Here is a 110,679-nt window from a genome sequence, read left to right on the forward strand (position 1 = left end):
GGCAGGAGGGAGCTGGGCTGGTGTGAGGATTTGCCCCCTTCCCTCTTCCCCACCACATCTACCAAGCCCAGGAGAGCAGTGGGGGAGCTGTGTCTGCTCAGCTCTCACTGTGTAAAACCCATTTCCACCTGACCCCTGTACCGGTGTCTGCACAGGCAGGACCCCTGGCCTAGGACAGAGCTCAGGGTGTGCTGTGGCAGCTCTGCCTGCCGTGGCCAGGCCTGGCTTGGGCTCCCCCGTCCCTGCCTGTCCCCCGGGAGCAGCAGTCACAGATCCACCCAGCTGCAGCACCAGGCCAGCCCTGACCCGGGTGAGGGGCTGGGGCCACCAGCAGTTCTGTGCCGTCCTCTGCAGTGTGAGGCCACGGGGGCTGCACCCCTGGGCCCTGCCCTGGGGCACCTCCACGAGTGGACACCTCCCCGGGCCTACTTGCAGGTGTGGACGTCGTAGACGCGGGTGCACTCCTGGCAGCTCACGTAGCAGCACCAGTGGAAGATGCAGTGACACTTCTCCTTGCGCTTCTCAGTCCGGGTGTTGTGGCCGCGGCCGCAGCACAGCAGGTCACAGCCGTCGATGCCGTGGGAGGTGACGTTGCAGGTCCTGTCCCTGGTCCCAAAGGAGCCCGTCTCGGGGTTGGGCTCGCAGAAGTTGGGCGAGTTCTCGTAGTAGACCAGGTCCCGCTCCGTGGGCGGCTTGAAAAGCGCGTACTTGGCCCTGAGAGTTTCCACCCAGCCCCGGGATTCCCGGTGCTTTTCCACCACCATCTCCGAGGCGCTGTCGTATTTATCCTTCAGGAAGTCCCCAATGGCCCGGAAATCGGGCTGGGCCCACCAGCAGGTCTTCACCTCACAGCTCCCCGACAGCCCGTGGCACTTGCACTTCAGGTGCATGTGGTCCAGGATGGTCTGTGGGGGGAGAGAACGAGGATCAGCAGCAGGGTTTGCTTTCCATCCCCTGCCTTTGCCACCTGGGTTTAAATGGCTTCTCTGAGCTCGGTCTGGGAAGTGTGGGCTGGTTGGGAATGAGTTGTGGTGGCCAGAAACGTCTCCAGACAGGTGTCACACTAGAAAAGCATGAGGTGGGCAGCTGCTCTAATCATCCACCCAATCCACCCACTATTCTAGTCTAATCTAATCCCAAAGTCTGGTCCTTTCACTGGGGTCCCCCCTGCCCTGTGTGTGTGCACAGTCAGAGCCCAGAGAAGTGGGGGTTGGATGGTGTCTCTGACCCCCGTGGATGGAGACTGATCCCTTTGTCCTCTCTTTGCTGATGACCCTTCCTTTATGGCCCACATCTGACAGTTTGCACTAGAACTTAATGAAATTGTGAATCTATGGACATAAATCTCTTTACCAGAAACCTCCTCTGTGTGGAGCAAAATAATCACTGATTTCTGCTAAAATTACTGCAGTTTGGTGGGCTTTTTTGTACCAGAAGCCGTCAGCCTTCTACCCTTCCACTCTGCCTGCTGTGGTGTGGAAAAGCCATGTCAGTGTTTGCTTCAAGCACTGTTGGAAAGGTCTGACTGAGTTTGCAAATGACCCAGAGCAGGCAGGGCCCAGGTACCTGCAGACAGCAGGATGGAATGGAATAGAATAGAAATAATAGACTAGACTAGACTAGACTAGAATATTTGAATTGGAAGGAACTGACAACCATCATCTACTCCAGGGAATCACTGGGACAGTGTTATAACAGGGAACACGTAGAAAGGAGGAGCTTGGGAGGAAAATCCTCTTGATCCACTGCTGACCTGGGGTCTCTCCTGGCTGAGTTGTGTTTGTACACGTGGCCTTGGAAGATGTTCTCAGGTTGCCCAGATATTCTGTGGCTGCCCCATCCCTGGAAGTGTCCAAGGCCAGGTTGGACGGGGCTTGGAGCAACCTGGGCTAGTGGAAGGTGTCCCTGCCCATGGCAGGGGGTGGGACTGGATGGTCTTTAATGTCCCTTCCAACCCAAACCGTTCCATGATTCTATGTGTGTGCTGCAAGCAAGGCATGTTTGGATGGAGTGTGAATCTGTTTGGAGAGAGTGGAAATACTGGGCCCTGGGAAACAACCTTAGGAAGCCTCAACCTGGGCATTACTGCAGTCCCGTGGCACCAGGAGGAGCCCCCCTGGGCCACCCCTGCAGACACGGGCCCCCCTGCCCGGGCACTCACCGTCCTCCCGGCCTCGTTGTTGTGCCTGTTCATGGCCGAGCGCGCGTCCGGGCGGTTCTCCCGTGCGTCCGCGAACTCCCGGGACACCAACACCCCGAAATCGGCGTCCTCGCTGCACCCCCCCCACTTCCAGCCGTCCCCGGGGGGCCCCTTGTGGTGGGAGTCGCAGCCGCAGATGGTGGAGGTGCCCTCGGCGCAGGAGCGGGTGACGGCGAAGGCCACGCCGGCCGAGGCGATGGCGTGCACGAAGGCCGACTCGCGGGTGGCTGCCAACACACAGGCCGGGGGTTAGCAGGCAGCCTTGTCCTTCCCAACCTCCCTCAGCGGCTTCTAAACCCCACTGGAAAGCCAAAAGTTAATTTATGGATATTTTAAGGAATGTCTTCTGGAGCGGGTCCTTGCAGGAGGAGGAGGAGGAGGGAGAGGAGTGGGATTCCAGCTTTGGTGGGATTCCAGTTTTGGGAATAGATAGAGCTGGTGCAGGATTTGATCCGGCACAGAGGCCAAGGGGTGAACTAAACATCAGTGGGAGCTCGAGGGGCCTCAGAAGAGAGTTCCTGGAACCCAGGGAGGGGCTCCGTGCCAGGGGTTAGTCCAAGGGGGGGTGACAAAGCTCATTGGCGTTGAGAAAGGTTTTAGATCATTCAGGGCAGACTGTGGCAGCACAAAGCCCAAGAGCTGGTCATTCCTGTTAAATGTGCCACATAAACAACATGTGACTTGTCCTTTAGTGGAGATAAATAAATAATAAATAATAAATAATAAAACCCAACTTCCAGATGCCCGTGCAGTTGCTTACTAGTTACTGAGCAATCCCAGAGGAAATCAAAGCAGAGCCACAAAATATGCTGGGTTGGAAGGGACCCACAGGGATCATGGAGTCCAACTCCTGGCCCTCAGGATCCTCAGGTTTGATAACAGGACTTTCCTTTCAGGAAGCAGATGAAACTCAAGGCTCTTTGGAACCATTGCCAGGCTCCAGGGAACAGTTGCAGTGAATGAATTTTGGCCCAAAGGAGCAAAGCTGGAGAAAGCCCTGAAAGGTGCTGAAAGCTGAAGGAAGGGTGAAATACAGTGCCCAGGATTCCTGGGTGGATGGGGGCTGGGAATGGGAGTGTGGGGGATCCCTGTGCTGAGGGAGAGGAAATGTCCCAGCAGGACAGAGAGACGTGGGCAGGTGGTGGGGACAACACAGAAAATCCCCACGAAGATGAAGAGGGTACAGAGGGTTTGCTGAGCTGGAGCATCCCAGTCCATCCCCTCTTCCACCTGTGGCCATGGCAGGGTGACCTTCAAGCCATCCCCTTCCCTGGACATTCCATGGGGCCCTGCCCTGGACTCCGGACAGCAGCAGTGACAGTGCCCCCCGGGGGTGTCCCCAGCAGTTTGTGTTGCCTGGGTGGCATTCTCCTACTGTGAGTTCTGTGAATTTAATGTCCTGGGTTCGGGAGTCCTGACCTCTGTCCATAAGTGGACAAAACACAGTCAAACTGAAAGGGTATTTCCTGCATTTTCCTGCATTATCTCGGTGAGTTAACCCTCAAGGAAGTTGTGGGAGAAGCTGTGACATGCTCTGAACTGAGCTGGTCTTTTCACTGGTGCTGTCTGATGGCTCTTCCCCTGGTTTGAAAGCAGGACACTGAAGAACTTGGATTTTTTAACCCAGATTAAAGCCCAGCCAAGTAACATCCCTTGTTCCTGTGCTCACATTGACTTTCACCTTCAAGCATCTTTAATGGCCCCTGAGTTTACTCCATGGTTCTTGCAGGGAGCAAAACTGCCATTTTCCCGTGCTCCAAGAGCCCTTTTTGTTAAATCTTTCCGTAAAATGTTGTCCATGACAGTCCCCAGCCTGGCTGCCCATCTCTGGAGTGATTCCCCTTTCCAGGAATCCCACTCTCCCTCAGCTGAGGGCTGACTGGGGCTGGAGGAGAGCCCGTCCCACCCCAGCTCAGGGCACTCAGAGGGGTCTCCTGTTTCAGGCACAGACTGGCAAGTCCCCGGTGGCTGTCCCTGCTCAGCACAGATGGTCCTTGGCCGTCTGCAGTTCCTGCAGTGGTGGCCTGCCTGTTGTTTTGGTTGGGTATTTTTTAAATTTTCTATGTTTTTTCTAGAGCAGTGTTGTGCTCTTCCTACTCATTTTGAAATCAAGAGGAGTTTGCCTGCTGGCCTCAGCGGCTGCACTAACATAGGCTCTCCCAAGCACAGTCATTAGTTCAGTCTCAACTTTCCCCCTTGGGCACCTTTTGGCTCAGAGCCTCCAGTTGTGCCACGCTCTGCACACCCACAGCTCCCTGGGGAGCGACCCTGGGGTGCTTCACTCCACCCTGTAAGGATGGACACTCCAGGTCTCTCAATCCAGAGCAGATGTTGGAGTCAATCCAACCTCTCTCCCCACCTGCAGGAGGCAGGGAGGAGCTGAAGGCCATTTTCCAGGGGCTGCTGTGCCTGAGCAGGGGGCAGGAGGGTTTCAGTGCCTCTGGGTGTGGTGTGACCAGATGATCAGGACAGTCAGTGGGTGTGGGACGAAGCCAGAAATTTCTGCTGGGAAAATGACCTTGGAGCCTGTCCCCTCCTTCCCCAGCAGGAGCTGTGGACAGCCATGGACCATCCCCCCTGCACCCCTCCCCTGCAGCAGGTCTCTCTCCAGCTTCAGTCTCTCTGTGGAGGTGGGTCTGGCTTCCAAAGACCAGGTACCCCAAGCTGGGTGGATTTCAGCCCGTGCAGGCACTGGAAGGAGGTGGCTGTGGGTTTTTCCAGCTGTGGAAACCACAGCTCTGCTCTGCTGCAGCCAAATGGGGTCCCAAACCAGGGCTGCTCAGCCCTGTCTGTGCTGGTGGGACCCTGCTGTGGTTTTCCCTTTCTTTGTGTTCAAACTCTTCCCTCCTTGCTCTTCCCACCCCCGATGTGCCAGTGGGGATCCACCCACCAAGGTTTTCCTTGGCTATCTTTCACCAGCTGCTTATACTGGGACCACTGGGAGCTGTGGGCCACCAGCTGAGGGTCCCTGCACCACCTGGGGTGTCTCGGCCTGACAACGGCTCTTTGGGTGGCCTGTGACCCAAAGCACATCAGATCAGAGGAGCCAGGGAGCCCTTCTGGCCCTGGACCGGGACAGGGAGGGGACAGGGAGGGACAGGAGCTGCTCTCCTGGCTGATGTGCCTTCGCGTTCCATCCAGAGGGTGTGGATGGGCACAAGGAGGGTCATGGGAAGGAGGGTCATGAGAAAGAGGGTCACCGCAGATTTTGTGCGCCTTTAAGTCCGGGAAGGGAGCAGGGATGGTGGGCTGGAGCTGAGCCGGGACAGGCACGGCCGCGGAGGTGCAGGGCTCCCGCAGCTCCCCCGGCACCCCCGGCTCCCTCGGCACCCCCGTGTCTCCCCGCGATGCCGGGGGGGCAGCGAGCTGCAAACACAAACCCCTCGCCTTGAAATCCTCGCCTGGGTCTGGGCGAGGAGCCGGGAGAATTTCCCAGAGACGAAAGGCGGGAGCAGCGTTCCCAGAACCAGGGGAGGGGCTGGCGAGGGAGGATTAGAGCCGCCTTGACAGTGCACCACCGCGCCTGTGTCCCGGCCGGGCCGTTACCTGCTGGGACACTCAATTTGCCATTGTTCCCGCCGTGTCACACTGTATTACCCGCATAATGCGGAATGTTTCCGCCGGCCAGCGTACCCACGGCACAGAGCACTGGCATTCCCCAGGAGCACCTCGTAGCAACGGGGCAATGTTCCCCTGTCCTGCCGTCACCCTCCAATCCCGCCGGCCCGGCTGGGAAATCCCTATTGATGGCGCTCCCCGGCCCCCCGCCCCCGGCTCAGAATGGCCCCAAGGGCGTGTGAATGCGGCAGCGATTTGAAACGACTGCGGCGCTCGGATGGTATCGCTCGCCCTGCCTCACAGTAGGGGAGGAAGCTTAGCTCTTTCTCATCGGTATAAGCTTATTTTTCTCTCTCCCTCTCTCTCCTTTCCCTCCCCCTCCCTTTAAGCTGCTGAGTTTATATCAAGACGGCCCCTGATCCCACACACCCCTGTTTAGATGCAAATGACTGCGAGTGTCGTGGCTGAGAAAAGCCACGGGTTATCTTGGTGCGGGTCCTGGGCCTTTTCACAGCTCGTGGCAGGGGCTTAGCCGAGCACACAAGGACCCCCGAGGGCAGCGGCCCCGCCGCCTCCCCCGCCCTGCCCCGCTCCCGACCGGCCGTGGGGAGCGTCTTCCCGGAGAACCGGTGGCATCTTCCCGGAGAAGGAGAGCGCGGAGGCAGGGGCAGAGCGGCTCCCCCTGCCCTGGGGACGTGGGGAAGTGTGTGAGCCCGCACAGGCTCCTGCCGCGCTCGCTCCCGCAGATCCCGCCCTGCCTGCGGCTCCCAGACCTCTTCTCCCCCAGGACTCGGTCTCCAGATGCCTGTGGGGCCTTCCTGCCCTCACAGCCGCTCATCCTGGACACCAGCTTTAACCAACACCGCGGGGTTTGTCACTCCCCCAGAGAATGGCCATTCCCCACCCTCCCAGGGCAGTGTCACCTGGCTGCCGGCTCAGCCGGGCTTTGGGCAGGACTCGGCTGGAGGAGCCACCGACTTTAGATAAGAACTGACCTTACTGCACAAAGAAAAGGGAGAAGAGGGAGGGGGAAAGCAGGTTTTTCCTCCCTCCCTGTCCCAGACTGCACACCTGCAGTATAAATCATCCTGGGGAATTTGCTTGTAAAAACATGATCTTACCCCACATTCAGGGGTTGGTTTGGGTTGTTTGTTTGTTTTTTTTTCATAGACCAGGTAATAAAATAAGACATGCAAAAGAGAAAACTTAGAATCACAGAATGGTTTGGGTTGGAAGGGACCTTAAAGCCCACCCAGTTCCACCCTCTGCCATGGGCAGGGACGCCTTCTAGTAGCCCAGGTTGCTCCAAGCCCCATCCAACCTGGCCTTGGACACTTCCAGGGATCCAGGGGCAGCCACAGCTTCTCTGGGCAACCTGTGCCAGGGCCTCCCCACCCTCCCAGGGAAGGATTCCTTCCCAATATCCCATCTAACCCTGCCCTCTGGCAGTGGGAAACCATTCCCCCTTGTCCCCTCCTGTATTACAAGTGATTTTTGATGCTATTGTAGTGAGAATTGCACCTCTGAAGTTTCTCCAAAACAGCCTCAATGTACCTGAGGGAGCAGAGGATGAGATTACCCCAAATGTTGCTCTGATCCTCAGGGGTGATTTCAGCCAGGCAGTTGTCCCAGGTGGGACACCAGCTCCTTTGGGCTTGGTGTTCCATGGCTGTTGGCCTAATGACAGTGTGAGCTGCAGCAGGGATTGTCCTCCTAGTTTGGGTCTGCTTGTGGGGTTGCCCTTGGTGTGTGCTGGAGATCAGTGACAGGGGACATGGCAAAGGTTCCCAGGGATGCCACAGGGTATGGGCTCAAAACTCTTGATTTGAGGCTCTCCTAAAGGAGCTCCAAGAAACTGGAGAGGGACTTTGGACAAGGGTCTGGACTGACAGGACAAGGGGGAATGGCTTCTCACTGCCAGAGGGCAGGGATAGATGGGATATTGGGAAGGAATCCTTCCCTGGGAGGGTGGTAAGACCCCGGCACAGGTTGCCCAGAGAAGCTGTGGCTGCCCCATCCCTGGAAGTGTCCAAGGCCAGGTTGGACGGGGCTTGGAGCAACCTGGGCTGGTGGAAGGTGTCCCTGCCCATGGCAGGGGGTGGCACTGGCTGGGCCTTAAGACCCCTTCCAGCCCAACCATTCCATGATTCCCTGACTCCTGTTGTTGCTGCATCTAAGGAAGATGGAGCAGCAGCCTGGCAGAAGATGATGCTGTGCTGGACATGATGCTCTATAAAAGGTCCCTTCCCACTCAAGCTATTCCATGATTCCCTGAAGGCCCAGGAGTGCCCTCCCCTCCCCGCAGCCCCTCAGCAGGGAGTGCTGCTCCCACACTGGGCACAGATAAGTGTCCTGTCAGTCTGATCACCAACATTCTCTCTTCCCTCAGCTGACAAAGCCAGGGCTGTAAAGATTCTGTTTCCTCTGTGACTCCTCACGCTGCAAACTTTGGGACTCTCAAAGGTTCCCTGTGTTCCTCACTGGCACAGATGACATGAGTCCCATCCTGTCCCCGCTCATTAATTTTTCAGGCAGCAGAGAAAAGACACGAGCGCAGCTCAGAAATGTAAATAACCCCCACCGTGGGCTGGGCTGGGCTTTGATGTGTCCTTGTTTGCAGATGAGACTGTTTATTTTTAACTGCTCTACTTACAGGTTAGTGAGGCAGCAGAATAAATGCGTGTTGGGAGTGAGGTGCCTGGCAGTGCTGCCTGGGATTGGGAAAGCTGGATAACGAATGGGCTCACTAATTTTTCTCCATCTGTCAGAAGGGTTTCAGAGTTTGGGTGATATTTTACCTTGTCAGCTTGGGCTGCGTGGCAATGCTGAGACAAGTCCACACAGGAGGCTCTGCTCTAGTCCCTGCAGCCCAAAGGATCTTAAAATATTCTTCATAAATTCAAAGTTCAGTTTGCTCATTACTGGGAGGATGGTCCAAATCCAATTTTTAAGTGCTTTCATGCTGACAGAAATGGTGGTGAGAGATTTTCAATGCTCCAACAGTTCTTTCAGAATGTGTTTAAAATTTTTATGGCAGTTTTTTAATGACAATTTTTTAAAGAAAATTAAAACTTTCTGATCTTTTAAGTGCTGAAATTTAGGACAGACTTTTATTAGGCAGCAAGTTAGAGTGTGGGGAGCCCTGATGACAGGTTATTTGGTAGTAAATACAGTAGTTACCCCAAAATACATCATGGCAAAAAAGAGGGGAAATGATTGTCAAGGTCCCTATTAGTGCTCTAATGAGACTTTACAATCCTGATTCCTGCAAGGAATTGCACATTAACACAAAGGAGTAATTTTCACTGAAATATTGGACTGTCATTTCAGGGAACTGAAATGGTTCCTTCCCTTACTGGGAGGCTGAAGCTTGGAAAAGGATCTCATGAACTGTTTATATGCACAATACTGGGACTCTGTAAGAAAATTCACCAGAACTCCTGCACTGTCCAGGAGACTACTGGGAAATAGTCCAGTGTCCTGCTCTCACTCCAGTCTCTCCAGTTTCTTAAAGGCTACACCAAAATATTGCCATTTCCAAGGTAGCACTGGAAAGAATAATTTCTGTGCGATAAAGAGACTTCTCTGGGCTGCAGGGACCCTGTGGGTGCTGACACCCATGAAGCTGAGAGGGAAATGCTTTGGGCTGTGTTTGTGAAGCTGTGAAACCAAGATGTTACCTGGGGATGTCCCTCGTGCTAAACATGGCCCAAAGTCACCAGAATCCACGGGACAGGATGGACAAACTGGAGCTTTTTGTCCACTGGGAGTTTCTAATCCACCACTGGGCTCAGTTTCCTGGGACTGCCTTTCAGTCTGGGGTCTTGGTTTGCTAATGGGACATCTGAGATGTGGGACAGGTTGTCATGGAGCTGTGCCAGGGCAGGGTCAGGTTGGATCTCAGGGAAAGGTCCTTCCCCCAGAGGGTGGTTGGCACTGCCCAGGCTCCCCAGGGCAGTGGGCACGGCCCCAAGGCTGCCAGAGCTCCAGGAGGGTTTGGACAACGCTCTGAGGGACAGGGTGGGATTGTTGGAGTGTCTATGCAGGGCCAGGGGCTGGACTGGATGGTTCTTGGGGGTCCCTTCCAGCTCAGGGAACTTTATGATTCTGTGATCTGCCACCAAAGCCCTCCAGACTCTCCTTTCAGGGTGTCTTGGGGCCCAGCACCTCATTTTGGCTCATGATCTCCCTGGGAACCCCAATTTTATGGTGCCTCATCCACGTGCTCCCAGTGTGCCTGATCCATGCCAGTGGATCCAGAAAGGTTGAAGAGGAGCAAAAGAGAAGAGGGAAAGCACATTTATTCTCTTTCTTTGTTCCCAGCCCTGGGCATTTTGGGCTCATCTGTGAACAGACGCATTGAAATCCCCACTCAGCCTGATCAGGACCATGGATTTCAACCATGGCTTCTCCCTGGTGGGGAAACCTGAGCCCACGGCCCTCCTGGGGTGGGCAGTGTGAGCTCCAGTGGCCCTGCATCAATCCCAGCCCCAGCCCCTCTCCTCGGCTTTCCCGGGCTCTGCTGGTCCCTGTTGTGTGGAAGTGCTGCCCACCCTGGGCAGGGAGGTGGAGCCCACAATTCCAGGACATGGGAATGTGCCTGGGGCTAAACCTCCCCCTTCCTGTGCTTTACATCCTCCCTGGTCCTTCTGAGACGGGAGCAGACCCTTCCCTTGTGGTGTAACACACAAAAAACTGGGGAAAGGAAATCGGGGCAGTTCGGGTAGAAAGCCGGGAGTTCTGAGCCATTCCCTGCCGTGTTCCCGGTAGGATATGGTGCATCCAGGGGCCAAGCAGAGCTGTGCCAGCTCTCCCCACCCTGCCCAAGCCGCCGCCAGGGCCCCCTGGTGTTACCTTTGTCTAGGACGGGCCCGAAGATGGCCAGGCTGTCGTCGATGGTGGTGCAGTTCCAGCGGCGGCCGCGGAACTGGTGCTGGCACTCCTGGATGCCCAACTTCACCCCCTCGGCCACGCTGGGCATGATCTCGATGTAGTTGCGGCAGAAGCGGAGCTGCTTCGGGACCAGGCCCGGGATGGAGCCGCAGAGGATGGGCTGGGACCCCAGGGAGCTGTACTGCTGCCCCAGGGCGAGGGACCTGCGGGGGACAGGGACAGGGTGAGGGCTGGGCAACTGCTACCACTGATGGGCCTGCCCCCCCAGCACCCCTAGAGGGAATTTGGTGAGCCAAAGGGAGCCAACAGTTCAAAAAAGTACTGAAAAATGAGTGTTTCCTGAGGAAACAAGACTTTCTACTACTGGTCCCACTGGTGTGAAAAGGGCTTTCACACCTGGGGACACCCTGGTCCTTGGTGGGCACAGAGGGAGGACTCGGCTCTCTGGAGCCATTCCAGGTGTTCCAAAGTGTCTGAGACCTCCCCAGGGGCTGGAGGATCTGATAGGACCTGCAAGGGGCTGGATCTGGGGAAGCAACACCTGGAGGCTCGGGAATACCCTGAGGAGTCTCAGCTGTGAGGAGACACCAACTGAGAGCTGCTGAACCGTGGGGAGTGTCCTGTCCCAGGCCAAGTTCATCAGCAGAGGGACCAGCATTCCTGGAGAGGGGCTGCTTGGGGTCAGAGGTGTCAGAGCCACGTGTCCCAGGCTGGTTGGCCTGTGCAGGTGATCCCAGCAGACCCTGAGCCACCCCAGTCCCACCTGGATGGATCCCAGTCTCCAGCAGCAGCTGAGTGGGGCAGATGTGCTGGGAAGGGCAGAGCTGAGAGGATCTTTTCCTACCAGTCCAAGGACCTGGCAACGGCTCAGCATTAAATATGTGGGTCAAATTGCTTATTTGGCCAGAAATTGTCACTGAAGGGTGAAAATGTATTTTTTTTAGAGAAGCCCTGAGACACTGCTGTTTCACACAAACAGGGACAGTCCCACAGCTGCTGCTCAGGCTCCAGCCCAGCCTGGGATGTCCCTGCAGAACGTGGGGAGATGTGAGAGGGAGCAGCAGTTCTGTGCCAGCAGGAACTCAGAGCAGAGACCTCACAGTGCAGGTGCCAGTGTGGGCAAATATGAAAGAGTTTTGACTTATTACACTCCCGGGCACAGGGTGGGATTGCTGGGGTGTCCTGTGCAGAGCCAGGAGTTGGAATCCGTGATCCTTGGGGCCCCTCCCAACTCAGAATATTCTATTTTTCTTGGATTCTGTTTCTGTTGTCCTGGGAGTCCACAGGACTCAAGGTGGGGTCCCACCAGTGCTGAGGAGAAGGGAAGGATCTCCTCTCTCTACCTGCTGTTAGTGCTGCTCCTTGGGCAGCCCTGATGACTGTCTTTACCACTTCACATTCAAATCCTGGTCCTCCAGCACCCCCAGGTCTGGCTGTGCAGCTGGTTGGCCCCCAGCCCTCACAGGTGCAGGGGGTTGTTGCTCCCCAGGTTATTTTCCCCATCTCCCCTGCTTGGGGTGCAGCACATTCCTGTCTGCCCATCGAAGCACCTTCAAACAGCAGCTCTGGAGCATCACCCACCTCTCCCACCTCATTTGTTTCTCCCTCACACACCTGCCCACACCCGAGGGCTGTGTGTGAATGAATCAATCCTTTGTGGTCCTTAGTTAATCCAGGCTGGGAGAGCCCTCAGCAGGGCTTTGGCCCAACCTCCTGCTCAGAGCAGGGCCAGTTTCCAGGTCGGATGAGGTCTCTCAGGGCCTTTTCCTCCTACAGTTTGAGCATCTCCAAGGACAGAGATGCCACTGCTTTATGAGACACATGGCTGGCTGTCCTTGTCCTGAGCTGCTCTCCCAGCCTGGAGGCTCAGGCTGGACACTGAGCTGGCCCCAAAGGGTCAATTTAACTGCCCACTAATGATTTGAATGTTGTAAAGGAAATCCCAGGGAGAGGCATCTCTGCTGAAGACACTGAACAGGCAGACAGGACTCCCCCTGTGGCTGGGAAGCCCATGCCCCTAATCCCTGTGCCAGTGCTGCCTCCTGCCACAGCTCCTGCTCCCTGCTGCTCCTGCCCCTCTCTGCCCAGGACTTCATGCAGTATTTGGGCTCCATCTCCCCCAGCCCTGGATGGGACACACGGAGAAGGGGCAGCCAGGTGTGGCTGGGAGGCAGCAGCACAAGGGGCAGTGCCCTGGGCCTGGTTCCCAGAGCTGTCCTGCACCTCCAGTGCCACCAACCGGGACCTGAGGAGGGGGCTCAGCACTGCTGGGACGACGGGTCAGCCCCAGGGAACACCAACAACCTCAGCTCCACTCTCCACCCTGCGAGGCAGGGACACGGTGGACAGGCAGGAGAACATCCTGCACATGGATGTTTAAGGTCCCTTCCAATCCCACCCATCCTGTGTTTCTGTGGTTCCCCACACCCCCCTCTCACAGACAGGCTCAGGGGTGACAGGATGCTTTGTCCTGCCTGGGTTTGCAGAGCTGTGAAGGGCAGGCCATGGCCAGTGCCAGAGTGTCCAGGATGTTCCTGCAGCAGCAGGTTCTCACAGGGGAGGTGGTTCTGGGGAATTCCAGGGAGGACTCTCCTCACATTCAACCCCAGACTTGGCCAAATCCCTTCTTTAAGGTCCTGAGCCATCTCACAGCAGACCTTCCTGCTGGGAAGGCCTGACCAGGGACGTGCAGCCTGTTTTGGCCCATCTGTTGAGGCTGGAATTGTGATGTGCTGTGAGGCCCCTGGGGAGGGTGGAGGTTGCTCTGGTTGCCCGTGGCCACACACCCAGCTCTGGAGGATTCCATGTGCTTTTGATGACCTGATCCAAGCTTTCTCATCTTTCCCTTTTCCTCCTCTTTTGCACAGTCTCCATCACTCCCAAGTGTTTGCTCCTCGTTTTTCTTGTTGATCTCACTGACAGCAGCTTCTTTCCAGTCATCACCTAATGCTGGTTTTGTTCCCGTGTCAGTGATTTCCCCACTGCTGATCCTTCTTAGACAGAAAAAGAAAACCTCATTCCTCTTGGCCCCTCATCCCCATTTCCCCAGGAGTCCTGGGAAGGCACAGGGGGCAGGTGCTGTGACTGAGGGGCTGCAGCTCCGGGGGCCTGTGGGCTGGTGGTTCCTCCACAGAGCAGCTGAGATGTGAAGGTGAAACAAAACCTCTCTGACATCCATATCTGGGATCCCAGGGACAAATATTGGCTCTAACACAAGGTGTTAAATCTAAAATCTAAATCACAGAGTGAAATCTCAATAACAAGAGCTCGTGGAGAAGAAGGAAACACATTAGGGAAGGAAGTGTCATGGGGTGAATTTGGGATAGGTGGAGGATAAGGATAATTTTTAAAGCACAAACATGACCCTGAGGCTGTGCCTGCAGGAGTGGCAGACCACACACTCCCCTGCCTTGCTCTCCATGCTCTCAGTGTCCCTCCTGCCTCCCTGAGCCTGTGTTTCTCTGGCTCCCTTCACATCAAAGGGAAATCCTCATTTCATACCCCTTTCCACTGCCCTCAGCTTTACCCCCAGAAGGTGACAGACCCTTTTTTCCAGCACCAACTCCAGGCCCAGTCCCTTTGCACACTCATAGGCAGGATCCATAAAATCCAGACAGCTCCATGTGGCTGAGAGACCCTTCATCTCCTCGTGGACACGTGTGAGGGGACAGATGGGCACATGAAGGTTGGTTGTGTGTGCTGTGGCAGTGCAGGGCACACTCAGGGACTGTGAGTGTTGATGGCAAACACACAGGAGATCCCTTTTCTCTTCCTCTGCTTCATCCCTTCACTCTCAGGAGTCCTGACACTCTCAGGCCAGTGACTCCTTTTGTTCCCACCTGATGGTGCCAGACTGGGCAGGGCCCTGGATCCAGCTGACTCTCTGTGGGTCCCATTGGTCTGGGATGGGCTTTTGAAGCCCTGGGAGTAAATTGTCTTGTGCAGATCCTCTTTCTGTAGCTACCAGTGGGTGCATCCTCTCATCCTTGAAGAGGTGAGTCCTGTCCTCCCGTTGCCTCAGTGGGGAGGATGCTCTGCCCACCCTCCCACCTTCATCCTTCCTACAGAGCTGGCCAGAAAACTCATCTTCCAGTTGGGCCACCGGTTGGAAAGACACGTGGCAGCAAGAGAAATGAGACCTTGTAGTGTCTGGAAACAGCAGGATTTGGCCAGATTGGAACTGTGCCCTAACATATGAAAAGCAGATTTTAGGGTGATCACCAAGAAAGGTTCCTGACAGTGAGCTCAAAAGCTGCTGGGACATTTATTCTTCCCTGTCTGCAGGAGACTGGAGGATGCTTGGAGCACTCGGGACTGGCCTCACCATGTGCCACAGGCTGCTCATCCCAGCTGGGTGTTCCCAGACAAACCCTGGTGAGAGGCTCCTCCGTGGAACAGGGGCTGGGAGCCCTCCCTGAGGGGATGTCCTGGCAGGAAAGCAGCTCCGTGGGGAGAGGTTTGTCCATCCTCTGCTGTGTGTGCAGGGCATGGTGAGGTCTGACTTTGGGGTTTGCTCCTATTCCAGTTTCATGATTAAAAAAAGGAAGCAAAGGACCCAGAGGGGACCAGATTCCTGAGGAACAACCTGGTGGTGTCACCCCTTTCTCTTTCTTCTGCAATCCCATGAACCTGTCGCTGTCTTTCATGAGTCCTGGGAGTCCTGGAGGTGGACAGGAAGCTGCCTCAGCCCTGGACAAGGTTGACCTTTGAGTGCAGACTGTGCTCAGCCCCCCGTGAGCGCCCAAGTGGGGCAGCACCTGGGGCTGCCTGAGGTCAGTGCTGCTGCTTTTTGCTCAAAATGCAGGGAGAACATTCCTGGGATGTGCTGCTGAGGGAATCTTTTCCAGCTCTGAACTCAGCAGCTGAAAGCAGATCCTGCTCCCTTTGTCTCAGCAGCACTTAAATAACAATTGCTCTTCCCAAATGCCTCGAAGGCCACAGCCAGAAACACGCCCTGAGAGCTCCAAGGAATGATGGAAATGAAGCTCTTTGAAATCATGATCATGGAATCCCAGAATGGTTTGGGTGGGAAGGGACCTTAAAGCCCATCCAGTCCCACCCCCTGCCATGGGCAGGGGCACCTTCCACTATCCCAGGTTGCTCCAACCTGACCTTGGACACTTCCAGGGCTGGGGCAGCCACAGCTTCTCTGGACAAGAGGTTTTTCCTCCCCCAGCAGCTCAGGTCACTGCAGCACAGGGTTACAAGGCAAACACTGCCCTGCTCATGCCCTCTAATGTTGTGTCAATGCCCTGGATCAATCCCTGAGGTTTTTCCAATGCTCTGGGAAAGCTGTGAACCAGCAGGAGAAAACCAGCTCACAGTTCAGACCCTGTTTGCCACCTGCTGCCTTCGAGAAAACCTGTCTCTGCCTGTTTTCATTGCAGTTTTCAGAGGTAATTGTTGTTTTCCAATTCTGGTCCATGTTCTGCTTCAAACAGGCCATTGTACCAGTGGCCTCCTGTTGTCTGAGCTCTGCCTGGCCCAGGGGGGAGCAGCCCTTCCATGTTCTCTGTATTTAGTGCTGTACAAGCCCTTCCCAGCTCCCACCAGCTCTGCCTTTCCCCTTCCCAGCAGAGGCCCCATCCCACACTTGCTTTCCAGGTAATTAAAGGGCAAATTTACCCTGAGCATCAGTGTGGGGGGAGCACAAACCTTCCAGGAGAGCCAGACCCTGCTCAGTTTGTTGGGCCCTGTTGGTTTGTCCACCCCAGCTGTGCTCACAGGGCTTCCACCACATGACAGATGTTCATTTGAATCCCCAGTCAAAACATGCAATATAAATGCACATCACAGGCTGGGAAGTGCCAGGTCCTGACTGAACATGGAGAACAGAGAGGACGTGACAGGATTCAAACTGCAGTTTGAGGGACTGGATGGCAGCTCTGCTGACTGAGCCTTCACTCAGGAATCACCCACTGTTTAATCTCAGCCCAGCGTGTCCAGAGTGTTGAGCTTTTCCACAGAGGGGACACTTTTCCCCTGGTCTGAGATATCACCATCACTACAGACTCCCCACCAAACTCTGCAGTCCTTGGGGGGCCAATAAAACAGACAGTTTTTAAATAGGAGGCTCAGCTGCCTGAGCACTGGAGGCTGATCCTCCAGCCAAGGCTGAGTCCCACAGGCAGGAGAGGCACGGGGGGGTTTCATGTTTATCTGCCCCGGAAAGTCTCTGTGGACTTTCCACACCAGTGATGTGACCTCTTGAACAAGAGCTTTGTTTCCAACTGATGTGTTTGAAGATGCCCTCATTAAATAGTGTGCATGAGTTGCATGATGTGCCCAACATTCACCAGCCCACAAGGCCACGTTCTGTCCAATTACAGTTCTCCCTTAATTCAGTCACACCTGAAGGCTGGAAACCTCTTAAACCCTTCACAAAGGCAAAAGTTCACCCAGGAATCACTCCCAGACCTGTGGTTGCTGGGAAATAGCTTAAGAATCACTCTGAGAGCTCTCCCAGAAGGGCAGCTCAGGGTGTTTAAACTCCTCCATTCCTCTATCTGAAGTCCTGGGTGATTTTTGTTTCTTGTCCATGCACACAGTGGTTCCCCTCTGGTGCCACAGAGACATTCCCAGTGGGGGGGGCTGTGCCCCATGGGAGGATCTTGACAAGACCAGGAATGGTCAGCCTGTTGTCCAGGGGCACCAGCTGGTCAGAAATTTGGCAACTTGCTCCATTTGCAGAGAGATGTTGGTTATTTCCAGAAGGAATCAAGGAATCTCACAAATGAGATGACCCTCTGATCAGAAAACAAGGGTTGGACACTTGTGCCCTGTCTGCAGTCCCAGAGGAGGGGAGAGGTGCCTTTAATGCTTTTATTCTGAGGTATCAGAAAGAGGAGGTCCCAGGCCTTGCTAAAGCATGAGTACTCCAAAGAGATGCCAAAGAGGAGCAGCTCCAGGGCTGAGGAATCGGAGGAAGAGGCTGGGGGTGTTTTATTTCAGCCTCCAATCAACACTGATGTTGAAGTAGCCACTGAAACACATCCCTGGCTAAATCTGCATTAATTCAAATGAAAAGCCCCATATCTGCACACTGAGGAAATTGTTCTTAGTAAAACCAGGATTATTTTCACGTTGGCTGGATCCCAAAGGCTCTGCTTACTCCAGAGGGGCGATCCCACATCCCTGGGACCTGTCCCTGTCCTGTACTGCAGGGGCAGAGGCAGCAGAGCTCAGCAAAGCCACCCTTCCAGGGAATGGTGCCCCACCAAAGGCACCCCTGGGGATGGGCAGTGGGTCAGGGGCCTCTCAAAGCGGGGCAGTGTGTGACTGTCACTCAGGGAGGGGTTTGAATCCCTGTGGGTTGGGAGTGAGTTGGTGCTGCAGTGGCAGCGGTTGATCCACTCTGGTGTCACTCCTGGGCTTGCTGGGAGTGCTTTCCACCCTCCCCATCCACTCTGCTGGCTGGAAATGAAGCATCTCCTGCAAGAGGGGGAGTGGCTGGGAGCTGCCAGCTCTGAAGAGCTGTCAAACCACAGAGAGACACCAGTGCCTTGTCATCTGCTGGGGGTCGGGGGAAAGCAGGACTGGGAGAGGTCCTGGGCTGCAGGACACCAGCTCCAGCCCTGGGATCTGCTGACAGGGACAGAGGAGGATGGAGGGAAGGATGGATGGATGGATGGATTGAGGGATGGAGGGATGGATAGAAGGATGGAAAAAAGGATAGAAGGATAGAGGGAAGGATGGATGGATGGATGGGTGGATGGATGGATGGATGGGTGGATGGAGGGATGGATAGAAGGATGGAAAAAAGGATAGAAGGATAGAGGGAAGGATGGATGGATGGATGGAAGGATGAATGGAGGGATGAATGGAGGGATGGATGGATGGAGGGAGGGAGGGATGGACAGGCTGTAGACAGGATGGCAGGGGATGGATTACTTTGAACTCTGAATGTTTAATCCCAGGGAGACATGAATGGAAAAGGAGTGCAGGGATATGGGAAGGGAAAGCCAGAGCAGGGTGAGGCTCATGGAAGCACCACGGTGAGTGCTGGGAGGAGGCTGCCCTGCTCAGTGTGAGTGTTTATTATATTTATATTATAGATGGGAATATTAATCATCATTTTATGTATTTCTCATTCTGCTGTGTCAATCATTTAAAAAAGTGCCAAAGGACACCCAACAACAACAGAGCAGGTCCCCTAAAGAGGAGCCTCCCTCCTAAAAATAAGCATCCCTCCTAAAAATGAGCATCCTTCCTAAAGGGGATTTTTTTTGTGCTTTCCTTCTTCTTCCTCCCCTCTAAAAACTGTTACAATTGTCAGTGGGATGGGATTTCCCTCATTCCTTTTAAAAGGTGCATCCAGACTCTGCAGGTTTAATGAAGTTTAGGGGCTTAAAGGGGTGCAGGGGAGAGGCATCGCTCAGACCCCAACCATTAATTCAGGGCTTGCACCATCAGGTTGTTTCTTGACTGAAAGCAGGAGTAACACATGGATGGTGGGGGCAGTTTTTTCCTGTGTCTGAACCCCAGATGTGTTTTCTTCAACCTCCCAGTGCCCAGCCAAACAATCAGTGTCACTTTTCCATCTCAAGGCTGAGTTTTGCTGCCCATCAGTGCTGCTCCCACGGCAGGAGGGTGTTAGACCCCAGAGTCTGTCTGTGGGCTGAGCCTCTCACTCCATCAGTCCCAGGGAGCTCCAGCAGCCCCAGGCTGAGCCCTCGTGCTGAGCAGCCACAGGACCCTCCTGCTGTGAGCACGTTTGGGTTGGGATGAGCACAGGGCACGTTTGGTGTCTGAGGGTGATGCCCCAGTGATGGGACAGCAATTGTGGGGCAGGACCAACTCCTTCTAAAGCTGCTTCCCAGCCTGCAGGGTTTGGGAACCAGGGGATTTCCCCACTGAAGACTGGTCTGCTCCACCTGGGAGGTTAAAACTTACTCACATTCACGTCCCTCATGGGACACATTTTCCATGGGAAGAACTGATTTACTGCCCCTCCAAAATGTCCATCTAGACCATCTCCAAACCTGACCCTTGGCAAGCAGTGGCCTTTGTTACTCCTGGGAATGCTGGACCATTCCCATGGGTCTGGCCTGAACAAGAGGTGCTGAGGGAACTCCTGTGCTTTGAAACAGGCCCAGGGGGAGGTCCCTGACTCCTCAGTGCCCAGAGAGCCCCTCCCTGCTGGGTTCCAGAGGAGGCAATGCCCTGAAATCCCTCTGAGCAGGTGCAGGGTGTGGCTGAGCCCTCCCTCAAAGGCTCAGGGAGTTTTGGGGTACAGAAGAAGAAGAACCAATGCAGAAAGGCAGATAAAGGTGAAAGAAAGGGTGCTTTCATCACCATGGTGGAAAGGATCCAGCTCTTCCAGGGTTAAAAACCTCACATCTGCTGCTGTTTCTGATCCCACAACCTCTCCTGATTCACAGGTCTCCAAAATCAGGAGGTTTCCCTGCCAATGTGATGCTGCCCAAGAAGGCTGTGCCACCCTTCCCCCTGGCTGTGCTGAGCAGTGCCCAGCGTGTCACCAACAAGATCTTCCTGCTCCACACAGCCCCAACCCTGCACCACCACCATGCTTGCTAAACCTCTGAATAAATGAAGCTGATTTTTGGGAGGCCATTTGTTTCCTCTCACAAGGTTCACTCGCAGTGAAAGGGCTGAACGTGCCTCGTTTGGACCCAAATCCGTGGCTGCTCGTGGGGCTGTGTCAGTGTGGGGTCAGCACATGAAGGAGAGTCATTGTCCCCTCTGGTTGGTGTTGTGGCACCAGACTGGGAGCCCTCCCTCCAGTGCTGGGTGCTCAGGGGAGCAGGGATGTGGGCAGAGGTGTGACCGTGGTGGGCAGGGGCTGGGCAGGACAGGAGGCTGAGGGTGTCCAACAACAGCCACAGATGGGATGGAGCCAAACTCTTCCCACTGGCACCAGATGACATATAAAGGGGAAACAACTGAAGTGCAGCCTGGAAGTTTAGGTTGGGCATTAGGAAGAATTCCCTTTCCAGGTGCCCAGCAACATGGGGGGGTGTCATCCATGGGAATTTGGGGGTATCAGCTGGACACAGCCCCTGCTGTTCTGGAATGCTGCTCCAGAGGAGTCTGGATTACAGACTGGAAGGATCCCTTCCCACCAACACTGCTGTGACATGGTGTCACAGGCTCTGATTTTGGGGCAGAAGGGGAACCATCCGTCCCCTTGGTGTCACAACTGTCACCTCTGGCAGTCAGAGGCTGCATGAGAAGGACAGGACACAGCCTGGGACTGAGGAGGAGGGTGATGGTAGGACACAACTCCTGGGAGAGTGGTGAAGGCTGCAGAGCCTGTCCCTCCACAGATACAGACACAAAGTGATGGACAACTCCAAAATAATCCCAGCTCCCTCGAGCTCTGGGTCAGCTCCTACCTGTGCCCTGGGTTTGCTGCCAAGGCAAAGGAGCAAACTGCACCTCAACAGAGGCACTGCAAGGAGAAAACAGCCTCAGCCTCAGCTTCACACACTCAAGGAGCTGTTGCTGCTGCTGTTGCACACAGCAAATTCCCACATTGGACTATTTGCAGAGACTTGTTCATATTTTGCGTGTCTGATGGGCTGGAGGTGGCCACTGTTCCCTGTGGGAAGGATCCTTCTGCAGACAGGACCATGGAAAATCCACATCCAGCTCTGAAATGCATCAGGTACTTCAATTAACCTGAGTGTGGCCAGATTCCAGTGATGCCTGGATGGGGAGGTCTGTAGGCCCTGGGAGGGGTGGGTGCCTTGCAGGGGTTGCTCCCAGAAGAGCTCAAGTTCTTTGATGTGGGAGATTTTAGGGAAATGCAAATACTTCCAGTGCAAACAGGTGCAGGTTGAGACCAGAAGAGGCTTTGTCAGGTGAAGGTTCATCTGGATGGTGAGATGGGTGCAAGGGCCAGGATGTGTTGGGTGCATCAGGGCTTCAGAAAACATTGATTTCTTCAGCTTTCCTCCTAACCTGGGAGTTCCTGACAGGGAGCTGATGGGATCTCCTGCCCTCCCTGTCACCGGGGGCGGGTCCACTTCTCCCCTTTCATCTCCAGGTGCTGTGACTCAGAATTCCCAAGTGACTGGTGGAGAGCAGCAGGCACAGATGGGACACAGTCACTCTGGTCCATGTAGAGCTGCTGCAGAGGAGAGGGATCACACTCCAGAGAAGCTGCTCTGACTCCACAGAGAATTAGGGAAGGACTTCCCAGCTCAAGTCAGGTGAAGCTGCCCTTGAGTTCTGGACAGTGCAGTGCACATGGTGTTCTGCTGGGTGAAGGATGACAAAGGACAGATCTCCAGAAGGTTCACAGGCAGATTTTTTCCACACAAACTGAATTAAATTTTGCTGGTTTATTCAATTTTTTTTCTCTGTAGGCATGGCATGAGCTGCTCTCCTATGCATGGACTTGCCACCCATCACCCACATCCCTGCACCCACACTGCCACTGCTCTGCCACTTCCACAGTCCAGGTTGCAGCCGGGCTGCAGTAAAACGAAATAAAACAAACCAAAGTAGAATAAAATAGTGTGTCTCACCTGCCTTCCCTGCACAAGACCCAGGTGTTGCCCTGCCACTGACTGGGTTTGGTTTTGCTGAGTTGGTGTTCTGGTGATTTAGCAAGTCAAAGTGATTTTGGCTTTGATCAAAAGAGATCATGGAACCACAGGATGGTTTGGCTTGGAAGGCACCTTAAAGACCATCTCGTTCCAACCCCTGCCATGGGAAGGGATGCCACCCACCAGAGCAGGTTGCTCAGGGCCCCATCCAGCCTGGCCTTGAACACCTCCATGTGAAGGGGTGGGGAGAGCTCGGCAGGGAGGGCCAGAGGGGAGATGGAGCAGCAGGTCTGAGCCCTTCTGAGAGGGGCCTCCTCTGGGACTGACTTTGCTGAACCAGGTCCCTTCTGGGTGGAAATCAGATGAGTTTGGCTGAAGAAATGTAACTCCCCACAGGACACTGCAGTGCCCATCCCTTGGGTTCTGTAGTTGTGTTTGGGATGTGGGAAGCTCAGGGATACACATGGAAAGAGAAAGAGATAATGGAGGATGCCAAAGGATAAGTTCTTCAGGAATGCTATACTGGTGGTCACCACCTGGCTGTGACTGCCCTGCTGCCCACTGTGCTTCCCCCTGGCAGGAGGAGCTGCCATGGGAAGGGACCAGCTCTAGGGTGAGTTCCCAGCCAGCAGAAACAGCTCTGAGGCCTCGTGAGTCCCTGGCACGGAGCAGAGCCCTGGGACATGCTGGCAGAGCTGGGCCTGGCTCAGCAGAGAGCCCTTTGGGGGATGTCTGAAGGTGGGAGTGACTCGGGGCTGCAGTGTCACTGTGCTGGGGGGCACGAATGGCACCTCCCTGACAGCAGATGGGACACGGCCCAGCCCTGCAGTGACTGAGCCAGGGCCGCCTGCAGTGGCACCTCCAGGAGGATGCAGCCACCTCTCTGACACTCAGCAGAGTCAAATGAGCCATCCCAGAAAGGAGGGCACTGCCATGTTCCTGGAAGTGGATTACTCAGCTCTGAGAGCTGCCCACAGCTTCCTCCTGCACATGTTAGGGATGGTTCTGCACTTCTGTTTCCTTCATGGAGTTCTGGCCAAGCCTGTGCTGTCTCACCCAGTCAAGAGCACACGATGCTGCACAAACTGGCGTGGTTTAAACCTCCTCCTTCTTATAAATGGGATGTTAAACATGGAAAGGGGACAAAGGAGCAATAGCAGTGAGCTGAGGCAGTGGCTTATGTTGACAGTTTGATTAGTCTATTGGAAAGACTTCTGAGAGATTATTTAGTTACAGTGAGAAGAAGGGGAAGATTAAGACTTTGTGTCCAGCAGAAGAGGGTGAGACAATGGCTGGTGAGTGGGAATTCAGACCAGGGAAATGCAAAGGCACGACTCTCAATGTCCAGCACTTGTTGCATAGTCTCTGACACTGAGTGTCACCAAATCCAGCCTGTGCTGTTCTGAACAGAACTGTTTGAGCCACTACAAATAAATTACTCACCCTGGGGTGAAAGGCTGAGAGTCAGTGGTTGCAGTGCACGGCCCTGCCTGCCTGGGCAAGGAGGATTTATTTCCCTGTGCTCTGGGTCCATGAGGAGCTCCATCAATAGTGGCTGCACTGGCAGGGGCAGCAGAGGAGGAGGATGTGCCTAGGCAGTGCTGCAGGAGTTGGATCCAGCTCTTCTGTAAGAGGGGGCTTCTGGGAAACCAACATTCCCCACTTCCCCCCTGTACAAAGCTAAATTCCCCATCTACACTCAGTAAGGTGCCCTGAAGCTTTCAGGGGTTGCACATGGCAGGACACAGGAGTTCTGTACATAAAGAATTTAAACCAACTCAGTAATTTGAAATAACCTTCTGGTACCTGCAGAGCACCCAGGAATTCCAGGGTCCCTAATGCAGGGAATGGAGAAGGACACCCTCCCAGTGCCATGGCAGATGGTGTATTCAGCATTCCCTAAATTCACAGAGCACTGAGGAATGTTCCTCTGTCCCCTGCAGATGTTTTTTCCTGCATCCTCTGCCGGATCTGCTCTATTCCTTTCTCATCCAAACAAACCTCGTAAAGAAATTAGCTTTAAACACTTTCCAAGTTCTCTGCCTGCAGCTCCTGTTGCACAAACATCCACAGTCCACAAACACCATTGTAAACCCGGGATCTGCTCCCACCACCCCAGGTGACTGTCCTGACCCCTGGTTCCCTCCCATGCCCTGCAGTGTCTGTCCCCTTGGCACCTCTGTCACAGTCTCCGCTGGGTTTTGAGTCCTGATGGCTCGAGAGCTGAAACAAATTCTGCTCCAGGGCCCAGAGCTGTCCTGTTGCACCCTCAGGACTCTGGGTGTGGTGCCCCTGGGCCAACCTGGATCATTTCAGTGACCTGTCACAGGCTTCCACCCACCTCCCACCAGCCCAGGTTGCTCCAAGCCCCCTCCAGCCTGGTCTTGGACACTTCCAGGGATTCAGGGGCAGCCACAGCTTCTCTGGGCAACCTGTGCCAGGGCCTCCCCACCCTCAGAGGGAGGAATTTCTCCCCAATATCCATCTAATCCTGCCCTCTGGCAGTGGGAAGCCATTCTTCCTTGTCCTGTCCCTCCATCCCCTGCGTGTTCCCAGCCTGGTGCTGGCCCTGCACACCCTTCTTGCCCACCCTGCTTTTCCCAGCTGGACAAAGCCCTTTGTAGGGGAGATCGAGGTCTTGGATCAGGATTTTGATTGTCCCCTCTCAGCTCTCATGGGCCATGTGGAGCTCAGAGCCAGGAGGACGTGGCTGTGAGCTGCCTGGGCTCTTGTAAAGGCTGTCCAGGCCTCTGGAACAGCAGCTCATCACTGGTGCTGGTGCAGATCTGAGGCAGATCCTGTCAGAGGAGCAGATTCTCATCTCTCACAAGTAGATGGGCCCAGAACTGAGGAAGGACTGGGGCAAAATTACATCCTGGGCAGGAAGTCCTGCCACCTGTGCCAAATTCCTGTTGCATTTTTTTGAGTGAGGAGAATCTTAAGTAAAAGAAAATTACTTCTTGATCCTCAGGAGTGTTCCTCCTTGTACAAATGAAACCCTTTCTCTCATCACACAGAATTACTCAGTGGCCATCACCACTCCAGCTCTTCAGAAGTGTGTTGCTTCTTGAAGGGACCTGGCACCAAAAGTATGAAAGATGGTCTAGTTGTGGCTGGAAATCTAAGCTGACTCTCACAGTCCTGATAGTTAAAGGAATAATGAAATTCAGAGCCTTGTGTCAAGCACAGAAGGAAGAGACAGAAGGAAGATCAAGATATTGGCTGGTTGTTAAATGACTCGTGCACAGGAATTTCAATCAGTGCAATTAGAAGATAATCCCCTCCCTTCCAGCAGCTCATTTTAGAGGCATAATTAGAACCATGGAATCCCAGGCTGGTTTGGGTTTTAAGGGACCTTAAAGATCATCCAGTTCCACACCCTGCCATGGATAGGGACACCTTCCATTGTCCCAGGTTGCTCCAAACCCTGTCCAACCTGGCCTTGGACACTTCCATGAACCTCATGAATCTCAAGAAAAGCAAATGCAAGGTCCTGCTTCAGTGGTGGGACAGCCCCACACAGCAGGACAGGCTGGGACTGACTCACTTGGCAGGGAAGGACTTGAGGATCCTGGTGGGCAACAACTGGAACAGGAGCCCCTTGTATCCATGTAGGAAAAAAGGTCATCTGCATCCTAGGGCTGCACTGGCAAGACTGGAATGTTGAGGGATGTGATTCTTCCCCTCTGTTCAGCATTTGTACAGTCCCATGTCCAGTTTGGGGCTCCCTAGGCCAGGCAAGGCATGGCCATACAGGTGGGAGTCCAGTGGAACCCACCACGATGGTCAGGGGGCTGTTCTGAGCAGTCCCTCCAGGTCAGAGACCAGCAGATGACCCTTTCAGCATCAATTACTGTTCTCTGACACGATGGTTCAATAGGGCTGCCAGAGCCTGGCTTGGCCCCCACCGTGAGTGTGGCTGTGGAGTTCCCAGGGATGGAGGTTTCACTCCAAACTCAACTCTCTGGGTGTGCCAGTGCCTCCTGCAGCCCACAGAGAACAGGCACCTGTGGGAGTCACTTTAACTGTGCCTACACATCTGTCCCAGAAGGCCCTTACTGGCTCTCCATCCCCACCAGAGGGGGGTGAGGCTGAAAGCACCAGCCAGGAAGGTGCATTATCTTCTGGAAAGATAAGAAACAAAACCCAATAAGCTGCTGGAAAAGCCACAGTGGTGTTTGTCCCCCAAGCTGGCACAGGAACATGGACCTTCCCCACAGCAGTGCCCCGTGAGAGCCACCAGCCTGCCTGGTATTTACAGAGAGGCTGCTCTGGGAGCCTGGGATGTCACAGCCTGAGCTCAGGTGGGGTCTGACCACAACAGGAATAACCATGTCACTGAACAGACTCCCCCAGGGATGAGCTGGATCCCACTGCTGGTGGTACCACCCTCAGACCCCCCAGGACCTCCCCCTGCACACACAGAGGCTTGGGCAGGTGAACTGTGCAGGGAAGTGAAGTGGCATTTCCCCTTCTGGGCAACAAGGGGCTTTTCTGCTTGGTTGAGAGCAGATCCAGGGGATGAGGCAGGAATGGAGTTAGAGGAGCCCAACAGGTGAGCATTTAGCCCTGCCTTGCACTCCTGGGTGTTGTGGGGGCGGGTAAGAGCACTAAAGGTCATTTAAATGCTCTCTACAGTGTCCTGTGAGGCTGGAAATGCCTGTGCAGTTGGTGGAGGAGTAAAGGGGTTTTGGAGTTGGAGTATCTGATGTACAAGAGGCTGGGAGAGCTGGAACTGTGGAGAGAGAGGGAAAGAAATCCATGGAGAGATCGGGTCAATGTGTACAGATAAAGAGAAATCCATGGAGAGATCTGGTCAATGTGTGCAAATAACTGGTGGGAGGGAGTGGAGAAGCTGCAGCCAGACTCCTCTGACTGCTGTCCAGAGACAGGACAAGGGGCAATGAGAGCAAACTGGAACACATGGAATTCTCTCTGAACACATGAGAATTGCTCACTGTGAGGTGACAGAGCACTGACACAGGTTCTCTAGAGATCTTGTGGGGCCTTTGTCCTTGGAGTCATAACCAGGACACAGTCCTGGGCAACCTGCTGTGTTTGACCCTGCTTTGAGCTGGTGGGTTGAGCTCAGGGATCTCCAGAGGCCGCTTTCAACCTCAGCTATTCCTTGATTCTGTGACTAAATATTGAGTTCTTTGGTAACAAGTGATGGGTTTCACGCTGAAGGACCGAAAGCTTTGCTGGGGGTGGAGGGACACAGATCTGAGTGATGCACTGCTGGGATCCCCCACTGTGTGAGGGAGGATGGAGAGACACCTGGCAGGGTGGCAGGGGGAGGAGTGCAGGGTGGCACCAGGATGTGCTGGGTGGTTTCAGTGCCATTGTCACACAGTCAATGCCGTTGTCCTGGAGGCACTCCAGCCCATTTACCTGCCTCCCAGTTACACTGTCTCTGTCCAGAGCCAGAGGGCAGTTCCTCTTACTCCCCTCTCCAGGTCTCATTTCTCCCCTTCCTGAGTCCTCCCTGCTCAGCACTGAGATGGGAATTGCCAAGTCCCAAATCTCAAACTTCCCAACCTCCTGTCTTTTTAACACCTGGCCCAGAAAGCCTCTCATTTCCAGGCTGGGTTTTTTCACCCAACATCATCTATCAACAACCCCACCCTAAAAGCCATTATCTTTCTGAGGGGAGAAAGTCTCACCCCAAAAGTGTCACATTCACACTCCCTTTGCTGTGTCACAACTTTCTTCCTCCATAAACCTCCTACCCCGGGACTTTCCTCCTTCCCTTTGTTCTGTTGCTCACTGCAACCCCCTTGTCCCATACTGTAATCTCAACTATCCCTCCTCATGTCACCCCCACTGCTGCCTTTCTGTTTCCAACAGCCCTCACAGAGCTCAAGGAGTGTTTGGACAATGGTCTCAGGGACATGGTGGGATCATTGGGGTGTCCTGACTCGGTGATCCTTGAGGGTCCTTCCAACTCAGGGTATTCTGTGATTCCCTGAGTGGAGCAGGACGGGAGGGGAGTGCAGAGAGGGGCCGTTGCTGTAGCACTGATGGCCTTGGGACCTGCTGGTGACAAGAGCCAAGGAACTGGGTCAGGACCCAAATGCTCCTCAGCCCAGACTGGGTGTGAGGCACAGTCCAGCTGAGACCCTGGGGCCTCAAGTGACCTCGTGGAGAAGTCAGAAGTCAGCCCAGACAGCAAAGGGAGCTCAGTCACATCCTCCTCCCTCGCAGCTTGTGGGGCAGAAAGTGGGGTCAGAGCTGAGCCCTTCACCTGCTCCAAGACTGGTTCCCCCTGAGGAGTCCCTTTGCCTGAGGAGTCCCCACAACAAAGGGCCTCCTAACAGAGCCAGCAGATCCCTCTGGATGGGTGTAATTTCCCTTGTCTGAGCACGGGGAGGGTGTTGCATCCCTCACATTATCTCCCTGCCCACTGGCGTGTGGATTAGTGTTGCTGCAGCAACAGCACTTTGTAAGATGAGCCCGTTCTGGGGGAGCTGCTCCGGTTTGGGTGACTCAGGGCTCTGTCATGGGCTTGAAAGTGATTTGGCATCTGCTTCCAGCGCTTTGTCTTGGCATCACACGCGGGTTGGCTCGGAGTGCTCTGCCAGCAAAGGCTGGGAGGACGGGGGGGGCGGGTGGGGGAGATGGAGCTGCTTCTCCTCCTGAGGGATGAAGTTGCTCATACAGGGGTGTGTGCCCAGAACTGGGCTCCCCCCATTGTTCCTGCAGCAGATAGAAATGTTATGTTCAGCAATGCCTGGTCAAACCAATGTCACCCTCAGTTTGGAAAACACAATCAAGGGATTTGCCGCGGGAGAGGATCTGTTCTGCAGGGACTGGGAGAATATTATTCGTCCGGGAATTTACATAAATGCATATGATTTGCATATGCAAATTCAGGCTCCCAGGCTGTGACCTCAATAAACACAGCGGGATTTTCAGCACTGGAAAACCTTCCCTCCAACACTGGGATTAGTTTGGAGAATCTCCCTCCAGGTCGGGGGGTCCTGCAGGGCTGTACCTCTGTGTGTGCCCCCTGTGTGACCAAGGCCACCTCATCTCCCAGTGCTGCTGCCCCTCCCCATCCCTCCAGCCTGAGAGCCATTCCCACTGCTCAGATTCACCTTTCCTGTCTCCTTCCCCAAACCTGGCACCAATGGAGAGAAATGTTTCCTACCAGGGAGGAGGTGACAGGATGCTCCATCCAGACTGGGGCATCACAGAAATCGAGGGAAGGTAGAGACCCCTCTCCCTGAGGCTGGTGGGGATGCTGGTCACACCCACGGGAGAGCCAAACCCTCTCCCATGGCTCCAAAGGATGTCCCTTTGGAGAGGCTGGGTGGTGACTGACCCCAATAAGTGCCAACTCTCTAGAAATCACCCACTATCAATCACAGCCTTTGCACTGAAAAGCACTTCCCAGTGCTCAGGCACCATGGAAATATCCCACTGAACACCATGGATGGGAATCACCACATCCACCCAGCTGTCCCACAGCTTGGGGTGTGGTCTAAGGGGGATGCCTGGGCTGCATCTTTGGAGAGTCCTTCACTGTGCTCTGAGACCAGGACTGAAGTGCCAGGGGTGCCCCTGCTCCTGTAAACAGCCTGAGGTTACCACAAGAAGGGTGAGCCTGGCCAGGAGTGGACAACAGGGACTGTGGTCACTTGGGCTGCCCATCCTGGGGCTGAGATTAAGGCACCCAGTTCTCTCTCAGCAGGTTGAGCTGGATCTTAAAGTCTTTTATGGCTCATACAGCCAAATTGGATCTTCTGGAAACCAGACCTAGAACCTGGTGGTTTCTTGTGGTGAAAAATTAGGCCTCTTTAGGCTGTGGCTGTTCTCTTTCCATGGAGAGCAAAGCAGCACTTGGAGTGGATGGTTCTGGGCTCTAGAAGGGTGTGAGAGACAAACTGCCATGACTATTGCAGAAAATATCTACCCATGGGACACTCTGGGTCTGCTCAAAGGTCTGTTAGATGGTGCTCTGCCTCCTTCACAGGTAACTCAGCTCTGTTTGGAAGCACCACGGGAAACAAGGCAAGAGGAAAAGGTGGCTTTGCCCTGTCCATGCAGGTTCCAGCAGGGAGGGGATGTGGGATGTCCTGAGTTGAAGGCTGGCTCTGGACTGTCATGTTTAAGGACAGTGAGTGAAAATCACTCAGTGATTTTCTCACCCCGTGGTGTTTGTAGCCCCCACAGTTCCTTCTGGGAATGTGTCCCACAATCTAATTACACATTTCCCTCAGATAATTTCAGTCCCAGGGGTCAATAATTCCCCTGAGCAGCAGCAACAAACCTTGGAATGAATTAAACAGGAGACAGCTTGTGTGTGGGTCTTTGGGCCAGTCCAGACAGGACAAGATGTGAGAAATGTGTTTTACACCCTCTGAAGGAAAGAGGGACACGTATGGAGGGGTTTGAGACACTTCAGGATGGTGGGGACTGGAGCACAGCTCCTCTTGGCACCTCAGTGAGGGGCTGGGCTGGATGTTCAGATGATGCATCCCACCCCTGACATGCAGGGGGTGTCACTCCTCACGGGCTCCGATGGGAAACTCTGCTGACCCCAGAATCCTGGAAGTGATCGTGGGCTGGTGAGAAGAGAGATATTTTGGAGCCTGTGAGGGGGGGTGGCTCACTCTGAACAGGTGCCCTGTATGGTAAATAACCAACTACCAAAAGCTGGGGAACAAGGAGGATGTGGGGATGTTTGGAGTTCCAGCATTGCCTTCCCAGGTAACCATGATGTGTGACAGGGCCCTGCTTTCCTGGGGGAGGCTGAACACCTGCCTGTGATGGGAGTGTTGAAAGAATTCCTCACTTTGCCTTCCTTGTGTGTGCAGCTTTGCTTTACCAATTAAACTGTCCTTATTTCAAACTGTGAGTTTTACACTTTTACCCTCTGATTCTCTCCCCCATCCCACCACCAGGGAACAGGTTTGGTGCTTGGCTGCCTCCCTGGCTTAACCCACACCAGGTTCTTGCATCCTGAGCAACAAACTTCTTTTCCTCCCCACACTCTTGTCATCATCCCTGCTCTGCAAGGTCTGTCCTGCATTCTTGTGGAATTGCCTTTCTCCAAGTGGCAAATCCCAGTGTTGTCTGTTCACTTAAGGCTTTCAGCCCTTCCAGTCCCTTGCTCCTGGTGGGCTGTTGCTGTGCTTTCCTCATTTTACAGAACCATTTTTTGGGAAATGCAACGATCAGATTGCAAACAGACCTTGGGATGCAGCAATAAAAAGTAAATAATGACTGAAATAGTGACATGCTGATGTTTTCTGCTCAGAGAAAAAATCCAGCACAGCTCCCAACAGACCTTTTCTTCATCTGTCACCCAACACGGCCCCAGAAATCTGAGCAAGTGAGAGAGCAACAGGGTGCAAATCTTGGAGATGTACATTCTACTGTTTGTTACTGAGCACTGAAGTCCCAACTGCAAAGAATTGTCCATAATAATGGCTGTTCCCAACGTAGAAAATCCAACCTCTATCAATGCTGGGCAGATTTGGGCTCCTTTCCTAATTTGCACTCCTTCATGGGCATTTCCAATCAGTCTGCCTGTTTATTATCCCCCTGGACAAACGTCACCCAGTCCTGTCCTCTGTGGCCCTGCCTTTGTGCTGGACCATCCTGAGAATGGTCCATTTGCAAACTCCATCACAGGATCACAGGATCTTCATGGAACCACAGGATGGTTTGGGTTGGGAGGGACCTCAAAATTCATCCCATTCCAAACCCTGCCATGGGCAGGGACACCTTCCACTAGACCAGGTTTTCTCTGTTCTCCCTGTTTCCCACTGTTCTCCCATTACAACCTTTTCTCAGTGTGTTGGACACTGTGTCCTTGCAAAACTACTGTAGAGTCCTCACCAATGTAAAAAATTACTTTTTCCATAATTTTTAACAGAAGATCTGATCTGGAGTCATGGGAAATATCCTTTACTCCCAGAGTTTTTGGTCAGGAATAGAGAAGTATCAATCTGAAAAATGAAACCTTTTCTTGCAGGTTTATTATTGCCAAGAAATTCCTTCTTTTTAATAATTTTTTTCTGACCAGCAGCAGCTCTCTTGATCACAGCTGAGCTCAAAACATCTCAGGGAACTTGGTGGAGGGATGGGGACCCTCTATCAGATGATGCCATGTGTAAGGCCAGGCAAAACATATTCCTGGAGCCTGATATGACTCAGGAAACAAAGACTAAAAGCACAACCCCAAAGCAAATGTTCTTTGAAGATGCTTTCCCTACAGAGCAGTTTTCCAATGTAAGTCATTCCAGTGCTCAGGGGAGGTGTTTTTACACCCAGTTGCTCATTTCTCGTGGGTTACCAGCGAGCCTTGAATTCACAACATTCAAAACCACATCAGAAAGCTGATTTTCCAGTTTGCCTGTGGTTTCCACCCCACGGCAAAGCCAACACATACCTTGAGCCAAGGTCTCGAGGCTCAGGGTGGAACTCCAGGGCCTTCTCCTCCAAACCCCAATCCATGGAGGAGCCTCCCCAGCTGTCACCCAGCCGTGTTTCCCAGCCCAGCTGGGACAAAGGGCTGCTGGGCTGAGGGGATCTGGGGAGAAGCACAACTAAACCTCAGGCTGGGTTGGACACCAAGACTCACAACTGAACCATCGAGACCTGGACACTGCACTGAACATTTTGTTGTGATTCAAAGCACAATCCCTTGAGCCAGGTCTCCCGGCTGGACCGAACTGAAGCAGTTCCTGCAGGAAGGTGGAGCAGGAGTCGGGGAAGGAAGGTGGGGCAGCATTAGGAGCAGTGGGATGGTGGGAGGCACCACCACGACAAGGCACATCTGCCTCAGCCTGGGCACATCTGCACTGCATGGAGTGACATTGTTCCTCAACATCTGGGAAGACTCTCCTGAGTCCTCTGGGCATGAAAGGCTGGTTTTCAAGAACTTCAAGGACTAGACCATGGAATGTGAAGGTGATGGTGCTGCCACCAGCGTGTCTCCCTGGTGTCTGGCTGCTCCTAATTCCTTCTAGAGCCTTTGGGCAGCTCACTTCCCTGCTCAGAGCCTGGAGAAGGGTTGTCACCAAGGTATGAGATCTCTGTTCACAACAAGACTGTGAAGACCACAGACACTGGACATGGGGAGGGGCTCCTTTAGGGGTGTTGGTAGAACTTAAGCCTCCAAAACTTCAGTTGTGAGCATTGCACCACTGTTTGAGGCACAGGCTCCCTTTGTGTAGGGGCTTAAATCAGCTCCCAGACCTTTTCAGTGCTCTCACTTAACCAAACAGAAGCAGCAGAACATGCCCCACCAGAGCCACAAATAAGATCTTTGTTTCTGCAGATCTTATTTTTAGGAGATTTACAGGGAAAAAAAAAAGAGCAAACTGAAATGACAAGTGAAAATGTCCAGACAGACCTGGCTTGGTGTTCTGCATTAACCACTTGTCAAACAGACATCAGGGAGATTTCATTAAAAACTTATTGAAGGTGAGTTGGTTGTGCCCAAACTTAATGAGGCCAGAGCACATCTCATGCAATAATCAGTCGGAATTTAAAAAAGACAAGTGGAATCTTTTGAAACAACAAAAACAAAAAAACCTCAAACCCATAAGTATTGAAAGCATCAGCAGTTGTGGGAAGTACATATTAGGGAATGAAGTGAAAAGCAGATCAGTGATTAGGGATTTGCAGAGCTGAGATCTGGGATGTCTGTGCTGTTGGCTGAAATTTGGGATGGAGCTGAAATGGGAACTCCTACAGGAAAATCAATAGTTTTGTGATGTTTGTGGATGACCTGGACCCAGCTCTGTTGTACAGGAGTCCTCTCATGGACTGCAGGCGTTTCAGCTGAGACCACTGTCCTGCTCTGCCACCTTCATCCAGGGAATCAAACTGCCACTGGGCTCATTTTACATCTCTGCAGGTAAAACTTGATCTGCAAATGTGCCACTGGGAGTAAGGAAACCAGCCAAGTCCTGGTATGTCCTGTGGGAGGGGAGGAGGAGGGAGTGAGGAGTTCAGTGACACTTGTTAGGACTCCACCAGAGCTGTGAAGAACTCCTGTGACATCTTTGAAGGATCACTGCAAATTTCCACATTATGAGCCTTCACAATTTCTAGAAAGTAACTACAGGAAAACTGGATGACTATGGGACATAGAAATAGGATCAGAATAAAAAAAAATCACTATTTTATCACCTAACACTGGCCCCTCCTGCCTTAAACTTGGAGGGTCTACTTGTTGAAAAGGTGGAGGAAGGTCCCCTGTGCCTGAGCCAATGTGATGCCAGAGGGGAGCAGGGAAAGTGTTTCTCATTCAAAGGTGAGAGTACTGGGAAAGGTGCCAGTTAGACTTGATTAGATTTGTAAGATTAATTAAATACAGACAGGCTCAGCAAATTGTGAGAAAGGCAAATTAGCAAATCAGGAAACCTGATTTCTTCAGCAAAGGAATGAGAGACTATCTGAGCAAATTTGCTTTTCAAAGTGTGTTTCTTCCCCGTGTCAGAGGTGGCCAAGCAGCTGCACTGACAGTCCTGGGGACCAACAGCTTTGTTGTTACGGGGGAATATTCCAATTTCCAGGCCTGGGCAGTGGGAACCCTTCCAGCCAAGGCTCCTGGTTCCTTTCCTGGGGGGCTGTGGGTGTTTTCCTGGCTCACCTGCCCCAGCACTGCCTGTGTGCCTGCTGGGGGTGCTGGGGGTGTGATCTTGGGACAGGAATCCTCTGGCTGTCAGGGGACACGTGTCAGACAGGGGAGATGATGTGGATTTGTAAATCACCACTGTCTTACCCTGTGCTTTACAAACACCTCCTGGTTTGGGGTTAGTTTGGAATTTTTAAGGAGTCTTGGCTATGCTCCCAGTCAAATGACAAGAAAGAGAGGGCTCCTGGGGTGGGAGAGCTGAGGAAGTCTCAGGATAAATGTAGTTCTGAGCTTTCTTTCCAGGTACTAGCACAGGAAAAGCTACAAATCCCAGTGCCCAGGTAGTGCTAAAAGGGCACCGAGTGTTAGTCACAGCACAGTGTTTGTCAACCTGTGCCCCGTCCAGACACGGCCTTTACCCTGAAAACTTCAACCAAACAACCTCATGTAACACATCCTGATATCAAAACCTTTCATTACATCCAGCACCACTGCAATATTACCTGCAAACCTTGGAACCACTTCCATTTGTAGATGCAAAATGAACCTCAGATCAGGTCAGCAAAAATGAGATTATATCTGAGACTAAAATTCAGCTTAAGGTGATTTAGGGAACATGAGCTGTGACTGTCTGTATATGGGATTTGTAAATTTTACAGCCAAGTGCCTGACAAGCCCTTCCCATTTCAGGTCCTCTAGGAAAATCTCTGATAGATCCACTGAGTTGGGAACTGAAGAAGAACAAGGCTGTGGAGCAGGAGCAGATGAACACCAAATTTGTCTCATCAAAACAACAGCCAGTGAAAAACAGGTGTCTGGTCTGGAGTCATTGGCTGCTCCATCTCCCAGGGGAGGAGAAGGACCAGGAGATTCGATCCCTTCTGAGATCTGACCTGAGGGACTTTCTGGAGCTCTGCTTTACAGAGAGGCTGCAGCAGAAAATCCTTGGGGATTTTCACACAGCAGGATCCTCCCCTCCTGGGACAGACATTCCATCCTAGTTCCTTTGCTGTGGGTCAGTATTTTGAGATGCAGCTCATAACTGCTTAGAGCTGTGCCAGGTGAACCCAATTTCCACCATAAGCTCCGTTTAGAGCCATTGCCTTTGGGAAACTGGGGACAGGACTGTGCTTGAACAAAGAAGGAACACCAGACCACTGGATTTTTATGTCCAGGTTCCACTCTGTCTCCTGAGACATGATCATCATCACATGGACACAAAAAAATCCACGAATCCATCTTCTAAAAACTTTATAATGTTGTAAAAATGATAGTAGTTACCAGAAGGATTTCTTGAGAGAGGAAGGGCCTTGACTTCCATCAAGGACTGTGGATATGTCCATGTTGGTGAACGGCTGGACTCTGAATCCAGAGTTCTTTCTATTTGAATGCTCAAAAGTGTTCCATATTTGATGTGCTGTCACATTTTAAACAGCCAAACGCTGGTCAGTGGGAAGAGGGCCACCAGCAGCTGCCAAGGTTCCTACTAGACATGCCAAGGATGTTTCACTCAGGCCTGGCAAAAGTCTGAGAATGGGCTCAAGTGGAGCCAGATTGGCACAGACACAACTTGGGCTCAACACAAGGCACGACAGTCAGAGGGACAATGGCACAGAGTGTCAGCAGTGAGCCAGAGCTCAGAACACCCCCTGACCCAGCTGAGGGGGGTTCTGTGTGTGCCAGGGGGGCCCTGCACTGCTCACACTGAGGGTCTGGGGCAGAGGCACCAACAGCTCCAGTGCCTGGGCAGCACATGAGGGGGGTTTGAGGAGGACTGGGAGAGCTGCTGGTGAGCCTTGGGCACTGAGATTTCAGCACATGTCACATGGAGATATTTTTCAGCTAGTACATGACAGAGATAACTTAAAATGCTGTGCATCACATCTGCATGTCCTCAATACGCAGCACAGTTCTTTAGTCTTTATTATTTTGTGTTTAGTGTTTGGTTTTTAGCTCTTTAAAACAGGCTGCCCAGACATTTTCCTGCCTTTCCATGCAAAATCCAGCCAGGCAGTGTTTGACCTGGCAGTGGAAGGGCCTGATGAGCATCACCGAGACCCTTTCACCCAGGTCAGGTGGCAGAAAACCCTCTCCCTCCTGCTTCCCAGCCCTGGGGAGAGTGTTCATCTGTCCCCCAGGACAGCAGTGGAAATCAAATGTCCTCAGAGTGTCAGCAAAGGATGAAAGCGTAACTTAAAAGTCAGAAGTGATTTAGTGATTTAAGAGTCATGTCCCCCGGTGCTCAGGCTGCCCAGGTCTGTTCCCTGCCTGCAGGAAGGGCTGGAGGCACCTGCCCCTGGCTCCCACACCCAGCAGAGCAGTGACCGAGCTGCAGGAGCAGGAGAGACACTGGACCAGGACAGAGGCATGAGAAGGACGAGCCATGAGCTGCCATGGCCTGGCTGGGGTGGCAGTCACTGCTCAGAGCAGGACACCCCCCAGCATCAGCCCCGGGTGGCCAAGGCTTCATGCAGCTAAATGCTGTAAATGCCCCAGGACAGCTCCTCCTGGATCAGAGCCTCACCACCCTGCAGCAGGGAGGGTCCCCTCAGGAACGAGCCTTTAACATCCCAAACATGCCCTTTGTTGGACTGTTTGGCACTGGAGAGAAAAGGTCAGCTTTGTCCTGCCTGTAAGAGCCCTGCAAGAAGCCCCAGGCTGCTGCTGAACACCCTCAGCCTCCTCCTGGCCACACTGCATGAGCCCAGGTCCCACCAGCTTTCCTGGTGAGCCACATGGCCCAGATCCTTGGAAGCACCCACTGCCATTCTCTACATGAGCTGGCAGGGGGACACATCCCAACACAGCACTGCCAGTGCCCCAGATGCCACAAAGAGGGTGCCAACTCCCCTCCAGCTGCTGCCCACGCTTCTGCTCCCAGTGCAGCCCAGAGTTCCCTCTGTCTGAGATGAGCCCAGCTGTGAGTTCCTGCTGGTCACCACCATCCCACTCCCTGCCTGGCTGGGCTGGAATTCCTGCCTGACCACACCAAGGTGAGTGCTGGGGGAGAGAGGCAGCAGGTGGGACAGCTGGCATGGGAATGCTCTGGTGTGTGGCCTCCAACAGCCCCAGCCAGCTGTGAGGGTATCAGGGGGCCAGAAGTACCACCTCAACTCCCAGTGCTCTTCCATGGGCCCCTTCAGCAGGTACTTCACTTTGTCAAATGCTCCTTGAGATGAAGTCAAATGAGAAACAACCAGTTTGCAATTAAACTGCCTCTTAAAGCTCCTTGTGACCACTTAAATTTACTTCCAAATTTAGTTACGAGATTGGTACCAGAGATTTCTGGCTGAAAGGCAGAAACACTTGCAAGTCTTTGTGTGAGTCAGAGCCCCTCTCCCTGTGCTCATGTGGCTCCAGGCTTGTGCTGGCCCCACAGGACAGAGTTGGCCCTGGAGCTGGGACACTCCAGAAGACAGGAGTGGTTAGATTTGGAGGGAACAATTCTCTGACATTCAAGGGAATGTGAAATTTCTGATTGCTCTGGAGCTCCAGTGGCATTTTGAAGCTGTTGCTGAACTCAGGGCTCCCCTGCGCTGCCCTGTGCCGTGGCAGGGGTGGAATGGGATCATCTTCAAGTCCCTTCCAACCCAGATCATTCAGGGATTCTATGCAGGGGAGAGAGAAAGCCAACAAGAGATGCCACCTGGCCCTGGGAAGGCCTGGGGTGTGCTGGGGTTCCCGAGGCTGTGCACCCTTGGAATCTCTCCCCTGGCAGTGGGCAGGGCAGGTGAATCTGCTGCTCAGGACAGGGAGTGAATCTGAACTCCAGCTTGAGAACCTCTTGCTTTCATGGCACGGCCTAACCCTCCTATGCAGGTAGTGACATGCATTCCCACTGGCCAGGCCTGGCTGTGGAAAATGCTGAAGGAAACCTTTAAACCCCCAAAACCCTTTCGAAGCAAGGGGACAGCTGAAGGACACCAGGTACAGTCAACTCAGACTGCAGCTACTGATGGTTCTCACATATGGGTTTTTCCTTATGAGGAAGCTGCTCTGGGACTAGTGGGAACATGTCTTTTAAGTTTCTCTCTGCCTCTTTCTCAGGGCCCAAGGCCACTGAGATCCTCAGGCAGCTGCCAGAGCCTCCAGTTCCCCCCCAAAACATTCCTGAGGGACAGAAATAAAATGCAACAACTTAGGAAGGACAAAGCCATTCTTGCAGTTGCCGAGTCACCTGCTGAGAGACAGGGGAGTGCTGGATGGGGAGATGCACCCTGCCACAGCTATGGGCAGTGACCCAGGAATGCCAAGTCCTGAGGAATGATGACAGGAGTGGGGCTCAATCTTCTGCTCCCTGTTTACAGCGGTGACTCCAAACCTTTCTCCTCTCTCCAGGCTGGGGACACAGCAGGGGTTTTCAAGACTTTTTAGGGAATGATGTCCATGGAAGAGGAGAGCATTTGGTGTTCCTTCTCAATGCATGGGTGGAGCTGTCTCTCTGATTGTCCTCCTCAGCCCCTGAACGTGCATCAACAACCTGGGAGCAATTTCGGGTTGTTTCCTGGGCCACAATGTCTCTGTTGGCCTGCACTGACACAGCTCTGCCCATGGGCTGCATTTCCAGCTAAATTCCCCCAGCAAAGCTCTGGGCCCACCCATCAGTCTGCCCATACCCTGCATTGACCTGTCTTTCACACCTTCACACCCCCCAGCCCCAGTGACTCAGACATGTCCTGCCTTCCCTTGTGTCATCAGGGGCTTTGGGATTAAACAAATGACTGCAGGTGTGATTGGTGTCACCACATCCCTCCTGTTGGTCCCTACAGAGGCTCTTGGCATGACCCATGACTGCTGCCTGTGGGTATGGGGTGCCAGCCATGGCCCTGCTACCCCCTTTGCCTCCACTGCTGAGGGTCAGGATGAGCAGCAGTCCTGGTCTCCACGGCCTCTCCACATCTCCCCATCTCTTCCTTCTCCGCCTCTCTTTCAGCAGCAGTAACCCAGACAGCCCAAGAGTTGGATATGCATCTGAGGGAGCTTTGTTGGCCTCAGCCCCTCCTGTCAGCACTCCCACAAGCAGCGTTTCACTGACCTTTTCCCATCTGTACCCCATTTGTTCCTTTGCTCTGCTCTAATAGGATGGGAGCATGTGAAGAAGGGTTGGACCTGTGTCAAAATACCTCCCCCGCTCACTGAAGGTTATATCCAGTCTGTGCCACCCCTGGACCTCACTCAGTGCTGGTTGGAGTGGGACAGGGAGATGTCAGGGGATTGCCAACAACCAGGCTGTCTGAAACCCCCCTGTTGTCTCTGCAGCCTCACTGTCCTGCTGCCACCAGTGAGCTTGGACACTGAGCTCTGGATTTGCACCACAAACCCCTTCCCTTTGCGTGTCATCTCTCCACACTGTGCCCTGTGCCCAGAGCTGGTGGGGTGACCCCTCTGCTCTGCTCAAAGAGCTTCACCACAGAGGCCAAGGTAGAACCCACCTCTGATGTGATGGTGAGGAGCTGCAGGGCTGCAGTTGGGTTTTCCTCCCTCCGGACAATGTGACCAGATGGTCACATGCTTCCCCAGCCCCTCAATAAAATTACAACTCCACAAACCCCCAGCAGGTTCATCCCTTTGCCTTTCCCCCTCCACCACACTGTCACCGAGGCCATCCTTGCTGGCCATTGTCTGGAGCAGCTGGATTGTTCCAGCCACCCCCAAACCCATTTCCAAAGTGCTGAGACCCTGGTCTTACTGCCCCTCTTTTCCTGGGGCACATCCAGACACTTCTTCATCCCCACAGGAATAAACAGTTTTCCTGCTTATGTCCCACAGCAGAAATTATCTGTTTTGATTTTGCTGTGAAAATATTCCCCATGCAGCAGGAAAACCCCCAGCAAGGTTGTCCCAGCAGGACTGAGCACTGTCTGTCAGCATCCCTGGGGTCCTGCCAGGTGAACAGTCCTCCTGGAGGTGTCATATTTAGTTGGGCTGGGTTTAGCTGAGGGTGAGGAAGCCCAGGGGATGGATGCCCAGTTCTGCCTGGCCTGGTGGGATGCAGAAGCCCAGCACAGGGGACTGGGCTGATGCTGTGCCCCATCTGTGCTTCCCTCCCCCTACTCTGGGGCATGTTGAACCCTGCAGTTGAGGCTCATCCCCCAAAGTCTGCTCTGTGCTGCCTAAAGATCAGAGGTTCAGGAAGACAACTGGAAGAGGATATTTTTTAAGAGTGTATACCACAGCATGTAGAGGTCACTGCATAGCCCTCAGCTGCCCAGAGCAGGCATCGAGAGCCTTCAGTGGGACTGAAGGAGACATTTCATCCCTGTGAAAACTGTGGGAAGCTTTGTCTCTGCAGCCAGGGAGCCCTGGCCCAGATATTTCTGCCTCCTGCTCCCTCAGCCTCCACAAAACCTCTAAAACCCCCCAGCATTTTCAACCTCAGCCCTACATGGGGCACCTCACCACATCCCTCCGGCACAGCAGAGACTCTCTGGACCTTTGATGTTGCCCGAATCTCTAAAAAATACGCAAAGCCCGGATCTGTTGCCTGAAATTCCGAGGAGAGCACGTTCACTGCCCTGCCTTCCGTGGCTGCTGCCGTGCCCCTGGTGCCTGTGTCTGACATCTCTGTATTGTTCGTTTGGGGTGAACTCCCGGGGGTTTGGAGGAGGTGAGGGCTTGGGGCAGACACCTGTCTGCAGCCTTTTCCCCTGAAAACAGGGACAGACATTGGCTCACAGGGACATTTTTGCTTCACAGGTTAAACCCAACCCTTTTCTTCAAGAAGGTTTTGCTTGGAGAATCAAAACCCTCCTTGATTCGGGCTTTAAATCCCGATTTGTATCAAAGCCTGGGGCAGGCGAGGAGCTGGTGACACCCTGGGAGAGCTGATGGCACAGCAAGGTCTCAGTGCCCTGTGCAGCTCCTGCCCTCAGATCCAGCCCTGCCGTCCTGACCTGTTCCACCTCCGCGGTGCCGACACGCGGGTCCCCGGAGGAAGGAGACAAGGGATGTGAGGGATGTGAGGAATCAAAGTGCTGCTCTCTGTGATCCAGGAGCCTCCCCTGCCCCAGGCTGAGGTCCTGAAGTTCGGCAGCCACGCTCAGGGCAAGGAAATCATTTAATTCTTCAGGAAAACCTGCTGTGATTTAGCCATTTCATGAACCTGCGGAGCCTTTAAACGCTTCCTGAGCGGGGACTTCTCATTGTGTTCTCAGTCCTTCTCCACTGGAACGGCACATTTTCATTCCCAAGCCCACAGTAATAAATGGATTACTATAAAAAAATGCACCTTTTTCCCTTCTGATTCCTAAATATCCCCAGCCATGGCAGCCCATTCCCAAGTTCATTCCCACCTACTTCTTGCCATCTCCATGTTGGCACTGAAGGGATCGAATTCTGTCATAAAAAGAGAGACTTTTCTGGAAAGGCGAAAATAACCCAAGAATCTCAGTAGCACCAAATTCCACCATCTCCCTCTTTGCCCTATGGATCCTCAGGCTCACAGCCCCTACCTACAGACAGAAACTCCGTGAGAGATATTCCAAGGAGAAATCCAACATAAAGGGAAAAATGAACCGAAATGTTCTGTTATGCAACTCGCTGTCTGCTGGGTTTAGACGACCTGAAACGTTTGATTCGATATTTTTTGTTCTAAAGTGCTTCCAATTGCATTTTGTTCATGCATTTATTTCTATGGTGTTCTATTTATTTTTAAAATAAGTAACTCAGGTTACTTATCAGCCCCATTCTAAGATATAACCAATTCTTTTAAAAATTATTATTGCCGTTGGTGCAAGGAAATTAGTGCCATTTCCATAATTAAAATGAACAAAATCCATCTTTGAGGAATTTTACTAAGGAATATTTTCTCAGGTGCCATTTGTGTTCTGGGCTTATTTGCTAGACTAAATTCACATGACAGAATACAACAAAAGAAGAGAAAGAAGTCCAAAAAATGCAGCAGCCAAAAAGAAAATAGAATTAATTTTTTTTTAAAGGCTCAATCGCAGTTTAATAGAAAGGAGGAAAATCCCTGTGACAGAGTCATGAGAGAGATGAAATTCCCATTGCTCAGGGAAATAAAACCTCATCCTTCCCCATCTCAACCAAAAGCCTTTCACTCCAGTGCCGAAAATGGAGAAATTAAGAGTGGTGGGGAAGGCTCCATTTGTGCAAAGGGAAACCCTTTCAAAATAACCCCCAAACTTTTCATTCATTTCATTAATTGCAGGTGAAATTATGCTCAGAATCAACCGGCTCAGCAGGGCAAGGGGTGAAAGGGAACCTGCGTCCACACAGCCCCCATGGCTAATAATTAATTAATTCATTAATCAATCATAGCAAGAGGGAAGGGCGGCGGGGGGAGGAAGAAATCTTACCACCAAATTGGGTACCCGGCTAAGACCTTTGTGCCATTGAAGAGAAAAGACAGAATTAGTCCAAGCAGGTGGTAATCCATCAGTCCAGGCTGGTGCAGGGGGAAAATCTCGGCGAAGTTTTCAGCAAAACATGAAGTGCCAGAATGAAGGATCCCCCTCCTTGCAGGAAAAAAAAAAAAAAGGATCAAAAGAAGAGTTAAGCCAAGTCCAAGTCCCTGGTGGTGCGGGGTGACTTTCTGGCTTGTCAGAAACACACCTCTCCAAGCCTTTCCCCCGTAGATCATCCAAAAGCGTCTATTAAAAAGTGCAGGGCTCGGGGATGTCAGCAGGCGGCCAATCAGGGCCCAAGGTGAGGGATGAGTCTCAGCCCAGGGCTGTCAATCACCTCCTCCCCCTCCACCCCACAACTTTGTTCCGAGCCCTGGCTGCCACACAAACCCTCTGTGCACCAGGCTTTACTGGGGCACTCACATTTGGGGGGTTATTTTGTATTTTAATTTTTTTCAAATTTTTTTTTCCCCCCAATTTTGCTCAGAGCCCGGGATGCTCAGCCCCTGCTCACCAGGACTCTGCAAGGTAAGGGTGAGGGGTGGCCGTGGTGAAGGGTTGAGGGGTGGCTGTGACCGACCTCATTGAGCTGGGGGTGAGACACACGACTTGTTCTCCAGATGGAGAGAGGGGAGCACCAACCCCTGCTAACGGAGGCACCCGGGGCACAACAACCCTCTGGATGCCTTGGTGTGGGCACAACTGGTTCTAAAGTTGAAATGAAACCCGCAGTGCCCAGATTTTCAGCGGGTGGGTGGGATGGGTGGAGGGGGGAAGCACTGTCAGACTGGGTTTCTACTGGGAAAAAATGCCATGTCATGGTGAGAGGGGAGCAGGGAGGTGGGAGTGTGTCCCATGAATGGATTTCTTGTGAAGGGCATCTCTGGATGCAGAAGGATGAAAATATTATCAAACCCCCACACGTGGAAGTATTAAAAAAATCATAATCAGTTTTATGGTTTGCAAATGGAGCCAACAAAGCTTTTCCTTAAAAATCCTTGCTATTGGATAGAGAGCCTGCTTTTACAGGGGCTGTTGTGTCAGAGCAGGGGATGACTCGACAGAATGGGACAAAGAAAGGGGAGAAACCAAAACAGTTGCCTTTGCTCCTAAAACATGCTCAGCACCCACAGCTCTGTTGCTGCCCTGGGGCTGATGGTGTCACCACCTGGACTTCAGGTGCTTTAGGAGCAGACAATAAATCAACTTATTTCAGAACCATGCCTGTAACAGAGGTTCAAGGTGCTCTCAGACAGCTCAGTCATCTCATGGGTTTGAAAGCTGTCGACCTTCTCCTTATATTGAGGCTCCGGGCACAACAGATGTCCTGGTGTTTAATAACACAGAGACACAGGTTGCCCGGAGAAGCTGTGGCTGCCCCTGGATCCTGGGAAGTGTCCAAGGCCAGGTTGGACGGAGTTTGGAGCAGCCTGGGCTGGTGGAAGGTGTCCCTGCCCATGGCAGGGGGTGGGACTGGATGGGCTTTAAGGTCCCTTCCAACCCAAACCATTCCATGATCCTATGATGCACCTGCCTCTTGCTTCTGTCTTCCTTGATTCCCAGTTTTTATTGACTTTTGTGTGTTTGGACACTCAGTTAATGCAGAGCTGCTCTCGTAAGTGATAATTGTTTTCTTGGCCATCACACACCCAAGAGCAGCTGATCACACCTTCCCTCTTCCCCAGTTCCTGGACTGGGAGAACAAGATTCTCCAGGTTTCATGCAGTGGGTTTTCCAGCTGTTTATGACCCATCCTAGACGTTAAATATGGCTTGTTCTCTTATGGGATTTCAAATCCCAAAGGATGTGTTGGGTGTCTGTCCTGGCAAATCTTTTACTGACACCCAGATGTTTTATTGAACAAAATCATCTGGGTCTAAGGAAGCAACGATTGTCAAATGAGCATTTGAAGACATGGATTTAATCTGTTTCACTAAATTAAACACTGCCTGGAAATATTCCCAGATCTTGAACTCTTGAACTGTTGCCTGTGTTTTTAACCATGGAGATGGACCCTGGAATGGGCCTGACCTGGCCAAACTACACAGCCCTGCAGAAATTTTAGTCACAGTTTGAGGTTGGTGCAGAACAAGAACTATTCCAAATAGACCCTCAAGGTGTGACCCACCTCTTCTGGAGGTTAAGGAAGTTTAGCAGGATGGATGAAGGTGGTTCTGTGCCCTTGTCTGTCTCATTCCAGTCCCAGGGAATGGTCATTTTTCACTCACTGGTTAAAGAATGCCGTGGAGTGTGTGAAATGCCACAAAACACCTCTAAGCCTGTCCAGAAAAGCAGAACTGAAAGTGCTCCCCAGGTTTGTACCTCTGCTGATGGGTGTTTTGAAGCTTCACAAACAGAATAAGGATTAATAGTACTGTGACAGAATTTCTGACATTGAAATGTCAAACTCTCAGAGAGGCAACAAAGAGAGACTGAAGTGAGTTGTCTCAGGTGACACTGCAGGTGACTGAGAGCCCACGGAAGGGGACAAAAAAACTCAGACACTGCAGGAATCCATATGGGGAAAACTTTTGAAATCTGAATTGAATGGTTGGTTGGAGGTCTTGGTGGAGCTGGCAGTAGTGGATTAATGGTTGGACTCGATGATCTTAAAGGTCTTTTCCAACCTTAATAATTCTTTGATTCTCTGGTGGCTGAGACATTCCTGTCCATCACACTCTGGGGAATACAAAGTGCTCTTTATCCATCTCTCCAGTGCAGAATTTGTAAGCCAAGCCCAAACCAAGCTCCATAATGGCTCCTCTGCAGGAAATCAAGTGGGAAAACAACCCGAGACCAAACCCAGAGACTTTATGTGTTGTTGTGAGATGGGCAGAGGTCTCAGTGCTGCCCTGGGAAGGGCTGGGTTCCAACAGCAGCAGAGATGTGAAAGCTCCCACCCACCCCCTGTACCTGCCCAGCATCACTGACGTGGCCACACACAGGTCCTGAAAGATGAAGTGTGTTGGTAGAGGTTTGATCCCAAGCAGCTGAAGTGGCAGGAAAGGTCTCCATGGCCTTTGGCTCTGATGAAGTTTCTCGAGTTGCCGGAACTCCTCGGAACGTCTCCCTCCCATTGCTCTCTTTGTCTGCTCTGAACGTGTTTGTCCCACCATCACCAGCAATTCATGTTCTCCCACCTTTGGTGAAGACACTGTGTTTCAAGCATGTCTGCAGTTGCTTTGGCTTGGAAATGCTGTGAGTAGAAGGTCCTTACTGTCCCTGACCAGTGACTCTTGGTTCCAAGTTTCTCCCACTGAAATGAGCAGAAAAATGAGTGGAAAAACAATGTCAGGGTTCAGTTGTGTCTTTGGTTGCACCAGCCCTGATCCCCAAAGCCTTGGAATGGCAGGCCTGGCTCCCCAGGGAGCAGGACCTGTCTCACAGGGATGAAGACAACATTGTTTGTGAAAGGAACAGACTCACTTTGAGTCTTCTCTGCTGCAAAATGAAAATCTGATGCGGACATGCTAAAATTATCCTGGGGGTATTTCATGCCAGCCTGAACAAATATTTATAAGTTCCACAGCAAACATTAATTTTAAATGTAATTTCTAAGAGCAAATGACAGTTACCCCAAAGAGTACAATTTCAAAATTTCACTCATAGACCCCTCCTTGTGCTGCTGACTGACAGGTTTATTAACTGAGGGTCTCTTCAATCACATCGCTCTGTCTAGTTTGGCAGTATTGACTCTTATAGACCAGCTTCAGTATGCCCAGAAATGAAAGAAATTGAGGAAGTCAGAGGTTTGGCTGCTCGAGAAAAGTCCTGTTGCCTTTACAATGTCAGTATAAAGGTCCCTCTGTATTGTGGGACATTGTGGTCCTGCAAACGTGGTCGCTGGAGGTGCTGAGGAACCCAAAGGGATCCTTTGGTTTATTCCAACAACACTCCAGCAAAGGAGCATTGTAACCACACTGGAAATGTGCCTCTTCTTCCCCCTGGGCTCTAACTTTTGCAACTTCTACTTCTTTTAGCTTTTCTTCCTTTCTCCGTCGGAATCTCCCATCAGGAAGAAACCAAGTGCCTGGGGAGGGTGATGGGACCATGGACCTTCCTGGATTTGTTCTCAGCATGGATTGCAGTGCACTGAGCCACTGATGAGTGTGGGACACCAGGAGCTCAGACCTCTCCTGGGGGAGTCACTCCATGGTCAGTGTGATGTGGGGAGGACAACTCAAACCTCACTGCCAAGGGCAAGAGATGGATGGTCTGGGATGACCTGATGGTGCAGGGTGGTTTAGTTGGGTGCTAGAGGTTGAACTTTACACCTGGGCACTTCTGAGCATGGCCAGAAACAGGAACTGAGAAGGTGGATCTCTTGGACATGGTCTTTTCAGGGGTTTCAAGTACTAGAATCAGCTGGGTTTGTTGAAGACCTAAATTTTGGTCTTACTATCTAAAGTGGAGGTAAAACAGGACATTAGTGCTTTGATGGCTGTAGCCATCAATTCTAAAGTAAATAATTATATAAAAGTATGTAAAGAGCTGAAGAAATCCTTCCTCAAAGCATAAATGAGATGTTTGAATTCCTTCCATCTTAAACTACCAAAATCTTGTGTGTTTCTGAGGGCTCTGTTTGCTGTTAACATCAACATTTCCCTCTAAACTTACCTGTTCCTCAGCTTTCTTGGCCAAATCTCTTTCCCAGGTCCTTTGTGTCCCCCCTGGATCTAACAGGCAGTTCTCCTCTGCTGTTTCTGGTTCTTCACACCTTAGCTGATGTTCCCTGGGTTCACCCAGGTGGTCATTACCTGGAAAGAGCCATCCTGTGTTAACACCTGAGCAGAGCAGTTTAAAGAAGGGCCTGGTGGATATTCCTCACTTTGGGCTTTGGACAGAAACATTGCTGTGTATTTCCATGGACCTTCTCCATGTGCTTTACCACCAGTGATCTGACTTTTCCAATGGAATTGGGGTATTATTTCTTCTAACAGCACCTTGGTAACTTCCCTTGCTTTGTTGGGGTGGCAGGGAAAAGCTTCATGCCATCCAGAAAACGTGCCAACTAAAACTCCCTTGTTGAGGTAACTCAGGAAAACCTATTTGCCAGTAATGTCCAGGACAGTTCCCTCTTCTTGTATCCCCCAAAGGAGATCTTTTGTAGGACTGGGGATTGTTTTGCAAACATATTTTACACTTACTGACCACACTTTCGATGATTCCTGTCATTTTTGCACTAATTACTTGATGCTGCAAGTTCTCTATAATAATTTCTGCTCCCCAAAGTGTTTCTCTGTGTTTATCCTCTGCTCCTTGTCTCATCAGTGCTCGGGGTACTGTGACTTGTCCTCCTGCCTTTACCCACCATCCTGCAGAATTCAGGGGACCTTTCAAAATTTCAGGCCTTGGTATTCTGGGGTTACATTTGGAAGGGCCACCCATTTTGATGGAGCAACTCTGAGGATGCTTTTTCTCTGCCCCCAACGTTGCCTGGACTGGCTGCGCCCACCCCGTGTCCCTGTTGGGAGCCTCATCCCCATCTTTGCTCCAGCAGAGCTTTAATGCCAGTTCCAGGGAATCTCAGAGCCTCTCATTTTAAAACACTGGCAGAGTAACCTGCTGTAGTACCTGTTTTCAGATCCAAACTCAAGAAATAAGGGTTTTGTTCTCAACTTTGCCAATGACTCCTCATGCAGTTTTGCTGTCTCAGGTTCCTTATCTGCCCCTGAATTTCTGACTTGTAAACCTGTGGAAATCCCTGTTTCTGTGTGTATCCTGTCAGCTCCTTCAGGAGGGAGCTGTCTCACCCTCTGGGCAGCCCTGAGCCAGAACACCAAGGGACAGTCATGAATCACAGGCTTCATAAATACTGAGCAGATGAACATATGAGCAGAACTGGAATCCCAGTTTTTGTGTTTGAAGGATACAAGAAGGATAAATGGTGATGCCTGTGGTTTAGTTGTTTTATTCACATCTATCCTGCTCTGTGGCCAGGGGATCACAGGAAACAGTGAAGTGGAAATGCTGAGTCCTGGCTCCCCCACCATTGCCAGTGAGCCAGAAATCCTCTAAGGAACTTCATCTCGGTGCCACCGACCTGGAGCTCTTACAGACTGTGAGGAAAAACATCTTTCTTTCACTGTCATCTACTTAAATTCCTTCAGCACTTCAAACTCTGTTAGATTTTCACATCTTTCCTCTATCTTGCCACTGAAAAGGAATCACCTAATGAAGCCCTAACTCATGGGTTTTAGTGACTATGGCAACTTGGAGCAGTGAAACCCAGGGCAAAGTCCAGTAAATACAAGGCCATTATTATGTTTGACTGGCAGAGCTTTGCCTCAAATAGTGCTGGCCCACGTTGCACCGTGTGGGGACACTGCTGCAGCAAGGGGCTGACACAGGGGCAGCACTTGGGAGGCAGCTTTAAAGTCTTCTCTGTTCCCCTTCTGTTCTTATACCCACATCATCCCCACTCCAAGTCACCCCTGCTCTCTCCTCAAGTTAAGGTACAGTAGGACACTTGTCCCATCAGCCTGCAGCTTTTAGCGGGAAAAATATCTCCAGATGACACTTAGGGTTCTGTTCAGTCTTCACCTCAGCACCTTTGGGCAGGATAATACCTGTGGACAAGGTCCCAGAAGACTGTCTTGCACAATGATGTGATTTTTGACCCCATTTGGAAGCAGTAGGTGAGGATCCAGGAGAGGGGGGAGCAGGAAGGCTGAGGATGTGCAGCTGCCACCCCGTGTGCCCAAGGTCTGCACGTGGGTGAATGTGAGGGAGCAGAGGTGGCTCAGGGTGGATGAGGATGTGCCATGGGAATATAAAGCCTGGATGGTGGGTCCCAGAAATCTTTTGGGAACAGGCCCATTACACAAAGTGCTGGAAAGTCGGTGAATGTTGTCTCTGGAACTAGAAGTGAAGGGCAGTTTTGAGGGCAGCCTCAGTCTATGGGAGAGGCTGAGCTGCCTCTCAGAGCTGCTGTAAATCTGAGTAATTGCATGAGCTGAGCATGAGAAGAAACTACGCCCCAGGTCTTGGATTGTTTGAAGGCAGCTCTGTCTACCTTGACATCTGGAGGAATGCATCCCAGGGATGGGGGAGGGATGGGGAGCAAAGGGAGCAGAGTCAGTCCTCCCCTTCCTTCTCTCCTTCCCCAGGACTCCAGTCTAGCACTATCCTGGAGGTGGGTAAAAAATGAGCCCAGCTATTTTTTGCTGCAGGCTATGACTTTCCACGATGTTGTAGCTGGAAATCCTGGGGCCCTCTGATGTTGGTGAGGGCCTGTGCTGCTGGAGGAAAAGGAGCTGCTGAATTTACATCAGTGTCGTGTCTCCTGGGCTGTGTGGTCAGGGGAGTGAACTGGAGCAGGCTGAGGATGGGAGACCTTCTCCTTGCTGAGCCCTTGTGCAGGCTACTGAGCCCACAGGTAATGCCCCTGCCTAGAATCACAGTCACAGAGCACCCTGAGCTGGAAAGGACCCCCAAGGACCATCCAGTCCAACCCCTGGCCCTGCACAGACACCCCAACAATCCCACCCTGTCCCTCAGAGCATTGGCCAAACCCTCCTGGAGCTCTGGCAGCCTTGGGGCCGTGCCCACTGCCCTGGGGAGCCTGGTCAGTGCCAACCACCCTCTGGGGGAAGAACCTTTTCCTGAGATCCAACCTGATCCTGCCCTGGCACAGCTCCAACTGTTCCCTGGGTCCTGTCACTGGTCACCAGTGAGAAGAGATTGGAGCCTCACTCCCCACACCCCAGAGCTACTCCCACCCCAGCCCTGCCCTGCCAGCAGGGAAGTGTAACAGTCCAGCACAGCCAACACAACACAGGAGGAGCTCTAAACCATATTTACTGCTTCTTTACCCAGCTCCAGGTCACAGCACTCCTTGGCAGTGGTGCTGCCAAGGTAGGGATGGATGAGACAGATCTCAGCCTCTCTTGCATCTTGAGTTGTTGCCTGCACTCAGAGTGGGTGTGGGATCTGTGCTGGATCTGGCACTGGCATGGCCAGGACTGGCTGTCCAAGGCCATGAGGCTCCACAGGTCCCCAGGAGCCCTCTCTGTGCCCAAACAGATGCAAGAGAGGCTCTGCTCAGCCCTGGGGCTGCAGGGCAGGGGTGCCAGGTCTGGAATGCCCCACACCCCTTCTGAGACAGCCCAACCCAGGGGATCAGGAAAGCATTTTCCCTTGATTACTCTGAGGATGTTGGGCTGGAGTGCAGGAAATTAAAGTACTGGGGAGGGATGAAGTGGAACAGGACAAACATCCCGATGGGAAGCTGGGCTGGGCTTTGCTGGGCTGGGGCTGAGTTTGGAGTGGGCTTTGCTGGGCTGGGGCTGAGCTTGGCTGGTGCAGGGGCTGAGAAAAGGCAGGGCAGCTGGCTGGAGGCAGGGCAGACAGGAGGGCTGGAGCGGTGCCTGCGGAGCAGCCTGGTGGGGATTCAATCCGGGAAGTTTTAATGACACAACAACAACAACAACAAAAGAGGAAAATGGGGAAAGGAAGAAAAGGCTCCTGCAGGGCTGGTTGCCACGGAGACCCCAAGGAAGTTTGAACCAGTCCTGCTCTTTTCACAGCCGCCTTTGAGCCAAGGAGGGAATTATGGCTGGCGATAAAAGGGGACATGTGGCCCTTTGCTCACAGGGAACGGCCTCTGCAGTTACGAGTCTTCAGCTCATTTTCCCCCCTTGTCCCCTCCTGCAACTATACATTCAGATCTCAGGGGAAAAAAAAGGGGGAAAAAAAATCTAGGACAAGTTGTGCTCCCTGTGCCCTGGAGACCATCCCCTCAGGGCAGGACCAGCCTCTTCCAGCCCATTATTCCCCCACAACTCACCACCCCCAGTTCCTCTGTAGTCATGGAATTGTTACTTGTTCAGAGCTGACAAACAGCTCACACCAACCCTGGCACCCAAACAGCCCCCACGATGAAGGGGGGTTGGACACCTCTTCCAGGGGAGCTGGAGACAGTTTTCCTGCCTGCCACAGCTCCTGGGTTTTTGGGAGGGATCTGGCTGACCAAGTGCCAGGAACTGAAATGAAAGGGATATATCCAGCCCTGTGCTGCCTCCTCTGATTCCTCCAGTGGCAGATGCATAACACAAGTCCCAAAGTTGTGTTGTACAGCTCAGATTGTGCTCTTGGGTCTCCCCCAGGGTGGGGTTGGAGCTGGGGACTTGCACTCCCAGTCCACAGTGTGATGTGCTGCCAAAGGTCCTGCTCGGGCCCCTTTGGTGCTGTACACACTAGATAAAAAGGCAAAGGGAAGGCAGAGGTGGCAGCAAGAGAAATGAGTCTCCTGCAGGGGTAGGACAGCACTGGGAGCAGAGCATAGCTCAGCTTGCAGCTCTCACCCCATGGCCAGGTGGGCTCACCTGCTTATCAGAGACCAATTCTCTTTTTTCATGTGTTGTTGGGGGTACTCAGGTCTTCTTGGATCTTTGGTGGTGAGCTCTGAAAGAGCAGGAATGGCTGGGACATGGGGTGGTGACCGAGGCTGGGCCCTGCTCACCCTCCCAACCTTTAGAACTTTGCTCCAGAGCCCCTTTCCCACTCCTGTGCTGAGGTGTTGGATTCTGTGACAGGGGTGAGGCAGACGGATAGAGGGAGAGCCCAGGCCAGGGTGCACAACCTGCTCTGGTTCTCACCCTCTGAGAGCAGAGCCAGGCCCTGAGTGGGGCTGGAGGGTCCAAGTGCCAGTTCAGACATGGGCCCTGCCTGCTCACCTGGAGCTCCTGGTGTCTGTCAGTGTCCCATTCCCAGGGAGAGCCTCCCTGCTCAGGAAGAACTGGCCTTCAAGGAAGGGAGGTTGATATCCTTGAATGAAGAGCAGCTGCATCAATGGACACCCACTCGGACAAGTGTTTGCAGGCAGGATTTTGCCTGTCTTTGCCAGATTTTCCTGTTCTGGGCAGCTCTGTCTCCTGTTCCCAATGCTGCTCCCTGGACACACATCCCATCCTCCTGCCACCCAACCAGGACTTTATTTGTCAGCTCCATGGTCCCGCTTTGCAGAGCAGCTGATAATTCCCAGGCTCTGTCACTCCTGCAGTGCCTTCCCTGCTGTCTGTAGACAAAAATAAAGGAACTTGCACCCCTCAGACTGTGTGAACATCATCTTTCCATCATGTAGCTTGATAAGTGGGCCACCCTTGGAGGTCTTACTGCTGGGGGAAGCTGGAGCTAAAAACATACCAGAGCTTCACTTTTGATCCCTGTAATTCCATTTCTGTTCCATAACAAGAAAAAAAAAACCCAGCTGGAACATCCCCCAGTCAGTGTGGTCTTCTCTGTACTCACCCCACAGTGTTCCCCACCCCTCAGAGAGGCTGAGGGCTCCCCAGGTGGGGGTTCCTCAGGTGAGGGTTCCTCAGGTGTGGGCTCCTCAGGTGGGGGTTCCTCAGGTGTGGGCTCCTCAGGTGGTGGTTCCTCAGGTGTGGGCTCCTCAGGTGGGGGTTCCTCAGGTGTGGGCTCCTCAGGTGGGGGTTCCTCAGGTGTGGGCTCCTCAGGTGGGAGTTCCTCAGGCCCTCCTTGGCCACTGCTCTGGCTTAAATTTCTCTGTCACTGTGTCATCACAACCACATGTTCCCCTCATGGAGTTACCCTCCCAGTTATCCTGGTGTCCTGTTTGTGGGGTAAGTGGTGACAGCTGTAAAAATAACCTTTTTTGGGGAGCAATCTCTGTTTACATCAGTGCCACCTTTATCTGTTGCTCCTTTTGATTTATCACGTTTTTGATGGAAAGTGAACACGGAAACCAGCAGGTTGTCTGTGTATTGGAGCAGGATCACTGTCTCTGTGATCACAAGGGTGAATGTTTGTGAATCAGAACTGGCATGTGCAGCACCTTTTGTCTTGCTCACACTTTTGCAACCAGTGGCTGATTCTCAATTACTGGCGTTTCTCAAAAAACATCCTTTTTTTTTCCAGGAAAACTGTCCTAAAACGCAGTGCAGGTGATGCAGAACCTGCTGCCGACCTGCAGGGCACCTGCCTCCCTGCCGTGCTTCCCGTGGGCTGGGGGATAAGCACGAGAGGATGGAGAGCTCGGAGTGTGGGACACAGTGCCATCCAGCGGAGTGCCACGTGGATCACGGAATCACACACGGTTTGGTTGGAAGGGACCTTGAAGCCCATCCAGTCCCACTCCCTGCCCTGGGCAGGGACACCTTCCACCAGCCCAGGTTGCTCCAAGCCCTGTCCAACCTGGCCTTGGACACTTCCAGGGATCCAGGGGCAGCCACAGCTTCTCTGGGCAACCTGTGCCACGTCCATTTGTGGTGTGGGTGGAAGCTCTGGGTCACTGGTGCTTTCCTGGTCCCACCACAGCCAAACCTGGGCTGTTCAGCAAAGCACAGGTAGAGATTCTATCCCTGCAAACACCTTCCCAGGGCCTGGCAGTGCCCATCACTGACTGGGGTGTCCCAGCTGTGAAGATGTAGGAGGACAACTATTCCAGAAGAACCATCCACAGAGGGCTAGCCCATTGCATCCCATCTCCCTCAGCTGTCTGAGATGGAACTGCTCCAGGTGATGGGGAGGGAGCAAAATCCAAGTTACCAGTCACTTCTGTGGTCGTGTTACTGAGGAGTGATGGGAGGTGTCCCCACAGCCTTCACACCTCACCTCAGGAGCTCAGGGCAAGAAAAGGGCTCCAAGAGCAGCAGGGTGAGCCCACGGGGCAGGGGAAAATAGCGAATACCTTTCCCAAGTGTTTGGAAAGGATTTTTTTTCCCTGGCAAAGCCCCTCCGTGAGCGATCCTTGGGGGCACAGTACCACCTGCTGGCAACGCGGCGGCAGCGAAGGGAGGGATGGACACGGGGAAACCCAGCCCTGGCAGCTTGGTTTTATCCAGGATCAGAGCAGGACTCACGTCTGCTCTTAATTCAGCCCAGTTTTGTATGTTTAGGTTGCAAATTTAGACCTCAAAGTCGAGCCATCCCTGCGAGGGGGAGATTTCCCCTCGGACAGTCCGAGTTGCTAATTCAGGCTGTGATGTTTTTCCCTCTGCAGAAGGAAGGAATGTAAATCCCCCAAGAGAGCCCAGCTTGCCAAATCTGCATGGAGGGTTTATATTGGTAGATTTTAATCACTTTTTCCTTGGTTTTTTTTTACTAAGCTGTAGCTTAAATATTAATGTTTTTAACCCCTGCCTTCTTCTTCATCGAAGTGTGCATTATACACTTCCTCCCTTCCCTCTCAGCCCAAATTTATTTCTGTTCTGTTCTTTTTTATTCCTCTCAGCACAGTGTTTTGCCTCTAAGTCTCCCAGGCTCTCCCCCACTCCAATTTATTTGCTGAAGAAATAGCAGATGATCGATTTGAGACTGTTAGTAGTTCATTCCTGCTCTCAGAACCCTCAAGTCTGGCATCCACATCCACTTTGTTTCCCCTTAATCACTTCCTTGCTCCTGTGGGTGGCTGTTTGTCCTCTCAGAGCAGTGTCTGCAGTGTGCAGCTCATGGCAAAAGGGAGCTCAGAGCACTCAGCACTGGCCCACACACTGTGGCCAGGAAACTGTGGCTTAAAGCAAACCCAGAGGATTCAAAACACAACTCCCCAAAGTATTTGTGGGTTCAAAAATGATCCAGGACTCGGTCCCGCTCTTGGGATGCTGGTTGAGGATGGGTAAGGGGCAGGACAGTCCCTGCTTGGCTGCACTCCCTGGATTTTGTTTTCCTAGGCCTGACTCATCCATCAGAACGCCCCTGACTGATGAGCTGTGTGTTCAGTGCCTTGGGAATAACAATTTGTTCACACTGGCCAGACCATCAGCACCTGGGAGAAAGCACAGCTGGGAGAAAGGACAATGTGGGCTGGAACTCCACACTGTGGGTGAGGCTCAGCTCACCCAAGCTCAGCTGGGAGCTCGGCTGGCAGTGCAGGGCTCAGGCTGAGCAGGGGCTCACACCCAGCCCCTGCTGTGGCTGCAGGTTCTCGGGAAGCTCCCTGAGGTGGTGGGAGCTCAGGGAACAGCACTGACAGAAGGAGAGGCTGCTCTCCACGTCTCTTCTGCCTCTGCCAAGGGCTGTGTGTCCATCCATCCATCCATGCATCCATCTATCCCTCCCTCCCTCCCTCCCACCTGGGATGGGCTCAGGGCCCACAGAGCTCTCCATGGATCAGATCGCTGAGGATGCAGAACTGTGCAGAACAGGGTGTAACACAGTGCTCAGGGCTGATGCTGGGAGCAGAGGGGGGATGAAGAAAGGAAGGGGAGCAGCAGTGGGCTCTCAGACAGGCTCAGTTTGTCAGCGGTCCTTGATTCCCCAGAACCCAGCAGCTCTACATGGACTGACTATTAATTGTGATCAACAGTCCTTTTCCATCCATCCAAGAGACCTCTTTGGAAGCCTCTCTGAGCTGTTGGCCCTTTCCTAGGACCTCAGCAAGACTGACATGGCACGACCAGGATGGGTGATCTCCCCTCTGTTCTCCTGTTTCCTCCAGGGTGCAAGGACTATCTTGACCCTGCTCTTCAGTCCTGTCTTGAGCAATCACAGGATGGTTTGGGTTGGAAGGGACCTTTGAGGGCCAACCTATTCCAACCCCTCTTCCATGGGCAGGGACACCTTCCACTAGCCCAGGTTGCTCCAAGCCCCATCCAACCTGGCCTTGGACACTTCCAGGGCTGGGGCAGCCACAGCTTCTCTGAGCAACCTGTGCCAGGGCCTCAGCACCCTTGTACTAAAAAAATTTTTCCATATATATAATCTGAATCTACCCTCTTTTAGTGTAAAACCATTACCCTAGTCAGACCACAACAGGTCCTACTAATACACAGCTCTGCAGACTCTGCTGACCCCTCATTTTGGCTCTTCATTATAGAATCACAGAATGGTTTGGGTTGGAAGGAGACCATGAAGAACATCTAATCCCAACTCCCTTTCTGTGGGCAGGGACACCTGCTCATGCTCCATGTCAGACCTCAGCCCCACCACCCCCCTGGGTGGCCCAACACACCATTGATGTGGACAAGCAGCACCAACACGGCTCACCTCAAACTGCCCTGAAAACATCTGATTGCTCCACCTCCACCACCCAGCTCCCTGCACAGACATGGACCTTCCACTAGCAAAGGAAGTAGGAAATCCAGGATTCCAGTTTATATCAGGTCCAGACTGGATTTAGGTTGGAAAATGTCCTGCAGTGTGGTGAAGGTGGGGATGCTCCCAGTGCAGTTCACAGCACCCCTCCCACAGCTCCTCTTTGTGGTGAGAGGCAGACCCCGAGGAACATGGATTTCAAGCATACAAGTTACCCTTCAGGTCCTCTGGAGTCTCCTGATGCTTCTACTTCATCCCTGTCCACCCCACTCGAGGGTCCCCGGGGCCATTGGGCCCCTCAGCAGTGTGCCCTGCCCTGGACAAGCTCTGCCCATGGGACAAGTGGGTACATGAGGCTACTTCCCACCCCCACTGGTGACTGTGGATCCCAATGCTGGACCTGTTGCCTCTCCAGACAAAACTACAGTGGGAAATCCCCACCAGGTACTTGGATGTCAGGGAGCAATGGGCATTTCCAGAGGAGTTTCATCGTGTTCCCTCCTGCCTTTCATCTTTCCAAGCTTTGCGTGCTTCTAATCCATGACACGTCCCTTGCTTTCATTTTCGCCATCTTTGTAATTTGATTTTTCTTTTGATCTCTTTCACAATTTCCCCAATTTTCTGTTTAGATTTTGAAATTTGGCTCCCTCCCAGCAGCAACTCCGTGCAAAAGCAGATTCCTTGGGAAAATCACAGGAACAGAATGTGCACGTAACGACTCTTCTCCTGAAAAAATTTCCCAGACACCAAGAATTTGCAGCTTAGGGACTTCCCCAGCCCAAGGCGGTGTTGATGGTTTTAGTAATAGTGTTTTTTTTTTCTTCCATAAATCTACGTGGTTTCTCCTTAAACTGCACGTGAACATTTGGCTTCTGTGACGTGGAGTCACCTGCAGTCCCACAGTTCCTGGTGACAATGTCCTGGTGGTGTGAAGAACAGCATCCAGTGTGGGATTTTATGTTTTATTTGATTTTATTTAATTTGATGCCACAATAATTGTAAGTTCTTGTCCACGCTCTGTGAAACGAAGTGGTCTGGACAAGCACTGTTGTATCAGCATCAGTTGTCCCTTATCCAAACTGAAGGATCCCTACTCCATAGCTTCTTCTCCAGATCCTTTCTCTGTCTCAGATCAAGTTGTCCAAACCTTTCCCTGTTTCATTGCGCCCCTGTTTGAGGTGGGACGGAGGCCGACACATGCCTGGATCTCAAAACATCATGAAATCATGGAATTATTGATTATGCTGAGTTGGAAGGGACCCATCAGGATCATCGAGTCCAACTCCTGGCCCTGCACAGGACCCCCCAAAATCCCACCATGTGCCCAAGAGTGTCGCGGGTCAGTGAAGCTGCAGAGCAGTGCTGGGGTCAAGAAGCAGAGCAGTGCTCCAGAACATCACCTGGGATGAGCTGAGGACTGGCTTAGTCCTCAGCCTACAGCTGGTGGAAGGAGCACCATTTTCACAGTGGGACACGGGAGGTCTGTTGGATGATGGGAGGCTGTCTGTGGTCTGGATTTCTACATCTGAGATAATTAATCAGCTTCCCTTCCTTGATAATGAGTTTCTAATGTACAACAAGTGCTTAATTAAGCACAGCCTTCTATAAAAATATCACCTCAAATCTACTGGGTGGTCATCATGGAGAACAGAACATCAGGAATTCTGGCTGGACCCCAAAACAGGAAGCACCTGTGGAATACCTGCCATCCCGCTCTCCTCATTGACACTGAAGATCCAGGAGAACCAGAGCAGGTGCTGGGAATGTGATGAGGGTGATCCAAGGTACTGAGTGATGGGAGCACTGAAGGAGGGCTGGGAATCCTCAGCTGGAGCCCTGGGCTCTGTCCAAAGGACGAGTGCAGTTCTTACTCCAGCAGTTGCCAAGCTGGTTGTAATTCCCAACAGGCACGGAAAGGATCCCTCACAGCCCGGGCACACTCGGCACATGCCATGGCCTGGGGTCACCCTGCTGGGACAGGGAAGGAGAGGCTTGTGCAGTGTGCTGGCCAAAGGCACATCGGCAGCAGTCCCTGTGACAATGCCAGTGACAGCCAGACTCTGAGCACGTGGGGATCTCTGTCCAGGATAGGGATGTATGGATTAATTTACAACTTGGATCAGTGGGGTGGGGTTTGCAAAGCTCCTTGCTGGGAAAGTGGGAGGATTTTTCCCAATACACGTGATCAATATCAGAGTGTCAGAAATTCCTACACAGCCAAACTCCAGCATATTGAAGCACTGAGTGGGAAGGTTTCTTCAACTTCCATGAATCCCTCAAAATAATTTTCTCTGAAATCTCACAATATGCCTCACAAAATGCCTCTTTTTTGTGAATCAGATAAAGTCAGGTGGCAAGTGAAATTCAATTAGAAGGTCCTTGAAATGCCATATATAAAACCCTACATAAGCTATAGGTATGAAATAACTACTGAGACAGGGACTTGTCCAAATGGCTACAGGACAGTGAATAGGGCAATGAGCAGCTGACTCAGAAACCACCTGGTTTAGAAGAAATATGGCCATGGTACCTTGGGAAACATCCCTAAAACTGCTTTCAAAGCAGCACAGATCAAATCAGCTCTGAAAGGAAATAATTTAACTAGAGAGACATCTACAATGACAAGCCCTGGAGCATGACCCCAGGAACTGGGATAAAACAACATGCCAGGACAGAAGAAAACTGTTCTCCTTTCTCCAGGCTTTTATAGGATTTATTGGCTTGTGAACTCCATGACAAAGCCTGAGCCTTGGTCTTGCTCTGAGCAGTGGAACAAATGGAGCAGATAGAACGGTCTTCTCACCCACACAGGGGGACCCTCTCAGGTGCTCCTGCCACCTTCCTGTTGTCACCAGTTTTCCCTTCTCCTGTTGTGTTATGTGCTTCTCCTCCAAAGTCCCCAACACACCTGAGCCTCAGCCCTGCCTCTGGCAAAGCCTTTTCCATTCCTGCTGTTGGCACAAATTCCTGAGCCAAGCACTAAACCACCCATATTCCTGCTCCTGGACTTGCTTCTTGCCCACCTCCACCACCAGCCTGTCCTCCTCCAGCTCTGCCCAGTGTCTCTCTCTCCTGAAACCTTCTCTGCTTCAGACACAAACTCACTCTGCTCTTTCTCCTCCCTCTGACCCAGCTCCTCACTGACCAACCAAACTCCTGAGGTTTGTTGCACTTTCCCCAAGATCTTCACAAGTGTTCTCCTTGCACAAGGCCCCTCCTCTCCCCACACGTGGCTCCCTCACACCTCGTGACCAAGACAGGAATTACGGGGACAGGCCCTGCCACAGTGGCTCCCCAAAAAGCCAAGAAGGAAGAGAGCTCTGGGGACAAGATGAGCACTCACCTTGTCCCATGTGTCCCTTTGACACCTCCTGCTGAAGACTCATCTCGAGTTGTCCTGCCAGCTTGGGATGAGAAAAGCAAGAAGTACAGCAAGGACTGTCCTCCCTTGGCCAACCTCTTCCAGGCTTCTCTTTCCTGGCAGAAGGAACCAGGACCAAGAAGGACAGGAGACCTCCATGACAGACCCCCTCCATGGCGTAAGAGCATGTTCAGCTTGCCCAGAACCTCCTGGCAGCTCCTCAGTGCAGACCCTGCCTCAGCAGGACCACGGTGTGCACAGTCAGCTGGGACTGTGAAGTGGGGCTGCTCCCTCTGCCCTACAGCTCCCACCTCCTCCCCAGTCACTCACACACCATTTGAAGTTCCCTCCTTCACACCAGCCAGAAGGGACAATGTGTCCTGCCAAGCACAACTCTGCCAATAGAAATAGGCACTGTCAAAGCTGTAAAAAAATCTGGCTGTGGTTGTGGCCTCCAAAGTTCATGGGAAGACCCTTTCTCACATCAGAGACACTTTCCAGGAGGCACCAGAGAGGTGTTCATGTCTTCACCCCACTGCTGACCTGCCTCCCTTGGCAGCCCTCAGTGACCTGGTCTTTCCTTGGAATTCTCTGTCTGGGACTGAAAGGTTGGTGCATCAGCACATAACTGACCTCTGTGGGTGTTTCATCACTTGGATCCTGGCCGGTCCTCTTCACCTTCCTCAGCAGGTCCCTGTGGGATTGCACAATCCTGTGGGATCTGGCCCTCTTTCCTTCTTCTATGAGGCTTCATGGGAATCTGTCCAGGTGTGTTGGGCTGGGCAGTCTTGGACTTCCAAGAGCTTCCAGAACTACTAAAAGCTCCTCACCTGCCACAACTTTGTCCAGGAGCTGCCACCCTCCCATTCCCTCAGTCTTGTTGGCAGAGGTGCTGCATGAACTCTGCTCTGCCCCCCAGAGTTCACCACGTGGATTGCCCAAGCAGGGCAGGGAACACACATCCAGGCAGCTCCTCTGAGCTGCTGAACTCCCAGGAGTGGCTTCAGTGGTGTCACAGCTTCTCAAAAAGTCTGGGAGAAGGGGCTGTGGCTGCTTTAGTACTCAAGGAATTTGGACTCTGGTGCACCAGAGAACTCAAATCTGGAAAGCAGAACTGCAGAGGCTGCACTGTCACCTTCTTTGCCAAAGACATCAAGACTGGACTGTGACAGTGGAGAGCACGGCGTGGTGCTCCCCATGTGGTTCCACTCTCAGGGCTGGAGGCAGGTGGCTGCCTTCTTCCTGACCTGCTCCCATGGTCTGCTTAGGGACACCCTGGCACTGTGGCTGAAGAATAATCCCAGTGCAGAATTGCATTCTGTGGTGTGCTCTCAGAAAAATGCCAATATCCATGAGTCCTTGATGCCAGGCTTGTGTCCTCTGCGTGCTGTCATGGTAGCAAGTCAAGAAATGAGAGGGTTATCAAAAGTAACCCCCCACTCCCAGTCATTCCTATATATTTTGGTGAAAAATGTGGATGCTTCATCCCTGGAAGTGTTCAAGGCCAGGTTGGACAGGTCTTGGAGCAACCTGGGCTAGTGGAAGGTGTCCCTGCCATGGCTTGAACTTGATGGACTTTAAGGTCCCTTCCTGCCCAAACTATTCTGGATTTCTATGAAAAATAGCATCAAAAGCCATTCTTCTGCAAACACCCCTGAACAGGAGTAACTAAATCAGCAAGTCTCTGCGTGTCATCTAATGAGCCGAGAGCAGAAAAGGAGAAAAGCTTCTGAGAGGGGCAGGAAAAATGGAACTTTGATCCTCTTTGAATATTCGGGCAACAAGGCTGAGGCAGAGCAGGTTTAGAGGGAAGACCAAGAGGAGTCAGCAGGGTCCTAGGACAGTGAGGAGCACTGGATGTTGGGGAGTTCTGAAAGGGCTGAAGACAGTTGTGTTTCCCTTCTTCACCTCATTTTTCATGGTATGTGAGACTCCCATCTTACCCCCTTCATGAATTCAGACTTCTCTGACATGCAGCCACACACCTTCCTCTGCTTCCCTTCCCAAGAAACAACCCTGTTCAACCTCCTGGGTCACCATGGCTGGAGGGGCACAGCCCAGCTCAGGTCAGAGCATGAAAGGAGAGCAGGGCTTTCTCTTCCTACTGTAGTGGGACTGGTGTGAGATGGCAACTGGTCATGTTGTCCTTACTTACCTTAATCCCTCTCCTAAAACCATCAGTCCTTGACAACCCGTCTCTGTCAGGCAGGGAAGGGTTACAGAGATGCTCTGCCCAGGGAAGTGCCACAAGGAGCCCCCGTGTAGATAACAAACAGGAGAAGCCCCAGAACAGACTGGAGAACAACAATGGTCCCAGTAGTAGAGAACAGGGCTTCACCCTCCCCCTCCTGAGATATTTGAGGATCCTGCTGCAGGACCAATCCCAGGTTCAGCTGGAGTTCTTTACCAGGAAGGGCTGGATTTCACCGCCTCACATACACCTTTGTGCTGTTTGCAAAGCACCTTCCAGGTACATAAGGTTTGGAGGAGGGTGGGACATCCAGCAGGGCCCCACCAGCTCAGCACAGCTGCCCTGTTATTGCTGGAGGGGGCTGGTTCCCTGTGCCGGTCTGCCTGCCCAGAGCCCTTCCTCTTGTGTGGCTCCACAGCTCTGGGATTCTGAGGGAGTGTGTTCAGGGGATTGGGGTTACACCTTCCTAACATTTGTTGCAAAGTCCACGATTGGGTTCTGGAAATTTGTTGTGGAGCTCCCGTATGAAAGTTTGTCTCCTTGCACTTGGGAGAGTCGGGCTGGATGTGAAACACTTCTCCTGGAGGGTTGTGCATCTGTAGGATAAGAGAGGCATGGGAACGGGCACCCTTGGAGTTCTGCAGGACATGGCCTGACAAAGTCACAACCATCCCTCTCTAGACTTCACAGCAGCCTGTCTTGGGACAGGAGATTGATCCAGAGACCTCCAAAGGGTCCTTCCCACCAGCATTTCTATGAGGTGTCGCTTGTGCATCGCATACTTAGTTAGATGTGTCTGTCCATGCTCTGGGATGTGTGTTGGGATCCTCCTGCTCCATCCATGAACATCAGAGCAGGGAGCTAAGGCAGCAGGAGGGATGATTTGGGTGGGTTCTGGGTGCCCGGGCACAACAGGTGCCTCTTCCCCTCTTCCCCAACACCTCTATCCCTCACAAACAGCCGCCGAGGGCAGCGCTGAGGCTGGAACCGCGATGTTCTCCCACCGTTATCATTCCATGGGGCACTGCCGGGCATCCCCGAGCGTGCTGCAGGTCCTAGCGATGCCCCAGCACGGTCCGGGAGCTGCAGAGCCCCGAGCGTCGTCCCGGGACCCTGCGGGGATGGAGAGACCCGGCTGGGATGCAGGGATCCCGTGGGAATGGAGGAATCCCGCGGGGAGGGAGGGATCCCGCGTGGATGGAGGGATCCTGTGGGAATGTAGGGATCCCGCGAGGATGGAGGGACCCAGAGGGGCACGACCCTTCGCGGCGTCCCCGAGGGCTGGAGGGGGTGGCGGGTCCCCAGGGAACCCCGGGGGTGCCCGGCGGCGGTGGGAAGGGACGGGATGGGACGGGACGGGGCCGCCCCGCCTCCCGCTTAAAGAGCCGCGTTGCCGGGCGGCCCAAGCGAGTGGGACCCGCATCGCCCGCACCATGCGCTCCACCGCCGCCCTCAGCCGCATCCTCCTCCTCCTCCTCCTCCTCCTGCCGCCGCCGCCCGCCGCCGCCTACTTCGGGTCAGCATCGCCCGCGGGCACCGGCCCCGGCGCCGCCTCCGCGCCGCGGACACGGGGGGAGCGCGAGGGACCCGGAGAGGTGGATCGGAGTGTCCGTGGGACAGTTGGGAGTGTCCGCGGGACAGCACCGGGATCCGGGGATAGGGGACAGAGTGTCCGTGGGACAGCGACGGGGTCTGGGAGGGAATGAGGAGTGTCCGTGGGGCAGCGTCGGGGGCAGTGGCACTGTCCGTGGGACAGGGCACGGGCTCTGCAGGGGGATGCGGAGCGTCCGTGGGGCAGCTCGGAGTGTCCGTGGCGCAGTCCGGGCCCGCGGGATCGCGGTTCCCGTGGGATCGCGGTTCCCGTGGGATCGCGGTTCCCCTGGATGCCCTGCGGAGGGGCCGCGGGGACTCCACGGGGCTGCCCCGGCCCTCGGGACCGTCCCGACCGCTCCGGGGGGGTCCCGGCCGGCCCCGCACCTGCAGCGCCCGCAGCATCCCAGGCACGGCCCGGGCAGAGCCGGCACGGCGGGCGCGGTCCCGGCGGGGCAGAGCGGGGAGGGAAGGGGCCGCGGGGGTTTGGGGGTCGCAGGAGCCCCCCCGTGCTCCTGGGCAGCCCGGAGAGAGGGGACGCGGGGAAGATCAACCGTGAGAGAGCGGGACAGGGAAATGGGGTGGGACGTGCTGTTTGCTGGGAGCAAGAGGGAGGAAAACTGGATTGTAGCTCTGAACTGTGCCCCGTGCCTGCTCAGGGTGGGAATTAGCCCCGGGTGGTGGCTGGCACTGATTCCTCCCTGCAGGCGGCTTCCCTGGGGGGCAGAGGGTGGGATGATGGGGCTGGTACAGGGAGCCAGGGCCCAGCAGGGAGGGGAGGGTGACCCCGGGGTGCTGAGGGGCTCCACGGGACTAAAGCCATCGCAGGGACAGAGGGGTCCCCTCGAGTGCAGGGAGGCAGAGCTGCTGCTCCAGCCTGGGACACTGCAGGGTCCCCCGGGCACGAGTGTCACTGGGGGTGGGTCCTCCCCCCACGTTGTAGTTTGCTTGGGATAAAGGCAGAGATGGGTTTGTAACAGGTTGGGTCAAGGCAGAATTTCCCATGCAGAGTGTTCTGTTTTGTCTTGTTTTCTGCGTGAGCTGCTCCTCAGGCACGTGTTTTAGACTCTCTTAAGGGTACCCAGAGCTGTTGGTGTGTGTGTATCAGGGAGTGCAGAACAGACACAAACATTAGTACATTCAGACACTGCTGGGAGCGATCGTAGCTCTCAGGACAGGTCTGTGCTGCCTTACACGTGTGGAGTGTCTTGTTCTCTCTCCACTGATCCTCCCACCAAATGCCAGACATTTCTTCCTACATTTGTTGGGAAAGGTCTGCTGGCTTCTCACTGCTCACCTAGGACAAGATTGCTATTTCATTTCTGCTGCAAAGCTTCCTTAAATCAGCTGGATTTTAAATTTATTAATTGTATCATTCAGCCTAACTTACATCTGAGTGTCTGCTGACGGGAAGGGCTCCCTTTTCTCAGTCACTCAGAGCTTGTAGGAACCTGCTCTTTGAAGGGCTTGGGCTGCAGTGTTTTTGGCTTGCCACCCACAGGGACAGGAGCACATGGTTGTGCCAGTGGAAGGGAATGAATTTGTGCTGCCCTTCCAGGCAACACCAAGCTGTCAGTGACTGTTGCTCAGGCTGGATTTTATTCCAGAAACCTGAATGATTTCTCACCTTGTGGCAATGACCTGTTTGGTGCAAGCTGCTTTCTGGGATATGAAGTCTGTGTGTGCTGCCTCTTGACAACGCACAGCTCAGGGTCTGAGGCTGTAGGTTCACTTTGAAGTGTGGGGTTTTTTCCTTGGGGGGTTTGGCACAGGGGTGTCCTGCATATTCCCACCTCTTCATCTGGAAGTAACAAGAAGAAACTAAAGTCTAAGAACTCCTGATGGTGAGCAATATGTGACATGGACGCTTTCAGATACAAAATTGAGTTTCTAGACTTGAGAGGAACTTAAATATTTTTGAAGTGAATACCTCATGTGGCCTCAGTTGGGAAGAAAAGCAATCTCACACCCAAATTACTCCTGAATTGAGGGGACTGGAGAGCTGGGTCAGTGTCTGTCTCTAGGTTTTTCCAAATAGGAGAGACTTAGGCACATGAGTCAGATCTTTGCTTTCCAAACACTTAATGGAGAAAACCTGCAAAGGTGTAAGAAAAAGTGAAGGAGGCTGTTGGTGGAGAGAGAACCTGAGCCCTTTCTGTGTGTGCAGGGGATTTGGCAAAGGTTGAATTGCTGGTTGAAAGGGTTCATTGCTGGTTGAAAGGGTGAAGAAAAAGCCGAGTTTGATTCCATCAGGATAAAAGTGAGGCATGAAGTGTGTGGGATAGTCCAGCAAAAATCATCCAAGGGCCTGGGAAAGATGCAGATCAGCCCTGAATATACAAATTGGTTTTGCCATGGCTTTAGGACAAGGGGCTTTTAAAGGACAGCAGCTGTGGGCAGATCTCCCACTCCATTCCCAGCTCTTGGAGCTCTCGGCTCGCTGGTGTCAGTGCTCTGGCTGTGCTTGAACAGACCTTGAACTGCCAGTGCAAGGTCCACAGGGGGTAAATTAAAACTTGCTTTTAGGAGAGGGAGAGAAACTCAGCTCTGTGTGCAAGGTGGGCTGGCTGTTGTTGGGGCTGTGTTGGGTTTCCTGGCTGCAGGAATCCAGGAGTGGCTGCTCCCCTGGGTACAGCCACTGTGCACCTCTCCACTTCCCTTGTGCTGGTTTCACCTTTGCTTCAGTCCTCCCCCATCCTGTAAGGTGTTCCCTCCTTGCCTCAGCCACGCTCTTCCTTCCAGGCTGTTCATCTCCTTGGGAGGTGGGAATCTCTCCAGACCTCATTAAAAGCTCTCAACCTCCTGTTGGCTCCTCAGGGGCCGTGTTTTCAAGGTGAAAAGGCATTTAGGATGTGCTGGAGGGCAAAGAGCTCCTCACAGAGGAGTCCTCCTAGAATTAGGCCAGGGCAGAATCTGGAAGAGACCCACCTCAGGTAGGATGTTGTTGGGGAGGTGGAAGTTACAAACCTGATCAAAACCTTCTCCTGGGAGACCTCTGAGGAGCAGGCTGGGACATGTCTCATCCATGGGCCAGTCTGGCCTGTGCTCTGTGGGCAGCCAGATCTGCTGGAGCCTTTAGAACCCCTCCTGAAATACCTGTGGTAGGTGCAGAGGCGCCAGGATTCCTGGGATTTCACAGGATGTGCTGGGATTTCACAGGATGTGCTGGCTGGGTTTGCAGCTCCTCTTAGTCCAGCCTACCTGTGCCCTCTGTATTTAGGCTGGTTCTGCTCCCACCATAGCCAGTGGCACAATTGCTGCTCATTCCATGATGGAAGAGTTTTCTGGGCTCCTTAGGGAGTAAAACCAACACATGACTTGCAGGTCTATTGAATCTGGGGCTTGTATAGTTTTGAAAACAGCATAATATGTCAAATGACATCTTAGTGTTGATACAAGCACCCTCAAAACCACTGTCCTCACCTCCCTTGTGTCCTGGAGATGTCCAGCAAGTCTTGGTTTTCATCCCATTAGCCCATTTACCCACATTCCTACATTTTCTTTGGTAACTGTTTAATTGCAGCATTTCCCTGATAAATCTAATGGACCAAATGTACCTCAAATAGGGACTCTGCTGTCTGAGTGCTCCTGGAAAGGTTTAAGAGGATGTTTTTCTTCCTGTTGAGCTGATAAATTAAATGCTGATATTACTTACAGGCTGCATCATCATTCCTCACAGCCCAGTGTAGCAGGAGGGTTTGTTACAGCCTGTTTTTTTTGGCATTTTCAGTCACTGGGGTATTAAAAAGAGAGAGAAAGAGCAGAAATGGCAGAGAAGGCAACTTTCAGGTGAGCCTTGGAAAGATGGAGTCTGAGGATGCAGTGCCACAGCAGAGATGTGTGGCAGGGGTAAAGGCTTTTTTCTGACTGAAGGGCCCCAGCTCAGCCCCCACCCAGGTCACTCCCTCTCCTCCCAGACCTCTGATGTAAGGATTTGATATCCTGTTCTCTGTGGAGCTTCAGGAGAATTCTTTTTTAAAAAATGAGTCTGGATGTGGACACATCATCTGTTGCTGCTCCCAGGGAGGGTTTGCAGCAAGCAAAGCCCCTCTCAGAGGATTCTAATCGTGTAAACTCAGCCGAGGCTTTCATTCAAGCTTTTTTACTTTGTGAGGAGCACAAACTTGATAGAAAACCTGGAGGACAACAGGTATAGAGACACCTGCCCGAGGGGCTGAAACGACAACTCTGATGGAGGAAAGTCAAAACCTTTGATATCAGTTGTTAAATCCCAATATTGATTATTGAGATTCATAATTTAGAGGCTTTGGGGATTTCTGCCACCTTCTTTGTAGGCAGTGGGTGGTACAAAGCAGAGACCATCCCAGTTAATCCCAACAGTCCAACACTCACTGGCCATGTCTTCATTCAGGGACAAATATGGAGGATTAAATGTGATGTTTCTGAAAGGACTAAAACTGTTTCAGTGACCTGCCAGGGACAGAGGAGACTTGAGGACCCCTGTGCACCACAGTGGCCTTGGTTTGCTCATGTCCCATATTCCCTCAGCCTTCCTTGAATGCCTGTTGCAGCTCTCTGTGGGGTGTAGATATTCCTGTGGAACATGAAAGGCCCCTGAAATCAGATATGGAGGGTTGCTGGGGCTCCCTTTGATTTTTCTCCTTACTTGGGAGAGGTAGGAAAGGCATATTTTTACGGGTTTTTAAGACCTCTCAGATCCAGAGGACATTGGGCATTGCACAGGAACAGGCTCTCATTAAAAGTCTCTTAAGCAGCTGGAATGTGGCTGGAAGGAGATTAAAGGAAATAGATGAATTTACCAAAGTGCTCAGACAGAAAAGGAGAGAGAAATAAAAGTTGGAGCTCCTTATTGTTCTCTCAGATCACGAGCAGGTGTGCATTAATTCAAAGAGCTCACTTTTTTCACTGTATGATCTGTAGATAATAAACCCTAAATCATCTAAAAACGATGTGCAGTTCACCCAAGTGCAAATATTTGCATATTTTATATTTAATCTTGTGTGAGTGTTTCCATCCTGTGATCTTGATCTGATCCTGTGCTGGTTTTACCCCAGTAAAACACAGTCATGGTTGGAGCCTGCAAAGCCTCCCCTCAGATGGGTGATCTTGGTGGGTCAGTTGTGACCCAGAGAGTGGCTTCTGCTCCCAGTTGTGCCACTGGTCGCCTCCACGGCCTCGGGCACCCCTTTAACTTCTCTGCCTGCTTGGTTAAACTGGAAGTTATGTGAGAGACTAGTTGGGAGAGTGGTGTCTGTGCATGGATCTTATTCTGGGAATCCTGATCTCTGACAGGATCCTGAGCCTCCAAACACAGCAGGATAATTTTTCCTGCTGGCGTTCACCTGTCTAAGGTGATGAGTGTGACAGAAAGGTTATCTTCCAGGCAGCTTTAGTCACATGAATTAACCAATTTACTGCTTGTTTCATTAACCATGATATTTCCATCTGGTTATTTCTGACCTCCATTTCTAGAGGAAAACCAAGTTACTTTGTGTGTTGCAACTTTACAAACTCAATAATAAGTGCAACAAAGATAACAATAATAAAAAGAAGTATCGTGTGCTCTGAGATGTGCTCAGTTGGTTGGAGCGTGGTGCTCATAACACCAAGGTTGCAGCTTTGATCCCTGAATGGGCCATTCCCTAAAGAGTTGGACTTGATGATCCTTGTAGGTCCCTTCCAACTCAGAATATTCTGTGATTCTCTGTGTGTGTAAGTTTGCCTGTGCAACCAGCTCTTTGTGTAGGATGCTGCATTACCTCTGTCAGAATTTAAAGTGTTGCTGGATTCAGTTTTAGGAAGTGTTTTTCCCATGAAGCTTTCACTTTGCATGGTGTAAAGGATGAATTAAACTTGGTATCTCTGCTCTGTGTGTGGTCCCAGGCTGTGTTTGCTCTGCACTATTAAGATTGCTCTGCAAATGGCATCAAATTCTTCAAAGGTTTTAGGGTGCCTGTCGTTATTCTGTCTGGGTTTTCCGCAAATATTAGCACCCAACATCCTTCAGGGCCTGGAGAACGGCAAAATCACCTTCTCCCAAATCTCACTGGCCACTGGTGGACCATTCTTGAGATAATCTCTGCCCAGGATTGTAGCACAGCTGTCCTGGCTCAGACCAAGGGCTCATGTGGCCTCACCACCTGAGTCAGCACTGGGAGTAAGAAATGTGAAGGCAAGAGCATAAAAAGGCACAGAACAGCAGATAGAGATGCTCTCTCAGAATCCTCTCCAGTTTCTGACAGTTTGCACCTTAAGAGTTTCCTCTGTCAAAGTATCTTTGTGTTTAATGGTCCTTTATGAATTTTTCTTCCATGGTTTGCATGAATATCTGGATACTTATTATTCCTTGTGCCCTGCATTGAGAAGGGCTTCAAGTCTAACTGCAGCCTCTGTGTCCCATTTCATTTAGCTTTAGTCTGTCAATTCATAAATTATCATAATTCCTCCTGGTTCTTGTATATTACAGGTTGGAATAATCTTTACTCACTTGCAGGGCAGTCCTGCTTTCAAAGCCCTGTGTTCTCCTTGTGTTCCTTTTTCTCCTGGTAGGAACTGTGGGAGATATCCAGTCTACCTGTGTTCATACACAAGCTCTTCTGGAAATCTGTCCACTTTACAAGATGGTAGAATTTGACTTGTCCTTGGTCTGTCTGTTCAGTGGCTCCTTCACAGCAGGTTTAAGAGGCCTGACCACTTTCCAAAGCTGTGTTGCCTCTTCTCCCCTGTTCTGTATTCAACCTCCGCCCACTAATTCTACTCTAGTCTGAGAGTTTCTCTCAGCTCTCCCCTGTGCTGTGTCATTCATCAAATCTCTTGTAAAAATTTGAGGATGTTTGTCACCTTTTTCTCCCTTTCACACTCAAGCAATACTTTTTATACCACATTTTCCTTCCTGTCAGCCCTCAATGTGAATCAGAGACCCCCTGAACCCCCGGAGCTACAGAAGAGCTCAGAGTCTTGGCTTTGCAGTTGCTGCTCAAGACGCATCAAACGTGGGGAGAGCTCACTGAGTTAAACTGTGTCTGCTCAAGGTCTGACTTTGGGACTTTAGCTTTCACCCTACAGCTCTTGCTTTGCTGTTTGCCTACAGACTCCAGCCCTGTGTGCTCTGTCTGTTCTCAGGAGGTTGGATGCCTGGCAGTTCTGATGGTATGTGGACAGGCAGTGTTTTGGTATAAAGGAATTTCAAAAGATTTTGTCTGTGGCTTTCAAGCAATGAATGATCTCAGTGTTGTTATATCAGGCTCTCAGACTCCTCAGTGTCAGTTCCCTCCTTATTTCTTCTCCCTGTGCTGTGAACTTGGGAAACTTTGGTGCACGGGAGCACAGAGAGTGCATGGAAATGGAAAGGAACCACATCTCACACTGCACTTGTTGGCAAGTGCACTTTCCTGGGATGTGGGTGCTGAAATCCCACTACCAGGCAAAGTCCAGGGCTCTGGGTGAGTGTTGTTATTCTCCCAGCTGATATAACAGCAACACCTCTTCTGAGCCAGCACTGTCCCACTGAGTTGGACAGTCTGAACATCCCTGATGAGATTCTTCTCACCCACTTGGTTTCTAAGGTTCGATGCTCACAGAATATTCTGAGTTGGAAGGGACACATAAAGATCACCAACTCCAACTCTTAAGTGAATTGTCCATACTCACAACCTTGGCATTATTAGCACCATGCTCTGACCAACCGAGCTCATCTCAGGGTTCCTGTGGGATTCACAAGGTTCCTTGTTCTTGGGAAGTTTGCAGGTCTCTGGGTGATTCCATGTGTCAGTTAATTGCATTTGTTCCTAGTTAAGGATGTGTGAGCACACCCGGAGGTTGTAGGGCCCTGTGAGAACAGAGGCAGAGAGCTGTGGGGTTAGGTCTGAACTGGGCTCTAACTCCAGTGCCTGGATAGACTGGGTTGACTCCAGGGAGACCCAGACAAATATCTCGAAAACAGATATCTGTGAAGTGTCTGGAGGACTCAAATCACAGCTGCAGTGCTTGACTTGCATCCTCCAGCACGAAGGTACATCCCTGACACGAGTATGGTCTTATTTGAACAGCTGAGGGTTAGAAATGTCTGCTGTGGAGCCAGGTGAGTTCCCATCTTGGTCACCTCCCTGGGATAAAAGTCTTTACATGTGGACTGGAGTGTGGTAGACAGTGTGGACACGTGTCCTGGTCACTGGCACAGACTTCCTTCTCCTCTCTGTGCCAGACATTGGCTGTGCCAGACATTGGCTGTGCCAGACATACACCCGCAGACACAGACAGTCAGACTGTTGGACAACTCCACTGGGGAAGAGCCATGTTTTACCAGGAGCCTGGGAATGGTGCAGAGATGAAGTCTCACTGGTGCATTACTGGGGGGAATGGCTTGTTTGGTACCAACAAGTTGCTGGAAGCACCACCTTATTGCCCATCTCCACCTGGTTTGTGTTGCTCAAGTGCTGGGCTGGGCAGGGAAGGGCACGGAGAGTCCCTGCACTGCTGGTGGCAGTGCCAGTGGCCAGGATGTCCTCGTAGGAATGCTCCAGTGCTGGCTCCTCGTTACATCCCTCCCTCTCCAGCTCTGCTGGTCTGGCTCCCACAGCAGAGCCCGATTTGCCTGAGTGGGGGAGAGGAGCAAGAACCAACCAGCTCTTCCATTTGTACTCCCTAAACTACCTGTGGACTTGCACAGAAAACCACATGGTTTGGGAGAGGGGGAGGGTGTTGTCTGCAAATGTTAACGATGGGGCTGAGATGTGTCCAAAAGGGAAGGTTCCAGGACGTTTCCATTGATCTGGTTTTGGTATTTTTGGGTGGGGGTTGGGGCACTCTGTGATCCTGTGTTTGGCAATCAGGTGCCACCTTTTCTCCCTTTCACACTCATGCAGATTTAAGCAATACCTTTTGCACCACATTGTCCTTCCTGAGTCAGCCCTCGATGGGAATCAGACACCCCTGAGCTACAGGAGAGCTCAGTCTTGGCTTTACAGCTTCTACTTGAAATGCATCAAAGCCCCTGACAAAGCAGGGGGAGCTCAACAGGCCTGAGTTAAACTGTGTCTGCTCAAGCTCTGAATTTGTGACTTCAGCTTTCCCCCTCTGGCTCTGGCTTCACCAGATCCCTGTTGTGCAATCCCATGGCTGCTCCCAGTGTGTTTGCAGCCCTCAAATCTCGCATCAAAGTAAAATAACTTCTCTGTGTTTTCAAGCATCCTAAAGATAAATTTTGCAAGAAAAATATTGTCTTGCCATAAAAGGGAAAACATTTGTCTCAAAAATTTGTTGCATTTTCCAGCTGAGTTACCTGAACACGTAAGTGCATTGCTGTTACATTTGACAGGACATTTTTTTTTGACCTTTCCTTTATTTTTTCAGCAAGAATATGTTTTCCAGCAAAACTCATGCTTGCTGTAGAAAGGTGGTCATTGGTACTGCCTCCCCACTGGGCTTTCCTAGTATGTCCAGTGGCACAAATCCTGGGAAGGACATGGTTAGTGCTTTTTGGAGAGCTGTGACCTGCAGCACCACGGGATCTCTGTATGGGACACCGGAAGGAACTGGGAACTCACTCTGTGACTGGCAAGGAAAACAAGCTGAAGGGGTGTAGACATGTCACAGGATCCCAGGATCCCAGAATAGATCAGGTTGGAAAGGACGGTGGCTGGTCCCATCTTCCTGCTCAAGCAGGGCCATCCCAGAGCACAGGGCACAGGATTGTGTCCAGAGGGGTCTGGAATACCTCCAGTGAGGAAGAGTCCACACCCACTCTGGGAGAACCTGTTCAGTGCTGGGTCACTGCCCAGCAAAGAAGTTCTTCCTCCTGTCCAGGGGGAACTTCCTGGGCATCAGTTCCTGCCCGTTCCTCCTGTGCCATTGCTGGGCCCCCCCAGCAGAGCCTGGGCCAGCCTCTGCCCCCTCCCTGCAGCCCCTGACACACGGTGGGAGGGCCCCTCTCAGGCTCTACTCTGGAGGCTGAACAGCCCCAGCTCCCTCAGCTTTCCTTGCTCCCAAGAGATGCTCCAGTCCCCTCCACATCCTTGTCACCCTGTCACGGAGCCAAGAGAACCTTCCCACCTGGGGTTGCTGGAGACAACACACTTGTTTTTCCTTCCTCCCCACAGCATTGCTGTGGTACTTTGCCTTGGTGTGTGGTGGAGATGGGATACAAGATCTAATCTTTAGTGATTAATCTTCTGAGCTGGTAAAGTACCAGGAGCTGCAGCTTTCCAAATATCCTGCCCTCCAATTACCTTTCCATGGCTGCCATTTGAGAATCATGGTAGAATCCCCAAATGGTTTGGGTTGGAATGGACCTTTAAAAGCCACTGAGCCCGACTCCCCGCCATGGGCAGGGACACCTTCCACTAGAGCAGGTTTCTCAGAGCTCCTGTCCCACCTGGCCTTCAGAGAATCCCAGAATATGCCAAGCTGGAAGGCACCCACAAGGATCATCCAGTCCAACTCCTGGCCCTGCACAGGCCCATCCCCAAGAGTCACACCCTGTGCCCAAACACTCCCTGAGCTCTGCCAGGCTTGGTACCGTGACCATGAAGGATCCATAACCTCTGCTTTTCCTGCTTCCTTTCAGCCTGACCGGGAAGGAAGCCCTGACCCACTTCCCGTCACTGGGGCCCTCCCCGGGCTCTGCCCAGGGCAGGGTGCACGTCAAGCAGTGTGACCTGCTCCAGCTGTCCCGCAAGCAGAAGCGGCTGTGCCGGCGGGAGCCGGGCCTGGCCGAGACCCTGCGGGATTCCATCCGCCTCGGGATCATGGAGTGCCAGTTCCAGTTCCGCAGCGAGCGCTGGAACTGCAGCCTGGAGGGGAGGACCAGCCTGCTCAAGAGAGGTACAAGGTAGTTGGTTGGCAGGGAAACTCCCGGTGCTGCAGCCCCTGGAACGTCCATCTCAAATCAAGCCAGGGGGGTTTGATCGGCACCAGGGAGTGCCCAGAGTGCCCAGATCATCCATTTCACCCAGGAACGGGCGCGTTGGGCCCCTTTGCCGCAAAATAAGCTTTGTCCTCGTGTTTCCTGCAGGGTTTGTCATGCATTGGAGAGTAGAAGGAAGTTGTCACCCTTGGCTTGTGGATTTTTGCCCGGAGTTCCCCAGGCTGAGCATCCTCCTCAGCTGGGAATCAGGGTGATACTGTGGGAAAAAGGGGCAGTGCTTGATGTCAAGGGATGTTTTAAGAAAAAACTCTTTTTAGGTCTTCGGATATTTATATTTGTTATTCTCAGATACAAAATTTATACCTATTTTCTGTTTGTCAGCATGACTGTTTATACCTGCATTTCAGTGCAAGTTGTCAAATCTTTCCTAAGACTCCTTCCCATAAATTTGGAGTTTTTGTAGAAGTTCAGAGTGGACAGAAGAGCCATTCGCTTCTGTTTCCCAAAATGCTTTAGAGGAAGAAAATGTCCTTAAATTCTCTATTTGAGGTAGGAGGGAGCATAACAAATCCTTCAAATTATAAGAACTTGAGAAAAATAGAATCAAGACAGACACTGAAACCATTTCTTAGTAAAAGTATCTTTGCTAAACCTGTCCTGATCCAAGCAAAGCCTCATTATGTGTTACCAACTTTCAACCCTTCAATAACTTTTAGTGGCATTTACTAAACTTCATTCTTCAGAATTACTGAGTTTCAGTCCTTTAATAATATTTAGCAACTTAATGTTTTTTTAAAAAGAGCCCAGACAAGCCAAAATTAAATTTGATGAAAATAAATGCAAATTTTAATTAGCATTTGGATTGAAAATTTTTAACATTTTCATTTAAAATTATCAATTTTTATTATATTAAATATGAAGTTAATATTTTATTAAACCAGCACATACAAGGTCAGATTTACCTCACTGCAAGACTCTGTTGTGATTTTTTTTAGCACACGAAAGCAAATTTCTTTAGTTGAAGAAGCTGTTCGTGATCATTTTGAGTGTTTTTCTGACACCTGCACCTTCATCAGCCTCAAAGAACTTGAAAATGACAATTGAATAATCCTCCTCTTCAAATAGCTGCAAAACATTTCATTATCTGGCAGTGACAAGCCTTAACATTTCCAGGGACTCCTGACTGACAAAATAAAATATCACCTGTAATTTAAAACCTGTTTCGGCAGATGAGGAGAAGTGTTTGAAAACTTTTATTACACAATCTTAAGGCTCAAATGATGATTCAATACAGCAAAGTATGCTGGGTGCCCTTCCTGGGTGAGGGGACACTTGGTTGGGAGCAGTTGTTGGTTCTCATTTTCCTTCAGCTTCCAAAGGGGTTTGGTTCCTTCACAAAGAACAGGAACACTCTCAGCTGCCACTTTTGGTCTGCTTCTCACATTTCTTGGAAATCTCTTGGAAATTGTTGGTCAGACAATGGACTCCACTCCTTTAGCTGAAGTTGAAGAGTTTTAGAAATGATCAAATCATTCGATATCTCCATGGTCCCAGAGAAACCCTAAAGAAAAATACACACTTTGAACAGTCTTTAAAGGTCTCACAAGTGCAAGAGAGGTCATGTCCTAGTGAACTGTGAGGGGTGAAAAGCCACACAGTTGGCAGTCCCAAACTGCTGTGACTGATTTGGATCATCAATGTTTTTTCTGCTTCTGGAGATGGGGAAAACCCCAAAAAGACCAAGGGCTTTCTAGTCCTTGAAATGCCAGATTTATAGTCACAGTCTGCACTATTTGTTGTTCTGGATACTTCTCTGGATACAACTGGGAAACTCCTTTTGCATAACCTACCACTCCTCTGTGACCATTGTCACTTATGACAGCTGTTACTGTTCACTGATCCATGCAAAATCCTTCTGCACTTCTTCTCCACTTCCTTAAAAATCCACGGTAAGAGTTAGATTTAAAATGATTCTGGAGAGACATTTCAAGCCATCCTGTTGCATGGTGGCAGTTGGTGTCTTTGTAAAGCACTGATGGTCATTTGGTGTCCCAGGAGTGCCATAAAGGTTGCTGGAGGTCAGGCAAACAGAATTTCATCTCAAACAAGATGGTGATTCAGGGAAGAGAAATAAAATTTGAGCAAAGAGTTCAAATGCAGGCACTCAAAAAAATCCTTCTTGGGAAATGAGCACTCTACGATCCTTCCATCCATCAGTCCATTTCTTGGCCTCATGCTGGATTCTTTGACCTTCAGGCAGTGGTTTCATTGATGCCATGAGGAATCTAGGAATGGTACAGCAGTGGAGTGGTAGCTCAGAGACGTGGAATTTCCACCATGGGAGATTTTGAGAACTCAGTTGGGGAAGACCTGAGCAGCTGGCACTGAGTTAGCCCTGTTTTGAGCAGGAGGTTGTGCTAAAGACCTTGAGAATCCTTCTATCCTAAATCTTTCTACAGTTCTTTTTTGATTGGTTGGTTGGTCTGTTGATGTGATTGTTTTCCCTCCTCCACTTGCTCTGAAACACTCACCTTCACTGTAGCACTGAAAAATCATTGCCCATGAACATCTTTCCTTTGGCAGAACCAGCCCATGGCTGAACTCCTCCTGTTATAGTTTTCCTTGTGGTCTGGAGCACACCACACTCAACAGTGGTGCCATTGCAGCAAACATCTCTCTGTATTTATAGGCTGCTGAGCTCAGAAATCCTCCCAGAGAGCTCAGGGGAGGACTTGGACCCGTGCAAGGTCCTACCGAGGGGGTTGGTTTGCTGCAGCATCTTGAAATTCCTTCTGTGCTGGATGTTTGCAACCAAACTGCCCAGCAAACACATCTCATGGAGATGTTCCCCCTTGCCCCAAGTGTCAGATTCCATTTGGTCCCAGTCAGTGGGGTCAGGGGAGTGACTCATCCCCAAAGCGGGTCCTGATAGCCCAGCATCGGCTCCAGGCTCCGCTGGCTCTGGTGACAGAGGGAGGAAGGATACCAGGACACATGGGGAAATCTCTCTCAGATCTTAAATCATGCTCCTTGGAGCTGATTGCTGCCCATTTGTGGTGTGTCCTACTGAAAATCCAGCTGCTGCTCTATTGCATGTTGTTATTCCACAGGGGCTGAAGGACCTTTCAGTTCTCCCTTTACTCATGTGATTTGTAAATTAACCATTAAATGGTGATCTATCCCTTAGGATAAAGAACAAGGAATCATTTCAGACTTTTTGGACAAGCATTTGGCAGCCTGGAGATGTTGAAACTTTGTCTTAGGAGGAGGTGGGAGGGGTGGAGAAGGAGATTTGAAAGCCTGCTTGGTATGTGCAGTCCTTGCTGTCTGCAGTGGCCTGACCACAAGCCACGGTCTCTGATTTCCAGTGGGCTGAGAGCTGGCCAGCACTTCCATGGAGTGCCACAGGATAACCAAAGCATTGCTGGTCAGAAATAGCAGGAGCAGTGTGGTGTTCCACAGAGCCAGATTTAGCAGGGGCTGAGGAGCTGCCGGGGACTGCTGCCTTCACATGGTATGGGAAAGGCCTTCTGGAATGTTCTCCTTGCTTCTGGGATCAGTGTGTCAGAGAGGAAACTGGGAATCTGGTAAGCATTTGGAGATTGGCTTCTGGAATGATTTAACAGGTTTAGGATCTCAAATATGTTTCACCCCCTCTTAGCTCCTTCTTTGGAGTGGGTTGGCCACTGTTGAAAATGTGTGAGCACCATGTTGCTGTCCATAGTTTGTACTGGCTGCGTCCCACACCAGCTTTCCTAAAACTTTTGATGGATTTGGTGACATCCTTTCATTGTTTTTCCAGTACCCTGAGAAATTTTGTAGAACATCATCAAACAGAGAGACTAACGGCAAATTATTGTCCCAGTGCTTACAGCGACCAAGATGGTGAGGCAGGAAGGAGTTGGTTGGTTGATCTCCTTATCTCCTCCATATTTTGACTCTCCCCTCATGTCCATACTGTTGCTGGATCTTTACCTGTAATTCTGCAATTCCAAAGAGCTCCTATGGAGTGTGTATTGAAGCTGGTAATGCAGCCTCTCCACTGTGCTCATGGTCAGTCACACTTCTCATTCTTCTTGCTGACAACTGTCAGGAGAGCTCTGTGTCCTGTTCTCGGGTCACATTTGTGGTGGTGTTACTCAGATGTCAGCAGTCAGTGGCCTGATCTCTTATTACAGTTTGATGGGAATTCTTTGAAGGAACATAATAAGGGAAAGATCTGAGGGTGGACTTGGTGAATTCTAGAGGTGAATTCCAACCTCTGCTCCAAGCAGGTAACTGTAAATCTAGATCAAGTCTCTGTGGTTGTCTCTCTCTCTTCCATTATTGGGGTAAACAGATTTTCCTTCTGATGTGGAAGGAAATTCGGAATTTTCCCATGTGGAATATTTGTTTGCTTCAATGTGTTTTCCTCCTTGCAATGTACCACCACTCTATTTCTCATAAACCAATTTTTTTCTATATTGGCTGATCTTACCCATTCCTGCACTCAGAGTTGTTGATCAGTCACCCGTCTCTCTTCCTTGCACTAATTCCTAAATTGTGGACTTGTTAAACAATTTCTCATTAATAGTTTTCTTTTCTACAAATGAACTGCTGAAAGAATATTACGATTATCCCCAGGATTGAATAGACAAAGAGGTAAATATAAATGAGTAAATAAACTATTTTGGAGTTTAGGTCAGGTTTGTGTCAATCCGAGTTTCCAGAATTTCTGTGGAGCTCCTGGGTGTCGTATCAACATTCCCATTCCTGTCTGATCTCACATCTCCAGGCTGAATTTCCATTCAGTCCCTGTACTTTGTTTCCTGGTTAAATGTCCTGGTGTGCCATGGTCACACCACGACCTCAGGGATTGTAACCAATCCTGAGAAGCCTCCTCTGGGAGGAGAACAGCTTCAGAACACAACCCTACAGTCACTGGGAGTGGATAATTTCCAAGGAATTCAGAAACCCCACTCACATGTGGGAGAGTTGTCCTTCTTGCCAAGATGTCCTTCAACATGCAACCCTTGCCAGCCAAACTACACGTGATCTTTCTGTGGGAAATACCACGACAGCCCCAATTAAAAACATGTTTGAGTAACAGGCCAGATTTTAAAAATATTTTCCCAGTCTCTACTCCATATTTGCTGATTTTGGGCCACCCCATGATTTCGGTGGCAGTCTCTATTCACACCCCTCAGCCCATGGGGAGGGTGAGCACAAACGGAGTTTCACGGCTGTCGCTTTTTGCAGTTGGATGTTTTCCCACCCCTCCCTTGATCCATGACTGGTCTCCTGTCCATGTCACAGAGTCACAGAATATGTTGAGTTGGAAGGGACCCACAAGGATCATCGGGTGCAGCTCCTGGCCCTGCACAGGCCCATCCCCAGGAGTCCCAGCCTGTGCCTGGGAGTGTCATCCAAACACTCCTGGAGCTCTGGCAGCCCTAGTGCTCTGCCCACTGCCCTGGGGAGCCTGGTCAGTGCCCAGCCACCCTCTGGGGGAAGAGTTTTTTCTAAAATCCAACCTGACCCTGCCCTGACACAACACCAGGCCATTCCCTGGGTCCTGTCCCTGGTCACACAAAGCAGAGCTCAGGGCCTGCCCCTCCTCTGCCCCTCACAAGGAAGTTGTATGGAACCAGTCACAGCCATGGGGTGAGACTGGGGTGTCACTACACCAGTTACTTCAAACACGATGTGGAGCTTCTCCGATAGAGTGGTGTGCAAGTAAAGAGTTTAATCTCTTTGTATTTATAATTAATGTAATTATTGTGCTTAGTTTTTCAGTCCATGCACAGTCAGGAGAACCAGTGAGGTGGCTGAACACCATATTTTACCTTTTCTTCTTCTACCCCCTCCCTCTCCTTCTCGTGTGCAGGTTTTAAGGAGACTGCCTTCCCATCTGCCATGTCCCATGTCCCTCACACACTCGCTGGGTTTTGTGCCTTTGTATCTGTGATTATTGTGCTTGGCTTTAGTCATGAGGAGTCAGGAGAGCCAGTGAGGGAGTCTTCAACCTTTTTATTACTTTGCATTTCCTGCTCTTGCCGTTTCCTAATCCTTGTCCCACAAAGGTTTTAAGGAGACTGCCTTCCCCTCTGCCCCGTCCTCCGTGTCCCTCGCTGGGTTTTGTCTCTTTGTGTTTATAATTGTTGTGCTTTGTTTTAGTCCATGGACAGTCAGGAGAGCCAGTAGAGGTGGCTGAACACCTTACCCTGTTCCTACCCTGTCCCAATCACAGAAACACAGAATCACAGAACATGCTGAGTTGGAAGGGACCCATCAGGATCATCGGGTCCAACTCCTGGACACTCCAAGAGTCACATCATGTGCCTGAGAGCATTGTCCAAATGCTTCTTGAACTCTGTCAGGCTTGGTGCTGTGACCACTTCCCTGGAGAGCTTGTTCAGTGCCCAATCACCCTCTGAGTGAAGAACCATTTTCTAATATCCAACTTAAACCTCCCCCAACTCAGCTTCATGCTGTTTCCTCGAGTCCTGTCACTGGTCACAGGAGTGAAGGTATAGGTACCTGCCCCTCTGCTTCCCCTCATGAGGATGTTGAAGACACCAATGAGGTCTCCCCTTAGTCTTCTCTTCTCTAGGCTATTTTTATCCTCTAGAAGTCCAAGGCTGCAGAAGAAATCCAGACTAGCCATTAGTTCAATCAGCACACAGGAAACAACAAGCACCCGGTGTGGGCTTGGTTTAGTTTTTGGGTTTTTCTTTTTAGATTTGTTCTTGTTTTTGAAACTTCCACTCCCAGATTACCCATTTTGCTCACCTAAGCAGCACAGCTAAGCAGTGTTTTTGTCCTGTGCAGGTTTTAAGGAGACAGCTTTCCCGTACGCCGTGTCCTCGGTGGCCCTCACACACTCATTGGGTTTTGTCTCTTTGAGTTTATAATTGTCGTGCTTTGTTCTAGTCCATGGACAGTCAGGAGAGCCAGTAGAGGCGGCTGAACACCTTACCCTGCTCCTACCCTGTCCCAATGCAGGTTTCAAGGAGACGGCCTTCCTGTACGCCGTGTCCTCAGCGGCCCTGACGCACTCGCTGGCGCGGGCCTGCAGCGCCGGGCGCATGGAGCGCTGCACGTGCGACGACTCCCCGGGGCTGGAGAACCGCAAGGCCTGGCAGTGGGGGGTCTGCGGGGACAACCTCAAGTACAGCACCAAGTTCCTCAAGAAGTTCCTGGGGCAGAAGAGGATTGGCAAAGACCTGCGGGCCAAGGTGGACATCCACAACACCAACGTGGGCATCAAGGTGAGGACCCGCACTGGCAGGGTGGGAGTGACCTCAAGTCTTCTAACCCATCCCCTACTGAGGCTGTTTGTGAGGGGGGTATTCCCTGCCCCTGCTCACAAACAACAGTGCCTCTGTCTGTGTGTCCTGGTACTGAGAACTCCCTGGAAAGTCTCCTGAACTCTGGTGTGAGGAGCTGCATGCTGACAGGCAGAGGAGCATCCTGTATCCTCTGGTGGTACCAGGGGCTGTGTGACAGCAACACACAGCCCAGGAAGAGCTGTAACATTCAGTGGTTGAGTGACTCCATGGGCTGTGCCACAGCCACAGGGAGCTCTGTGAACAGCTAGAGCTTCAGAGCTGATGGGATGTGTAAGACAGAGTAAGGGCTGACACTCTTGAGGTCAATTATGAGTCTGCTGGTGACTTGCTGTGGAACTCGTCATGTCACAGCTTTGGGTCAGGGAGACCATTAGACTGAACATTTTGGCCTCTGTTGGCATTATTGGCCTCCATATTTGGCCTCTACAGGCTACTGGCTTATCACTGTTTCCCATTTCCTGAGTCCAGTTCGTTGTTCAATCAGAGTACTGTCTTCATTTGAATATACCATGCTGGAGATACTATTTTGGATTTTTTTTTTGTTTTTTTTTTACTCCTACTGGGCCAAATAGGCTTAGGAAGAACTTATTTGGTATTCAGCTGTTTGTTCTCATTCGGGCTTTCCACTCTCTGGCTCACCAGTCAACTCTGTAGCCATCCCTCTGCTTCATTTTTTTTTAAACTACTATTACTTTTTCCCTCATAAAATAGAAATAATACTAATAAAACTGAAGTCCTTGCAGGTTGTCTGTGCTCTGAGGTTCTGCCTCTGCCCAGAACTAGGCTCAGATAAAGTCCACCACTTCACCATCTCCCGTAGCAGTCTCTTGGAAAAGCTGCAGCCCATGGCTTGGACAGGGGCACTCTGTGCTGGGTTAGGAACTCGTTGGAGGGCCGAGCTGAGAGTGGTGGGGATGGTACTGCATCCAGTTGGGATCCGGTCACCAGTGGTGTCCACAGGGATTGGTGTTGGGCCCAGTTCTGTTTAATCTTTATTGATGATCTGGATGAGGGGATCAAGTCCACCATTACCAAATTTGCAGATGACACCAAGCTGGGGGGGAGTGTTGATCTGCTGGAAGGCAGGAGGGCTCTGCAGAGGGACCTGGACAGGCTGGAGAGTTGAGTTGATTCCAATGGAATGAGGTTCAGCAAGGCCAAGTGCCGGGTCCTGCACTTTGGCCACAACAACCCCTGGCAGCCCCATGGGCTGGGGACAGAGTGGCTGGAGAGCAACCAGGCAGGAAGGGAGCTGGGAATGTGGATTGGCAGGAAGCTGAACAGGAGCCAGAGTGTGCCCAGGTGGCCAAGAGGGCCAATGGATCCCGGCCTGGCTCAGGAACAGTGTGGCAGCAGGAGCAGGGAAGTGATTCTGCCCCTGTACTCAGTGCTGGTGAGGCCACACCTCGAGTGCTGTGTCCAGTTCTGGGCCCTCAGCTCAGGAAGGATATTGAGGTCCTGGAGCAGGTCCAGAGAAGAGCAACGAGGCTGGGGAAGGGACTGGAGCACAAGTGCTGTGAGGAGAGGCTGAGGGAGCTGGGGGTGTTGAGGCTGGAGAGGAGAAGGCTCAGGGGAGACCTCCTCACTCTCTGCAACTCCCTGACAGGAGGGGGGAGCCAGGTGGGGGTTGGGCTCTTCTCCCAGGAAGCAGCAGCAGGACAAGAGGACTCAGTCTTAAGCTCTGCCAGGGGATGTTTAGGTTGGATATTAGGAAGAAATTCTTTACAGAGAGGGTGATCAGATATTGGAATGGGCTGCCCAGGGAAGGGATGGATTCACCATCCCTGGAGGCTTTTAAGATGAGACTGGATGTGGCATCAGTGCCATGGGCTGGGAACCACGGCAGTGTTGGGTCAAGGGTTGGACTTGATGATCTCAGAGGTCCTTTCCAACCCAGCTGATCCTATGATTCTTTGATTCTATGATTCTATGATTCTATGATTCTCCTCCTCCTCAGGCAGTGAAGAACGGCCTGAAAACCACGTGCAAGTGCCACGGCGTGTCGGGCTCCTGCGCCGTGCGGACGTGCTGGAAGCAGCTCTCGCCCTTCCACGAGATCGGGCGGCTGCTGAAGCTTCGCTACGACGACGCCGTCAAGGTGTTCAGCACCACCAACGATGCCGTGGGGCACTCGGAGCTGGCCGGGCCCCCCCGGCACGGGCAGTCCCCTCGGCTGCCCCCGGCCCCCCGCGCCACCGACCTCGTGTACGTGGAGGACTCGCCCAGTTTCTGCCGCCCCAGCAAATACTCGCTGGGCACCGCGGGGAGGACCTGCTCCAGGGAGGGCAACTGCGACAGCATGTGCTGCGGGAGAGGCTACAACACCCAGAGCAGGCTGGTCACCTTCTCCTGCCACTGCCAGGTGCAGTGGTGCTGCTACGTGGAGTGCCAGCAGTGCATGCAGGAGGAGGTGGTGTACAGCTGCAAACAGTAGGGGCAGGACGAGGCCGGGGGAGCTGTCAGGAGACAGAGACACCATTCTCTGCTGCGGGGTGAGGGCAAAGGCCAGCACCAGAAACGTGCAGTGCTCCTATGTCCTCAGCGTTGGCATCCTGCAGCCCAGGGAGAGCCCCTGCAGGAGCGGGGGAAACCAGAGGTTTTGTCAGGTGTCACATCAGGAAGGAGGAATGGAGGGGGGGGGGAATGTGGGACAGCAGAAACACTGAAACAGTGACATATATCTCTCTTGAGTTAAAATTTTTACTCTTCAGGAATATCCTCCTCCTCCATCCCTCAGGTGCACTTATTTTGGGGTGGTGACGTTGAGATACTGAGGGTTTGTGCCCTGGTTCCTGGAGAGGAGAGAATTAAGGGACTGAGGAGGCAGTAAAACCAGAGATTGGATCCTGATGCAGCAGGGACAGCCGTGTTCCTGCACCAAGGCAAAAAGACTCTGGCAGCAGGGGATTCCCAGTGCTGTTCCCGGGAGCTGGTTGGATCCTTTCTGCTGTGAACTCAAAAGACACACTGCTGAACAGCCTCATTTTGGTGCAAGAGTTGTGCCTCAGAAGTACCAGTTTACAAACAAATGGAGCTCGTGTCCATCATCTTCCAGGTCTGTAGTTTGGACATTTGACTCCAAGGGCATTTTAACCACATTTTAACTTTGCTGTACACAGGAGCCAGGAACTGCCTCTGTGGCAGTGGATGTGCCACAGGAGGGCTGTGAAGTTCCCCATCTGCAGCCTCACAGGGGGTATTTTGTGGTGGTGGATCCAGGGTGGTGGTGCCAATTATACATCTCTCTTCCCCCTCTCCCCCAGTCAATCAATCAATCAATCAATCAATCAATCACCTTCTTGTCTTGTGTGCACCACTCTTTGCCTGGTGCCCGAGGTGTGCCACATCCCACAGCCCTGCCCTGTGCTAATGACAGATGAAAGTTCTGAAAGGGAATTAGGAACCACTGGAATTGGGGCATCTGAAGAATTTGCAAGTCATGAGATGACAGTCCCTGACCTGAGAAGTTGGATCTATCCACACTCTGCATCTGCCATGGCAGAAGGCGACCTGGGGGAGAGAGCACAGTCTGTTACAGTCTATATAGACTTTAAGCTGTGTTTTCCTAGTTGACTTTAAGTTGAACACAATAGAAACAGCCTATTTAGTCTCTTTGGCTGTGGTTTACAGAGCAATTTTGGGAATGGCAATGAGGCATCCCCTGATCTAGCCCCCAGGTAAATGTGTGTGTGGCACAACCTCTCTGGGTGATCAGCTCTATGACAGTGTATTTTCCTACTCCAGGGGTTTTCCTGGCTAATCCTGCAGCAGCAGCAGAGTGTTCCTACTGTGAGCAGCTCTGGATTGTCCCTGAGATAACAAAGCTGCTGCGTGTGCTCAGTCTTGGCAATGGGGATAAACCAGCCAGAGTGGTGCTGCAAGGAATGTGGAAATCCTTGAGCTGAGATCCAGGTTCACTGGCAAGGGAATGGGTGAAGGTGCTGGTTTGGGTTGTCTAGATGGGCTCATCCATAGGGTGAGCTTTCCACGGGATTGGGTTCTCCCGGGAGGTGGTGAGATGTGCTCCAGCTCTGAAGTGTGGATCTCCTGGACTCAGCTGTTCGTTCACAGCTGTTGGAACAGCCCCTTCTCAGGGAGGAGTGTGTGCCCACACCTTGAATTGTTTGCTCCTTTATTTTTTACAGCTCTGTTTGATTTCTGCTCCCTCAGGTGCTGGAACAGAACTGTCTCAGAGCAGATCTGGCTGTTCAGAGGCCACCAAGACCTTCCCTTTTCCCAGATACAGGTCTTTTAAAGGGTTTATTCCTTTTTATCCCCTTTCTGGCTCAAGTTGACTTGAACTGAATTAAAGTGTTTATGACAGACATAATACTGCAAATAGGCTTAATTAGCCTTATTTTTTTTACCTCCTAAATACCCAAGAGCAGACCGTATGCTGCTTTTAATCCTTTTGGAGTTGAAATCTTCCCATGGGTCTCAGTGTTGGGCACTCAATGAAAAAGCTTCCAAACGAGCTAAAATTGGCATCATAGGTGAAGTGACCAAGGAACTCACTCTGCTCTACCCTACTGATCCCAAACCCTCTGCCCCACAGACCTCTGGGCTTGTCCAGCATCAGAGAGAAAGGGAATATCCCACCACAGGGATCCCATTTGGGGATCCCGTGGCATTATATGGATCTTTCCCATTTAAACAGGGACTGGGACTCACTGGAAGGAGGGAGAAGCACAGCTGGATCCCATTCTTTGGGAAGCAAGTGGAGGAGACACCACTCTGCCCTCTTGCTTTTATCAAAGCTGCACTTGAGCAGTTCAACAGGAATTGCTGAATAAAAACTGGGCAAAAAGATATTTCAGAGGAAAATTAAGTTTCTTCATGTGCCAAAGGGGACTTTGGGGCCTGAAGCTCCTTGCCTTGCATGGCTCAGAGCTGCTTAAGGAAGGGGGAATATGGAGAAGACCTAAGGAATGGTTCATTCTCTGGTACCCCTGGGGTGGGTTTGGGCCCTGTGGAATATGGAGGTTTGGCATTGGGCTGAAGTAAATTTGGCTGTTAAGCCAGGTCTGGACAGGATGTCTGATGGTCCCAACTTTGCTCTGCCAGGTTAACTCAGAGCCCATTTCTACCCCAGGCAACACAGCCTTGCTCAGTCTGGGAACCAGACAATGAACACTGATGGGAAATAAAGAATTTAAAATGCCCCATTTGAGGGCTGGGGAAAAGACTGGAGCATACTTTGGGTTTGAGGCAACACTAGTGTCAGCCTTTTTGGTGTCCTTCAGCACTAAGTGTTTTAGGAATGATGATCTGGATAAAGGAGTGACAGAGTTTGCCTGAGGCAGATACCTTGGTGGTTTTGCTTGTTTGCTTTTTCATTCAGTTGTCCAGGGCTGTTTTATCACCCAAACTTGAGGTTAATTGGGTTGATATTCCAAAATGTGATTTGCTTCAACTGACAGCAGTGGGAGTCTCTGTGTGATCAGGGAGCAAAACCTAGGTCTGTTTGTTGGTATCCTTAGGCTTGAATTGTATTTTCTTCCTAGCCAAGACCAAGCATCATCTTCAGCAAAGCTCTTCTGCCACCTCCTGGAGATCTGGGCTGTGAAGACCTTGGGTCTCCATGGGGTCCTGTGGGAGCTCTTTAATTGTGCTGCACACCCCACAATGTCTGGCAAATCCAGGGGATTTGGTTACATGTGCAAATTGCTGGAATGAAGATACAAGGAGATCTCATTGGAGTCTTTACATGGGAATCTTTACAGCAGCAAAGGTGAAAGCTTATACAGTATAAAAAGAACCCTTTTCCAAGTGCAAATGTACCTCAGTGACTATTGATGGGAAAAATCTGAACTGCACATGCTGTCCTGTGGAGTGTCCTGGATTGGATTGAATCCTTTCCTCTGTGCCTGAGAGCCAAATAACCTGAGGACAGCCACAGCCCCACTACTCCAAACTGCCTGGGACCCTCCCTGCACACACGAGGGCTATGCTGCACACATAGGCCAGTCCCTGTCCTTCTCCTGGTCCCTGTCCCTGTGTGCAGCTCCTAGGCCAGCATTTATTACCTCTCCTGGTGTGTTTTGGTGCTGGGCTTGGTAGTCATGGATCCTTGCATGAGGGAAATAGCCATCCATTATCATCCATCTGTCATCCATCCATCCATCCATCCATCCATCCATCCATCATCCATCCATCCATCCATCCATCCATCCATCCATCCATCCATCCATCCATCCCTCCATCCATCCATCCATCCATCCATCCATCCGCATCCCGCCAGCCATCCCATCCATCCACCCCATCCATCCATCATCCATCATCCATCCATCCATCATCCATCCATCATCCATCATCCATCCATCATCCATCAACCATCATCCATCATCCATCCATCATCCATCATCCATCCATCATCCATCATCCATCCATCATCCATCATCCATCATCCATCCATCCATCATCCATCATCCATCCATCATCCATCCATCCATCCATCATCCATCATCCATCATCCATCATCCATCATCCATCATCCATCATCCATCATCCATCATCCATCATCCATCATCCATCATCCATCATCCATCATCCATCATCCATCATCCATCATCCATCATCCATCATCCATCATCCATCATCCATCATCCATCATCCATCATCCATCCATCCATCCATCATCCATCCATCCATCATCCATCCATCATCCATCATCCATCGATCATCCATCCATCCATCCATCCATCATCCATCATCCATCATCCATCATCCATCCATCATCCATCCATCATCCATCATCCATCATCCATCATCCATCCATCCATCCATCCATCCATCCCATCATCCCATCCATCATCCATCATCCATCCATCCATCCCATCCATCATCCATCCATCATCCATCCATCCATCCATCCATCATCATCCATCCATCCATCCATCATCCATCCATCCATCCATCCATCCATCCATCCATCCCTCCATCATCCATCATCCATCCATCCATCCATCCATCCATCCATCCATCCATCCATCCATCCATCCATCCATCCATCCATCCATCCCATCCATCCATCCATCATCCATCATCCATCCATCCATCCATCCATCCATCCATCCATCCATCCATCCATCCATCCTTCCATCCATCCATCCTTCCATCCTCCATCAGTCACACTTCTACAAGGGCCTGCAGGGACAGGACAAGGGGGAATGGTTCCCACTGCCAGAGGCAGGGTTAGATGGGATATTGTGAAGGAATTCTTCCCTGTGAGGGGGGTGAGACCCTGGCACAGGTTGCCCAGAGAAGTTGTGGCTGCCCCAGCCCTAAAAGTGTCCAAGGCCAGGTTGGACAGGTCTTGGAGCAACCTGGGCTAGTGGAAGGTGTCCCTGCCCATGCCCTGGATGAGCTTTAAGGTCCCTTCCAACCTACACCATCCTGAGATTCTATAAAAAGTTTTGCTGAGCTGTGTCCCATTTCTGGTGTTTTTGGACCCCACCATCCCCAGGTGCTGAACCTGCTTGGGAAGGAATCACACACCAGGAGGCTGCCCCACGTAATAATCCTACACCAGTAATTCCTGGAGGCTGCTCCAGGGATCCATGGAACATCGGTGCTGGCATGGCAGGGCAGTGCTGGGGGCAAGGGGGCTTTTATTACATCAACAAAAAGGGCCATGCAAGCCAAAAACCATTAATGAATGGAGTAACAACCCCCAGTCATGCAATAGTCATTCCTCCACCCTCAGGCATCTTGTGTCAGACTGGGAGGCTGATTTGCAACAATAGAATATGTCACTTGAAAAAAAAGGGCTGTGCTTTAAGGGAAACAAACCTTTTGTCTACCTCAAGATGTACAAGGTATGTGACAAGAAGTATGGATGTTATTTATATCTCTTATATTTTCTCTAGAAGGAAAATGGTGCTGTGGGTTTTAAGTTGCATTACAGTCCTGCTTGTACCTTAATTTTTATATAATCCTTTTGATTATAATACGCTTATTTGTGTTGTTCAGAGTTGCACAAGTGTCTGCTCTGCTGGTGTTCTTTTCAGTCAATAAATACCAGTTGTTTTCTAAGAATGTACATTTCTGCCTTAAAGAACATCCCTGGGAAATACCTTTGAATAACCCCATCCCTCCATGGACACAGTGATGTTATTCCTTTAGTTCTCCTTTCCCCACACCTACAGAAGGTAACTGGAAATGCCCATTTCTGCCCACCCAACCAGTTGGGCTGAGCTCAGGTGTGTTTGCACTAAGGGAATGTGACACTGGTGACCAAAGCTCATCCAGAACGTGTCAGTGGCACGTTTCCTGTGGCAGCAAAACCACCCATGTTGTGTCCCTGGGTGCTCTGTCCCCTGGCCAGTGCCTGTGTGTCAGCTCTTGGGATGTGATGCCTTGTGGAACTCGGGAACTGGGCTGATGGAACTGGAGCAGGAGCTGCTCATCCTCACAGCTGTGACTCCAGGCTGCCCTGTGCTCTCCGGCTCTCCCTGGGGACACAAGGCAGGTTATCTGAGGGAAGCCTGTGGATGTGCAGAGGAACACCAGCTCGTTTGCAGGGAGGGGTGTTGGAGATGGCCTCGTGCTGCAGTGGTGACACAGCAGTGGTGACACAGCAGAAGTGTCCTTGCCCTTCATCCTGGGCACACAGGACCTGCTGGCTCCGGCAGCCCCGAGCAGTGGCTGGGAATGGGTTTCCCAGGTGATCCCACATGGCTCCTCCAGACCCTGGTCTGTCTCCAGGCCATCAGGGCATGGGGACACCTCATCTCTTTGTTGTGGTGCTCAACATGACCACAGGGCCAGAGGAAGGGCCTTGGCCACGGGCTGTGCCTGAGGCCCAAGCCAAGCTGAGTGTGGTCAAGGGCTGTGTCTGAGCTCAGCACATCCATGTCCAGCGTGTGCCACTGCCCAGAGCTGCCCATCGTGGCTCCAACTCAGCCACTTCACACTGTGGTTTGTTTCTGCTCGGGATCCTGTCACTCCATCCCTCCTTCCCCACCAGTTCAATCCTCCACACAGAACTCCTGAGTTCCTGTTCTGGGCTGTCAGGAGGGAACACGCTGCTGCCCAGCCCTGGAGGTGCACACAGGGCTGCCCAGCTCCTTGGGACATACCCCGTGGAAGTGGGTGAGGAGTACCACTCAGAGGAGTTGGCCTCTCCTGGGTAAAACTTCCCAGTGCACTGGGCATGAGCAGTAATTCAAGACACTCAGGGGTCCTCTCCCAACCCTCTGTCCTAACCCACCCTTCTGGCTCTACTCTATTTTTCCCTGATGTCTCCCAAGCTCTGCCCAGATTGTCACCCAGACTGTGTATGATTGTCACACAGGCCATGCAAAGTCTGCTTCCCAGGAGAGCTAAAGCAAGCAGTGCCTCTCTGTGGATGGGCTACTGCAGGCCAGGAGCACTTTCTTGGGGCTTGGCTGAGGCAAAGGGGAGCAGATCCAGCTCTGGCTGGGAATGTCTGTCTGTCACAGGGCATGAGGGTTCCCAGGAGTGTCTTGTTTCCCCCCCAAAACACCACTACTGAAATGGGATAACTGGATAGACTCTGGAGGTTCAAGGAGAGCCCCACAGACCCCATGGATTGGCTTCTTCAGCTGCAACTTTGATGAACAGCAAATTCACCAAAGCAAGGACCTCCTGGGCACATGCTGGTCATGGTCTTTCTTGGGGCTTGTTTTGCACCCCAAGTTGTCCCCAGTTAATTTGCTCCTGCCCAGTGAGGCAGTGGGACAGACTTAACCCCCTGGGTGGATGAAGAGTGCTGGCTTTTTTGGGCAGACTCTTAATAGAGCCCCTCCCCACTGCCTTAGGAAGCAGCAGTGGCTCCAGGCTCTTCCGGATGTTCAGGACACAGCATGAGGAAAAAAAATCAGCCCTGAGAGGGATCAGGAAGAGATGCTGAGGGGAGACAGGCTTTGCCTGTGTGATGGGGCTGAACTTTCCCACTGGGTCACCTTAAGCCCAACCTTAGAGGCTGCTTTTGCCTCTCAGCTGTGCCAGGGCACCAAAAGGCAGCAGGACTTCAGGGCCCGGGCCAGGGCCAGAAACCTTGAGTCTGGCTGTGAGAGGGAACAGGCCTAGAAGGAAAGGTGTCCCATCCTTCCTCAGCAGTGTCAGGCAGCACAAACCTGGGCACACAAAGGGCCAGCCAAGCCCCAGGAAGGAAGGTCATGTTTCTGAGCTCATCTGTCCCTGGGCTGATGGTGATGGGAGGAATTTGTTTTCTCACAGGGGTTGTGTGTGCCCTGGGTGGGGGCAATGAAGCCTCCCCGTGCTGCTTGTTACTGTGGCAGTGGGATTACAGTGTCATGGGAAAGAGCTCCTGGCAAACGAAGCCAGTGGGATCTGGCTCAGTTGTGCGGTCGGGCTGAAAATCCTGCCCCTGCTGGGTGGGGAAAAGCTGGACCACTGGGGTTGGGCAGGGCTCCTGTGCTCTGGGAGATGGGCTTGGTTTGGGGCAGACACGCTGTGGTGGCTCACAGCCATCCCTGCCATCCCTCTCCCAGGCAGTGGAGACCTCCAAGGAGTTCTTTGAAGGCACAGCTCTCTCACCAGGCAGGAGAACAGCAGGAGCCTGGACATAGAAAAGGTTTTTCAGGTCCCTTCCAGCCTTTCTGTGATTCTATGAAAAAGTACAGGGTAGTTTGCAAGTCACACCTTAGATATGGGAAATACTGGAAATACCTTGAGGGATCAGTGTCTTCCAGGTCAGTTTGCTTCCCTGAGCAGCATCACAGGTGACCAAGGTCCCATTGTTTTGGGGGAGCAGCAGCTCTGTGGAAACAATAAATAGCACAAATCACAGTCCTGTTTCATGTCAAGAGTAACACCAGCATTGGGTGACTGGCAATTCCCAAGAAAGGAGTTTTTCCCTCTCCTCCCCAACTGCATCTAAACTCTTATGTAAATCCAACATCCCCTCCAGAGACAGCTGCAAAGTGTGAGTTGTGTGTCCTTCCCATGGTTCCTGCCCTGTCCATGCCCTGTCCATGCCCTGGATGCTGAAACACCACCCGATGCTCAGGTTCCTCAGTGTCAGAGTTTGCTCTGACACAGGGGGTGAGGGGACAATCCCATGGCTGGAGATCTGTGTGCCCACCCCCCCAGAGCCTTGGCTCACCTGCCCAGCTCCTGCAAAACCTGCTCCTGTGCTCTGGGTTCTGCAGTGGCAGAGCCAGGACCCAGGACACGTCCTTGGCTGTGCCTGTGAGTCTGTCAGCTTCTACTTTTCTAAACCTGACTTCTTTGGGGGATTCCAACCTAACCTTAGGTGTCTCAGAGCTTAAGCTGCAGATATGATTGAGTCCAGGGGAAGAAGCAGGTCCCTCCCAGGCAGGCCATCTGCTTTAAATGCTCAGGACAGATGAACTCCACTTGCTGCTTCCCAGCTTATGCAAGTTTGAAATCCCATAACTGTGCCTGGGACAGGGGCCTCTGCAGCCTGTGATGTGTTGGCCAATGCCTTTCTGCTGCACTTGTCTGAAAGGCTTTGGGGAAATGTTTCTGCCTGGCCTCAGGTTTGAAACGCAGAAGGTGTAAAACCTTCTCCGGGTTTTCCTGGACCTGGCCTGACTCTGACTTCCAGCACCCACCTTGTCCCAAGGCTTGGATTATAAACCTGGTCTGTGTGAGGGATGGATTGTCTCTGCCAGATCCCAGTCAAACAATCCTTTCCTATCAGCACCTCATGTGATACAGCAACTGTAAATTTGAATGTCTATAGATAAGACATTTTTTCATCCAGGTTTCAGAGAAGCTACCCATCAAAATATAAATTTCTGAAGCTTTTGTATCCCTTTTGTCCATGCATAGAGACACGTCCCAAGTTTTCTGTACTTCCTGATACTCCTCTTTTCCTGGCAAGGTGTGTATTTTCCCCCTGAAATTACATTTCTCTGCTGGTTTTTAATGTAGTGTCACAAATAGTTTCCAGAGAATTTTGGAGATTCTTCTCCTCTTTGTCTTGGTAGAATATCAGGGCTGTAGAAAGTGATGCCTCAGATCTATCAGATATTGATGACATTGTCGATATCTGTTGGTGAACCATTTCGGATGCAGAAATGGTTCCTAAGGCTACATGGGACAGGTCCCAAATAGCTCCTTAGAACTGCTCAGCTGCTGGCCCTGTTTTGGAGCCCTTGCAGAACCCAGATATTCTCCCAGGGCTGCTTTTGGCTGAATGTTCAACTCAGCACTTAGATTTTGTCACCTTTGCTCTGTGTGCTGCCAACTGCTTCCCTATGTCCTCCGGGCAGCTGGGAATGGATATTGGCTGTTGGATCCTTGGCCCAGCATGTGCTGAGCCACAAGACATTTGCTTTAGCACCAGGTGCAACGTCATGTGCAGAGGAACGAGTGTTCTCACATTCCAAGTGCTCTGCACCTCCACAGCCCCCTGCTTATGGAGAGAGATTTTAGACTCTGCTCCACAGCTCTGCTGAGTTTCCCTCCCACTGCCATCCCATCACCTCCCCAGCTGCACACGCTGCTCCAAGTGTTTCCCTGGGGACTTTTCCTGGTCTCCATCCAGCCTGGCAGGTCTGGGGACATGACTCTGTGGATGGGCAAGATGGAGCAGCTGGGCAAGGCAGCACCATGTGCTGCTGAAACATCTCCATGAGGAGATCCCCTTGGATTTAGCTCTTCCCTATTAAATCAGTTACTCTCTGAGTCACCTTAGCCCTGGGAAGGGCTCTGCCATGGATCTAATCCTGCCTGATCCTGCTGTAGAGATGCAAATCCATGCCCTGTAGTTGCTTTGATACCACCTTTTCCTTGCCTGCTGCCTGGCCTGATCTGGCTGTTCTCCAATGTCCTTTACTCCCTTTGGTTTCCATCCAGTTTCTGTTCCCTCCCCCACCCCCGACTCAACCCAAATTCTTTATCTCTTCCCCTGTGCTGCTCTTGCCAAACCCCACCTGCCTCTTCCATTTCTCCATCCCCTCTTGCTTTTAGCAGGAAAGTTATTCATGGCATTGCACTGCCCCAGGCAAACTCCAGAGCAAAAATACCTCGGGAGCAAGGGGGCATGGCTGGGGTTAGCAGGGCAGGTAGGGCCACATCCAGCCAGGCCCTGCTCCCAGGCAGCTCAGGACCCTGGGAAAGGACCTTGTGTGGAAAAGGAGAACTGCTGTGGGTCTCCCAGCTCCCAGTGTGGCCACAGCTGTGGTTTAAACTCATTTGCAAGGCTCTCCAGCTTTTGGGACTTGTGCTTGCCCTGAAGAGTTGTCAGCAGGGTGTGAGTTGGTGTCAATGCTGGTATAGAGACTCCCATTCCCATCAGAAAGTCAGCTGGTGCCTGAGAGCTGGGAGATATAAATAGTCCTTGTCCCCTTTTGTGCATCTCAGTTACAGTCCAAAATCAGGCTTGTTTTGGGTTTCCTCTCTTTCAATTCTGGAACAAGTTCTCCAGGTGTTTAATCCACTCCCAGAATTCTGCAGGTCTAGAGATGGAGAGAAGGAAACAGAGGAAAAGAAAAAAGCAGCAAGATTGGGACTAAGGATCTGTAGCATCACCCAGCCAAGGGGACAACCCTCCCACAGGGAGAGCAGAAGCCAGGTCACAAGTGCAGATGAGGTGGGAAACCATTTCCCATCCACCTTTCCAGCAGAATCCTGTCAGTTTGCCTGGACAAGCAGCATGGGAGGGAAATAGAAACAGGGAAAGAAAGATCAGTAGCTTGTGCTGATCCAGGTTGGGGCTTTTGTGTTACTGACTTGAGAGGAGGGGAGAATAATCTCCCTGCTACCCAAAAACACCCTGAGGTCACCTGAAACCAGCACATTTCATTTTAAAAAAACAAAAAAAAATCTCCTAAAAGACATTTCCCTCCCCCTGTGATGAGCTCTCCAGCTCTCCCTGAGTGCCCAGAGGCTCTGGGAGCCACAGCCTGGGCAGGTGATGGGGGGACCGAGGGCTCTGCTCCCCCCTGGGTGGGGGGGCTGCTGCAGGGGGAGGGGGACACAGCAGGAGCCAGAGCTGCCAGCCAGGGCTCATGTTTCCTCCCACCTGGGCTGTATGAAGAGTTGGCTTGGGTTTAAACAGGAGCTCCAGCCTGGGGCTCATTGCCCAAGGTCAGAGAGTTCTGCACAGACAGACAGTGGCACTGTTGGGCTGTTTGTGCAGAGATAACCCGATGTCCCCCCCAGCCCTCAGTCCCCAGCATCCCAGGAAAAGTTTTGGGGGGCAGAGCAGGATGGCCACGCTCTCCTCTGGTCCACCACTCCAACATCATGTGTGGCCACAGCCCCAGGGCTGCCAGAGCTCCAGGAGTGTTTGGATGACACTCTCAGGCACAGGCTGGGACTCCTGGGGATGGGCCTGTGCAGGGCCAGGAGCTGCACCCGATGATCCTTGTGGGTCCCTTCCAACTCAACATATTCTGTGACTCTGTGACATGGACAGGAGACCACTCATGGATCAAGGGAGGGGTGGGAAAACATCCAACTGCAAAAAGCGACAGCCGTGAAACTCCGTTTGTGCTCACCCTCCCCAGGGGCTGAGGGGTGTGAATAGAGACTGCCACCGAAATCATGGGGTGGCCCAAAATCAGCAAATATGGAGTAGAGACTGGGAAAATATTTTTAAAATCTGACCTGTTACTCAAACATGTTTTTAATTGGGGCTGTCGTGGTATTTCCCACGGAAAGATCACGTGTAGTTTGGCTGGCAAGGGTTGCATGTTGAAGGACATCTTGGCAGGAAGGACAACTCTCCCACATGTGAGTGGGGTTTCTGAATTCCTTGGAAATTATCCACTCCCAGTGGCTGTAGGGTTGTGTTCTGAAGCTGTTCTCCTCCCAGAGGAGGCTTCTCAGGATTGGTTACAATCCCTGAGGTCGTGGTGTGACCATGGCACACCAGGACATTTAACCAGGAAACAAAGTACAGGGACTGAATGGAAATTCAGCCTGGAGATGTGAGATCAGACAGGCATGGGAATGTTGATACGACACCCAGGAGCTCCACAGAAGTTCTGGAAACTCGGATTGACACAAACCTGACCTAAACTCCAAAATGGTTTACTTATTAATTTATATTTACCTCCTCTCCTAATTAATCCTGAGGAAAATCCTTGTGGGTCCCTTCCAACTGAGCATATCCTGTGACTCTGTGATCACTGCCCAGCTCTGTTCTTGATGTGTCTGTGACCCTGGGCAGCTCCTCAGCTGCTCTGCTTTGGGCAGCACAAAGGTGCCCAGGCCAATACCAGGCCTCCAGAAGTTCATGTAACACAAATATTCATTGTCATTAATATTAATATTAAGAAGGGAGGGCCTGTGCACTCCTGAGGAAGTTTTGGAGTACGAGTCTGAATCCCAGCTCAAGGAGTGACCTCTGTGGGGAGGGGGAATTCAGTTTGACCCAAGAGCACCCTGGGGCTTGGGAGGAGTAATGAACACTGCAGGAGCATTGGATCCTGGCTGTCTACCATTGCCATGGAGATTTTTCCATAATTTCAATAAGAATTCATGCAAACCTCCAAAAAGCTCTTCCAGAGTAACTGAAGAGATTCTGACTGGGAAGGAAAACCACCCTCAGAGCATCACCCTGAGCTGTCCCTGTGCTCTCAGCCAACCCCTCAGCCTGTGAACGAGGCACAGTTTTCCAACCTCACCTCCCTTGGGAGTTGAACTCTGGCTGGTCTGGCTTGGCTGCAGGGTCCAATCTCCTGATGATCCTGCAAGGCAACCCCTGAGAAGACAAAACCTGTCCCACAGCCACTGACAGCCTTGTGGTTGGTCAGGTCACCACTCTGGCTGCCTTGCTCGTCCCAGAGGAGGAATTTGGTCATTTAAAAAGCAATCAAATGCAAGAAAAGAAAAATACAGATTCCAAAGCATGAGACCAAAGAGGCTTGTTGTGACTGGAGGCTGTAAATGAAAACTGACTCACTTCTCATCAGTTGAAAACATTGTCTGCTAATAAATGGAAATACAGGAATTCTGCAGCCCTCTGGGAGGTCTGACTTGCAGGTCAGTGATGTGATGATGCAGTTGCCTTCAACTGCAACAACCAGCTCCTTCCTACCCCTTGGGGTTCTACAGGAGATGTTACATCTTTTTGTAGGGACTGGGTCTAATAAATCACAGTTGGGAAGTTAAAAGGAGTTGCTTGGGAAGATTGGAGTCATCAGCAGTGATGTTTAACAAGACTTGGATTACTGGAGAAGTTCTGGGGAGGAGGGGAAAGGTCCTGTTGAATAGTGGACTGGTTTCACTGGTGTCCAGAAAATGATGGAAAAGCTGACATGAGATGGAATATAAATCTGTCTTCAGCTCCAAACTGCTGCCTCACATCATCCATTACCATCAGAATAAACAGGCAGTTGTCCAGGGCCTCCTTCCTTCCATGTCTTCCATTTATCTCCCTCTTTGATCAATTAAGTACCACATGCTCCTCTTTTCTAGGTATGAAGGACACTTTCTGTCATTCAGCTGATGTAGTGACACAATATGTTCTGTTTTAAAAGTTAAAAAAATGTATTGCCCAATGTGAATCAATATAACAGACTAACAAAGGCATCACAAGGGAACTGTTCTCTAATAGGGATGTTCACAGAAGGGTTTGTTGCTTAGGACCGGTGTAAATTATCATTAGCAAAATTTGCAGAAGAATCTTGTACAATTAAAACCAGAGCCAGGCTTCAATAATACCTTGGATTACATTATAATGAAGATTATTTAAATAGCGTGGTTGGACTCATCCACTTCATGCAAACACTGAGCAGACCCTGGAGCATGAACTTCTTCACTTGGTCCCCAGCAGGCACTTCCTGAATGTAACTCCCTTATTTCTCCATCAGCTTAAAAAGTGTTAGGAGTGGGTTTTATCCCAGTGCATGGCTGTGTAAGTGGGTTTTATCCCAGTGCACAGGTCTGTAGAATGTAGAGGGGGGTCCATTGCAGTGTTGAAATGTTTACCCCCTCTCTAACTGTGGGTTCCAGGTCAGCACAGCCCAGCTCACCTTCCAGAGGAATCAGGACCCAGGGATGGCACATCCTGCTACTGAACACACAGATCCTAAAACTGCACCCAGGAGAACCCCGAGCACTGTCAGAGAAAGGGCCCTGAGCTGGTAAAAATCTTACTGAGACACTGTGGAAAAAGTGCCTGCCCCCCTCACCGGGGACCTGATCAAAGCAAGAGCATCCAGAGCAGGCTCTGAAGGAAAGCAGATACTGGGAGTGGGGGCACTTCAGCCCTGTGTGGTCTCATATCTCTGTTCCTACCATTGCCTTTGGGGACTGATGAGGTGTCCTCCAGGTGAGGCTCTGCAGCCCATCCACCGTGCCCAGAACTACCTGGGAGCCCCCTCCCACCACGAGGCCATTTCTCAGATCTCTGAGCAATCTGCTCTGCTCAGCCTCTTCCTCCCCAATTAATAATGTTGCTGTCAGTTTGGATTACAGCCCTCTGCCTTCTTTGTCTCAGCTTAAAATACTTGTGGTTTCATATTCTGTCAGAAGAGATATATAAGAGAAGAGCTTTGCTCAAAGTGCAGATGATGATGGAAAAGGAATGTGTTGCTACAAATTCCTGCAGGAGCCTTTATTGGATTCCTCAGGACATATTGAAAGGCAAAACTACAGGGAGGGAGTGAACAGTATGGGGGGGACAGGGAGCTCGTAGGAGCTGCACAGTGGGGCACTGGGGGAGAGATAAGACAAGCCTGTGGCTTGAGCAGAGATAACAGTGAAAGAGTTTCTACAGTTATCTGGGCAATTTCTGCCATTCCAGTCAGGGAAAAGAACCCCCACCCAACCCCTAAACCAGAACTGAATGCCCTGCTGGAGTTGCTTTTATGGAGATATAAGTCCCTTGCTCCTCATTGCCTTTGTGTGACAGGAAGAAAATTCTTGTGATGGGCCCACTCGACTTGGTCACAGAAATCCTGATTAACTTCTGCTGGAGGAACACATTTGCTTCTGCCCTGACTTCACAACATCAGCTGCCACTGCGACTCCTGCAGCTCAGCAAACTCAGTTCTGAAAAACAGGAGACCCCCAAACTTGTCTCAGCTCAGAGCAGAACCAGTCCTTTGTAACTCACATATGTGAAGAAGCACCCACACCACATATATCCCATGGGATCTCTACCTCCTGCCTTTCCTGAGGGAGACAGCCTGGATGTGGCATTTACTTTTTTAAAACCTCATTTCCCTCTTTCTGAATTTTTAAAATATTATTTCTCAGTCTCTCAGACACATTTTCATGTGAAGTGTTGTCTTTCCCTGTATCTGCTACTGCTTTAGATCTCTGTTCCCTGTAAAGGAGGGATGTTGATCATGACTCCATTTCTGTTTTTGGAACAACAGTTGCTCCACTTATCAGTCTCAGATTTTGATACTGGATTAGACTGGACACCTGTGTCTTACAGAGCAAACCCAACCCTGATTTAAGCTGATTTAATGCTGTTGCACTATCTCTGCAATGGAGATTAATTTTTGACTGGACAATGTTTGACAAGTTGGTGATTCTTCAAAGAAGATTCAAAAAATTTAAATTAAAAATATGAATTAAAATTTACATCTGCCAGGAATAAAAGATGAAATGTGGATTTGAGACTGGTGGGGCAGGGAAGTTTCCACCACTGGAAGGTCCTTCTGGAGCTGTGCTGATCATTTTACATCAGAACTCTGGGTGGGTCTGTCACCCCACCATTCAGCTCTTAGCAAAGTGTCCTGCTTGCCTTGAGAGGATCAGTGTCCTGGGGTAAAAACAGGGAGAAAAAGGTGATGTGAGTGGCTGTAGGTTTGTATATTTGATCTCAGTATTTAACCAAAGGATTTTGATGGAACATGTCATTGAAGAAGTGATTAGGCTAAAACACTGGTTTGTCTGAGGAAAAATGTAACAGACCAGTCAAAGTGTCTGTTAAAGCAATTGTTTTCCTAAAAACCCCAAATTCTGAACCAAATTGAAATTAATTTTTATCTTGTCCTTTAACAAGGGGGAAGACCCCTTGGTTGCCATCACTTACAGGTCCAGAAAACAAGTTCTTTATTCTAAGATCTTAATGATTAAATAATTCAAATTCTCATAATACCAGAACCAGGGATGTTGCACGAAGTTACCTAAAGAAGCTTCACAATCACTCCCTGGAGGTACCTTATCAGAGGTAACTTGTGCTTCTCCAGTGACTCAAGTGAAAACAAGACATATGAATCCACTTACTTCTCTCACAGTTTTCAGGTACCAGAGGTAACAACACCCTCCTGCTGGAGCTGAGCTGTTTTTGGGGGAATAGTCCATGTCAGCTGTGTCTTAATTTGATGTGTTAATAGCACAAAGCTGGAGGCACTGCCAAGGCAGAAACAGCAGTGATATCCTGGGGCATGGCTCTGTGTCCCAGACATTGCGTAATGGAAGAGAGATGTAATTCAGGAGTATAGGATGGGAAGATGCACATTTACAAACTCCCCACAGCCCATCCCACTGGAACTTTGGAGTTTGTCTCTGGAAGCATCGGGGGAGAGGAAAAGCTTATGAGTAGAGTGAGCCACTGACCAGATCTGAACCTTGCTGTGCTCAGCCATGAAAACCAGAAGGGAGATATCCAGAGGGTGGGAAGAGCAGGGGGGAGAAAGAAGAGGGGGACTGCACAAATGCAGAAGATTTGTGGCCATCAGATCCCTTCAGTCTAGTGGTGGCTTGTGGTTAATATGTTTGGCATTCACGTGGTGGGATTGAGGAGGGTAATTTAAGTTCTCTGGGGCAAGGAGAGGACTGTAACCCTGAAAGATGTTTTCTGATCACAGTGATAGTAACTCTTTTTCATCCAGTAGGGCTGACCCTCTATTGCTGCTGGATGACAAGTAAGGGCAGAGCCATCACCAACGACCCTTCCTTATTTAATCATTCAGGTCTTAGAATAAAGAACTTGTTTTCTGGACCTGTAGGTGATGCCAACCAAGGGGTCTTCCCTCATGTTAAAAGACAAGATAAATACTCATTTCAAATTGGTTCAGAATTCAGGGGTTTTAGGAAAACAGTTGCTTTATCAAAGCAACAGGAGGAGGAACAGAGAAGCAGATGCCACATTCCTCTGTGACCAGAGCCAATATGGAGAACAGAAAGATTATGGACTCAGTGAGAGGCCATGCCCTGCACATCCTCGGGGGTTCATCACTGCCCTGGGACAGGCACTCGGATCACAGTGAGTATCCTATTGGGTCTGATATCTATGGCAAATATCTGCCCATGCCTGAGGCTGCTCTGAGCATCAGCATTTGCAGGTATTCATTTCTGTTCCAATTCGCTGGTTCAAGTGTTCCTGATCCTGGGACCACCACATACGACCTCAGTAAATCTCTCCCAACAAAGCTCTCATTACTCCAGGCTCTTGCACTGGTATCCTGAGGGATATTTTCAGTTGGGCAATTTCTTCCTGCCACGTAAGTCTGTTCTCATCTCACCACTGAGGCTTCATCCACACTCAGAGCACATGGACCCTGGATAGAACCTGCACAAAACACATTCTCTGGAGTGCCTGACCAGTTGCTTTCTCTTATAGAAATTATTCCCCTTTATCTTTAACTTATTTAAGAAGTCATCTTAAAAGATAAATTATTTATAATTATAAATAATAATAATTTATTGTTATAAAATTATTACTTTAAATTATTCAAAGATAAATTAACAACAGAAGGGAAGCCTTTGCCCTGTTGGTGTCCAGCCCATGGGACATGATAAAGGTGAAGCTACCCAGTTGTCTTTAAACTCCTTTATCTCTTCATTTTCTTTCTTCTTCCTTCTTCCACCATTGGGTTCTCACCCCCTTCTCTTGTTGTCCCAAACGATCCTTTGGTCAGAGAGAAGTTCCCTTATTTCATGTGTTGGCCATAAAATCTGTTCCTTTTGCTGTTCTCTGTTGTCTTTCCTGGTCTGAGTTCCCTCACTGCTGTTGTCAACCCCACCTTTTGTCATATAGAACGATGCTTGACCTTAGACCTTGGATTGCTCCAGCTTTGGAGAAGTTTCTCTTTGGTGGGGGCCAGTGCCTCTGCTGATGATTTTCCCTCCCTGTATTTTCCACTGTCTTGCACCAAAACTGAGCACAGATGTAGGGGCTGGGTAATGCAGTTGTCTCCAGATTCACCCCTGGAACTTTTAGGGTGTTGTGTGAGGTCCTGGGCAGATGTCAGGGCTTGTAGACAGGTTGTAGACAGGACAGTTGTCCTGAGGTATCCCAGGAAGAGAAGGATGTAGGCAAGCACTGCAGGGGCTGTGCACAGGGCACGCTTGTTCATCCCTCCCCCATTCCCTATTCCATTGGACACCCAAGAACAGCCAAACGGAGAGCGGGAACAGGTAGGACAGGTCTGCTGTGCCTGTGGCTTTTCCATGTGCCTGCATCCAGCAGAGTGAGAGGCACTTCAGGCTCCTCCATCGTGAGCTGCCACTAATGACTCCTCCTGCCCGGAGGACACGCTGGGGATCGACGGAGGGTCAGCACTTCCCAGTGCCCAGCACACACGGGGGTCAGGCAGCTAATCATCACTGCTATCTCGTGCTGTGCTGTCCACCCTGAGGCACTTGGAGGTGCATTAAAGATTAAACAAGAGCTGGGGGGTCTGGGGAGTGTGTTGGAGTCATTCCAGGGTGGGTGGGCAGTGGTTGGCCCAAGCACGTGGATTTCTGCTGCAGCGGCCCCGACTTTAGATCTTTCAGCCGAACAAACTGGCGGCATCTCTGTTGAGACAAAAAGTGCCTCCAGCTAAAATTCCACTATCTGACCTCAGAAGGGGCTCCAGCTGCTTCTGCCACCAGCAGAGCAGCTTGAAGAAGAGTTTTACAGAGGTTGGCCATGCTGGAAGAGAAGGCCACTTCCTCAGAGGGCCTGGCAGGCCAGAGCCTTTCTCCTCCTCACTCCCTTTCAGCAGCAGTGCAGCCACAGGGAGGGCAGAGCATTGGCTTTTGTCCAGTGAGTGTCTGTCACCTGCCAGCACCAGGCCACAGAGATTCACTGCAGGACCTTGACACCTCTCCCAAGGTGGGAGGACAAAATGGTCTCCTTGCTTGCCATGCTCATTCCTAACGCCTCCAACCTCTAAAATCAGTGCATTGCAGCTCCTGTTCCCACTGGAATACAAACATTTTCATGGGATTAGGAAAACACCTTCCATGTGAGGTGGTTTTGGTGGAATGGGGCTCATCCCTTAGCTCTGAATACACCGGAGCCAGTGAGCTCACACACCTCCCTCCTCTGCAGGGCTGATCAGTGTGTTGGGTGTCAGTGGCCAGTGTTAACGTGTCTGTTCTGACTCCTGTGGCCATAGGACCATGTTCATATCTGACTTTGAGTACCCACTAATCATCACCACTAGCTGTGCCTCCAGAGCCTGACTGCAAAGCTTGGCACTGGAAGGAGGTGGAAAATGGTGTGTCTGGCATTTTGGGTGCTGTCTGGAGCTGTGATTGCCATCCTGCAGACCCTGCCCTGCACTTCCCCACATCCACAGTCTCTTGCTGGGCCTCAAATTCACAGCCAGCTTTGTGCAAGTAGAAAAAGAAGAGCAGAGGAAAAAGATTAATCCAGAGTGACGTGCCAAGGCAGAGTCACAGCCATGAAATACAGGTGGGACTCCCCATCCTTTCTGGCAAGAACTGAACAGTGTCCACTTCCAGGATAATCCATTTCAAGACTTGCCATTTAGTCAACCATCCTTCCTAAGGAGTCCTGACATGAAGCTGTGCCAGGGCAGGGTCAGGTTGGATCTCAGGGAAAGGTTCTTCCCCCAGAGGGTGGTTGGCACTGCCCAGGCTCCCCAGGGCAGTGGGCACGGCCCCAAGGCTGCCAGAGCTCCAGGAGGGTTTGGACAACGCTCTGAGGGACAGGGTGGGATTGTTGGGGTGTCTGTGCAGGGCCAGGGGTTGGAATCCATGATCCTTGTAGGTCCCAACTCAGGATATTCTGTGGTTCTGTGTGACATGGTGAGGGCTCTTTGCCAGACCTTTCTCAACCAATTCAACATCTTCACCTGAGCTCCCTTTATGGACAGTGGAAGAATCAGGCCCACAAAGGAGGAACAGTCTCTAAGAAGGGCCAGATGAGTTGCCCTGAGGTTTTTTCCTTCTCTGAGTATGAGCAGAACCTAAGGCTGATCCTTGACATCTCACTTTCCAGCTCCAGAAGGAGATGAATCCCATCCATGTGGTGCCAGGCCCCGGACACTCCCCTGCACTCTCCTCTTGATGATTTGGGGTGATGTTTTCAATGGCAAGAGTGACATCAACTGAAACAATTTTTAGTTCTGCTGGTCATCCAGGGTTGCTTTGGCTCATGAGGCTTCATACTCTTCACCCAGACTGGCTGCAAAGCTCCCTCTCCACAGGCTCCCACTCGGGTTTGCCAGCAAAACCTCTCAGAACACGGGCTGCAGTTGCTATTTTTATCAAGTGAGCCTTCTGGATCTTGTGTGATACAAGGGAAGTGTTATTCATTTACTGGAATTATCCTTTTATCAAGTCCGTTTCCTATTGCATTTCACTCTTCACTGCACTGGCAGTTCATGCTTTTAACAAGGCTGTTTCTATTCTTGAAAGTATATTTAAGAGGTTTTGTAATTTCACCCTGAGATACCGAGTGTTTCCTTTTCTTTTACAGAATGTGTTCCAAGCATCCTTAAATCCTGGAGAACTCGGAGCAACAATGAACAAACGTATCAAGAAATTAAAAGATAACAACCAGAGCCTCATGAAAACTTCCCCTAAATTATCTTTGAAAAGGATCTGTTATTGTATGTTAATTTTAAGCACTTTTTACTTGTCAGATTTTGTTTTCTGCTTCCTGTTGGAGCCTTTGTTTCCTCAGACCTGACTTGTGCTGGAAATCTACTCCTGGGCCCTTTTGTGAGGGTTTTTGAGGGGTTCAAGCAGGGGTGACAAAACTGCAATTCAAGGTGTTCAGCCATGTACAACCTTGGATCCAGAATTTGTGAGGAGTGAGATGCCCACAAAACAGGATACCGTGGGGTAATGAGTCAGGCAACAGGCAGTGCAAGGGCAAAGAAGTGAGGCTGAATTCTGCCCCTCTGGGAGTCATGGGGACAACACCAAAACCATGAGCTGGGTGGGGACAGGGATTGGGAAGGGGGTTGAAAGCCAAGAGTCAAACCACAAACTGTCTTGGCACTTCCCAGCAGCTCGTTGTGAGTTAGCAGCAGAAATGCCCCTGCTGTGGGTGTTTGTTAATCAACATGAGAGATTAATCTGCAGGAAGGGCTGTGATGAGCCCTCGGAGGCTCCACTGGCTCTGCTGGGTCTCAGAGAGGGCTCAGAGTGAAGAGGTGGAAGGACAAACGTGTGGAGAGATTCCTTCATCACATCTGCACCCTTCCACAGGGGAACATCTGGCCACTTTTAGACTCTTGGCTCCTACATCCTGGTCAATCACAGATTGTCATTCATATAATTCTTTTTTTTCATGATCAGTCAAAAAAATTCCTTCCAGGACTTGATCACAGGTCTGGGTGGGGGAGTCAGTTGTGTGGGCAAAAGCTTATCATGGGAGGCCTTTAGAATTCCAGGGAAGTTACGTGCATCTTCATGGAGGAATCAGAGGTAAGAGGGTCTTTTTTTAACCTGAGATTTTGTGATGGATCAACATGGTGGAGAGCAGCGTGTTGGAGATTCTGAGAGTGAACTGGTAAAGAAATGCTGTGAATCTTTACCTGTGCATTTTTGTAGCTCTTTTTGGCCCATGTCTGAGTTCCCCCAGCCTCCTCAAACACTGCACCACATGAGCAGAAGCAAAAAAGAGATTCCTTAGAAAATTTGAGCTCACAGCTGAAAATTGAACTTGAAATAAGACCTGGTTTGCCACACAGAGGAATAGAGTTATAAGAAAATTCAAGTAGAACTGAGCTAAGAATTCAATCTGTGACATTCTTCTAAACCAAGTTAACCCAATACAATAATTGTCTCTGAGTGGGATGATGAGACACAGAAAAATTTTGTCCCAAGGGCTAGAAATAACCTATCCATGTGCTTGTCAGAGGAAGTTTAATGAGTAAACAAGGCAGACAGAAGAACTCAACAGTTATTCTGGATTAAAAGTCCACCTAAAGATCTCAGGGATGAATATGTGAGCAGGGCAAGCAGGTAGGACACTTCCACAGGTGAATCTTCCAGCCTCCAGAACTTGCAGTTCAAGGACTCAAGGCGGAAAATATTTCTGGAATAACTGAAAACTCTTCAGTGAAGAGTAAAAATGGATCACAAAGATTCAGACATGGGCAGGTGGGGGGAGATTCCTGTGAAATTATGTTAAGGACCGAATGAATCATTGGTGGTGGCTGGGGTGGCTGTGGGGAGGACACAGGGGAGATGATTTGTAGGAAGCTGAGCAGCTGTGGGTCAGCCCTGGGTCACTGGGGGTTGTGTCACCAGCCAGGCTTGGATGGGACTGAAGTGTTGGATCAGGAAGGGTCATGACACAGTGGGTGACTGGCTTAGTTCTTGAGGTGGCACTGTCAGATCAGCTTCTCATCCTGAACCTCCCCAGGCTGTGGAGGTGCTTTGTCAAGGTACTCTGGGGTACAGGGGTGGAGAGGCCACACAGCTGGACAGTCGTCCCTTGAAACAAGTACACAGAAATGTGGGAGACACTTATGGAAAACCCATAGGGAGTTTGATCTCAGTGGAGCTGGCCCAGCCCTCACTGTTAATTCAAACAGGGCTGTGCCCACTGTGCTGCTGGGAGAGGGTTGTGCAGAGGGCACCGTGGCTTGTCACACAACAGACAGGGTGGGGCTGGGCCATCACACAGGCACAGCTCTTCTCCAGGGGTGATTCCTGAGGGATGAGGTCCCTGCTGACACGTGGGTGACCCTCTTCTGCACTGGTCCTTTCTCAGTTGTACATTCACTGCATTTAGGGAGGTACCAAACTTACAGACTGTCCTGGTTTTGGCTGGGATGGAGTTAATTCTCTTCTTAGTGCTGGGTTTTGAACTTAGTCTGAGAGTCCTGTTGGTTGCACGCCGATGTTTTACTGTCCCTGAGCAGTCCTTACCCTAAACCAAGGACTTTCAGTTCCCCAGGCTCTGCCAGCAAGAAGGTGCTCAAGAAGCCGGGAGGGAGCAGGGACAGGTGATCTGAACTGACCAAAGGGATATGACACCACAGAAGGTCATTCCCAGTACATAAACTGGGGGTTGGCCAGGAGCTGCCCATTGCTGCTGGGGGGGGTTGGGCATTGGTCAGTGAGTAATTGTGGTGTTCATCACTGGATTTTCTTGGAGTTTTAGTCCTCTCTCTCCTTTCCATTACTATCATTGTCATTATTATCCACATGTTTTGTTTCAATTCTTGAACTGTTCTTTTCTCAACCCACAAGTTTTACTTTTTCTCAGTTCCCCTCCCCACTGGGTGTGTGGGGTGAGTGAGTGGCTGTGTGGTGTTTTAGTTGCTGTCTGGGTTTAAGCCCCGACACAGGTTCCTCCTGCTACATAAGTGCCCTGGTGCTTCACTGACTGGGCTGCATGCTCTCCTCAACTTGCTCCTGCCACCTTCCTTAGGGATTTCTCCTGGCCACAACCAGGGACACAACACTGAGCTAAAAGGATCTTGGGCTTGACTTGGATTTGACAATCCTGTGTTGTCATGTCTAAACCAGGAGGGCTCTGTACACCCTGAGCACCTCCCAGCTGTATTTGAGTGTAATGTTCACACTTTGTGTAATTCTGGGAAGAATTACAGCTGTCTCACTGCTAAGACATTGAATGGGAGTAGTTTTTAAAAATATCCAATTTGCAATGTAGTCCAGCAAATAAAAACAGTGACCAGATGAAATATATTCCCACTGTCTGAATGAGAGTTAACGGCTCAGTTGGGACTGAAAGTGAAAGGGAAGAGTCCTTCTACTGAACTGTATAAAAACATAAGAGTTAAAGAGAAAGTAGGTTCTTAGAGAGCAAGACAAATTGAAGCTCCCACATCTGCATTTCAAAGCCTTCATTGTCCCAAGGCAAGACAAACAAAATGGTATTTGCATATTCCCTGGCTCTGGAGCAGTGTCCAAAGGCATCAGCCAAATGGAAGAAACTGAGAGGAGGGAGGGGAAATTACCATACAATGATATGATTTTCAGTTCTCCAACTGAAAAATGAGATAGAAGGAGTAGGAGGGGAAGCTCCCAAGAGAGTCCTTTGATGCCTGTTTTTCAGAGAAAGGAGAAAGTACATGGGAGGTTGTGATTTACAACTGCAGTTCAGCGATAGCTAAATCTGACTGGAGGGCTTTCAGTGATCCGGCCTCACGATGAGCTGAATAAACTCCTTGTGCCAGCTCAGGTTTGTTCAAACGGGGCTGATTGGTGCACTTTGTGCCAGCATGTTTCATGTCAGATGTGCCATCAGCACGCAAACAGCAGCACTGCTGGGTTGGACCTCCCTTGGCTTGTCTGAGGGCCTTTCCATCAGCCCCTCCGTGCTCTCCTGCCGCCCATGGAACCTTCCAGTCGCTGCCTCCACACATCACCACTCCCTCCAGATGTGGCTCAGGGCCTTCTGTGCTTCTTTCCACTTTGCATATTCAGCATCTCTGTCCCTGCCCTTGTCCTGGACCTTCACAGGGCCCTTGCCTGGCTCGATGCTCCCACATCAGCCTTCACTGTCACAACACTGACCTGCCAGCACTGGGGTTGTGTCCTCCCCAGGCCAGATTCACACTCTCACCACAGTGGGATCCACTGCAAGCAATTCCTCCCTCTCACCTCCTGCAGACAGAATTCTGCTCACAGCAGCTCTGATGACACCCAGGCAGAGCCTCACATGGCGGTTCTGCTGTGAGGCCACGTTGGAGAACTGCAGGACCAAGGTCAAAGCCCTGGAAAAGGCCTCTAGGAAGGACAAGGTGGCTTCTTATTATTAAAGAGAAACTGTCTGTGCAACAAGGATCTAGGCTGGAATTTGTGACAGGGCAGACACCTTGTGTAGAGAGCATGGGGGAAGAGGGGTAGGATAACTCCTTCGCTCTGTAACAGAGCAGCAACCTGGAGAACAGTGCACATCCATGGGAGAGCAGCTGCCACAGAAACAACCTGAGCAACATGAACCTTATCAACTGAACCACCACAACAGTGCTGGTGGAAAGAGACCCCTGGAAGTCTCCAGCCCAGCCTTCCCTGGAGCGGGATGAGCCCAGGACTAGGTCAGGATAAGCAGGGCTTTGTACAATTGAACCCTGTAAGTGCTGGGGGATAAAGACTCTCTGGCAATTGGCCCAAGGCTGCACCACTCTCCTAAAGGCTGTTTCCTAAC

At 51.3% G+C, this 110,679-nt stretch overlaps 2 protein-coding genes across 2 annotated transcripts; one reads left to right on the plus strand and one right to left on the minus strand.

Annotated features, from left to right (window-relative positions):
* Positions 1-413: 413 nt before the first annotated feature.
* Positions 414-43,185, minus strand: WNT3 (Wnt family member 3). Its single transcript, XM_027711914.2, has 4 exons — positions 43,078-43,185; positions 10,613-10,854; positions 2,162-2,427; positions 414-905 (listed from the first exon to the last, which is right to left on the minus strand). The coding sequence occupies exons 1-4, from the start codon at positions 43,155-43,157 to the stop codon at positions 426-428; spliced, it is 1,068 nt and encodes a 355-aa protein (XP_027567715.1). The 5' UTR covers positions 43,158-43,185; the 3' UTR covers positions 414-425.
* An 11,320-nt stretch (positions 43,186-54,505) lies between these two features.
* WNT9B (Wnt family member 9B) lies at positions 54,506-85,270 on the plus strand. The gene is made up of 4 exons (XM_027711943.2): positions 54,506-54,606; positions 74,812-75,068; positions 82,096-82,361; positions 84,400-85,270. The coding sequence occupies exons 2-4, from the start codon at positions 74,993-74,995 to the stop codon at positions 84,874-84,876; spliced, it is 819 nt and encodes a 272-aa protein (XP_027567744.1). The 5' UTR covers positions 54,506-54,606; positions 74,812-74,992; the 3' UTR covers positions 84,877-85,270.
* Positions 85,271-110,679: the final 25,409 nt, after the last annotated feature.

Source organism: Pipra filicauda, unplaced genomic scaffold (genome assembly GCF_003945595.2).
Source record: "Pipra filicauda isolate LSUMZ 115617 unplaced genomic scaffold, ASM394559v2 scaffold336_size1087642_pilon, whole genome shotgun sequence".
Taxonomy (NCBI): Eukaryota; Metazoa; Chordata; class Aves; order Passeriformes; family Pipridae; genus Pipra; species Pipra filicauda.

Bases quoted from the DNA above. Each gene is read 5' to 3' on its own strand.
- WNT3 (XM_027711914.2), bottom strand. From the start codon at position 43,157: ATGGATTACCACCTGCTTGGACTAATTCTGTCTTTTCTCTTCAATGGC. The intron at 2,428-10,612 runs GTAACACCAGGG...GTGTGTTGGCAG, and splicing joins CGGGCCCGTCCTAGACAAAG to CCACCCGCGAGTCGGCCTTC. The intron at 906-2,161 runs GTGAGTGCCCGG...CTCCCCCCACAG, and splicing joins ACAACGAGGCCGGGAGGACG to ACCATCCTGGACCACATGCA.
- WNT9B (XM_027711943.2), top strand. From the start codon at position 74,993: ATGGAGTGCCAGTTCCAGTTCCGCAGCGAGCGCTGGAACTGCAGCCTG. The intron at 75,069-82,095 runs GTACAAGGTAGT...GTCCCAATGCAG, and splicing joins GACCAGCCTGCTCAAGAGAG to GTTTCAAGGAGACGGCCTTC. The intron at 82,362-84,399 runs GTGAGGACCCGC...CCTCCTCCTCAG, and splicing joins ACACCAACGTGGGCATCAAG to GCAGTGAAGAACGGCCTGAA.